The sequence below is a fragment of the Syngnathus leptorhynchus genome, chromosome 19, assembly GCF_054491065.1.
Source record: "Syngnathus leptorhynchus isolate UIUO chromosome 19, UIUO_Slep, whole genome shotgun sequence".
Classification (NCBI taxonomy): domain Eukaryota; kingdom Metazoa; phylum Chordata; class Actinopteri; order Syngnathiformes; family Syngnathidae; genus Syngnathus; species Syngnathus leptorhynchus.
Window position 1 is genome coordinate 592550 of NC_141213.1, and position 144179 is coordinate 736728.

The following is a 144179-nucleotide window of genomic DNA, read 5'->3' on the forward strand; positions in this document are numbered from 1 at the left end:
AAATGTTGCTGCTTGACTCATATTTTGCAAACGCATTGGAATACCGTGTTAAGACAATTGAGGGAACATCCATCCATCCATCCATCCATCCATCCATCCATCCATCCATCCATCCATCCATCCATCCATCCATCCATCCATCCATCCATCCATCCATCCATCCATCCATCCATCCATCCATCCATCCATCCATCCATCCATCCATTTTTTTAACCGCTTTATCCCCACGGGGGTCGTGGGTGTGCTGGAGCCTATCCCAGCCGTCATCGGGCAGCAGGCGGGGGACACACTGAACCGGTTGCCAGCCAATCGCAGGGCACACAGAGACGAACAACCATCCGCACTCGCACACACCTAGGGGCAATTTGGAGTGCTCAATCGGCCTACCAAGCATGTTTTGGGGATGTGGAAGGAAACCGGAGTGCCCGGAGAAAACCCACGCGGGCTCGGGGAGAACATGCAAACTCCACACAGGGAGGGCCGGAGGTGGCATCGAACCCACACCCTCCTAACTGTGAGGCGGACGTCTTACCCAGAGCGCTACCGAGCCACCCCATCCAACATATTATTGTCATAAAAATGTTTGAATTGACTTTCCCTTTAATGACGGCAAAATCCAAAAATATTTAACACTAGGTCTACAGTCATGAAAAGAAAAAAAGTTGATTTTCCTTTATGTGAATTAATGCCAGGTTTTTGCTATGCTAGCACAGCATGGCAACTTTCTCATGCAAGCAACATGCAGGGGATTTTTCACAGGCCCGAACATTTTTTTATTTTTTTTTAAATCATTTGTGACTTGTTGGCTCTCATGGACCTGGAAGTCCCGCTCCTCCGCTCAGAATAAACTCACGCCAGTTCAAATATTTGCCCGTTTTGAGGTGGAATGAGGAGCCCGGGGAGCCACGGGTTAAGACGGCATGACTCCTGGGAAGTGACCAAAATGGCATTCAAAGACTGCACCGAGCTCATTGTGCATTCATGCCTTTGTTTTCCATCAAATCCCAAATAGCAGGAAAGGGGCGGGAAACAGAGGCGGCAAACACAAACTAAGGTAGAAAATGACCCAGAATACTTTTGGCAAGGCGTATCTTTGCAGTATCTTATCACCTCCCAAGCAGACAAGCAGATTAGTATGGACTGCTTGAAGTGAGAAACAGATAGCCCAGCTTTGTGTTTACCCAGCGGAGCCATTTATCAAAGTAAACACCGTCCAGGAGAGGCGCCACGTGCCACTAATCGATGGCGATCGATGAAATCGGGCCAAAGCCTGCAAATATCAGAGGTCGATTCGCCCCTGTGAGGAGTGAAGAGCAACACAATGGAAAGTGGGCGAAGCCAACGCAAACTTTGGCAAAGTGAGAAGATCCAAAGCTGATTCCATGATGAGTAACATCCTTTGACTGGCTAAACGCTGCTATGCTAACATTAGATGCATATCAACTGTTTCTGACAAAAGATGTCCCAAAGGGGCAGAAGAGCACTACTTATGTCCAAATGATCCTCAACTCACTTCAATATACTTCCTTGCTCTAAAAAAACTGAAGATGGTGGCAAAGCACTACTATTGTAAAAACAAAGCCAGCTAAACGCTGCTATGCTAACATTAGATGATTGTCGACTGTTCCAGACAAACGATGCCACGTTTGTCCAAATAAAGATCCTCAACTCACTTCAAGATAGTTCCTTGCCCCCCCCCCCCCCCCCCTATAAAATGAAGATGGTGGCAAAGCACCACTTTTGTCAAAACAAAATCCCACAACTCACTACACGCCACATGGCGCCAACTTGTCACAAGATGGCAAAACACTGTTTTTGTCTAAATAAAATTCTGCAACCACACACACACACACACACACACGTACTTTACATACATCAACATCTATGCATGTACCTATGTATGTGGGCATGTGCGTGTGTTTGTGTGTGTCAAAGTCAAAGTCAGCTGTATTGTCAATTTCTTCACATGCCAAGACACACAAAGAGATCGAAATTGCGTTTCCCACTATCCCACGGTGACAAGACATATTACAAAACATACAAGAAAACAACACAAAAAGTAAAAACAACAAGGCACATACAATGAATAAACAAGAGCGATGAATAAATAAATAAATAAATAAATAAATATATAAATAAATAAGAGCAGCAAAAATGGAGCAGTGTGCATACAGCAGACAGTCACAATATAGCACAAGAGTGTGTACGTGTTTGTACATGTTCGTGTGTGCCAACCAAATCTTCACTGGTCATATTCAGGCATCTGTTGCAGTGAAAGAAGGCCCATATCATTAAGCGCACGGCACTGCCACCATTACGCTTATTGTATTCTCGCGTCGGGGAGCAGCTGCGTAATTGTTGCCGCGGGCGGTTTCCATCGACAGCAATATGGGACGTATGAAAGCACAGATGAGAAGCAGCCAATGCAAAAGGTTTGGGACTGAGACCATCTTCCACGCTCGTGTCTCACTTTAGTCGAAAATGAAGATGAATCATTTTCATCCTCTTTGATGTGAACAGTTTAAGATATACTTTGCCTTGTTTGACTTTCTTTGTCCTACTTTGCTTTTGTTGGCTGGGTTTCAGCATGAAAACTAGGTTGCGAACCACCCGCGCTGGCCAAGTTTGTGCCAACCTGCACGAGCACGACGCTCCGTTTGACAAATGCTGCCAAAGCTTGAGACTTAAAACGCGGACAACGGCGGGAAGCCCAAGCCAAAAGCTTCTCTTTGACAAGTGATCTTGGACAAACCAATTTGTAATTCCATCTTCTCAGGTGTATTGACATTCTTGTCTTAAGCGTGGAACGCTCACACGCACCGATAATTGGGACCGTTTTAGCCTGATTCACTTTTTACAAAGTCGGTAAAGGCCCAATTATCGGATATCTCTAAAGATTGCCCAAGGATGCTCAGAAATCATCTTGAATAGGCAGCAGAATAGCTTGATTGCCATTGTACGAGAGTACAAAGGTATGGGACGGAAACCATCCATCTGAGAACAGATACAGAACCAGAGTCCGCCGGGTCACCTTTTACAGCGCTTCGTTAGAAGGGGGGGGGGACCTAAAGCATCGATGGCTACAGACCTCACGGCAGTGTTGACCCGAAAGTGACTGTTGGAATAATCTCGGGGAAGCCTTGGCCTTCCAGACCTGGAGACCTCATCTTTTAGGAGTTGACACCTTTGTGTTAACTAAGTTCTTCCTATTTAGCTCCAGGGATGTCTCTTGATCCTGTAAGAGGCCTTCACTAACAAGGAGCAGAGCTTCTTTGCATAGATGCAAAGGAACGTCATTCCTTTTAGTTAACTGTAGCTTTGATTCATAGATTGTTGTTGATCGGAACTGTTTTTTTACCAGGAGGTAAACCTCTCAAGATGATGCAGAGAAAGGTCCGGCAACAAAGGTTCATAGCTGCCGACGGCGAGATGCTTAACAGAAGTGATTGGGAGTGTAATGGGAAGGGAATCCCAAAGCAACACGCAGGTTCCAAAGCAGGCAAGCTCACATCCTAAAAAGGAATTTCCTCCAGCTGTGTTGACACCGGCACCTGACTCCAAATAGCTCGTTCGCACTCGGCCGTGTGCGGCGGTGTATCAAATGCATTCAATTTCCCTCCGACGCCGGCTCACCTTGGCGTCTCGGGAAACATATGAAGGTATTAAAATGGCTCTGCCAGACGGGATCCGTTTCATTTCCAATCCTGCCAGTGTGCCAACACGCATTTGTGCTCATCCGATTGGCCGGCAAGCAAGCAGACACGAGAGGGTGCTGCTGAAGGCTGACAAAAAAAAAGATAGAAACAATATTGGGGATGCTCCCGCAGCATACCTGTGATGCAGCAATTTCTTAAACGCTGCCATGGCAACAGCAATTCCAGATCACCGTCCCTCCCTTCCCACACCCCTCTCCAAACATAAAGAGCAAGTTCAAAAGCAAATGGTCCATTTCACAGCTCACAAACTCTGATGCCAAGTGGCGCTCGAGCGGCGCCTTACCTGAGAAGGCGCACGCCGACTTACAGACGGCCGACGGCCAGCTGCGAGGACGCTACGCTGGAGTGCACACGCCAGCCGCTAGGAAACGGGGAGGAGGAAGCCCATGGCCGGTGGAAGTGGTGGAGGAGAGGAGAGGAGGGGAAGGGAAGGTTGAGGAGGTGGGCAGCAAATGTTGAATTATAGATGTGAGATGGTGAGAGAGCGCGCGACCTCTTTGCTGATTTCACTCACCACAGTGAGAATCACTTTCTGCTCGGATCAAACGCTGCAGGAAAGCCCGCTGCAGCGCCGACCAGACGGGAGCAATCACATCCCGAGCAACCCGTCTCATCATAGGAGCCCCTTTGGAGCGGCCGTCACATCTGTCGCCTGCTCCTGGGAGCGATTGCTTGGGCTTTTAGTGGCCAGACAAATTAGTCCACGCTTGTCGCAGGTGTTTATAGGCTCCCAAGAACCAAACGAACGAGATGTAAACACGATATGGAGCCGGCGAGGCAAATTTGGGCCTCGTAAAGCACCCAAAACACACCTGTTGCCCGCCCACTGCGGCCCAAAAACCAGCAGCGACGCCGATGTGAGCTGCATACCAACACGGCGCTAAGAAACGCCTGTTGCTTGCCTTGAACACGGGATGCTTCCGCTAGACTGGCAAAATGGACTTTCCTCCAAGAGAGTGTCACCAACATGGTACTAATTGCTTGATGTGTCTCTGACGGCGTTCAGGGTGGCTCCTGCGCTCACAAATTCAGTAGCGGATCATCCTGGCTCGTTTAGCCGCTAGCCGGAACGCAGCCGCAATGGGAAATGATGCGGCTGCAAAAGTCCAATAATGAGCCATTGGCCTCCCCGACAGGAATTGATCCTTGGCAGCTCGGTGCTCGGAATCCGCACAAAGTAAGAGCGTGCGTCGGGCGCTTCGGTGCAACGAAGCGCAGACCGAGAGCCTTCCTTCGACACGGCCGGATCAATACGTGAGGTTCTCAGTATGCTTCGCCACCAATTTGAGAATGCTCAGTCAGTCAGTCCTTCCGTATTGGACGTGGCAACCCAGCCGCACTCGGGGTGTGTTTGGCACCCAATTCCATTCCCGCGGGTCTAATTATTGGACTCCGGGGCGGCCATTTGTTACATTTACGGGCCATGGCGCCGCAAGCATGTTACAGAGCTGGCGAAAAGTACAGAAGCACAACCGACAAGGCAAGTGACGGAACTGGAATGAACATTTTTTGTTGTTGTTTTTGGTTAACATCTTTTGTAAACTATAGAGATTGTATTTTTCAGCGCATGCCCCAACCAGCCTCAGCCCTTTTTGAAAGCATGCAAATCCATGACCGCCACTTGGGCAGAACAGAAACAAAAGCTACATCAAGCAGCATGAGGTTAGACATCATCGAGGGACAAGCTGCTTTTCACTTTGGGAACAACAAGCACACACACGGTGTGGTCGGCCCAAGCAAACAAGTCTTGTTGCGACAATTGCCTTTGAGACGGCGGGCAGCGCAAAATAGCCCCCAGACGCCTCGAGAACGAGCGAGACGTTTTAACGGCCGGCGCCTTTGCTGCCGTCCTCAATCGGCGTCTGTTTACCCGACGCAGTCTCCATCCAAAAGGCATTACGGGCTCGTCTTTTTGCTTGCTGGCCACAACAATGCCATTACTTTGCGCTTCCAAACAAAGTGTGAAAGCGCAATACATTTGTCCTCGTCGAGATGACAAGGTCTTCTAGGTTTGTCGCGCTCCAAAAATGAAACGGAGTATATCCTGTAAGAGTCTGGAATCTCAACATTTTTGAAGCGTTCATTCTTTTTTTTAAAAGGAAAAAGCTTGCAGCCATTTGTCACGTTGATATTTGAGCAAAAACAAATAACAGAAAATTAGCTCAACAAAAGCTTTGACAGCCCGCAGAAATGTAGAAATATCACCATGCGGTCCATTTGTTTTCCTTTTTCAATTGTACCAATTGAGGTGAACGGCCAGAGCGCGTCACGCAGAAAACATCCTGGGCGGGAGTGCGGGATGCTAACCAGCGACTAAATAACGAGTGTCTCTTGTCTAAATACAACAACTCTGCCTGATGCCTGTAAGCTGTTGCCATGGAAACAGCACTAATAGGACGAAGGGGAAGACGCAGCCAATTAGGATTCATGGCGGGAAAACAAGATCATGAAGTTTCAGGGCGAGGCTCTGTCTCGACAAAGTGTTGAATAATTACCAACGCAAACACCATGGAAGTTGACGGATATAACGATGAATGCGAAATTTATCGCATTTGTGTTTTTGGACGTTGGACAAGCTTTGGGCAGTGACTTCTCACAGTCACATTCAACTGCAGTGCTTCAGGGAATGGCTTTAAATATGCTCACTAAGTTTCTTTTCAAGTGAGCGCAGTCTTGGTGCTTGTAATAGGACAAAATGTGATTTTAAAAGCCTCAAATCTTGAAAAAGGTTCAAGTGTCCATAAGTGGATTCTTCGCTTGTCAGTCAAATAACAAAGGTTTTGTTTCTTTGCGCACGTCATGACTCTTAAATCACGTATATTGCGCGGATAGATGGCTTGCATGTTTGACCTCATCGAGGGCGGAACAGCAGCAGCCAAAGAGAGAAAGTGCGCCGGCTGGGCTTTGACATTAACCCTGGCACAAGTGCACTTGAAATGCAGACCTCGTCTGAGTCTGTCTCCACATCCGTATTGATTGATGATGTACATATTTACCGTACCTTGTGAATATGCCGCCAGCGCGTGTTAATGATTCATGAGCGCAGTGCAAAAAACACACACAATCTCATCCGCAGAAATGAGCAAACTTTGCCAACTTTGGACATAAAAAGAATTGCAATAAATTACAATTCTCAAAAAGGTTACAAATGAGTGCATAAGATTATTATTGATGTCGACAACTGAATGAATGGGTAGCGGATGAGTTCTCTTCTAATATGAAAAAGATTGTGCTTCAGAAAACATGCAAGAAGAGAAATAGAATAAATAGATAAATATTAAGCTCCAGAATATTAGTCTTTCTAGCACGTCCGCCTCACAGTTAGGAGGGTGCGGGTTCCATTCCACCTCCGGCCCTCCCTGTGTGGAGTTTGCATGTTCTCCCCGAGCCCTCGTGGGTTTCCTCCCACATCCCCAAAACATGCTTGGTAGGCCGATTGGAGACTCAAAATTGTCCCTACCTATGAGTGCGAGTGTGGATGGTTGTTCGTCTCTGTGTGCCCTGCGATTGGCTGGCGACCGGTTCAGGGTGTCCCCCGCCTACTGCCCGATGACGGCTGGGATAGGCTCCAGCATGCCCGCGACCCCTGTGAGGACAAAGCGGTTCAGAAAATGGATGGATGCATGGATATTAGTCTTTCTTCAGAGGATAAAGAATATATGCCTGAGTGCATTGTGAATTAGCTGTCGAAATGTGTTCAAATATCCAAATTCAAATTCCTTAAATCTGTGCTAAGATCATCTCCATTTTTTTGCTCGCAAGTCAAGGCAAATAAAAACAATTGTCCAAATCACCCATATAGCGCTTTATTTCCTACTTGACGCTGCTACTGCCTTATTGCACAATTGCGACAGGATCTTACGACATCATCCTGAGAAAAGGCCCCGATGATGCATTGATACAAAATGATTGTAGTTTTATTGTCTGAAAGGCAACCGATCAGGCTCCGTTTGGGAAATCATGTTCTCGGATGAACCTCAAAGGCCTCTCGCATCTTCATTTTTTTTTTCATTTATATTGCACCTGAGTAGCTGACGATGCGATTTTATGACTCCGTTTTTCATTTGCATGTCGCCCCCCTCCCCCACGACCGCTTATTTTGGCGGAACAGACGTTTGTTTGCGACTCGTTGCCATCGGGGGCTCGTCTTTTGTTTCCGAAAGAGCACGTTTGGACGCCGTGCTCAATGTTTGCGTCTCAATTCCATTTGGAGTTTGCGAGTTTCCGAGCCGCCATCTGTGTCCAAATTGATGCGATATGGCGGAGGATGGCGAGCGCGACAGTTGGCCGACGCTTTCTGACGGCCGCCCCGCGCATGATAGCGAGTCGTAACGGCGGCTTCCGGCTCTCGGTTGGCTAAACGTGAGTGACAAGCAAAGCAAAGACTTTTTTCCCGACTGAATGTGGCGCCGACGGTGAAATGGCCAGGTAGTGTTTTGCCACGTCTGCCCGCGCGGGGGAAACAGCAAAGTGAAGCCAAGAAAATTGATGGATGGCTTCAAGCCGTGCAGCGGGCGCGGCAATTCATAATAAAGAGCACGCAAGCTGAGATGTCACAACAGAACGCTGCACTTAGAAATTTTTTTATTTGGAGGGGGGAGGGGGGGGTTGTTTGAAAAGGAAAAATATCTAAGCCTCAATGGGTTTTGATTTGCAGCCAGAGCATAGCGAAAGCCTGCTTGGAATTCATTTATTCACCCGTAATATACTTGGAGCGGTTGGAGAGCAAGCCCCAAAAGATAACGTCGTCTACTGTGCGTATAGCAACAATCAAAAGAAAAAGAGACAGGGGCTGGGTGAGATCACATCTGGTCCTTCCTCTTTGAGCAAGGTGCTCCTATGCATCCAGAGTTCTCCACAAGGTCTTCCTTGTGCTTATTCAGCCCAAAATGTTTCTCTCTACATTGCCCCCCTATTTGGAGCTTTGCAGGCCCGCGTTGGAGATAAGACCCGAATCCAGCAAGCATTTTTACTCCATTCTCGCACTACCAACCATCCACTCCACCCTCTGTTGCACATCATCCATTCATCATCCTGCCAATTTGTCATTTTGTACGGAGTTACATGAACTTTTGGGTGTGACATAAACTGTTAGGCGGGACTTGTGATCCTGCTGCATTGAGCAATTTCATTCATACTCAATCCATTATTGTTTCCTGACTCTTTTTGTCTATTTTCCATGCCAGGCTTTTACTCACCACATACCATGCATTTGTTTATTCTTTTCACATTCCATGCACTTATTTTTTTCATATTCCCAGTTAACCATGCTTACAACCATATCTTTTCTTTGTTGGGCAAAAAACATTCTTCAATAATCCAAGGCTGGCGTCTAGCGTTTGGCACCATACGTTGTCATATAAAGCATTAGGTCAAATGTAAGATATAAGTCAGCATTCTTAGACGCCTTTGACAGTCTTGGTAATTTAGAAAAACATCAGGCATGCAATGAACAGTTCATTAAAGGTCATTAAGCCATTCAGGCAATATACCAAAAAACATTTGTTTTTTCGAAGTGCAAAAAAATACATATCAGATTGTCAAGTTATAAAAACATTTCTCATTACTACTTTGTCCATCACATATCAAAAAATGTCTAGTTATGTGTAAGTCCAATTATATGCTTAAAATGTTTATTTTATTAATTTAATGTGTGAATATAATTTTATGCTTATGTACTTTATTGGATGGATGGATGGATGGATGGATGGATGGATGGATGGATGGATGGATGGATGGATGGATGGATGGATGGATGGATGGACTTTATCCAATGAGGTTTGAGTAAATCTGTTTTTGTAGCAAGGAAGGAATTTTTGGAACCCATTTTCTTCCAAGCTATGGGCGGTGCTCTACATTTATCCATCGGCGCCGCTCATGCGCTCTGCGCCCGGCCAGAGATTACAAATGCCTTTTTCTTCCTCCACGTTGCAGCCTGAGCTTTACTCGCGGCGTGACACTAAGCTGGGGGTCAGAGGTGGCTCGCCGCGCCGCGGATCTCCTTCTCAATAACCTTGGCCTCGCGCTTTAACGAGTCAGCCTCCTGGAGCTATGCTAGCAGCCCTTTTCCCGCCGCCCGGCAGAAAAGCGCTGAGTCAGCGCACTCCAAATTCTCCCTTGTATCCGATTTGCATTTCGTGGCCTTCTGCCTGTCTAATCGAATCGCTTGATTTATGAAGCGTGTTTGAGAAGCAGCGACGGGGGCCGGCTTATGTGATGTGAAACGGAAGAGGGGGCAATCACTCGTCTAGCAGATAAAACAAAGAGCAAGACATTTGTTGCATCTCCAAAAATCGACTAACTTGCGCTAGCTTAACGTTTGCACGCAATGCAAAACGCAGCAGACGTGCGGACAAAGACACGACGTTCCTCGCAGGCATGTTTTCTTTATTCTCAGTGCAAAATACTAGTACTGCCGTTTATCACTAACAGTAGTTGTGAAAGTCTTCTTTTGTGCCGTGATTACAGTATTAGCCTGCCCTTGGGCGAAGCGGTTGGAAAATGAAGGAATCACCATGCCTACGCCTCCCACATAACTTTAGTCCTTGCTGCGATGAATCCTTTTATTTGCAATTATTACTTTTTGACAAATAACAGCACTCACAATCTATACTTAAAAAAGAATGCATAAATCATAGTTTTTTTCCAGTGTGGAGGGGGGGGGGGGGTCAATATTCCAAATGCTCTGACTCGTCCACCCTCAATCAAGTGGCTTTAATAAAGGCCGGCTCATTGGCGCAAGTTGTGAGGTGGCGCCGGCGCTCGGGTGACATCACGATGAATGGCCTTTATTAGCTCCCAACTACAGCCGGCGCCGAGAACACCTTTTTTATTCTTTTATCGTGCGCAATCATTGATAGTCTGCAGCTGCACACCCCAGTGTGGAAAAAAAATATGAAGGAAAAAGCCCAGCCCAATAATAATGCGCTCACTTTGTGCAGCCGTGCACTTTATCGGGCAGCCGAGGGAGCCATGCATCATCTCGTCGGACAAATGCAGAAATAGCTGCGAGGTATTAATCAAGGTCAGCTGGCCAAACAAAGACCAAAAAAAGGAACCAAATGGATTCATCAAAAAGCCTTTCTTGACTTGTTACAAAGAGCTGTTGTTTGCTTTGGCTTTTGTTGCCTGGGCTGCCCAAATGACAAAAACAGCAATGCTACAATTAATTTGCAATTATCATTTTGTTTTTTTGTCAGTATTTAGGAAATGGCTAAAAGGGGAAGAGGCTTGCAGTCTATGCACCATGACAAGTGGCTGCTGCACAACACTCAGGACAGTTTGGCCTTGACGGAGGCTTGCCCTGCACTATTGCGCTCGCTCGCGTCTCCTCAGCAACGGAGCAGCTATTCGGGCACCATCTCATTCCTCGGCGCTATGAGCGGACAGGATGTCACGCTTTCTTTCCGGCGGATAGAAAAAGATGGGTGCTCCTCGACAAAATACTCGGCCGTGCGGCGAGATGAGCGCAAGATGTCAATTTGACACTCGGCTTGAAACAGAACAAGCTCGATGCGGCCGGCGCTCGCTAGCTAGCTCGGAACGCGGTCAGCTTTGACGCCGGCAAGGAACGCGTGAGGTCGGCGGTGTGTCGGAGCAGCAGGTCACTACATTAGGTACTCAATGTCCTACAATAATATTATTATATAAGAAATATAATAATAATAATAATAATAAGAATAAGAATAAGAATAATAGCTACAAAGCTCACATATTTGCTGTTTTGCTTGGCCCCAGATGATTGCTTTGGTGCCATGGCCTTATCCAATAGATAAATGTGCTCCACCGCCACCTTGGGGCATCTAGGTGCAACTACAATATTTTTGTTTAATAAACCAAAACACTCAAAGTGAGAACAAAAGGAAACAAAAATGTATTTAAACTATTCGAGTCATGCAGGTTGCACAAACCTCCAACTTGTGGCACCCCTACAAAAGAAAGATGTTTGCAAATGCTTTCAATCTTCTGTATTTTTGGGGCCATTTGAGCAATTTTACCGGTGGAATAATCATATTTCATCTACTTTGATGTCAACTTTGACCCACTTTGTACAAGAGAATAATCACACAGGATCATCCAATAGGGCCTGATGAGGTGTGGACTCCGCTTTAGTGGAAATGATTCCGCCGCCACTCGGAATCCAATTAAGACTCATCCTCCATCCTAGCCAACAAGCACACATCTAAGAGATTTATCAGAAATGGTGAGAGAAGTTGACTATTTTTAATCTTTATTTCTTTTATTTGGTGCGAGTCATTTGTCGTGTTTAGCCGGCACACTGCCGGTAGGCCCGAACATGAATCATTATGAGGAATGTATCGAGGGTGGCTCTCCTCCAATTACCTGCCAGGATGTTTCATGAGTCATAATATGCAAACAGCTGAGGGCTTCATGCGCCTGCTACACACTCCACAAACAGCGTAGGTACGTGCGCGCTTTGGAAGCGCCGCGGGGCAAAATAGTCCATCAGGTGGTCAATTAGCTTCTTATGAGGGCCGGCATGTTTTGGCTGGCGGACGCTCTCGCGTGTCGGTGTGATTGCACGAGAGCAGGCCGCATCACGTGGGATTGTCGCATTGCCACTTTTTCTGAAATTCATGTCAGCATCAAATATTTCTTACATGTGATGTGTCTTCGGCCCACTATTTTTGTTTCCTTGGCATTGCCACCCCAACCCTTAACTTAGCACCGCCACAGGCATGCCTTTCAGAAAAATGGCGCACCAGTCCGTCACTAAATGAGTTCCAACCAAAACATGTCATGAAAGAAAAGTTCATACTTGCCACCCGACTAGCAAATTAAAGTCTAATGAGCCACATGCTGCTTCACCTAGACCCGATTACCTGATGACAGGTAGCAGCCTGCTCTTGTGAATTTCCATTACACCTTGAAATTGAAGCCACCATGGTCATGAGATGGAAATAGGGAGCGATCGCCAGATCTGCAGGACAAATTGAAGTCCGCTGTGATGGACAAAGATCACGTTGAATTTCATTGAGCACATTTTGTCTTCAGTTGAGAGGAAGGAACACCTCGTGGCCTTTTTTTGTCAGGAAGCAGAAAGAACAAAAGGAAAAAAAATCTCATCTCGCATCGATGTCAACTAGCTCGCATTGTGACACTCTCTCCCCTTGAATTTTTTTTTTTTTACCGCTCTGACCCTCCACTGCAGATTTTTCTTATTCTCGTTCCAGTTTGGAATACGTTGCCTGGCCTTCTTTTTGGTAATAAAGTGCGTGGCGGGACACAGCCGCCGCCGCGGGGGTTAACAGCATCTTTGGCAAACGTCTGCGCCGAGGGATATTTTCATTAGCCGCTAAAGGAGAGCGGCGGCGGCGGCGGGCGCAGATCGAAACCCAATTACCGGACATGGCTCGCCGTCCGCGGCGCCTTGGTTCTCGCCTTGCCCAATTTGATTACAAAACGTGTTAGTCCTTCAACAAGTTCTCTTAATGGAACACAAATATGATGGTGGTAATAATTCAGAGGTGCTATATGGAGTGGAGCGAAGACTTTAAAGCGAGTTTATGTGCTCTATACTGTGGACTTCACAAATTCACATTCACCACTACTTTATTTGTTGTTGTAACCAATACCTTTTGATAAAACTACATGAATACAAAATGGAACTTTTAGGGCTTATAACATTTCTTCAGAGCTATAGATTAAACTGTTCAATATATTAAAAGCAACAAGAAGAAATCAGTGCTAAAACACATGAGCATAACTACATCTACTATCGTTGTAATGATCAGAAACTATCATTGACTCCCTCCACAAGATTATAGACAAAAGAACCAGGAAAATTACAGAACTATGTCAAAGTGAGTCGCAGAGCATCATTTAAACAAAAGAAGTGTTTTGTCGCCGTACCGTGGCATTTTGGTGTCGAGGAAATCCTCGAAGTGAGTCCGAGAGCTTATTTTTTTTCCAAAGTTAGTGATTTGTCGCAATTTTTGTGGCATTTTGGAACTACAGTGAGTTGAGTAGCTTCATCTGGACAAAAGTAGTGCTTTGCTGTCATCTTTTAGTTGAAGTGAGTTAAAGAGCTTCATTTAGCCAGCCGAGTGGTTAAACTTTTCTTGCCTAGCCACGCTGAGCATCTTAGCAAGTGTCTGACATTTTCGAAACATTCCCTCCTGGGGGAATTTGGTGAATATTGCGGTGCCCTCCTCGGGCTGTTCCGTGGGGGATTACAAAAAGTAAATTGCAGCTTTACGAGGGCACCAGGGGTCACCCCCAACCTTTTCTCGCGCCTTAATTCTCTCCCAGCGCTCCCGTCGGTGCGCTTCATCGCTCCTGCGTACAAATGCTTCCTGCCACTGACGTTCTCACCTGGGACCGCCATGACCTTGTGTGCGGCGTCCAAGGGCTGCGCCTGAAGCATTGGCCCCGTATCTGTCCTACATGGCGGGAGGGCCCACGCCGCATGTTCGATTTCTGGCAAGGCAAAAAACCCAAACAACGATTTGCTAGTTTCCACATGACGGGAACGTTTGTAACATGTTGGAGAATGTCTCGGGGGTGTTTTTGCTTGATGCTCGATGAAACAAAAATATGTGAAATGTAACATTTACAAAATTAAAAGTACATGTGGAAATTGTTTACACCTATGTGGCCTATCACATGGTTGAAGTAAAAATGCTTTTTTTATTTGATCCATGCTGCCTTTCAGCTCAAAGCTTTCTGGCTGCCTTTTTTTTATAATTATTTGTTGCAATATAGAAAACAATAGACTATTTTTTTCTCTTTAAAAAAATGAGGGCATCGCAAAGGAAAGAAATCACATTGCAGACTCAAAAAAAAATCCCCTTTAATAGAAGCACCATCACGGGCGATTTAGGTCAGTGGATTCTTTAGAGAGAAAAGAGAGAAAAAATAAACGAGCTGCTGCATCATTGTGGCACGAGCTTGAAGTGTTGGCGGCTGCACCCACCCGAGAGGAGGGAGGGAGCCGCCCGAGCGCTGAAATGAAACCAACAGCAACGCAAATAAATGCCGGCAAAGTCCCAGCATGCAATGCAACTGCAACAACAACCAGACAGAATGTCTAAATAAGACGCCGCCGACAGCCTGGGAAACGTCTCGCGCGTATTTGCCGTGATGTCACAGAAAAGTTCAGCCCGAGGCTATTCCGACTCAATAGCAAAGGCGGGAAAACTTTAAAGAGCTTTAAAGCATTTGATTTGAATGGCTTTTCAACATGACTTTTGGTGTAGTACCACCTTGTGCCAGCACTGAGCTCTACTGGAAGAGATGCAGCATGAAGAAGAGCGAGCAATGGTCCAGCTACATGTGCATGTTGCTGATCCTGGCTAATTTAGGTTAGACCCTCTACGCTGTTTGGCTTTATATGTTAGCAATACGCTAGCAGATTTCCGTTAAAATACGTTATGAAGCAATAAAATATATCAAATGTTAAAAATGTTGCTTTGGTGCTATCTGATGGCATTTTGGGACCAAGCACCTTATGACAAGTCAGTTATTTGGTTACGCAGTAGCTCGTGTCAATTACTTCAACTATCAACTAGCAGGCCTGGTTCAAAGCTACAGCAAAAGTGTGGATGATAAAAACGAGGAGGAAGAAGACAGCGTAGGGTGATGTCGCAGTCAATCTGGAGCTCTGGCGTTGAGTAATTTACACGTCTCACTGATGACCATCTAACACTTTGATCTTCACTAATGACCTCTGCCAAGAAAGTTTGCTTGGGAACAAAGTCCTGTCACGTGTTCTGAATTATAGCGAATGGGCTTTGAACTCAACCTACAGTCTCGATATGCAATCACCGGGCGGCCATTTTCCTTTCATTTTGTGCTGATTCAGCTGCTTCACAATCAACTTTTATTGAGTTCATTAAAAGCATCTTGAATATCTGCAAATGCTAATATTCATAAATTGAAGTCCAGCCACACTTGAGTTGTTTCCATATGGCTGAGAAAGCGCCAGTGCAACGCCCTGAAGCTCCATTTAGCAAAAACTTGAATGCCATCTTTAATCATCTGACGCAATGATGGCCTCCCTTCCTTTTGAAGACGATCGTTAAATGATACATATGAGCTGTCTTTTCACTCTCTCTTCAAGTGCTCGCTCGCTCGCTCGTCCAACTTGGCCAGCAATCATCCAGTTCTCGCCCGAGTTTCAAATTGGTTTGGGAGCTACCGCTAATCATTACGCTACGAGCTAATCGTCTGTTTGTGAGACGCGTACTTTGGAGCTAATGTGTCACTGCAGCATGAGTTGGAGCAACAGTATGCAAGTGTCACTAATGACTGAGACATTGATCCATGGATACGCAAGTATTCAGATGGAATATAAAACAACTCAACAGCAGGAATGGGCAAGTATCCGTAGCAGTACCACTGCCGTACCAGAAAGTATCAAAGTATCAGAAGTCACGAATGAAATCCTCAAGAATTGAATACTCGTACAGGTATTGGCAACATCAAGCCACAAATCGGTACCAGAGCAAATAGCAGGCTAAGATAGACACCTTATCCAGTCAGCACACTTTGTCAAGTGCTCATTTTGTAGCACGTCTGCTGACTGACTGGCCCTACCTAACATGCGTCAATCGGAGGACACTAGCTGTACTCGATTTCAATTGGTGGCACTCGGGTAAATAATTAAAAGTCTCCCATTTTCCGGCTTCACCTTTCATTGTTTGCTCTTCGGCTGCGTCAAGCTGTGACACCCAATTAGCTCCTGGTGACAAATGAAATGCTACGCTGCTAAATTGCTTTTGTGCAGTGTCAACACACACACACACACACACACACACACACACACACACAACCTTTGTTGCATAGTCGGTTTTCATCGATTCACTTAACTTTATTTTTTAAACCTTTTTTTTTGGTCGTTCAAGTAAATACTAAAATATTGAGTTGAAATTGTTCAGCACTTGAACATCCATTTTACAGCCCACAAATATGATATCAAGTACTTTTGTCTGATATCAGTCTACGCTGAGAAGCTTTTTTACTCAATGTAATTTTCTTCACAGCTCCTCCGAGGCTAAGTGCAGGGTGACAAGCAAAGAAATAAGACATCAATAAGTTTGAAGAATAATTTGAAGAAAGGCTCTAAAGAGAACACTTGCGGAGATGAATGTGAAGTTCGGGGGCATCGGACCACTCTGCTCCCTTTAGATGAATGTGCCATTGACAGACATCATAGATTTGCTTTTGAAGAAATAAAAGACGAATAATTAGGCCGATGGCGTGCCGAGCGCACTCGGGCGGTATGGCGTTGACGCGTGGCCAAATGTGACAGATGTGGCAGGTTTTCATCAAAGCTGAATTATTCACCTGCGTAAACGGCGGCTCATGAAAAATGGACGCTTTAACGGCGGCGGGGCCACCACGTGAAACTTGATCGCCTTCTTTGATAGCGACGCTTCCTACATTATTGAAGGTGCTTGAAAGCAACACGACTACGCGGCGGGTCAGCTCGTCGCCAACAAAAATAATATGCAAAATAAATGCAATATAAATGCAAAATAAATGCAAGATGTGAAAAATGATTGTGTTCAATGCGTGCCAGATGAACCCGCCTGTGTTCCCTCGAAGGAGATCAAAGTCCGCACAAGGACAAGGCTGCAGGCGAGGACATTAGCATGCTCCGCCGAGGAGACACTTGAGCCCCAAACTACATGGGCTCCTATCCTGCATGCGGCCGCTCAAGCGTGTTTGCATTTTTGGGGGAGATCATTTCTCCATTTTGAAAGACTGAGGTGACATTTTGCATGCACATGTCTGCCCATCATCTTTCATGAAGATAGAAGCAGAGGTCAGCGCTGCTTTGCTGCCTCAGCCCCATGCAATTATTCTGGCGGAAAACAAAGTGAATGGAATATTAACGTTTGCTCAGCAAAAGGCCTTTGGCGCGATTTCAATGCCATGAGATGACTTCCACACCGTCATGGTGGTCGCTGGAGACAAAGCTGTGGCTGAAGCTGAGGACACTGAGCAGCCTGCGAGAACGTTTGCCACTTTTAGCTCATTTAGCCTGCTGTCTTTTTATTTTATTTTTTTACTACGTGGCACTTTAGCATGTTAGCTAGCATTGTCATGTCCATTCTGTGCTGCGGACTAGAAGGCATCTGAGCCGTCACTTTCACTTTTCAGAGCATCTCTGCAGCGGCTCATGGCTTGGGAGACAAACGGCAGCTCCTTCGCTCGTCTTGTCACTTAAGTGGGGCATCAGCCGGCTGAGCTGCTTTGAAGGCGCCGACACGATTCGGCGAGACTCCTTAAGGGACGCCAAATAGCAGAGCCGATCTCACTGGGATGTCAGAATAAAGGCGGGAAGTTGACGAGCGTTGCAAGTTGACAGACAAGAACTCTGTGAACGTCGGGTCCGTTAAGAGCGCGCGGGCAGAACGAGAGTCGCAGCAAAGCACAGACGATAACGTTCCACGTTTGTTGTCGAGGTGACTTGAAAACAGGAAGTGGAATAAAGAAGAGTGAAAGGATGTGTGTGCGTACCTTGAAGGTCAGTGTGCGTTGTTGACATATTCATCAAACAGTTTTGTGTCGGCGAAGAAGATAAGTCCTCCTGCCAGGCGCTGACCTTTCTGTTCAAATCCTGCGAGGGGGGGAAAAGAAATGACACTCTGTGTTAGCGATGAGATCTTATCACCGTTTGTTGCCGAAGCCTGATGAACGTTGGGAGAACTGGATCAATGTTCAATTCTCATCACTGCACTGACGTGACGCGTTCCTTCCAGCGGTTATTGTTTTCAAATCAAGAGAAAAGATGATGTCGACCCAAGATGGAGACTGCGACAAAGACCCGAACCAGTCATATCGTTCTGTACTGAAGTACATAAGAGTCTTTTCATAGCGCTTCATCTCTCTGCACTTTGGTCCACAATTTCATTATTTCATGCAGTCAATGGTAGGAAATAAGTCGAGGGCAGCTTTTGGAATCCCCGGCAGTGATTTTTTTTTTTTCCCCGCCACTCCAATCAGAATGTGTGCAGAGGCATTCCGGAACGAAGCGCGCCAAGTCTGGCAGCCGACGGTGGCCGAGCACGCTGATCTTCCTATCTGGCCGCCGCAGACGCTTCCTGCGGGGTCACCTTGTCGCTCGGGCTAATCAGCCGTTTCCGCAGAGTTCCGCGTACGCCGCGCGCGTTTCGGTTTCCGACCCGCGAACCGCCGAAGTTAAGACCGTCGTGTGCCGACATTGGACAAGCTTCAATATTGAGTGTTCAAGCGAGCATTTGCGAATGAACTTTTGGAACATAGTGTTCATCCAAATATAGCCAAAACTATAATCCCCAAACTCACGAGTGGGCCTATTGGTGTTGAAAGCGCTATTGTCCGAACCAAACCATGTCACACGAACCTCACAAAATGAGCCCAAACTTTGGAAAATCTTGTCTTTCCTCGGGCGCTAACGGTCACGTCGAGCAACCGACTGTCGACAGCGATTTATCTGTTCACTTGCCAATGGCGATCCAAACCTTTCCCTGAGTTAGCTTGAGAATGTTCCTGGTGGCTCCTCCATCAACTGAAATCCTCCTTTGCTTTGCCAAAGCGGCTGGCGATCATTACTTACTAAGTCTGCCAGTTGAACAGAAAAAAATAGCTAGTAGGCGGCGGTTCGCTGCATAGGTCGGCGTTATTTTCACTTAAGCGCTTGGAGCCTTTTAATATAATTGTGGACAAGACCTCATTCTGCTTATCAATCTCACATTTGATTGCCACGTGAACGCTGAGTCACTTGGGGCGTTTTCCGAGCGCTCCAGATGGTCCAAGCGCCTCAAAACGGACGGCGTGTTGATGGCTAATTATCCTCAACGGACCCTGAGGAACTCTCAGGCATAAACAACGCTGATGAGCTTTCTGATAGGAAGGAATGGTGCGCGATTGATAGGCTCTCGGAGGTGCGAGACGATTGTCGGCTGGCATGCGTAACGGCGCGCGTCGGCTGCTTAATGACACTTGCGGGTGAGCGGGCAAAAATCGAGTCTGATGTCCTCCGCTTGACGACGAGCTACCGAGTGCGAGATTTGATCGACGTCGGCGGCCCGGGCGGACCAACTGAGTTCCCCGGGAGGTGTCAAGCGCCAAATTCTATTTTGTTTTTGTAATATCCCCCTAAAGTCATAATGAAAATCAGTCCAAAACTTGTGGGAGAGTTTGACAGCCACTCACTGCATTTACTCGTCATCCATCCAAGGAAGACGTTCGTCACATTTCTGAATCAAATGAACCACATCCATCGGTGTTACAGGTATTAAAACGTGCTGACAATTAAGACTCCAAGGTGTGCATTGCGCTCGTCTGACTTGTCTCCAAAGTGCTTCCTTCCATCATTGCTGCGTTGTTTTTTTGACAGATCAAATGAGACATGTTCAATCTCAACTCTAATCTGGTAGGCCCATTGGAATTGTGAATGGATATTTGGAGTGTTTAGCAAGCGAGTTTCAATCGTGGAATTTGGAAGTCATTTCTAGGATTAGCAGAATCACGAACGACTATCAGTTCAACCCAAATCAGCCTTGATGTTTTTTTCTAACCCAACCGTAAACATCCGCGGCGGAGTTGAACAACAAAGTCAAAGGCCTCAAATAAATTGTTTATTTTGTGCCTTGATGGCTAAGCGTGCGGTGCGGTGCGGGGCTTCCTGGCTGAAAGCAATGAGCTGCGCCCGCTCCATTTGCCGGCGTGGTAATGACAAAAGTGGCAAAGCAGAAACGTCGGCGGCTTAGCTTAGCACTGGCTGAATAAAGTGGGCAATTTAAGGCCGACTCCATTCCGTCTTTGCGCCGAGCCCCGCGGGCGCATGTTGAGTTGGAGGAGCGCGCGCCTCATCAGTGAACAAAAGTGACAGCGTAATGACTTTGCTCATTTTCTAGTTCTGCTTTTGGCAAAGTCGTTATTAGGTGTCAACCTGTGAATTTAGACAAGTCTGCCAGAGCGCTTGAGCAGTCCTATTGGAGGGCGTAAATAGCCGCAAATTGCACATTCAGACTATGTGCCAAAGAGAGCGAGAGAGAGAGAGAGAGAGCGAGAGAGCGAGAGAGAGAGAGCGCGCGAGATATATATAGATATATAGATATATAGATATTGTTACGCTCAGCTGGGGTGGTGAGCCAAAAGTGCCGAGGAACCAGGAGACAAGACACAGAGACTGAGGTTTCAGGGCAAAAATAATATATTTACTTCTCTCACGAAAAGGTGATCCAAGGTGGATTGGAGGGAGGAGACACTGGTTTGACGTGGAGTTGAGCGCTGACCACGGAAAGTTAACGTCGAAGCGTCGAGCACTGTCTCTCAGGGGGTTTTGTAGACAGCCTCTGACGAGATGATCTGGAACAGCTTGGTTGATTGAGATGAGCCACGCCTGTGCTGGGCTGACAGGGGATGAGTGGCACAACATATATATATAGATATATTACTATAATATATCTATATATATATTATTATTATTATTATACACATGCACACACGCACACACACGCACGCACACAACTTTGCCACTCTGATCGGAAATAAATGAGCATGAGTTCCGGCCTCCAGTCGGGAGTGTTAATCGGTAATCGCTTCAATTTCACACATGTGCGCTCGCATCAGGACTTTTGGCGGCCACGTCGGTTGCACGCTGCGCCGCGGCAGGGATGTGCCGTTCAATCTAATTTTGCCGAATGTGTGGCGCGTCCAAATTAGATGCCAAAACATGGCAGGTGGATCAAGGTCCATAAAACAAAAGGACACGCATGGCTACTGGCTCATTGTTTTGGCTTTGTTAGTGGCGACAAGCTAATGTTTGTTTGTGCAATGCTGATTGAAACCTACAAGTTGAAATAGCACAAAAGTTATAAATGACACATTTAGCAGCATTCCAGCCTGAGTGACCTACCTCATGCTCTTGCTGTCTGTTGTTTTCTCTGCCTTTCTTGGTTGTTTGCGAGTGGGGGGAGCCTCCTGTGGCACACGACAATCGGCAAGGTGCAGAGGGATGCTGCTGTTTTTTGCAACACATTGCTTTCTCTCACAGTTCTTCCATTTCGTGTTGTCAAGTGACGAGTGGCACTGTGTTTTCCATGCACTTGACCTCAATTTGATTGTTCGTTAAGTTAAGAGAGAGCAGTTTTGAAAGTGTTTCAAAGGTGCATCTTGAAGATGAGTGTGCGCTTATATCAAAAATTAAATTAACACTATACTTTCTATAGTTCCACAGTAATCCTTACACTAATGTTTACTTTGTTAGCACGACAGCAAAGAGTAGTGATAGTGAATGCGTCGCCACATTCCAACTCACAAATTCGGCGACAGTAAATCTTGATGAGTGTCAACAATGCCACAATATTTTATTTTGTTGCAAAAGATTGAGACCTGGATTGAATGATGACGAGAAATGGAATATGTGCCGGCATCGCGGGACAGTATGTCGAATGGCAGCACAGTCTCTGCGCAAGCTTAACGCTCCCTCCCGCTATGAGGCGTAAATATGAATGTAATTAGGTTGGTAGAAGCGTTGGGAAAGGAAGACCGCGAGCAGAAGGCGACCCTGACCAATATTATCCGTCTTATTCGCCGTAATCGCATGCACGTTCTGTTCCTGCAAGGCAGCTCAACCGCTTTTCTATTGGATTTAAAAATAGAACCAAGACTCCCTTGGGCCTGTTCTCCCAGTTTGTGTGTGTGTTTGTGTGCGCGTGTGTGCGTGCGTGTGGTGGTTTCAATGAATCCAGCGAGCAGCCGACGGAATGACTCCTTACTTCGTACGACGTTTGTAAGCCAGTGTGAATGGCACACAATGAACTCTTGGCTTGGCTCCTTAGCTAACGTGCTAACAAAAATGCACTTTTTGTTGGGATGCTAATTTTGTGATGTTGCAACTTTCTTTGAAGTGGTGTTGACGATAACAAAAGTTTCTTTGAGCCTAAGTTTTGGCTTCATGCTCTCCAAAGTCAAATGAATGGATGGATATGTTTTGTTCGCTGATGGATGTTTTCAAGCCCGTCTCCAGCAGAGGAGACGTCTTAAATCAGCTCCACGTAAATACGGCTGCCAACGTGTGCTTCGACGCGGGCGCACAACAGGCGGCGCTAATCCTCCACGGGTCTCGCTACAAATGGACTCCGATAACAGAAGTGTACAATGCAAACCCAACACAAATGTGAACTTGACAGTACGGTGGAACTGTGACATTTCCAAATGTGTGCAAATTCAATCTTCAGTTAGGGGACTGGATCATTTCTTTGTAGCCGTGGGGATGCTGAGCTTTTTAACGGAGCAGCACAAACATGCACTTGTTCCCTTTTTTAAGTCTTTGTCGTTACTCGGCTCAGTCGAGAGTGTTGACTGGTGTCAGTCCAAAAAGCGAGCGAGATGACGAGCATGTCCGTCAAGTTGTCTCACGCGACAACTCCAATTGAACGCTGTCAATACTTTTGTTCGTATCCAAACAATCGGCTGCTTCGGATTTTTTGACGTTTCTGACAATGCCTCCGTATTCTCCCGGCAGATGACTAACGCTAATTGTGGCAGTTGACTCGGGCGAGCAAGGGTGTTTTTCATTTGATAGACTCCCCGAGTAAAAATGAGGCCGGGTACGGCGCTCAGCAGACGCTTGAAGCGGATCCAGTATAAACAACATGGCTGCCATGGCTTGCCGCTGCCAGTTTTTAGCGGCCCACGGTGAGCCGCTCCTTCTCACTTGTATCCGGTTTTCTTTTTGAAAACTGTTGTGTTTGTATTTGACAAGGGGTAAATGTTTCACTTGATATGAACTTTTATCTCGGGTGCGTCGCGAACTTTTGTGTTTTGGATGAGGCGGCCCCTGCGAAATTGCTCCTAGACCAAATCAAGCTAATCACTAGCTTGGGCGAAAGGCGAGCTTTGATGAGCGACACAAACAAGAAGCGATTCATTGCGTTGGCTTACCGCCAGAGCTTCCATTTTGCAATGAGGATGCTTGTACAACATGGCAGACATGCATTTTTTTCCATTACCGACAATCTCTGGGCTAATTGTTGAGTCGACAATGGGCGGGCGGTGGGGGGGGGAGTAAAGCGACTCAGCAGAGGATTTATTTCCCAAGTGAGATACGGCTAAACGTCTTCTTGCCGGATTAGCCTCAAAATGTAACATTGTGTTGATCTGATAGATGACAAGGCGGGTACGAGAGGTGTTAAGAAGGTTAATCGCTTGTTGAAAAAGGTTACAAGTCGGCGTCTTAAGTTTGAAGAAACTTTTACCTGGCGCCAAAGTTTGTTCAAGTGTGTTTTATTTAAGAAAAATGTGTTTAGAACATGACAGAGGTGCCCATTTTAGCCCTAAAGTCTCTCTCTGATTTTTTTTTTTTTTTTTTAAAACAAGTCTAGTACATGTCTACGGACACAACCCACCCAACTGGAACATCCATTACAAAAAGCGTTTGCCCCCCCAAAAATAAAAAAATAGTATGAGATAAATAGATAAATATACAAGCAAATCAAAGAGCCAATCAATAAATAGAAGGATAAATAACATTCAAAACATCTTTGGCCTGACGCTGGCCACAGAAGTGACGTCGTTGGTCGTTTCGCTCGCGTGGCGTGAAATCTTCTATTGAGGCACTTTGGAAGATGTTCACGGAAATGACATCTCCACGGATACACGTCAACAACATTCAGACTGAACTGACCACATCGCTCTACGCTCTCGCCGTTCATTTCGTTTTTTTTTTTTTTTACAATTATGGGACGGGTCATGAAAACAACGTCAAGGACAGAACTGAAGAAAAAGATGGAAAGATGTTCCAGGACATCCTCAAGGTGTCAGACAGAAGATGATAAAAGTCTCCCGAACAGAGATGTCGAGTTACGGCGTCAAGATGTCAGACAAAAGTCATCACACGTCAGGAAAAAAGATATTTTTGCGGAACCGCACTGCTGACTTGAGGCAAACTGTCAAGTCGAAGCAATTACACCGGCAACGACGTGGCAAGCAAACTACACGGACGACAACTGGCGGATTACTGTCCCGATGCCTCCTTACCAGGGGGAGGGGCTTCGGGAGCACGTCTTGGACCAAATGCCAGCAGTCATCGCCCAACCTTTTTCCTGACACTGCGTGACTTTTATGCCGACGTCCGATACCTGTGACTAGATTCCAATAAACCGGGCAGTGTGACCTTTTGATCTCCTCTCTAATGATGTCCTAACATGTCCGGCGACAAAACGAGGTTTGCTGGCAGCGGCCTCAATGCTCCGTGTTGGTGGAGTCCGAGCGGGCTTCCGAGTGCTCCCCGAATATTCCAGCCAGTGTCTTGAAGCGGGGCCCCCACTCGTTGAGGTAATCGTAGTCCTCCTCGGCGTCGACGGCCAGCGATTCGATGGAGCTAAGCGACTCAGCCACTGAGCCGTCGCCCTCGTAGGCGTAAGTGGCGAGCGAGTCGTACGGCGGCGCCGAGCTGTCGCTGTCGTGCTCCTTCAGCCGCTGGCTGATGAAGGCCCGGATGTCGGCGCTGTCCTTGGAGGTGGGCGCTCTGGGTCCCCGCTTGATCTCCGGCTTGACGTCCCGGCGGAACAGGTTATCCTTGACCACTTTGGGGTTGCGGAGCGTCCCCATGTCGAAGGCGTGCGTGTCCTCCTCGCCGCCGCCTTCGTCGTCGTAGTGGATCACGTTGTCCCGGATGTCCTCCTTGGACGACATCAGCGTCTCCTTCTTCTTCTGCCGCTTCAGGCCCACATAGAGGACCACAATGACTAGGTTGGGGACCAACACGCAAAAAAACCCGCATTGGACTCATTAAATGTGCGTGTTTTGAAGATGTGTCACCAGATCACGTGAAAAGGGCCAACATGGTTTTAGGACAATGATGAGCACAAAATGGCACAAAATGCTGTTGCATCATGGGCACAACCCCTCCGACGACGACAAAGTCAAAAAGTAAATAGCTTGCGGTGTGTCGCTACGCACAACCGCCATTCTCTTCAGCCTGGCTCAAACCCGTACGTGCGCACATTTGACCCACGCGTTGACCCTCGGTAGGAATTGTACTTGTCTGGCCTGGCTGCCCCAAGCGCTTCCAAAATAAATAGATCACATTGTGCATTGAGGGCTGCCACTGCACGGAATTCATTTGCAGCTTAAACACGAGAGCCTTGTCAGGTTGTGTAAGGCTGTGCATGTCGTCCACCTTGTATTGACTTTCAGCTGTGACTCATTTATTGCTAAAAATGTAGACACAAGCCCCCTCCCACAAAAAATAGTTACTAATGAATAAAAAAGTAGAAAACAAAGAGAGAGCTAGGTCTCTCCCAAGCTCACGTCCTTCTGTCTCCCTCCAAAAGTGTAGTGCGTTAGCATCCCCTTGTGGCCTCTCTGCAGAATACAACAACATGCCCTCACTTGTTTCTGAGCCAATTTGGCTCAAGCCGCACAATGCAAATGAGAGTTGGCTGATCTGCTTAATATAGCTCATCGTTTGACCTCTTTGGTCTTCTCCACTAATCCCACTCCGCAATCCGGCCAGCGCAGACGGGCGCTCCGTGGGAACACCGGCTTCCCGATAGCTGCGCGTTGGCTGTATTCGAGAATTATTGATCATATGATTCAAAACCAAGAGGAGGAGTTTGTGTATGAGCGTCTACTCATTTGTTTTCCAGACTGGGTTTACATTTAGTTTTAATAAACCAGGGGGTGCGCTACCAAGCCATGATGTACTTTGGCGGAAAGTAAATAAAGTCATGTTTGAAGGCCTGCCCTTGAATCGCAGCAACGCATTGACTTCTCCGGAGCATCCGACGTTCACGCTTCACAAACTGACGCCATAAAATTCGGCGTTATTTTGCCCTCCCTGGTATGTAAATGAGTTTAGACATTAGCGGCCCGGGATGAAGGTGAACAAGCGTGCGCGACCTTGCGGGTGATGCATACAGGGAACTTTGGTTCCGGGTCACAGACTCATCTGGCACCCCTTGCTCCTCCTTCCATCAGTCATAAATGAGCCCAATCTGACTTTGTGTCCCCTAATCAACCTTGCACGCTTCAAAATGGCCAAACATGAATCTAGCGGCGGAAGCACTGAGGAACTGTTTGGGAAATGATGTGCATTCCCCCCTCTGGGGCCTTGCGGGTGTTGCCACCTAGTTGCTATGGCAACTGGCTGTCTGAGAAACGGGCTCGACCACACATGGGCGCACTTCACTATCTGTTGGAAGATTACCACTTTCAAGCTGTTCTTATCTGGCAAAACAAAGATATTGAAAACATCATTATTTGAGTCCAAAACGGTAGCAAGGCTGCATGGAATGGAAGTTTGCTAGAATGATCGCACATTTGTATTTTCTCTCACTATTGTGTGCAATTTTAAAAATAAATGAATTTGGGGGATCTCTGTCATGGCACATTAGCTACATTAGCCACTTAGCATCTGTATTGTATTGTAGTGATAATGCACAACTGCGACATCTTGCAGAAAGCATTGACGGAGCTAGGAGGTTTTCTTCAGGGGGGCCATGGGGTCAGGGGGTCGGCAAAACTTTTTTTTTTTTTACAAACCCAAAGAATTCTTCAGAAAACACTGATATGGATAAAACGGTAAAATGAATGAATGATAATGGAAAAATATAAGACCAAATTTTTTGGGGAAAAAAGCCCAAGGTCCAAGCATATTTCAAGGGTGGGGGCGGGTACGATCTCAACCGATGCACGACTCGGACATCACGCGATTCAACCGTATCGTACTGACCCAGCAGGATGACGATGCACAGGAGGATGGCAATGAGCGCGCCGGTGCTCAGGCCCACGGGCAGGAAAACGGCCTCCGCGCTGCACGTCAGCAGCGAGCCGTCGGTTGCGCAGCCGCACACTCGGATGGTCAGGGTTCCTGTGCTGCTCTTGGACGGGTAACCGTTGTCCTCGATCACCACAGGCAGGTGGAAGATCTCCTGCGAGCGTCGGCGGAACGCGCCGCGCTTGGTCACGATTCCGCCTGTGTTGTCTGCAGGGGAGGAGACGCCACATTGCTGACTCATGTCAACATGCAAATGTTAACCGTGCAAAAATTCTGAGTCACGTTTTCAGCTCGGCCTAGAAAATGAAACAACGTAACAGCGATGACAGACAAGGAAGGAAATTAGCGAGCGGTGACGACGCGCGAAGGCGATGGAGGTCGACGCGGCGCGTAACACCGAGGCTACGTGTCGGACGGATGCGGCCCGCTTCTGTCGGCTCGCGTCGCAGAGGCTGACCCGCTGTCACGGCTGCTTTGCTCCTCGCCACAAGTTCCTCTTGACAGGAGCTGGGGCGTTTTCGCGCACCTTACGGCATTCTCTCTTTCTGGCTCACTGCTGATGTCGACTTCCCGTCCCTGCCCATCATGTCTTGGACGGCACAGCGGGCTCACCCTAGGGCACCTTTCAAAAGGTAAGAGTCGGCCGAGTCGGCCGAGTCGGACGGCGCATGCGTCGGCTCCCCTCGGGCGGAGCTCATCCCGACACGGCCTCCTTTTCCGTTTCAAAGGCCATCCGAGGCCTCCACGCGGCTCGTCCACGCACCTTTGAGATATTTTCTTTTGGACATCACTGTGGGGGTGTTAGCGGTCGCTATCGCTAGAAGAAGCAACTTTGGGGAGAGGAAAGCTAAGAGACGCTTTCCAAAGAATGGTGTCAGGGAATGAAGACATTTTTGCTGGCAACTGAAGAAAAGAAAGGACCTACTTCCAAAGTCTCTGATGGTGAAATTCCTGTTTCGGACTTCATCTTTTGTTGCTTTGAAGGAGAACCGCTGTCCCGCGTTGGGCAGATCTTGATCCTTTGCGCTGAACAGTTGAATCACCTTTTCAAATGAGAAAAAAAAAGTCCGCAGGCCGTTAAGCGCGTCACGTCTTTCAGCCACGTGATGGAGAGCCAAATGACGGCTGCCCGCCGCCGCATGGCGATGCCAGCTAATGAGCTCATTTGTAGGCGCGGCTGCTTTCCTGTCCTTATTAATGAGCGCACTTGGATGGGCTGTGCCGAAAACATCACGCCCAAAGTACCGCCCGGTTCGCACTGATCCAATATTGCGTCCTTGTCGGGTTAAAACTTTCACTCAGGTGACCTGGTAGTGTGCACAAAAGTAAGAGGACAGAGTTGCTCCCAAGCTTGTCTTGCAATCATGATTAATTAAGATTCAGGGACAGCCATAAAACTTGTCAAAAATGTCATATCAAGAAAAAATATATATTGAAATGAAACACGCCACCCTAAGCAGAGGTGCTTGAAATTATTGTTATTTTTGAAACGATTTATCATTTTATAAATTATTTATTCATTTGGGCGGCTCGGTGGAACACTGGGTAGCACGTCCGCCTCACAGTTAGGAGGGTGCGGGTTCGATTCCACCTCCGGCCCTCCCTGTGTGGAGTTTGCATGTTCTCCCCGTGTCCGCGTGGGTTTTCTCCGGGCACTCCGGTTTCCTCCCACATCCCCAAACGATTGAGCACTCCAAATTGTCCCTAAGTGCGAGTGCGAATGGTTGTTCGTCTCTGTGTGCCCTGCGATTGGTTGGCAACCAATTCAGGGTGTGCCCCGCCTACTGCCCGATGACGGCTGGGATAGGCTCCAGCACGCCTGCGACCCCCGTGGGGACTAAGCGGTTAGAAAATGGATGGATTTATTTATTTATTTACCATAATTTTCGGACTATAAGTCGCTACGGAGTATAAGTCGCACCAGCCATAAAATGCACCAGCCATAAAATGCCCAAACTATGAAAAAAAAACGTGACTTATAGTCCGAAAATTACGGTAAATTATTTATTGGTTCAAAAATGAGTATCATTGCAAATACAGCTTCCAGATAAGGTTGGAAGAGCAGCAATGGGGCTGAATTATGATGAGAGACAATAAATAAACACAAAAATAATGTTCTGTCCACATCCTCAAGATTGGAGTTTGCGACGTACCTGTCCCATTTTGGCGTTTTCGCACACAAAACTCTCGTAGGGGCTGGCGAGTTCAGGCGGGAACTCATTGATGTCCAACACGTGGACGGAGACGGCCACCCGGCTGGTCAGAACCGGACTGTCTGCGTGGGCAATGACAGACATCTTCAGAAATTGCATGCGAGAGGAGGAGGAGGGCGCTTGCAGAAAAGGTGGTGGCAGTGACACCGTGTGGAGAGCTGAAGAAATGCAGCCTGGATGGTCGTACCATCTGACGTACACAAGTTAATGGAAGCACCCCCCCCCCCCCCCCCCCCACAGACACACATATAAGCACCCCTTCACACACACACAAACACACAGCTTTCCATCAGTGCGCCGAGGAAATGTTCTTTTCATACAAGAGCCTCGGGAAGGTAAACTTTAGGGATTTGATGTGGGAATAGGCTTTTCTCCGCTTACTTAGGTGAGGATGGGGAGCCGGCGGGATTGAGGTCGGGGGCTCTCGCCGAGTCGTCCCGAAGGGATTTGAGATGCGAGACCTGGGCTCGCTTAGTAACCCGCCTTTGACCTTGATGCCAAAAGCAATCTTCCCGTGCGACAAGTCACTCGGGATTTGTCGGGAAACTGCCGAGGTCCTGCATACTTTGGAGACCTCCAAATCTTCTTTTACCTCTAAAACTGTTTTTTTTTTTTTTTTTTTTAATGAATGTTTTTATGGCTCCAGTCCAAGCCTGTAATTCCACCTGGCACATTCCAACCACCAGGTGGCACAATTGCACCACAATCCTCCGGTGCCCCCCTGAGCCTCATAATACATGCTCTAGTTGTTTTTATGAATCAGAACTCCTCGGAGGCCAGCCAAGCTTTTCTATTGCTAATCAGTTAGTTTTAAATTAAACTTGCTTGAATACGGCGCTCCTCAAACCTTTTGGAGTGCACTGCAAGGATGGCAGACCAGAAAACAATGTTGACTTGGAGTCAATTAGAGGCAATTTTAAAGCTTTTTGGGGGGAATTCAATTGCTTACACACTGTTGCTGTTTGCAGCAGGGCTCAATGTGAGGAACTCGTTTGAATATATGTGTAAATATCAGATTTTGCAACATAATGGGGACTTTTATGTCACGGCGGGCGAGGAGAACCCTGAGCCCAAGGCCAACTCCAACTGCTCTCTGTGTATTCTGTTTTGATGGTGCGCCGTGTGATTTTTCAAATATTTTTGGACTCTGAGAAAGCGTAGTAAGGCAAGACGTGATTTGACGACAACTCAGTCGAGCTCAAAGCAATAAAATCCGGCTGGCAGGCAGCATAAAAAATGGAATTGGAAAGAAATCATTGCAAGCGGATGACACTCGAGCCTCCGAGTGGAAGCGTTTCCGTGGGCGAGGCGGTTCTTCCCGGCCGGCTCGTCTCCGGGGCGCCTTCTGCCGCCACGTCTCTGGAGAGCTGCAGATGGCGCTCTCATTTTGCTGCATGACTGGGGCGGCAGGCGCAGCAAATCTCCCAAGAGAGAGAGCCAAGAGCGCCTGTCCCTCTTTTCGCCGCTTTTGCTCACTTGTGGCCAGAGAGGCAAAAAGGAACGGAGCAATCGCAGATGCTTCCTGATGACTTTTTGGCATTACTGGGCCATGTTTGGAAAATCTGACACTTTAATTAACATTCTGCAAACAAGCCTGGAAGTTGCCTCCCCGTGCCACTACACAGTGGGTGGTAAAGCACAACTTTTGTCTGAATGAGGTTCCTCAACTCTCTTCAACCTACTGCGAGTTGACGACAAAGGATTACTTTTGTCTAAATTAATCTCCTCAACTCACAAACAGAAAATGGCCGCAGTATCGTTTGAGTGCCAATTCAAACAAATTTAATTTTGGCCTTTTCCTCTGATTATTCACCAATTTGTCAAAGCGCCAAAGGCCGTGGGACTTGTTGGCCTCCTCACAAGAAGCTTTCTTTGCGCAAGGATTGACTTAATTGCGACTTCTAAGAAGCGACAACGGCACACGGGCACGGCCCAAAACGAGCATCCGGCAGCCCCGAGCTCAACCGACAGCCAAAAGCCAGTCAAGGTCAAGAGCGCATTTCTTCTCCGGAGTCGGACGAGATGCGGCTATAGCTGTCGATACGCCGCCGTTATTTTCCGCCGGCGGCCTGACCACGTGTCACTCCTGCTCTTAAGAAACAACCGAGGCCGCCGTGCGGAAGCCAGATAAGAACGCCAGCGAGGTGCAGGTGGGGGAGGATCAAGCAGAAAGGAAACTCGGCGTTCCCTCGCGACGTGACGCTTCGCCTTCAGCGCAATTGACAGCTAAATTGCAAAGAAGTCTTTAAAGAGGCGCCAGGCCAGGGTACCATGCGGGTAGGCACAAAGAACTGAACATGACAAAAACTTGTCTTTGCCTGCGTCGTCTTGAAAAAGACCTCAATGATCTTTGGAGATTGAAATCTAAGGTTTAAAACGAAGGACGTGGCCGTCGGCTTCGAGTCGCTCAGGTCGCGCAAATGGCTGGAGCAGTCCCGCCGTGCGCGCGCATCCCAAGCGCGACCTTGCTAGGAAAGCGGGCAAAGTCCGTTTCCAAGGCAACCAAAATGACGAGAGGCGAGTGAGCCCTAATGAGTATACGGCGTGGGTAATTTTGATTGAGCGCCGGCCTGCCTCGGGATAATGACTTTGACGCTTCTTAACGGAATGAGGACTTGATGACGATGGATTTGCTTATTTATTTGCAAATTTGACGCACGTCCTTCCATTGAATAATCATTAAAAAAAAAACATAATTAGCCTGATGGCGCGTCTTAAAGCCGCAGCTCTGCCCGCCGTTATTCTGCCGTGAAACTCGCTGAGGCTCACGTTCGTATTGCGGGCGAGGTGGCCAGGAAAAATAAAATAAAACCTGAAGTCAAGCAAGCCCCAAGAGACGCCATCGCACTTTATCACAACCCATAAAGCTTTGTGTGGGAAAAAAAAAACATGATTGAATATTGACAGTAGTAAAAGTGTTCAATCTGTAAAGGCTGCAATGGTGTCGCCTGCGGCAAAAATACAATTTTGTTTATTTTCCCAAATCGCTCGCTGTACTCATTAAATAAGGAGCACAGACATCCGTTTTGAAATGGCACTTTGCTGATTCGGCGTTTGTTGTACTCACTCAGCTTGGTGGCCACGATGGAGATGTTGTGCCAGGCTACGCTCTCCCTGTCCAGCATCTCATTGGTGGAGATGGTTCCCTCCACCGGGTCGATGTCAAAATAGCCATCCGGGTCGCTCCTCCAATCGATGGAATACCTGGGACAGCGACAAAGTTAGTTTCTCCTTTCCCGCCGGCCGTCAATGCAGGGAAAGCTATTCTCGTGTTTCTTGCTCTCGTGCGCTTTTCGCAGACCGATGGACGGGCACGCCATCTTGTTATCCATAACTCGGAGGCTATTCAAATATTGATCATAGCCAGCTCATGTTGGACTTTAGCGGCACAGGGGACTGCGCTCGGGCGCCTGGCCGCTATTTGTTATTTCTCTTCAGAGGCCAGGCTGGACGTTGTGAGGAGCGCCTCACTATGTCACCATCCTGACTTTGGTTCTTGGCCACTTACTTGATCCCCTCATTCATATTCAGCAGTACTTTTTTTGTTTCGTCTTCCCCACTGAATGTCAGAGTGGATGGAGGAAGGGTAGGGAGGGCTGCCTCGTGTTCACAAGATGAGAGAATGATGACAGAGGCACTTCTGGCAAAACGGTTTACCGCTTTTGCTCGGCTTCCATTTGTTTCTGTTTGATTTAAGCCTGTTGTTTCTTTTGAAGCTGCGGAAGAATGAACGGCAGTCGCGACGACTTGGTGCAAAGCTGGACCGAGTGCTGCATGTGATCAATTATTTTAGGGAGGGTCTATGGGTGGCGAGTGTTTGAAAGCAGAAAAGCTCCTTCGAAGCGGAGCGTCATTCAACATTCATGACAGTCTTTTGTCTCCACGGACGCATGCACGGCGGCTAAAAGCGTGCTCGCCTCTCCACCATAGACACAACTCTCCATTGTTTCTTTTTATTTTATTTTTTACTCTAGGAAGGCCCGGCGATGGATGAATAATTAAAAAGTAGACAAAGTGCAGTTTTACAAAAAAAAGTACTGTACTTTGTTGGAGGCTTTTCATCGGTTAACCAAATGTCAGTTTTAGGCTTTTGTTTTGTTTAGTCCGATGATCAAATATTCATTGAAAACATGGCTTTTGTCCGTCACGCTCCGACAGTTGGTTGCGAGCGGTCTCGGCAGGTTAATAGACTTGAAGAACAAAAGCCTCCTCATCCATTTTTAAGGGCCGTCGATGGTCGCGGCAAGACCCTAGGGTGGAGGGGTGGGGGCCGAGCGCGAGGGCACGGCGAGTTTAGCGACTCGTGTCACATCCATAACGGGCGGCTGATGTTTAAATGTCTCCCCCGGTAATTACCGGGAGGAGAGCGAGACTCGAGTACAAGACTTGAGCTTCTATTAAGATGCTATCGCGGCGGTGGCCAGTGTTTTTTACTCGTAGCCCATCTCACGCGCTGTAATCCACTTTGGGCTTAGAGTTATTTTTATGTCTGGAAAGCCGCAACAAATAACACAGTGTGATTGCGTGAGCGAGCGGCGTCGTCTTCCGGCCAACTTGAGTGGAGGGAAGTTGATGTTTTGCCGATATTTTGCCCTTGAGGATTGGACCATCCTTTTCTTTTTGGCCCCTCAATGTGTTCACTGCATTGTTCAGGGGGGGGGGGCATACGCATAAGCGTAGTGGTATACATAAAAATATGTATATATATAAATGAATATAATTCATAGGTTGGAAGAGTCTCGAAAAACATTGTGTATGACAGGAAGGCAAAGTGTCGCACGAACGTCGAGCCCCTTTCTTAAAGTCGTCACTCTGACGAGGTCGCGACAAGCTCAGAGCCGATGTGATTGTGATGCCGAGACGGCATTGATTGATCGATTGTTCCCGAGTCCTCCGCTGATGAACAAGGGCGGCAGTCATGGCCGAGCAGATGCAAAGACGTAAAGGCTTCAATCAGGCAGCACTGGAAGAAGACACTCGGTCCGGTAAAGAGAAGCCGCATCGTGTTCTCCAATCAGCCGAGTACTTCATTAGGAGGCCCGAGTGCTTTGATTACATTTACGCTGCTAATTGGAAATAATTGAATTTCATTTTCAACTGTTTGTCAAAGTTCGTTGTTTGCAGAGGTTGGAAAAAGTTCTGGCTTATAAAAATCGCCTTTGTGCACGAGCAACGATTAGTCAATGAATCGACAATTCATCGATCGTCAAATTAATTGTAATTGTTTTGATGCGTTTTAATTCCAAAGCATCCAGATATTTGCAATTACAGCTTCTCATCAGTAAATAGAGAATCGATGAATCGATTATTAAATTGATTGTTAGTTGCAGCCCTAATTCTTATGCAGTTTTTGTGTTTCAATTTTTTCTCATGCAAGGTTTTCTTGCTTGGGCGGCTCGGTGGTGCACTGGTAAGCACTTCCGCCTCACAGTTAGGAGGGTGCCGGTTCGATTCCACCTCCGGCCCTCCCTGTGTGGAGTTTGCATGTTCTCCCCGAGCCCGCGTGGGTTTCCTCCGGGCACTTCGGTTTCCTCCTACATTCCAAAAACATGCTCGGTAGGCTGATTGGAGACTCCAAATTGTCCCTAGGTGTGAGTGTGAGTGATGGTTGTTCGTTTCTGTGTGCCCTGCGATCGGCTGGCAACCGGTTCAGGGTGTCCCCCGCCTACTGCCAGATTACTGCTGGGATGGGCTCCAGCATGCCCGCGACCCCCGTGGGGACTAAGCGGTTCAGAAAATGGATGGATAGGTTTTCTTCCTTAATTTAAATACCAGTTTCGAGATCCAATTAGTAAACTCATTCTTAAAGTCCCTTTATTGTTTTATACTAGCATCCACCATTTTACTGCTGCAACGATTTCCGTTAATGATCTTAAAGCAGCAAATTCCTCCCCCCCGAGCGTTGTTCTCATTTGTAACCATGGTAACAATGGCAATCCTTCACGCCGTAGCGGGCGTGGGAAAAGGAACTTTCGTCGCGAGTTGAACTTCACCTGACTGGACTGCTGCCGGCATCCAAGTCCTGAGCCGTCACGGCTCCGATGATGGTGCCCGCCGGCGTGTCCTCGTACACGTCCATCACGTAGGCGGCCTTATTGAACACCGGGGGCTCGTCCACATCCAGGACGTTAATCTTTACCGTCGCCGTGTCTTTGAAGGCCCCGAAGGTCTGGAATCTGGGGTCCAGATGAGTGTTGGAGGCGTCCACCTTGAAGGTGTACGCCTTCTTGCTCTCATAGTCCAGCGGCTGAAAAGAAGCAAAAGAAGTTGATGAGCATTTCTTGTCTTTGTCCTTGCGGGAGCTTCTGAGACGTCAACTCGGGGTCAATTAGTCAAAGGCGAGCGGACGAGCGCGCGCCCTTGACGTCGCGGGCAACGTCTTGACAGCGGTGACACGTGGGTTCTCGCCCACGCCAGTCTGCTGCCCTCTCATGTGAGACCGCCCACGCCGGGCCGAGGCTTGCCGCCGTCACGCTCCGCCGGCCCCGCAGCCGCACGAGACACGTTGACGCCGCCTGTACTTCAAATGAACTAACGAGGCGGGCGGCACCTTGGCAGCGAGCGGAGCGGCGCGTCCCGGGACGGCGGATTTCTCTTTCTGGCAGCTTGTTTGGAAAAAGGTCCAAAGAGCTTTTCAATGAGGAGGTGAAACCTTTTTGAGCGACCTCCCACACAAACAAGTGCAGCTTGGAGAAGAGATTTCAAACACATCTGTCATCTTATTTTTTAACAGAGTAGGACGACCAAACTACATTTTAGGTCACAAGTTTTTAAGTCTAGTGCCCCATGAAGCTGTCTTGAGCTCACAAAAACCAAATTGTGACAAAAATGCTGCTTCGCCAAGACACTCTGTGATCTGATCTTAAGCCTCAGAAAAACATGACAACAAATGAGCATTTTAAATGAGATTTTAAAAATGAGCTAAATTCCATTTGCTGGAGGTGAAAGCCTGGATATGCTGGCATGTTCTCTCTGTCTTCTTGATTTTACAGGGGTCTTCTGGTGTCCATTAAAGGACTCGAGGAGGTGGGTGGGCTGCAATGGGGGAAAAGACACGGCGCGGCCTGCCAATCTAAAAGCAATCACTGACCATCAGATGGCCTGATTGGTTTGATTACAGCGCAGCAGGTGCAAGCGCCGCTGGCTCTTGCAGTCGCAATGGGGAAATGCATCAGGAAGTACACTCTGTCCTTCTCCGCCGACGGCTTCGCAAGACGCAGACGCCGTTTAAAGCGCCAGCTAGAAGGCCTCAAATGACCGGACGTGCAACCGCGGCGCGTGGCCGAAATCAGCTAGAAGAGATTGAACATTTGGTTCGTGCGCGTCAGGGGGGGATCTGCTTTGAGGCGGGTCAAAGTGCTACTTTGATCAAAGCCAGCCGAGGTCCAACGTCTCCGAGTGGACCAAATGCGCTCTTTGAGTGCTTTTTGTGTTGATGACTTGACCGGCTGCTCATTGCGAAGTGCAAGAGTAAGAACGCCCGGAAATAGGAAAGGAAGGCTTGCATGCAACAAGGGCAAAATAAAACCACAAACATTTTAAAAATCTCCAGAAACTGTCAATGTCTCCTTTTATTATTCATTTGACATGTTAATTATACTAGCATCTACACAAGCATTATTATCCGATTTAAAAACGAAGAAACGGCATGTTAGGTATTCTTAAAGTGCGCAAGCTTTTTTTCTACACTTTACATTGGTTAATAAATGTTAAAAAAAAAAAAAAAGGTCACGAGAGAACTGAGCATTACTATCAAGGTGGGAAATGTATTTTTCCTCTCCAGCAAGGCGCTCCATTTTCTTGGGAGTTCATGTTGAGTGACTGATACTGCGATCTAGCACATGCGCAGGTGGATGAGGGGCGGCGGCGCCGGGTGGTCGACCAGCGGGGGGCTGCGCACTCAGCCTCATTAGGCGTCTCGTGATACATGGGCGCCATTAGCCAAAGGAGAGAAAAAGCTTCTCAGTGTGAAGCTCCCCTTTGCACATGAAGATCAGCGCTACCTTGGCCTTCTGCTCGCTCATCGCCAAAGAAAGCGCAGCTAGCCATCTGGACAAGCAACGTTTTAGGCCGATATGGGCGGGGGTGTTCGATGCCGGTGGATGGCTACATTTACCATTTAGCAGGAGTAACATACATGCCCAGTAGGGGGCGATACTGAGCCTCAAATTAACAAGAAGACGAGCTAACTCTGCAAGGCATCGCATAGATATCGAGGTCATGAGGGAAATATCCCGTGAAGTCATTCTCTGACTTTTTTTTTTTTCCAGGAGGTTGACCTACTTTTACGTGATTGGCCTGAACCTGCGCTCGGTTTTCCAAGCCTCTGGTTACGGTGCGAGGAAGCGCGTCTTTCCGCCTTTCGTTTTGCTCGTGTGTCGGGTGGCAACAGAAGTCGCTTGAAATTCCAGACATGTTCCTCACACTCTTTGATATGCAAATGTGCACCTTCAGTGCACCGCCACCGATGCCGAATGGAGCATCCTGGTGCTCCACAATAGAAAGCCAATGACGCCTGATGTGGACTGCGAGCTCGTCAAGGCCTTTGGCTGTAAGGAAGACGGGCAGGTGCTGGGCGCCACGCAGCGCCAAAACAACGGTCAAGAATCGGAGTGCAAATCAGAACAGAGTCCGGGATGAGCTTTCATTGTGACCGGAGTGGCGGATATGCGAGTGCCACAACATCCACGCCAGCGTAAAATGACGAATTCGCTTCAGAATATTGAATGTTCTCCTCGCACCTACGCCAGTCATTATAATAAGTGTGTGTGTGCGATAGGGGATGATGTCTTGTGCCAGGCCCGTAGGGGGAGTCGGCATCGTTCCGAATCACAAGCGGGCTGATTCCATTTGTTTGCGATGCCGCACTAAAGGTGTTACGCCAGGAGATTAAAGAGTGGCAGAAAAACAGCGGAAAATATTGGATCTGTCAGCCGTGCGGCGCCGGCGTTAAATCTGCTTAGGCGCACTGTTATGTATTTACAAAGACACTCTGAAATCATTAACAACACGTGAGCCTGCCAGTGGCTCAAAGCTAAGATAACAAACTAATTGAATGACGACAGTGCTGACAAAACATCTCGGTGGATTTCATGCGATGGAGGTGCTTGTGGTCCCGCTGATAACGGGACCTCTTATAAAGGACCAGGGACCATTGTCAGTGCTATGCTACACTCAGCGAAACGTCCAGGTACATTTCAAGATGGACGAGATCGGCAGCTGTCCTATGAGGAACCTAATTTGCTCTGCTTCTCTTGTTACGACCAGATTTTCCCAAACTAAAGTCTTAACAAGGGATAGCCGTAGCTTTAGCGTAGCATTCGCGATCCTCACTCGTTGTCTTCTTACATAAGCATCGCCAGAAGGGACGTAGGGTCGGTCCCTGAAATACGAGCTTTTAAATTGCTCCCTGCGACTCTTTGATGCCTGTGAAATAATGCAGTCTCTAAATAGTCATAAATAGTACAATACATTTGTGGGGTGCAGTTCTTTGTCAGAGCGGAACAAATGATTCCCGTGTGGAAGAGCAAAAACCAACCGTTTGCATTTTTAAGACTGGTGACTCACCAGTGCAGTCAGTCGGCGCTATTTAAGTCGGCAAATCATGACAGGTGATGCCGCCGATGAGTCAGGATCTGATCTTTTGAAGAGTGCCAAAACTAGAACAGAGCCCAAAGTGTGCCAGTATGACCTCGGGCCTTTACAAGCTCTTGCAACGCAAGATTTACATGTTTCAAAAGTAGTACGTGACAAATAAAAACACGAAAGCCATGATGGTGGAGCTTTCGCTGTAGTTACAAGTCAATAGCAAGCCTTGAAAATGGAAAGACTGAGAGGCCATAAAGAGCATCAGATGTCATTTCCGCAGTGGAAAACAGCAGTCGCTAGCGTCAAAGTAAACGGAGAGTGTTTTCGACGAGTCAAGTCGCAGCGGAGATTTCTTTTGGGCCGAGTGCGCCGTGGTCAGCGAACTGCGTTCAATAAGCTCGTCAACAGGAGAGAAAAGATTACATGGCCCAAAGAGACAAAGGGGAGGGGGGGATGCTCACTTTATTGTGCTGCCATCAATCACATCGCTTTGTGTCCTCTATTGCCTCCATCGCTCCGCTCCGGACCATTCTGAGTGCTTGCCAGTGGCCACCCATTTTTTTGGAGCAACTTCTGACTCACTCCTGATGCCACCGCTCATGATTTTGCACATGAACAGCTTTCCGGGAAAAAGCAATTTTAGAATAAGATGCAGAAACCACAATAACAAATGGACTCCCATGACACTCCGATAAATGTCTTTCGGGTTTTGCGTTTGAAGGTGAATCCATCCATCCATATGCGGTGGTAACAAAGACTCAAAGATTTGCCAATTTAGCATCATAGCAGTACAGCCTGCTCAGATTTGGTAGTAGTCCAACAAACTTTCACCAGGAAGTGGCCACGATATGCCGAAAAGTTTTAAACGCAAAACTTTCCAGGCATGGTTTCTTGGGAATTTTTACTCATGATAGACATACATGCCAAATGTGATGCTTCCAAGAGAAACTGACTCCCGGGGATACAAATTGGCTTGAAATACGCACATTTCTCTCACCTCGTACCCAAAAGGCAGACTTACCGAATCGATTTGTGGGTTTATTCATGACAGTCTACAAATTTCTCAATTGTTACTTGCCCAATGGCAGACGCTAAGACGGGGGTGTCATCAATGTGCATTTTCACCAACACAATTCAGAAGTACCACCGGACCGTTGAGAATCCCTTGAACGGCAATCTTCAACAAAGATTCCAAACACTTCCTACACGCTCACCAGGTGAGACATTATATTTATCATGATTTTTTTTCTAAATTAGCTACCGCCCGAAGGTATTTCCTCTCAGCGCCAGAATAGCCAGCCTCGCCACCCACTGAAGTCTTCAGCGCTGCAATCAATGGATTAATTCCCAGCCGGGTGTGTGGGCGAGCCGACGGTGCTGGCTTGCCAGCGGATGAGCTTCGTCTGCTATCGGGTGTCGCTACCTGCCAGCAGTCCAGCACTTTCCAACTTCTGCCGCTTTTGAACTCAAGGTGGCCTTGCTCCACTTTGAATATTTTGGGCCCTATTGATTTTTAGGGACCCGACTTAGATGTGAGCAAGCTACTTTTCATTGGCCCGTATCAATTTTGAACATCGCCACGCTGTCCAGGAATATTTTTCTGTTAGTGCGCTATTGATTTTCAATGTGCAATATCCTTCCTGCATAAATGATCTGGATCCTCCTTATCAGATGTGTGCAGTTTACTCTTCACCGCTCAGCCCATGGAAATGTCAAATTCTGTCGGGGTTACGGTTCCATCTTGGACCGTATTGATTTTGAATGATGGTATCCAAGTGGCTTGACGCAGTTGAGGTCGCCGATTGGTTTTATTCGCACTCCGGCGGGCGGCCTCAATTCCCAGTGCTGGATCATTTCATGACAGAAAGTGAAAGGCAGCTTCATTTCGCTCCCGTCTTCAATCACATTTATGATGGAGGAAGTGGACCGAGCTGACTGGATGCTTTAGTAAAATGAAGTCCTTAATTAATGGCAGGGAGGATGAAAAGGCCTCTTGCCTCAATCCTGTCGATTGCTTTGACTGGAGAAGCTTAAACGGAGCTCATCCGAGATCAATAGCCGGAGTCATTTTCGCCGCCGGGCCCACGAACATCTGTGCATGTGTACGAGCAGAGCAAATGACGAGAAACAACTCTTCATTTCCGTCATTTTGTTCCCAGTCCATCCATCCACGGGACCTTGCTGTTTTTTATGCGCTAAAAACCTACAAATTAAGAGCTGAGGAAAGTGCCGACATCAGACGAAGCAGAATGTTGACTACACACTTCTATTTTTACAAGCATTTTGAGCGGGAAGGCTAAAGTTTCAGCGGCATCCTGAAATCCGAACGCAGGCTACCATGCTCTCGCTCCAACGAGTGGGAGGCACTCCCCACGTTTTGTCCTTCAAATGCACAGACAATGTTGATCTTCAAGCGTTATGAATCTGCACCACAGGACGTATTTTCAGGCCAGCTCGGATGCAGAGTCCTGCTTTTTCTCATCGGGGAGGATTTGGCCCCGTTTGGTCCGCGGGAGATTAAGACGAGTTTACCCCTCTCAATTTTATTGGTTTTGTACTTTCCCTTTTTATTGGTTTAGGATTTGGGACATCTCAAAAAGCATTTTGACAAATGAAACATTTAGCAAGTGATACTAGCGCGTTCTGTGTCGGGACATTAGACAGATTTGCTTTGAGCTTAGGTTCATTCCATTTGAAAGCTTTGAGGCTACCTTTCGATACGTTACGATAATCTCGATGGAGACTTTCTTTGCAATGGCAAGAGATCGCAGCAAGTCGGGCAGCGGTTCACATAGGCGACTTCCACCAAGCCGAGTCGACCGCTTCGGAATACAAAACGGATTCTCGCTTTGGGGAGCCATTTTATGCATGCTGCTCAGATAATTACAGGCTAGATTTTAGTGCAGGTGGGCTGACATATGAGAAACCCCGAAATAGAACCCCGCTCATTTCTCAGCATCAGCATTAACATCAGCATCACCATGGCAACCCCAAAGCTGCTTCACAACCTTCCTTATGCAAAAAAAAAACAAAAACAAACTATACATAGGTGTCTTTGGTTTTGTCCAAAACCATGTCGCCTGGACTCGACCTACTTCTGACACCCATTCCAAGAGAAGCGCACGGGACTCGACGCTGTTCAAACGCGGCAGCCAAATATCATGCCACACATGGCTTCTTCAAACAATGCAGGTTCAGCCCCCGAGGCTGGCTCCAGCAGATTTGCATGGCGCTCGCTTTCCTCCGTCAGCCGGGAGAAGGTAAATAAACAAGCGGAGGCACAAACGCCACATTTAATCGGAGAGGAAGCCATTTTCGGCGAGGCGACCGGAGGCTCTTGTTTGTCAACGTGTCCTTCGTCGTAGCGCGTGTCATCGGTCCGCACGCCTGCCCGGGAATTCTTTGGCGGATTTACCTATTGTCTCACGTAATCTTATGTTTAGCAGATGGGATGCGCGAGGCCCCTTCACGCTTGTTTTTTTTTTTCCCTCGCCAGTCTGGGAAAGCAATGATCATCCTTTGAACCCATTACTCAGCCTGATCCTCTTATCATAGCCAACCTTCCTCACTCTCTAATTTGGCTTCTGCCAAACTCGGCTGTGTACAATGAGGTTTTCCTGACGCTTGCCTGCGTGTTAGTGCGTGCGTGCCTGTGTGTGTGTGTGTGTGTGTACGTGTGTGTGTGTGCGGGAAGTCAAACGAGGGAGGAAAGGAGAGCAGTAGAAGGATTGCTCTCTGGGGAGATTGCAGCAATCCCGAATAAGACAATGGAGTGGGCGGGTCAGAACACAGCAAGTAGCTCATGAAGGCTTTATCCTCAGCTCCCTCACACCTTCATCCATTGTCTTCATCACTCCTCAGCCACCTTTTTGTGCACTTTGATGGAGGCTGTCGCTCGCTCGCTCACTTACTCTAACTTACTATGTGCGAGTGCAGCGGTCGGCTCTTTGGCTGGCTGCCGGCCTTTGCCGTGCTTTGTCATTTTTTGCAGCAGGAAGCACATGCCTCCGACGCATCTTCTTCACTTTCCTTGTTCAAATTGACTTAGCTGCACACTTTGAAGCTGCCGACAACAATAACATCACGCGGCGCAGACTGTCAATTACTGCCTGTGCGAATCTTGTGGCGGGGATCAAAAAGGATCGGGACCACCTTTTGTGCTAAAAATAGGCAGATGGCGTTCCACTCAGTGCCAGGCACATTTAACTTTCTCACATGAGCGATCATCCCCCTCAAGGTACGCAAATGCTGCAAATTGCATTTTTGAAAGTGAAAATGAAAGCTCTATGCCCCCCCCAAAAATCTGAAAAATTGTATCTGAATCTTTTGAGGATCATTACACTTAAGTAAATGTATGTTAGTGAAATATATGTTGAGAATCCCTGCTATAAAATGACAGTGTTAATAAGAAAACAAGATTAGTAGATTTTTCCTGAGATCGTGCTAAGCAAGCAAGCGTCGCCTTTATGCAAACTGGAAGTGCAGCTTCTATTCAAATGAACCATTCAACAAGCAACCAAGAGATTTGTGCTCATCCTTACTCAAAATTAAAGCCTTGTCCTTTCTCTATTTTTTTTTTCCAAGGCAACAGTATTAACAGGTTCAGTATTAACAATCTGCATTCACGTGTTCCAAAAATGTTCCCCTTCCCCGCCTGACAAAAGTGAGTTTAGCGGCCGCTGCTATTATGCTTGATGAATGTGACACCTTTTGTCCTTTCATTTCCATTCAAGCTCAATGTGAGCGCCGACAAATTGAATTTGGACTGCCCAAAAAGGTGCACAGGTGTGTGGGTGGCGTGGTGGGAAAGAGGGAGGGGGGGTATTGTAAGCAGTAAGTGAGCACACAGGTGCAGGGTGAGCAATTGTGTATGTGTGAGCCGTTTGGGCCCCACACACAGAGGGGGCCCAAATGACCCACGCGTTCATTTGGACTGACAGCGGATGTCCGGCAAAGGCAAAATCAATTGTGTTGCTCAGGATTGTACGTGCAACATGAGCAATGCTGGCAAACCATATTGATATTCTGCCTGTAGAACATGATTGCATCAACTACCACAATAAGAAAAGTGGAGATTCTTCAAAATAGGCTTCAAGTATTTGCTTAACAGCAACAAAGCGGCGCTCATGGAACGGCCTCGCACCCCCACATCCAAGGAGAAATAAGACGGAACCCGCGGGAAGTGGCGCCGTATTATATGACTTGAGTGAAGTCTGGACATGATGGATGGCGCGTTAATGTTCACAAGTCAGGGAATACCGTAGATGCGTTTTATGGCCACAAGGGGTCTCTAAATAGCATCAAGAAATACGTCGCACCAAGTGCCGTGCGATGACTCTTTTGTTTTGGCTCACAATTGTCGTCGCAATGTTAGGTGAGCTCATTTGAAGCCTCCCGAAGCATATAGGCCAAAGTTAATAACTCGCATGTCTTATCGTGTTTTAATATATGCCGAGCGGCTGCTCCATTTTGCTCCCTAATTTTAGTGCGGGCCCGTAACATCTTCCTTTGTTCAAACCAGAGATGATAGACCTCGAAGGCTTCATCCCGACGTAATTAATTCCTCTAACGCTTCGCTACAAAGTTGGCCGAGCAAAATGGCGTCCCTGCCGATGCCGTGGGTTCATGTCGGAAATAAATTGCAGTGCGGATCAAAGCCGACCTCTGGGAGTCTTAATCAACTTAGCCGGCAGAACATATGGCCCACCGGATGAGCCGCTACACGCCGAGCGCTCACCCGTGCACTCGGGATGCTGACACGCAGGTTCAGGTGTCACCGAGGACCCTCGCTGGGGTGTCCCCTCGCACCCTCGCTGGGGTGTCCCCTCGCACCTGCCCTTACTTTCATCATCTTAGGGCAGCTTTCAGCCACTAAAATTATGTTTGTGATTTTTTATTGATTTATCTATTTTAACCAGAGAGGCAGCTGAAGTTCAAGTCGACCCTCCATGAAAACCAAATCCAAATGTTGCGCGTTTTTGTGGACGGGCCACTCACCCGCTTGAGAATGATGACGCCATCTTGGTTGTGCGCATTGGTGGTGATGTCAAACATGGCGCCCCCGTCGCCCGGCACGATGGTGTACTCCACTTCGGCGTTCCTGCCCACGTCCAAGTCGTGGGCTTTGATCCTGCCCACCGCTGAGCCCACTGCCGAAGACTCGGGAACACGTAAGTGGAAAAAACCTGAAAAGAAAAACAAAGCCAGCAGAGACATTTTGAGAAAATCACAACAAAGGTGGAAAAGGCTATTGAGTTTGTAGTTTTGTAGTTTTCTTTGCTTCGAGAACCGCTTGCTGCAAGAAGCCATCATCTCGAGGCAAAAGTCTCTCGGGCTAAGCTGTCATCAGCTCTTGTGAGGACTTGAAACATCTCCAGCCGAGTACAGAGGCATCCGCACGTGGCGCCAACCTTTGTGCCGTGACAGAATTATGGAAATATCTACTTTTGCTTTCTGCAGCTCGGCTCTATTTACATTCCAGGGCGCATGACGAGGTTGGCTACGGAGCCTTGCCGCTGCACGTCTGTGACTTTACAGAAAATGATTTCTTTTCATTGTCAACCCACTCTGACCTGCTGATTGAGAGAGGCAAATTCATGAAAAAGTTGTAAAGTTCCACCGTCGTGCTGGAATGCAGTGAGTCAGCCCCCTCAGCGCAAGCTGCAATCTAAATATAGAAGGATGTTCCACGAGCAAAAACAACGGCCGGCCGACGAGCTTTATTTACCGGACCTTGTCGACGCGGCCGTGCGAAAACAAGTTGACCTTTTGTGCACCATCGTGACAAACTGTGCAATCACGTATGGCGCCGTGGTGGTGGAAATGTCTGGAAATGTCCACGCTAACGCGTTTTTGAGCATCTATCTGCCTTTGGTCGTCCGCTCCAGTCCGGGTTTGGACAGGGTGTTGATTCCTGATGCGTGTATGTAACCATATGATAGCGGCGAGATCATCAGCGTGAAAACATACATCAGTTGTAACCTCTGCTAGCTTAATATTAACAAATAGCACCAGAGTCTCTGCGTTACACACATTTGGACAATGATAGGAGTATTTTCTTCATCCTCTGCAAAGAACGTCTCATTACTGCCCAGCCACATGTTCTGCCCCTTGGTGGTCACAGCACAAGTACTAATTATTTACATTGTATTTCACTCAGTCATTTGAACTGTTTGTTTTCATAAAGTACAATATGAAAGATTGTAATTATTTTGAAATGAAACATTACACAAACAATTATTTGTGATTTTGTTCAACTTTCTATGTTGTGTCAATTCATCAATTTGTCAAGTGTCGCGCGACAGATTGCTTCCCTTAAACGTTGCATCAGGAAACGTATCTGGCATAAAATTGCAGCCATGCAAACACATTTTATGAGACTGATTGATGAAGCGTTGGAAAAGGCAATGAAGTCAGTGTTTGAGTGACGACAGAGTGCTCCATCCGCTTTAAATGACACATTTCCGATGACATGTCTGACTTGAATCCACTGCTCCAAATCTTGGCTTATCTGTAGAGATCTCGGTCCACCCACCGAAAACAAAGTATACATCATTTGGGCCAACGTTGAAAAAAAATTCTCCATTGTGTCAAATTTGCATTGATTTGAAGCGAGTGGAGTGAAGTTTGCTTCCAAGTGAAGTGAACAAGTTTGAAGTGGAAAGCACCTACTTTTGGAGAATCTGGGCGGGTTGTCGTTGACATCGCTGAGGGAGATGTTGACCACGGTGGTCCCAGCCAGCCCTCCCAGTTGGCCCCCCATATCCTTGGCCTGGATTAGCACCTGGTACTGCTCCTTCACCTCTCGGTCCATGTTGGGCAAGGCCGTCTTGATCACGCCTGTGGCATAGCACAAACGGCCCACAAATGTCAGCTTGGGCGGACAACAGCAGGGAGCCACAAGCGTGTATTTTTGGTCTGCACTCGAGGAACAGCGATGGCGGTCGGTTGACAAACTTGACATTCGAAAGAATTTTCCATGATTCGCTTAAAGATCACGCAGCCTTTTTTGTGTGCAGCAGAAGAGCCAAATGCTGCTTTACCACATTTGCTTTAACTTTAGGCTCCACTCATTGATGATGGTCAGGGTTGCGGGGCTCCGCATGGATATATATATTCTCGGTGAGATTTTAGTTTTGTTTTACAAAGTCCAATTTTCCAAACATGTTTTTCCAGCCCTTTGTAATGGTGATTTTTGTTCGCAGCGTTCACACCGTCGGGCTCCCCCTCCCGTGTGTCGATTGTTTGTTTGCTGATTTTTGAGGAGTGTTTGCGCAGATAGACGGACGCCCAGCCGGGAGAACATTTATTCTCGCAGCGTGATTTGTGTTTGGAGTTGCCGCTGTTTTGTCATCCCGTCTCAGCAGGTGCTCGGCTGCGAGTGGCGACACCTTCCACCTGTCGCCTGCCGTGGTGATATGCGTGAAGGGATGTGATTACGCACACAACTGTCCTGCTTGTCCCGCTGTCGGCAAAAGTATCCTTTGACATCTTATGACTTTTTAATAGCGTGTATACAAGTCGTGGAGTGTCTGGAGTGCGCGCATACCCATGAAGTGTGAAATTAAATAACATTAAATCTGCCATTTCCAGAAAAATGTGATCTATTGTGAATTTTGCTGAGTGATGCTGTAACAATTTGGTTCATTTACATATTGGGCTCTATTTTTGCAGATGGCGTCAATCCTGAAAGAAAGATCATTTGTGCGGGGGAGCCGCTCGCCTAGTTGCAACACCCTAGCGCTGCCCTCCGGTCGGCATGGTAACATTGAGCAATTTCAAGTGGTTTCAAAAGTGAACATTAAATGTGCTACAATTTGTTGAGTATTTTGAAGTATGGTTGACAGAAATGATTGAAAATAGTAAGTGGGAAAAAATAAAAATCTAACTAATTCCCCCTTAAATTTCGGGCAAAAACAACCTCCCCCCTTTGCCGCCAGTCATCTGCCAATGAAGAAGCTTTTACCACCGTTCTGCTGCATTGACTTTGGTGGAGCATGGGCATAAATAACAAAATAAATAACAGCGCTAATGGTTCAGCATAATTATGTTTGGTCATTTTCAAACGCCGGCCGTAAACAATTATTAGCTAGTCAGCAACCGGCCGGCAAAATCAAGAGACATTGAATGGAAACATCCGGATGCTGCCAAGGCGCTGACACATGGCTCTTCACCAGTAATTAGGGAGGTGACATCACACTTGTGTTTAGTCCCATAGTAGTATTCACGTGCTTCAATACCTCTAGATATCAAACTCAAGGCCCGGGGGCCAGATACGGCCCGCCACATCATGTGGCCCACGAAGACAAATTGTGCACCGAGTTTATGTGTCAGTATTAAATGAAAAATTGAGTCCGCTTTTAAAAAATAGAGATATTAATATAGATTTGTATTAACATTCATTTTTTTAAAATATTTCAACAGTTAAGCCAAATACAGCCCACCGTATCATTTTATGTGGCCCATGAAGACAAATTGTGCATCGACTTATGTGTCAATACCCAATAAAAAAATGTGTCCACTTTTAAAAAATAGAGACATTACTAGCGATTTTTATTACCATGAATTTTTTTCAAATATTTCAACAGCTTTTACTACTCTGATTTCAAATCAGTTTGTTGTGTAGCCGATATTATAAATATAAGGTGTCGACAGTCATAGCCCACTGAAGGAAACTATGACTACGATGCAACCTGCCACTAAAATGAGTTTGACAGCTTTGCATCACATTTAGTTTGAAAAAGTATTTTGAGCAAAGCCCTTTTTTTGATGATGCCAATGTGTTGAAGTGCCGCTTTATAGCGCCAACTACTGCTACTATTCTGATCAGTGGCTGTTTCTGGCAGCCTCCACGATCCCTCAATGTCAGTGCGTCAGAATTGTTACCAGTTTTGGGGTCCACTGAGAAGTAGGGCTGTCCATGCAGGATGCTGTACACCACCCTGGCGCTGTTACCGTATGTCGGGTCGTCCGCGTCGGTGGCTGTCACCTGCGTCACGTACGTACCTACATAAACAAACACAACCCTGTCATTATTGTTTTACATAGAGAAAATAGGAAAGAACAAACTACCCAAATATCAACACAGGAGGTGTTTATTAGTTTATTAAATAAGAAGACAAAAAATAGAGAGCCACGCTTGCCAATGTTGTTAGCATGGCAGCAGTCCAAGCAGCGTCATTATGTCGGATCCACCTTGCCTAACAGCATTAGTCATTATGTAGCATGGCTTTTCAATTAAAAATAAGCAATGTTTTAATTCTTTTATCACAGCAAACATATGGATGCTGCCAAATTGATCGTTGCCTTGCATGCTGGAAAATTACAAAGCGATAAGTGAACACAATTGAGAAAGGCGCTTCTACTTTTGCGACGGGTCGTCGGGAACGTATAGCGGCTTTAAAATGTTCAAACATGAAGTGAGGCACAGGAGTGGCCAAAAAAAAGACACCGTTGTGCATCTCATCGTGCAGAGACATGAAAACGCGAGCAGAGGACGTCCCGAGTCCTCAGCATTCCCGTGTTTGCACATCTTTAAATAGAACGGATCTGCCGGAGGCTGCTAACGGTCCCGAGCGAGGTGAGAGAGCACAGATAAAAAAGACGAGCAGTATTCGGTATGCGGTAGACCAGTGGTCCCCAACCTTTTATGATCCACGGACCGGTTACGCCTCAGAAATATTTCTGCGGACCGACCTTTATATAAATAAAGTGTGACCAACGGACCGGGGGTTGGGGACCCCTCCAGTTGACCATACCAGTATGGGAATGTTAAAAAAAAATAAACGGCAATAACTTGCCACGTGGACGGCGTCGTCTCATTTAAATGTCACTCGATGTAACTTGAGCGACAATTAGGGTCTACGCGACGGTCCACTCCGACACCCCGCCCACGCGTCCGCCACCAGTGACAGACGAGTCTAATAGCACAGCGTGATGCGGTGTTACCGTAGCAACCGCAACGACTACGGGTGACCGACTCTTAATGTCCAAGTGACACGCAGATTGCTTTGTGCTTTTCTATATGTGGATCCGGGCCCGAATTGAATCTTCATCAAAGAAATGAAAACATTTCATGAGCATCCTATAGCGAGCTGATCATTTAATGATTCGTTTCTTGCCAACTCCAGCCAAGCGTGGAAAAACTCCCCAGAGTTTTAAATATCTCTTGTAAATCAATCAATTCAATTATGAAATCTTGTTGATAACAGGAAGGCAAAATCCATCAGACATGTTTGTGGGGAAAATCAGTTTCAGTTAATTAGCCGTCTGTCGATCATATTGTTATCCAGAGCGCTGTTGCCACGGCGACAACACTTGCGGCATGTGTTGTTCTCATTTTATTTATTTATTTGAATTGTTCCCGCTCTGAGGGCATCGATGCCATTCTGGCAGAGTGGATCTCCTCTTCCGGCGAGTTACCTCCATCGACTCTCTCGGGGATTGGCCGTGAATAGCCGCCTCTCCCGCGCTCTCACTCTCAAATGTCAGGAGTCCGCAGGGCCAGTGAGGTGGCGGCTTTGCACGCCGCTTGGAGCTCACCTGCCACTTTCTGGGCCAACTCCCCGTTGTTACCTTTATCTGAAAGCTTTGCCCTGGTTTGAAACCCGTTTCGAGTGTCTTTTCCAGATCGTCCCATCTCTATGACATCCATCTTTGTAAGTGTACATTAGTGTCTGTCTTGTTATCGCTACGGGGAACTCCAGCGACATCATAAATCCACTCAACTTTTCTGCTGACTCCGCAGATGCGTTATGTTTAGCATGCATTGACTTTGTCGGCGTGATCCTTGTCAAAGAATCGACGGCCCCTCGGGACGGCGGTACTCAGAAAGAAATACGACAGTTCTGAGTTGGTACGGACTGACTCAGCAGAAGTTAACAAGTAGAAACCGGACTTCTCTGGGCCATTTTGAATCTTTTCCAGGTTATGTTTTCCTTCAAAACAAGAAAATGATTTATTCAGAGTCGCCTCCCTGCGATCTCACCCTCCCCGGGGACTTCGGCGACCTTGGGGACGATTTCACTTGTACAATTACAAACGGGATTCCACATCAGCCGTGAAGGTGAACGGCGGCTCTGCTTAAATTGGACTCACTAAACTCTGAACAAAGAGAGGGAAATAACCTGCGTGTTCATTCTGAAAGCTATCAACAAGTACGTCGTATTTATAACTCATCAACACGAGGCAACTCACTGATGTCGCACTAATTGCGCACGCTCGTCACTTTTTCTCGCACAACAATTCTGTCTCCTCGTTTCGTGTTTAGTCGAGTCTCTGCATCGGGTAGGCTAGGCAAACATGACACATTCTGATCCTTTGAAAGCTACAACTTGAAATGTATGAGACAACATTGAAAACCCTGCCGTTGCTGTCACCTCGAAATCTGCCTTGAAAGCTTTTGCGGAAAATATTTGTAACTTTGTGACCTCGGAGCCTCATTGCTTCTTCTTTAGTTTAGTGTCAAGACACTGCAAGCAGGCCATAAAACAAAGCATGTGCTTTGGTGCTGTGTGCAGCCTTACCCACGGGTGACATCTCGGGAACCGTGGCCCGATACGGTCCCTCCAAGAACTTGGGTTCGTTGTCGTTGATGTCTTGCACCTTGATCACAAACTCGGACTCGGGCTCCAGCGGCCTGTTGCTGTTGAGGTCGACGGCCTGTGCCCGTAGCGTGTAGTAAGGCTTCTCCTCACGGTCCAGACTCCGTAAGGCGTGAATGTCCCCCGTGGTTTGGTCGATGGTAAAAATGGAGCCGGCACCTTCGCCCGAGAGCGTGTACTTAACCACGCTGTCGCCCTGATCCAGGTCCGTGTGAAGCTGTGAGACAAAAAAAGACGAGAAGGCTGGCTGAGCGCAAACACTGACACAGATCGTGATGTGGTGAGAACTCGGGGCGGGGAAGAACTGTCAGCGGATGCCACTGGTCTGGGACAGCAAAGAGAAACTCAAAGCTAGACACGAGCCGTCGAGAGAAAAGACAAATGATTGCGCTGTCACAATGTTCCGTTGACTAATGAGGATGAATCGCTCCTAAATAATACACGTTGACTGTTGAGATTAAGACCTGATTCTATTCACAGGTTGGTGCAAAGAATGTTTTGTCGCTAACGGGAAGGACTTCAGTAACGAACACCCCGCTAACGACGCTAGTTGATTTTGCTGCCTCATATTAAAGTTTGCCGTCCCCATTTGGCCATCGAGTTTTAGTGTCTTTGCTTCCGGGTGCTCTCTTGAAAACGTGCGCGAACAGGTTTGTATGTTTTGAATAAAACACATCGTTGGTTGCAGGGCACTGAGCAGATTGTGGAGACGTACCCGCGAGGGAGTTTACAAATTTGCCAAGCTGTTGTCGCTTCATTTAGCATCCCCACTTATTGTTTGGTGTTTCTTGGCTTGGACTCGGCCGCCGCAGATGCTAATAGTTACATGAAAGCACTTTGCCCGCGGCGCGTTGCAAATCCCACAGACGGACTGTTGCAAACTCCGGTGTGCTAATTTACGTTCTCCCAGTGAGTTTACAATCAAACCAAGAAAAAGTGCAACATCTGCTCAGTCTTGTGCAATTTGACGGGAGAGGACACAAGAGTGAAAAAACCCCATAAAAAGTAAAGATAAATATCACACTGGCAAGACTTTGTGGACAGCGTTGTGACTGTTAATGAGCGTTTATAAATAATAACAGGTTGTACACAAACATAAGCAGCCAACGGTGTCAGCATGCCGATCATGAGCATGAAACAAAAAATGTGAAATCTCAAGAGGTGATATGTTTTTTTTTCCCAATCATTTTCCGTAATTGAGAAAAACTGCTGTTGACGCGTCGGGAGTGGACCAGCAACTGAGTTTTGACGTGGCAAACGTGAGAAACAAAGCCATCCTCTGAATGAAGGCCATACGCACGGACACAAACACGCACAGTGTTCTGTTGATTTGCCTAAGCGGCACAAATTGTAGCCAACACCGACTTTTGCCCCCCCCCCCTGCATTATGAAAATAAAACCATTTTTGTTTATTTTATTTGTCTTCAATTATGTTTCTCTGCTGTGTACCAATTAACGAATTATTTGATAGACTAGATTTTCATTGTTTAAATGAATGGCATTTCCCACCTTCTCGTTCACGACAAGCGTTACCATTTTGTGTGAAGAAAATGAATGAGATGGCACGCGCTTCATGTTTTTTATTTCACCATTCGCAATCCTGATTCAGTGCCATGAGCTAAGTTGCAGGTTTGCATTGCACAAACAAATAAAAACTACGACTTGTCAAAACACGATCTTTATTTGATCCTATTTTTGGGATAATCTTTGCGTGATTCAACATTCCACCTGTAAAGCTTGTCTTCATATTACGCTTTGGAGGGAGCTGATCTGCCATTCACCCGCCCACTGTTCTCAGGTGCCAACGGGCTTTTGTAACCATGACGATAGGGGCGGTGGTATTAGGACATGAGGACATGTCGTCTGAAAAGAAATACGTCAACAACAACAAAACCACCGCCAACATGTGTGGATCTGCGCATGTGGCGCATGCAGCGGACACATCAGTAAACGCACCCGGAATGGGGTGGGATTATGTAAATGAGCTCTCCTGTTCATTCAGAATGCTTTGCTTCCGAATGTAATTTCCGAAATAGTCAGAAATGTGTATGCCCGCCATTAATACGTACATTTTCCACAATACACATCTTGTATGGAAAAACTTTTCTGCCATCACTTGCATGCAAAATATGTTCATAGTACTTTCCATGCTCCAGCAATATGAATTCGAAGCGTGATATCCATATTAATGGAGTTCCCGATCGTAGTGTGCTGGGCTACACTGGGATGATGTGCACCGAGCGGCGCCTCTCATCTGCGATGCACAAAGGTTGCATATTGATTAATTTGACTGATTTGGGTGCAGAACGTGAGCAGGCCTTGTCGAAAATGCAGTAATTGGATTTCTGCAACTGGGATTATACGGCGCACCTCGAAGGAAAGCGCTTGGGAAGCTTGACCAATCAGCTTTCCTTTCACGAGGTTTGAAAGGGCCCTACGTTTCAACTCTGTGGAATCAAATGTTCATCTTAAGAAATGTGATCAGGGAAAACACGGAATCCATTCGATTTGTGTTGTTTTGCGAAGCGGGAATTTGCCACAACAAGCTGCTATGTGTTTAGGTAATAATCTCTTTGTGAGACAGCGTGTGCTGACTGCTCGAGGTTCTTTGCGTACGTCGTGTTCCGAGCGAGCGGCATACGGACAGACGATTTGCCTTTATGGTTGACACTTTGGAGGTTCGCAGCTCAAATCTTGCCAATGGCATTCCATAAATATACGTGCATTGAAGACAAAATTGGTACTGTTTGTATGCAAATAACCTTGTCATCCGTACACTGTAATACATCATGTTATACTGTATCGGGCCGTAGATCCAATTAACTTGCGTGAATTAAATCGATTGAGATAAAGCTATACCCGATACGCTTGTTTATCTCTCGACGCTAGCTAGCTGCGACGAAGCAGCCACGCGCGAGTGCGCAACTATGAGGCGGCAAGAAAGCTCAGGCATCAGAAACGGTGCAGTGTGGTTATTAAAGCTGATCGATATCAGAGGGCGGGCCATTTCTCGGGGAATGACACCATGCTATCTGTGGCTGCGTTACGCCTGCGCGGCCTGGCTTTGAGCAACACGCTGCAGCAAACCAAGTCCAAACCAAGTCTGGAATGAAACGTGTGCATGATATCTACTCGTAAGTGAGGCCATAAAATTGAACTGATTGACAGATAAGGCATATAGCCAAGACTGTGTTAGCTCAGTGCCAAGCAAAGTTGTGCAACTGAGTCAGTGCTGACTTGTGTCTTGACCAACACTAAAGGACTTAAGACTGCAGTTGGACTTGGGATGACTTGGGACTTGACTTGAGTGACCGGACAAGTGACCAAAAAAATAAGAGAAGGAATGGTTGGATCTCTTTCCAATTTGTCTGGTAATGCAACCAGCCATTGGCTAGCTTGTTTTTTTTAGCACTGGGTTTTAATTCTTAAAATGGGCTCAATGCAATGCTTGCTATTTGTGTAAGGTTAAAGCGTTTGCTGACAATATGGCGACAGAGGTCAAGCATCCAAACGGCTGTAGTAGTCTTATGTCTGTCTCATACAACGTTAGTAAGAGATATTGATCGGGCCGATACCTTTTCTCATATCACAGTTGGTTAAGCAGGGTGGGCCTTTGTTTTTTTTTTTTCTACTCCGATGTGAAACGTGAATGTCACCGTGCAGACAAGATGGACGCACATGTAAGTGATACTAATGGCGATCATATCTCCATGGAAATATGAGGCTGGATGTTTGAAGAGAAAAGTAGATGAAGCAGGAAAAACATACAGTGTACTTTTTTTTTGCCAGAACAGACAAATGGTCATCATTAGCTTTGGTTTGAGCTTTCCATCCAGCCGCATTCATCATCAACTTGAGACTGTTATTGGCAAACTCCATTATGGGCATCAATGCAATCAAAACCATGGCTATCCTTCACCAATATAGGCCTAGGTATTTTTTTTTTTTTCAGAAAATGATTTTCAAAATCTTCAGTACAGAAGCGTGGGTGTCCTATTTCCGCTACAACAGCTAAGGGTTAACAAACACTATCCAGTTTGAAAAGGTGACTTGTCCATAGGTTGTAGCCACATTTCCTGCAGAAGAACCCATCTTCCTTAAAGACGGCTGAGAAGTGGTGTCATCACATTAGCCACGCCTTGAGCCGGATGCCACTCACAGATAAACCAGATGATTATCAGACTTGTGGTGTCCTCACCAGGCTGGAGGTCAGCGACGAACGCTCCGGCGGCAGTCTGCTGGCCTGTTTACGATTAATTACTGAGAGTCTTACTTAAGGGCTTTGCGGAATGCAGCTTCTGTCATCCGCCCACTGTAAACACGATTTTGTCCGAGGGGACGCCTCAGCTCTAGGAGTGTTTTACAACAAAATTCCAAAGCGTTGAAACGAAAGCACATTTAATGGGGCATGGTGGAAAAGGTGCTCCACGTCCTCCTTTATGACTCTTCTGAGGAAGTTTAGATTCCGAATAAATCTCAGGCGAGGCGGGAATGGTCACTCCTTGGCCAGCGGAAAACGATGCAGCGCTGCCCTTTTGTTGTAAGTCTTTGATTGACTTTTATGTAAATGCGAGACCTTTTGTCTTCCAGCGTCAGAAGCGTTGGCGCGTCACTTGCTCATCACACCGCAGTGAACGTTTTGGACATTTACAAGGGCATTTGTGCAGAAATTTCAGAATAATCCAAAATTGTATCCAAAGTCCTGAAATTGGGATGTACCTTGGTTCTTTTAATTTCCCTGCTGAGGTTATTTTTAACCCAATTCCATCTCAATTTTTCAACGTAAACACATCCCTGCCTCTCTTTTTCTAGGTCTCCTCCTTGCTGTGCACAGCTGCTATTCCAGATGTTCCTGGTCACTTCTCCTCAAAAGGTCACATCCACAGGTGCTCTTCAGAAATCCACATCTACACAGTAAAACTTCAAGTTTTCTTTTAATATTTCCTCAATATTTTAACTACTACTGGGAAATACAGCGTGACTAACCCCAAATGAATCAAATGAATGTTACAATCCAAGCCGACATGACTCCTGTTCCAATCAATCAGGAGAAAATGCGAGGGACTAATGGCTGCGCCCACTCAGCCGAAGCGCTCGGACTGCTGACGGCCGACGTTAGCTCGCACATCAACGGCGTTGTGCGTGAGCTAATTGGCAGATTAACCCCCCTGACGTGCTCACCGCTTGAACCGCTAATGTGCAATGATGTGGAGGACGTGCACCCCAGGACGTGCACAAATTGATTCATCGGGGAAAAAAAAAAAATGCAGAACATTTTTGTCCTCGATTATCTTAAAAATAATTGTAACATTTTTAAAAATAAAATGTATTTATTATTTAGACTTGATTTATTTTCTAGCTATTTTTTGTGAATCATTTACCCATCAAAATGATGTCAAATGTACCTGAGATTCCCCAAATAGACATACAGATGCAAATAGCCTGTATAGGACTAACCTCCTTTGATGCAAAATAAAAGATTACGCCAAAGCAGCGGTCCCCGAGTTGCTTCTTGATTATAATGGTGGTCTCTTGACCAAAACCAGTTGAAACCCCATGATTTAAACATTCAATAAGCAATTCTAAACTATTTTTGAGGCAAGCTCTAACTACTCGCATTCCTTCCCTTTTTGAAGCAAAGCTCAGTCTATGCACAAACCTTTAAAAGCCAATTTTCCATAACATTTCCCAAGAATTTATATGACGGCGAAACCTCTGAATGCGGCAAGATGAGGCCTCATGTAAAACATGCTTGATGACTTTAATAAGAACCACAGCGGCGGCAGCGCACCCTTATTTGCACCTTGGTGAGCGGCGAGGACAATTAGCAGCAGCTGCCGCTTGTTTGCCTTCACATTTAGTGGCTGCTGTTCTCGTTGCAAACATATTAGTAATTATTAGTGTGCTAAATTAAGATGAAAACGCCACTTGGCTTGATGCCACTTGAGTCTAAATACATTCACGAGGAGAGCGGCGGCTTTGCTCACGCTCGCCCATTCAAAGGCGAACAAACGGCATTTGGCGGCTTCTCTTATTATCCGTACACTCCACGCAGGGGCAAAGGGCACGGAAGTATCCACTGGTAGCATCGCGTCGACACAATGTTACTCAATTCTACCATGTCATCTGCCACTTTGTCGCTCCTGTGAAAATTGCAACGTTTTCCCACCTCAAAGGCCAAAAGTTATTTCTGAACGGGTTTGAATGAGAGTGATTTCCTGTTCTGGGCAGCACGGCGAAATAGCGCTCAATACAAATGATAATGACGTCATGGTTTCACAGTTCCAGCTGGAGACGAATGAGAAACTGCACTACTCAAAAGAGCCTTTTACAGTTGAAGTTCTACCTCAAGTAAATCAATATTTATAATACATGCCTGTGTGTGTGCGCGCGCACTGACCAAGCAGAAAATAATGGCAGTGATACGGGGGACAAAATGGGATTTAACTCGGCCGCACGTCCACGCCGCGACGCAAATCGTCGACTTTTATGGAGCAGCCCAAAGGTACGTAAATTGTAAATTAATACGAGACGACCGAGGAGACTGCGAGTGCTGCTGAAGCGCGTGCCAGGTGCTCAGCGGGCTGACATGGTCAATATCCCTCACACACAAACACACACAGCGGAGATGCTATACTTATGCGTCTTAATGGCTGACGAGATAAAAACAAACCGGTGCAATAACAACAGCAGCAGAGGGTGGAGACCAGATCAGTCCATCCCATTAAACATGCATCATGGCCATGCATCAGCATAAAGGCACAATACATCGCAATTCAAGACCTGGCTCGGGATTCCGCCTTTGAAATATAGTCAGTGTAAAAACTCAGTGTGAATCCGTTGTGTAGCTGCAGAGGTCAATTTCCATCGTTGATGCGAAAATCTATAAATGCTAAATGCTAAGAATGCTAAGCAAACAACAGCAGGGAAGGACGACGAGCCCCCGCGACACCATTACCGCGGCTTAAGTACGTAATCGTTAGAAAGCTCATTGGTGAGAGAAAATGTGCTGCTTTGTCTCAATCAAATTAGCAGGCAGCTAGAAACGATGATGCCAATTAGCTTGCTAATTGTTTCTTCGTTTGCTCCTGCTTTCCCACACACAAACACACACACACACACACACGAAGACACACTGTCGAGTTTGTTGAGTGGAAATAAGACTTTTCAGCCTGGACTCAGAATACCTTCTAATAGCTCCTTTAATGCTGGCGGCCCAGCCGGTGGTCCACTTGGGTTCATTTATGTTCTTTTGAAAGTAGGTCTGTGATCTTTTCTGCCCTTTCAAGTCAACTTGATAACTGCATCTAAGATGGTGTCACCGTCACCCTGCCCTCACCCTCGTCGGGTTTCATCTCTGGGGCTTTTATCCTTTTAGCTTGCACCACCATCAACGTCGTTAAGGCCCACTCTCGCCTCGGCTTGCTTTTCATAGAACAGACGGTGATCGTCAAGCAAAAGTGAAGTCCACATGAGTGCCTTATGACGGTTCGCCATTAGCGTTCCACTTCTTTGCTTGATGGGATCAAGGTTAGGGTATCTCCAGTTCTTCAACACCATATTTAAAGAGGACAGGGAAGGATGGATGTACTGAAATGTGAAGCAACTGAGCGATTTTAAGACCAAGCAGTCGGATCAATAAATCCTGATCTGTTTTGGGTGTGATATGATAGCCACAAATGAAACAACATGGCATAATATTGCAAGCCAAATGTCTTACCTTGCCCACGTACTGCGGGTCAGAGCCCATGTACTCCTCCAGCACAAAGAACTGGTTCCACACCCAGCCCCTCTTAACTCGTTGGAAACCTGCCGGGCCATTTCTGACGGAGCCCAGCGAGCTCCTGGTGCGCACCCTCCCCGCCATCCTGCCGGGTCTCGGTGGCGAGGAGGGCGGCCCTATGGTGGGTGGCGGCGAGGCCGAGCCTTCCTGGAGGTGATACCAAAGGAACAGCAGCAGGCAGTTCCTTGCTAGCATTGGCGGTCTTTGAGGGTCAGCTCTCAAAGTTGAAGTGACACGGGGGCGAGAGCTGAGCCACGGTGAAAACACTTTGGCGAGGACAGAGTCGGGACGGCGGCAGCCAACGGGAAGGCTCGGGAATCGGCGCTCTTCAGAACGTCATCACCTGAAATGCAGAAGTTAGATTTCATTCAGAGAAGACGTTCAATCTCATGCAAACTTTATTCGCAGACAAATGAATTTGAATTACACATCGATATTTCTAGTACTTTGTGTTAGCATCCTGTCTGAGGAAAACATTAACAATTCCTTTGGTCAAACGTATCAACGTGACGATCAACGACCAGTCGATATCATCGCCACATGAGCAAAAGATAGAAATAGCCGTGAAAGAGGAAGAATCTTAAGAAGGTATAATCGGCTTTCCAATGTGCGATACCTAATCTGCTCTCTCTGCCACTCGTCTATGTTTGTGTCCTTTGTGGCGGAACTGCAACGGCGCCTGTCACATCCTTTTCACGCTGACCTAATGAGTCGCATTCCGCACGCCAGATAAAGTAAACTGCTTGAGAGCAGCGTGTGAGACACACTCAAGTCAAAGTCATATGGTAAGCAGAGCTGCATGTAGTTTGTGACCCTGGAAAAGACTGCTTCATGAGCATGTCGTGGTCTTATAACTTCAACTGATTTTGTTGTTGTTCATCTCCTAATTAGCAGCGCAAGAGAGTGAGACTGTAATTTCATGAGCGGAGCCCTCGTTGATTTGATTGTCTTTGATTAATTATGCCGACCGCAACATGGACTTCGGCAGCAGATTTTTAGCTTAGCTCACCCACTCGCCCCCACCGATTTGTCTTCACACTGCATTATCTAAAAAGTCAGGAATGAGCACCAAAAGTTTTACCGATGAGGTCTTGACTCGGGTCAGACGCGGCTCTCCCGCAGGTCCCTCCTCATTTTGTTCAGCCATAATTTAAAATGACTGTTCCGGCAACCCCTGCAAAACGCCAGTGCCCCAAGAGAGCTCGGTGCTTATTTGATGGGCTAAGTTCATTAGCATGTGTCGGGCTGGCGGTCGAGCGTTCTGACCCGTCGCTGACGACGCATCATCGTTGTCGGTCTCGCACGTCGCTTTCAATTCTTGGAGGATAAGGTGGATTGTTCGGAAACGCCACAGAACTTTGCATTTCATACCGCTCGCCAAGAACTTGACATTTATTCAAAACCCATTGTTCACAGAACTTAAAAGGTCATTTAAAATGTGTAGTTGATCAAGCTTGTGTCTACATCCAATTTTGCGTTTCTAGGGGTTGGATGTTTTTCTTGTCAAGTCGTGTTTGAAAACTTGCCGTTTCTAAAAACGCTTCAAACAATATTGGCTGCTGCACGACAAGAGAGCAAAAGATGCAGTGGGTGCAGCGCCGAAGACTTTAATATCAGTGAGGCCTGGAGGGGAAAGAGTGGGTGGGAAGCACCAAGGTAGAAGCGAGCTAATGAAAAGTAGCAACGTTAGCACAACACGCTCGTCTTGGCTTCGACTGACGGCCGACGTGTTGCGGCGCTAACGATGGTCTCGTGCGTGTTGCCCGGTGGGCGGCGGAAAACAATACAAACGTGAATACCATAACATGAGTCATCTTGGTGTTGTGGGAAGTGCTTTCTTTAAGATGCCAGACTCAACTATAATCCTCCTTCTGAGCCTCATCTATCCACCAGACTGAGTTTGGAACGTGTCTGAGGTGTGCCTTCTGATCTGCCGCCTTGTTATCTCAGTTCTAGTTCACCAGACAGGCTCGTGCTTTCATGGCAGTGAGGCAGCTTGATTCAGAATCATATAAGAGAGAGCCATCATCATCCAAGTCTTAGACGATTATTTCAAGTCATGTGGCGTGGGATGTGTTTGTTGTACAGAGGATACTCCTCAGAATAAATGGAAACGGTCCAGCTTAGTCAAGTGGAAGCTAGAACTTTGAAAGACCTGGAACATCTTCATCTTTTCAGAAGGTTCATCATGAGAGTGAGCCAACACACACACACACACACTCTAATGGACACATGGCGGCCGGCGTCGCCTGCCAAGAGTGTTTATGCTAGGAGGACGTCGCCGCCGTCACGACGTGCTAACACAATCATGAACGCGCCATTTAAATCGGACTCAGCATCCAATTATCCGTTTCTTAGCGCTTACGCCGTTCAGGGTCATGGGTGAGCTGGCAAGAAAAGCAGGGTGCGATCCCGAATAACAGATTTGAGACCAGTTCTGCTGGACTAGGCTAAAGCTTGCCATGCGCTTCGGATAAGTGCGATAGAAAATGGATAGACGGGTTTGCTGTGGCAACCAGGGAAACACACTGAGCGTTCAACACTTCAGTAGCAATCCTGCCAATTAGCAGACAGAATATGTTCTTTCAAAAAGATGGAGTTTATTATCGCAAACATTCTATTCCTGTCTCAACACGATTGCGTCTAAAACCCATCAACAATCCAGTGTGAGGGCAACACAAATAAATACGGTCATTTCAATCTTCATGAACATGTTAATGGAAAAATCTGAAGGGGAATTGACAACATGTTTCTAGAAAATGTCTTTTTCCTTATGCCACCTAAATATGGCAGCTGTTTCCGCTCTTCACTCTCTAGGGATATTGAACGGATCGCAACTGCACTGCTCTCCACTTCTTTAAAATCGTGCATGCTGTGTGAATATCTTTGATTTGCATCACTCTAGTAGTCGCATGCTCTCATACCCGAGCAGGGTTACATACACAGCAGCAGCAGCAGCAGCAGCAGCAGCATGTGGTTGTGACCCTCGCGGAGACATCGATGTAATGGACTGATAATGGGTGAAGGTGCCGGCCGGCTCCCGCTGTTCTCCACCGATCCTGCCCGAGTGAATGTGCATTCAATAAAAGCTTGCCAGCTTGACTCGCTAACCCCTGAGGCGGCAGTGACCCCGCCGCTCAGGTTTGAGCAAAGGAAAGATACCCGTGGCTGGAATTTGTGCCCCCCCCCCCCCCCCCCGTTGCTGCGTGTCATTAAAGTGACGAGAAGGAAGCGGAGCGCTTGTAACTTGGCAGATAGCGGCTGACATTTGCAACAATGCCAAATGCAAAGTTTAAAGCCACAAAAATTCAAAATAGTCTCGGTGTAAAAGTCAAATGGCATCGACCCAGTTTTCACGAATAAATGTTTGAGAACCGCCGTCAACTTCCTGTGTTGCAGTTAGCGTACTCGATCAATTCGACACCGTTGCCTTGACCTTGAAAACCTTTATTAGCAAACTGTTGATGTTGCATCGTCTCTTTAATCACGTCAACCGTTACGACTGTTGTCATCCTCTCATTAGCTCCGTTGAATAATAACACGCACACACACACACTCGCAGTAGATGGCGACTATTATGACCGCCATTACTGCTGCATCGCTGCTTCTACGTTTTCTCTTAATTAGACGTTGCTAAATGTTAGCAGATAAAACGCTGGTGAGAGAGTCAGTCGGCGCCTGGATTTACAGCCCGGTTGAGCAGATGGCGATAAATTAGAGATGGGGGGTGGGGGTGCTCGGGTCCAAATGATACATCCCAAACCTCGTTTCGCGGCGGAAGAAAATCAAACCACCGCGCTGACGAGGCGTCACATTCCATTTCAATCAGACGTCAACGAGCTACCATGACAACTACTTGGTTTCCCTTCTACGTGCGAGTACGGGAGTGTGTGTGTCATCGTAAATTAAAACCTTGTAAATAATGAAACACGCACTCGCAATTCTAACTTTCACTCATGTAAAAATCCAGAAATTTGGAAATCGTTGATATGTTTATTTGGGTTTTTCTTAGGTTGGTCAACACGTGTTGCTCTCGCAGTCATCCGCTGTCATCCCGTTTCACTCCAGAGTGTTTAATTCTGCACTTTTCTTCCCAATGCAAGCACATTAGCCTGTATCGGGCACAAGATTCATCACTGTGCTTTTTCTATTACCGTGCTCATCTAAATGCAAATGGCAAGTGTCCCTTTTCTCCAGCCGGAGGAAGCTCCCGGCGCCACGCAGGAACGGCGGCGCAATTGAGACGTGTTCCTCGGGCCTCTCGCTCTTCCTCTCTCGCTTTTCCCTTCACTTTCGGAAACGCGAGCTAAAGAATGCTCGTCGTGTTGACTTAGCGGCGAGAGAAAAGATGCGTTGATTAAACATGAGTGCAAGACGACTTCTTTGCACTGGAGCTTGTAGAAATACGCCGCAAAGACGAAGTTTACGAGTTTTTCTATTCGACAAAGACGAAAACCAACAAGGGCAAGGAAATTAAATCTACTCTATGATTTGCGCCTAGGCAGACAAAAACCCCAAATGAAGTTGTTGTATTGACGTCCTTGGTCAATCCATGGTGCCATGAAAAAAAAAAAAAAGAAAAAAGGAAAAAAAGTACAAACTAAATGTACGTTATTCATCAAATTGTTTAAAAATGGAACCGAGACTAAAATCGAGCACCATTCATCGGCCTCAAATCTGTCAAATGGCCTAGGCCGAGTTTGCAGAAACTTTTGCGGCAATAATAATGCAAAAGAAATATCTATCTATCTACTTTCCCTCTTCTCAACTGACTTCTTTTTTTGTGTCATTATTTCATTGGCAAGTGTTTTGGGCACTGGCGAGACGGCGCGCCGTCTTTTATTACCGCCAAGCGTCTACCGTTGGCTTTGCTTAGCAGCCTTTTTCATCTCCTTTGCGCATCGGCGCCGCCTCAAGTAGCCGATAAGAGATTGACAACCGCTGCAAGTTTTTTTTTTTTTCTTCTTTCTTTTTTTCGCATTTAGCCCACTGGAGGCTAATTAAATATATTTCCCGTCTCAGCATCGAGTCGCAGCGGTTGCCGCACCATAAAGGAAGATTTAGTGTCGCAATTATGGCTTGAGGAGTTGTCGGGCCTACGTAGATCTCAAGCGCACATCAGGTGGGTGTGTAATACGCCAAATCTTCACCTTTCAGAACAAGTTGACTGTATTGCGTGTGCATTGCTGATAGTGATGATGCTGGATAGCCGCTCACTGTGGTCCAATAAGCATTGAGAATTAGTCATGTGAATCAGTGCCTTGCCCAGAGCTCTGCTTAATTATTTAAAGCCTCAAATGACTTCAGTAGTGGACATGAAAAGGAGAATATTCAAGCGCTTTCACAATCACAAATTCACTCGTGTTCCAGTTTTACTCGTGGAATAAATGTGCAGTCATTATTTTTTTTTTTTTGTTGTTGAATAATAATCAATCATTCTTGGAGAGCGAAGCTTGAAATGATGAAGAATGGACTCGTTTCATTTGGCTTCTTCACAAGCGGGTCACAATAGGAGCTATATGTATGACGATTGGAAGTTTGGATCCAACAGCCATGACGTGGGGTCACATGCGCCCCATTTCACGTGTACGCACGCTCACAGTTGTCGTGTTTTGATCGCATCCGCCGAAGCGCTGGGGGAGTCGCGAGCCGGCCGTTAAGGGCCAGGCCGAGCCACGATAATTCCGCTTCCCGCTGAGTGATTGAGCGATGTTGTATGCTCTTAAATTCTCATAGATTTCACATTAAGCGCACAGGCTGCACCGTGAATAGTTCCTTCGAGTCAATATATACGCGCAATTCTTACAGAACGACCATGCAACAAAAGTCAGCCAGCAAAAGCACCAAGCCTAAATTTAACCCCCAGAGTAACCCCTGACTAAAAGCCCAAATCAGAGCCTAAATCAAACAGCTAGATATCAACAAATGTGCAAGTCACAGGGCAGCTGCAATTCTCAAAGTGAAAATGAGAAAAGTGGACTCATCAGCCTTACAAACATTTGAAGCCTCCTGACCAAGCGCTTTAGAAATCACTTCATTAAACAGCTTTTGCAGCGTCAGTGAGCAAAAAAAAAAAAAGTAATCCGAAGAAAAGGAAAGGAGGTTCAGATGGGGTGAATGCACCTGGTACCGTTCTCCTGCTGCTTTAAATATTATATTTTGCAGTTTTTTCTTTTTTTTGGAGGGGGGGGGGGCACATTATTGCACGTGGGGAAATCCAAAATGCTCTGCAGCTATGTTCACCACATTAGGCTACACTAATGTCTGCCATCCACATACACTGTAGTGTAAAAACACGCTAAGAACTGAATACGCTCGCCCCGAGGCCGCGCTCTGCGGTCACTCCACACTCACTCCACCGCCGCCACGCAACATCTTTCATTTCACTTCTGCGTCGTCTCAGCTGCCTCAGAATTCAACAGCGAGTCGGGATGAGGCAAATGTCGGAATTGGCTTTCCTTGTAAGTTGTCAGATGTTTTCTTATCTGCCGACGCTCCCCAGTGAGAGAGCTCGGCCCGACTGCTGCTTTTGCCGACGCGGGGCCGCCCACGCCGCCATGCCTGACTCATTCGGGTTTCCTCCCGACATGCTCTCACATAAACAACAAGCTGCCGTCGTATTATGGAAGATGGCCTAACATTTGATTGTCGTTTTTACATTTTTATTGTATTTTCTTCCGTCTGCCCTCAACTTTAACCAAATGTGGTACAGCCCGCTAGCAGCTTCCTTTCTGCTCCATTTCATTTAGCATTTTAATAGGATTTTTTTTTTCATAGAATTTGGATGACAGTCAGCAGTTTAAAAATACAACACATTACTGTCTAATCAAATATATATACATACCATATAGGTGCTAACAACGACATGCTAGCTGTGCCAAATTGATTGGTTATTCATTAAATTGACACATTTGTTTTAATGATTGTGTTGTCATCGTTAGCCTGGTCGTTTGCATCGGATCATGTTCACTTGACCATTTTATCAATATTTACTCATAACTTGTGAAGCCCTTACATGGCAGTTGACAAACCAATAAGTCTTTATGGATATTTGAACACAGTTTTTTTTAAACAATAACAAGTGTAGAATTTCCACATTGGTGCAATTGGGCTGAATTAATTATCGGCACCTGTCGATTAATATCGGAGGATGCCGAAGGCGATGGCGTCACCAAAGGGCAATCAAGCTGGTCGCCGCTTCACCGTTATTAGTCCGGAGCGGCGGCGCGGCCATCAGTCAGCCGGCTAATATTAAAAGGTGTGCTTTTTCGGGCTCCCCGGCGACATAACTGCCCTAATCAAGCAGTTATCGTGCCAGAGGCCAGAGGGAGGCAGAGTAATGAGAAAGCAATATCCAAGATTAAGAATTAGTCTTTTCTGTAATGGCTCTGTCTCGCTGGGTCGATAGCGTGCCGTGCCGCCGCATGCACAAGTGGGGCCCCCGCTCAGGTGGAGGAGCGCTCCGAGCAAAACAACATCATCATCGGCTCGGCACGTCGGCTCAATCAATGAGGGCCTTTCTGCACATTAGCGCTGACTGATTTCCACGCGCACAAAAACACGTATGTCCGCTTCACGGTCATTTAGATTATTTAGAGGGGGTTCATCAATCTACTCGTAATGCCGCCAAGCTGAGCAACCAAAATGAAAAATTTAAAACCCTCCGTTAGCTGGCTGGAGGGGGGGGGGGGAAAGTATGTCACTTGATTGTGAGTCACCGTTACGTCATACTTATGAACTATCCATTAGCTGACCATTTTAAAAGAACATTGATGTCTTCATTGTATTATCGTTAGTTTCATTTGTTACAGATGTATTTTCAAGACATGTCCATTCTAGCATCTGGTAGACAATAAGGACACTTTAGCAATGAGCTCAAATCGGCACCCAAGACAAGACTGCATGTTTTGTCAGAGGTGTTAAAAAAAAAAAAGTACATAAAATTAGAGGCAAGATGCTGTGATGCAAATGCGACATGATGCATGGACAACATGCCTGGATTTCCATCCGGGCGTGTTTATGATGAAAACGTGGCTAACATACACGTGATGTAAACGTGTCTGACGCCTCTTCCTCTCCGATTAGCAGAGATGATGGGTGTGCTAAGCGAACTCCCGCTTTGCCGCCGACAGACGCCGTCGGCCGCCTCACTTTGCCTGCCGCTAATCGACATTAATTTAGTGACAGGTGAAAATTAAACACGTCTCCCACTTTGACGTTCTTGCTTATTGTTGTGCCGTCACTCAGCTTGAGTTTTCGCCGGAGATAAGATCCATGACGGAAAAAGGTGGCATTTTTTATCCATTTTTCTCACTGCTTCTCTTACCACACACAAATATGATGTGTTAAAACGGAGAGGATTCATCCAAACGTAAAACTGGAGAGCCTGAAGCTGAAATCTCGTCACTCTCACCTCGACAGAAACCTCGCCGCACGACTGAGCGCTAACCTGTAGCAACCCCACCTCGACGGCCAAGTGCCAATTAGCCTTTCGTCTATCCGGTCGGCTCAAACGTCTTGTCAGAAAGCGTGAGGAGGCTGATACATAACTCCGCACCAATGTGGCGATCAAACGCTTCCTACAGGAATTCAAAAGAAATTTCTCAGCGCTTCCAAATAAAAGGAAAGGAGCCGACCTCAGTCATCAGCGCTTTTTAACGACTGGATGAAAGCTTTGTGGTAGATTAGCGCCTCGACGATAAAAAAATTAGCTATTTTCCTCCTTAGAAAATTATTTTAGCCAATCACAAACTGCGCGCAAGAAAATGCAACAAGATTGTAGTTTTTAGCGAGCTAAAGGCTAAGCAACAACTCATTGCATAGAATCTGGATGTGCAAGTGTTAGTCAGCCATTTATGAAAATAACGGTCAGCGTCTCTTGAAGTGCGGCAAATGATTAAGACTCAATGAGCCCCCACCATGAGACGGCATCACGTTCCCGCTGACGCTGATTTCCCCCGAGTGCGTGTCAATTATGAAATTCATGCTCATATCCAGATAACGTGGCATGTCACTTATTTGTGTCCTTTCTTCTCTTTTTGCTATCACACGCCATTTGCACATCAGGTCGTCCAATGGGGAAGGGAACCTCGCACTGAGAACGTCCACTCACTTTTGGTATCAATCGATACTGGCGGCAATATCGCCGCCGATGCTTGAGTTGCCTGTCTGATTAAATATGTATTGATTGCAGATTTAACTTTCTTAACTGTGCCATAACGCCCCAGGCCTTTATAACAAAATAATGAGCTAGAAAATAAATGATTGAAAAAAAGAACGAGTGCCCCAGAGCTGTTAATGATAATAATAATAATAATGATGATGAAGAAAACAAAGAGGCGAGCGATGTGTTGTTTTCAGCCTGAAGTGAGAGCAGAAGGACAAAGAGACACTCGCCTCAGTCTTCACTCAAGCTTATCTTGCAACAACAAATGCCTCACATAAAATGTCATGGTCGGGGGCTGCAGGGTAGTGGGCTGTCGGGAGGGGGCGGGCGGCCATCATCTGTTTTTCCTTTTTGCGCATAACGTAAACCCTCGCTGGCAGTGTTGACGACAAGAAAAGCAGTGGAAGTGATAAAGCATGGCGTTGCTCCTGTTAAATAGACTAAGAAATCATCTTGACACAAGGCCAAGGCGACGCGTCTTCCTCAAGGTCAAGTGTGCGCTTTCGCCATCGGCGCCGTGATGAATGGGAGGGACCCGTGCGAGACTCGGCCGGGCGCTAATGCATCGTCTTTACCGCCTTGCTTGTTGAGATTATGAAAGGTGTGGTGCCCGCGGCAAAAAAAAAAAATCCAACAGGTGGCGAAAAGTCAGGTTGAAAAGAACACAGAGTTCAAATGAAAGACGACTCCGTTACACTGATCGCCACTTTTGGGGTATCTACATCAAAAAAATTGGGGGACATGATATTTATTTGCTTTTCTGATTACTCTTAGTGGTTGAATCTCGGCAGATATTTGTCAAGTTCTCACTGTGAGCAAAAAGATTACGGGATTCAAATGATAGCCCTAAAACAAGCTTTTGAATGACTTGAGCAAATAAAAACAGCATTGTTTTCTTCACAGTGTCTGTTTCACTTCCCTCACTCATTGTGTAACTGCTCACCCCTTCATTCTTAATTGGAGGAAAACAACTTCAAAGAGGCTAAAAAAAGTAAAGTCCCAATGATCGTCACACACACACACACACATCTGGGTGTGGTAAGATTTATCCTCTGCATTTAACCCATCCCCGTGTGATTTTGATCCATCTCCTGCCCTGGGGGAGAGAGAGGGGAGCAGTGAGCAGCAGCGGTGCCGCACTCGGGAATCATTTGGTGATCTAACCCCTCAATTCCAAACCTTGATGCTGAGTGCCAAGCAGGGAGGCAATGGGTCCCGTTTTTATTGTCTTTGGTATGACCCGGCCTGGGTATGAACCCACAACCTTCCAGCCTCAGGGCGGACACTCTTATTTTTTTTTTTTTTTGGATCCTTGATTAATCAGCCAATCATTGTGCAAAAACCATCACCGGTGACAGCCATCATTAATTGTTATTGTTCATAATTAATTGTGTTAAGTTGCATCAGTCATAGTTTGCTTCAAAGGGCCATTAAAATTGTCAATCCAAAATAATGTATGAACGTCTCATATGTATTGTATATACTAGTTTTCAAAACACAGACTAATAAAACCTGTTCAAATAATGAAAAATAAAATATTGAAATCAAATCAAATATTTGAAAATAAAAATTATTTTAAAAAAATGAACGGTAATAAAAATGGCTAACAATATCTCTATTTTTAAAAGTGAAAACAATTAGAAACTTTGGAATTGAATTGAATTCGATGCACAATTTGCCTTCGCAGGCCACCTAAATTTATGTGGTCGGCCGTATCTGGCCCCCGGGCCTTGACTTTGACACCTGTGCTGTAAAGGAACCGTGCACCGCATTGACCCACAGGTTCCAGCGTACCACTCGCTCCGCCTCTAATGAAATCTAATGAATGCCCCGTCATCGGAGACGACCAGCTGGCCGCCTGGACTAAAAGTCCTTCACGTGGGTGACAGCAAATCTTTGACACGGAGGGGAGGCGGGCGGCCCCAAGTGTTGACTGCAGTGTGGCTGACTCGTTAAAGGGGAAGATGGAGCCTCCGCACAAGTTCATTAGTGGGTGAGAAGAAAAACCAGATGAAGAATCTCTTGCACGGGCTGAGCTGCGCTGGAGAATCTGTGGCAGAATTCTCACAAGAGACACCAAGCAAAACGCTCTCTTTGGGCTTTTTTTTTCCAAATAACGACTTTGTTGGGTCTGTTAGAGATATTCTATATAAAGCAAGGCAACAAACGCTGCCTTTGAAGCGTCCGCATTGCCAAAGTCATTTCAAGCCAATAAAAGCTGAATGAATTGGCCAAACGTGTGACGCCTCTTCTGAAAATTGATCTTCAAGCGGCAAACAAACAGCTCGTCCTCAGCCCGAGCCTTTTGCGGCGCTGGGAAAAAGGGCGCGTCTCCAGGTAACTGCATCCTTCCCACGTCTCTTTTCAAAGCGCAGCACGGCCACCGCGGGGGGTCTTCCGCACGCTGCCTCGGCGGGGTGAGGGGGTTGTGAAGGTAGACCGAGCCGGAATGACAATCCGGTGAAAATTAAACACAAATGTGAATTGGGAGGCTAGCAACAACCTTCAGTCAGGGCCAATGAAAGGACATTGGATGGCCCTGACATCTTGTGGGGGTCCTCTTTTCATGTACCGTAATTTTCTGACTATAACTCGCACTTCACCTTGTAGATGGACAATAACGGACCCCGAGGCACGCTACGAAAGCAATCGAAGGCATTTGAAGGCAAAGCGGGGGGAAATAGAACTTGCTGAGGACAAAAGTGAAATGAAGGCCACCAAGTTGGCACGTTAGCTTTCAGGTAATAACAACAACAGCAAGAAACTGAAAGGTACTAAAGAATCGGTGCACTGTTGAGCTTTTTTTCACAGCACATTGAATTGAATCCCCGCTGAAGTGTTGGCAAGTGTGCTGAACAACAAGAAACTCCTCACTTGGAACACCAAAAGTGAATGTTGCTACTGCAGCGACTTGGAAAGTTAGCAAAGTTTCGCAAAACAACAAAGCAGTCGAGCGCTAACGCGATCTACCAAGTCCAGGTCCTTCAGCGTCATTCGGGGGCAAGATGACTCGCCAAAGCGAAGGCCAAGGAGACCCTCCGTACTATCGATTCCACGTAAGCCTCCCGATGGGGAACGTGGGTGTTTTTTGAGAGCAAAGAAGCCCCTCGCGATCGACTAATCGAGGAAGCTTAGTAAAGCGGGGATCACACGAAACTTGCGGCCAAATAAAGGACAAACTTGCTCATCTTTTCTGTCTTTGATGTCTAAAATCTTTCAGAATTCGTATTTATTGATTTCAATTGCAACTTCAAAAAAGTAAAGTAGGTCCCTGTTTTTTTATGATGTAAAATAAAACAGATTTAAAATGGGACTTAAGTAAAATAGGATAGTAGAATCGCTTTACATTGTCAAAATTCACATACTTGTTTAATGACAGAAGATCGTGGAGTTATCTGTGAAAAATATTTGATCAAGTTAATGTAGGGATCCATGAAGATATTTTAAATGGGATAAAAAGTGTGTCCAAAATAGAAGAGTTTTATAACCTAGCTTCAAACAGAATTATCCAAAGACATTTGAATGTATGCGATCTTTTTGCAACGTCAGATCGGTTTTACGTTTGAAAGATGCCCGCGTGGCTGCTTTGCGCACAGTAGCCTCACTGTGCTTCCCTCTTCTCTCCCCCCCAGCAGGTGTTTGCTGCGGAATGCCAGCAAGACTTTCAAGTGACTTGCATCCCATCTCGCAATCACAACGCGCGCAACTTGGCATCCATGAGACGTGAACTCGAAGATTGAGCTGCAAAGTGCACATAGTGATGGAGCAGTCAAATGGACAAAAGTCCACAGCCAGTCAATGCTGACCCCAGTGCTCATTGAAATAAGCATCTGCTTTCTGCAGAAGGGAGAGAGAGGTCAGAGTGGGCGCGCACCGGGGGGGGGGTCTGTGTTGCATGTGTGATCCCTTGTTTCTCTGCAAATCAGATTCGGTCAAGCCGTTCGGATTGTTGCCTCTAATCCCAGTCCGCTCGGCGGCGGGCGGGCGAGTGAGCGGGCTAGGAGAGGAGAGGAGAGGAGCGGAGAGGAGCACTCGCCGCAGATCGCTTGAATGCGGCGTGTGTGCAAACTAACGCTTTTAGAAGCTCAGCAACTGACTGCACTTTGAGCTCTCTCGCACACTCAGACGCACACGCACTCGGGTGTTTGGGATCAAAGTGCCAAAAACACTTGCATCACTCCTGCTACAAACGGGGTCAAGCCAATCAGCTCAATTAATGGGAAGCAGGTGGACGGAGCAGAGAGCAATTTCCCCCCCATTTCAAGACTGGAAGCTTCCTTAACTCCTACCTCACCGGCAGAGGACAGTGGGCAGGCACAATGGCATACTTACCCAAAGCGGGACGCTCGATGAGCACGTAAATTCCAAAGAGCCCGTCTTGGTCCTGCAAAGTCTCCTCCGAAAGCTGGCCGCTGAGGCTTTCTCCTCCCCCTCCTCCTCCTCGTCTTCGTCCCTCGCTCTCCTTCTTGTTCACGTTTAATTCCCAACCTGGTCGTCCTGCCGCTCCGCTCTCACGCTCTCTCCTCCGGGGGGACACTCCACGCGCAGTGAACGCGACTGTCACAACGTGTGCCTGCCTGCGTGTTGGAGAGCCTTGCGCACATTTAAGTGGCGTGCTGCGCTCGCGCTCTGCAGACCCACTACTGAGCCGAAGAGCCTGCGCGTGCATGTGGGAGGGGGGGGGGAGAGAGAGAGAGAGAGAGAGAGAGAGAGAGAGAGAGAGAGAGAGAGAGCGCAAGAGAAGAAGATACACACGCCTCCAATGCAGCTTAGTGGTACAAGCGCGCGCGCATCCCCCCCCCGTGACTTGCAGTGGTCCTTTGGGCGATTAGCTTTTGTCTGCACACAGAGACAATTAGGTTCAAATGTAAGCCAATATAGTGGTACTACGTATATTACTATCGAGACTTTGTCTTTTGTCGATTTGGCAATATAGTTCAATAAAAAAAAAAGCACATGATGGTTCAGCAGTATAACACAATATTGATGTTTTGCAATGATGGCTGAGTCAATGACGAGTCAAACTTCGTCAAACTCCCACAAGGACCCAACTAGGACATCATCAATACTTCATCATAATCAATGAAGATTTGCTGTCTAAAGAAGGCCAAACTTTAACCTTTATGCTATTTCCACCTCGTAGCCCGGCCGGCAGAACGCCGACACAATTACAAACAAAATAAATACAAACGTGGCCGCGTCTGGCGCTGAGCGCACGTAAAAGGGAGCCGTTCGGCCGGCCTAAAAAGGGCGCCGAAAGCTGTATTTAAATGTGGCCGTGCGGTGGCAGGATCAGGCTCGGCCAGATGGCTGAGAGTAGAGGACTCCTGCTTTTAATCCTCTTGGCAATGGCCGGCCTAAGCCAGAGGTGGAACTGACGCTTGTAGTCAGGCGTCAGTCCGGCCGTTGCCGCCGTTGCCCCCCGCAGCAAATAACGCGGAACAACGTGTTGGCGTGCGTCCACGCTGGGGATCGACTGGCATTTCATTGAAGGTCATCAAACACGGTGGCCCGATGGAGAAAACGGGAAAGAAAAAGCATGACAAAGAAACCGACGCTAAAATTATGTCAACAATTCGGCTTCTTGGAGACAGCATTAGGTACGCACGACGCTAACCCATCCATCCATCCATCCATCCACCCATCCATCCATCCATCCATCCATCCATCCATCCATCCATCCATCCATCCATCCATCCATCCATCCATCCATCCATCCATCCTTCCAAATCACAATGCCAACAGAATCTTGCATCTCAAAAGTCAACAATTGATGCTTTCCTTTGTCCTCTGAAATAAACATCGGCCTCTGCAGGATGGGTGAGGGCAGGGGTAATGGGTTGGGGGCTTGAGGTGGGGGTTTTCAGTGTTTTTAAAAGGGGCTCAGGTGCAGCTCAAATTTGCCGGCGGGGTGCTAATGCGATCGGCAGGGTGCCTCCTTTCTCTGCACCGTGAAGCTCTCGACCATCCCGACTCGTCCCAGGGGAAGCTTTGGAGATTTGACTGGTACACGTGCAGACCCCACCCTGAGCGAAAGTAATCCACTGCGCCTTATTGTTAGAAAAATACGGTGGCAAACTCGAGCGGGGTCTCTACTTCCGCTAATTGAAGCAAGTGTGACGATGCAGGTTGCACGATCACCTCATCAAGCTCCTCGAATATTGCCAACCGCTATTTAAGACACCCGACGGAAAAAATGTAATTTCACGGATGAAAAATATCATCCCGACGGGAGGAGGAAGGGGGGGTAAAAAAGGGGAAATTTGATTTGGAGTCCCATCAGGCCCTGTCTGCAAAAACTGTCTAAATTGTCGGCCGCACAAAATGAGGTCACGTTTGCTGCAGGTGGAGGCCAAGCTGCGTCTCAAAACTTTGGATGATGTACCAATTTGATCAGTGGTTAATCAGCCCGTGCCGACGCCCTAAGCCAAGGCCGGCAAAATGAGGCCATATTGCTTCGGTGGCGGTGGCGTGCACGCGGCGTGCCACATTTGGGAAACACATTAAGTACAGTGCAGACGGAGCACTGTGCCTGTGGGCGCAAGGCGACGTATTGAACGAGGTCTGCCCGCAGGGGAAGGGGGAAGGAGTTGCCAAGGTGTCGAGTGGGAGACCGCCTGCATTCAACTCAAATCAATCCCAAATTCTTTTTGAAGTTCAAAATCTTAACTTTAAACTCTAAATGGAAGATTAAAAAGTAATTTGAACAAGTCAATTTAAAATTCAAAAACTTCAATTCATATTCAAATTGAAATGTCCATGTAAATAAAAAAAATCTCTCAATTTACAAATCCTGATTTGAAATCACACACAAATCCCTTTTCAACTCTTTAAATCTTGCCTGTGAATATTCGCATTCATTTTCAGGGCATTGAATCCATCTCAGCTGTTTGTCTTGTTTGGCCTCTCATCAGATTCAGATTGCCAATCCAAATTCCAATTTAGGTGTAAGATAAATTCCCACATGAGGCGTTTTTCACAGGCACGCAAAAGGCCCAGCAGTGGATAATCAGCACGCGTGAATGCAGGATAGGCGTTCCCCGCGGGAAGTGTGCCACAAACGGTCTTTCTGTCAGTGTGTCCAGGCGAAGCGTCCCACTCGCGCCGGCAACGTTCCAACTTGGATGTGCCTACGAGAGGGGACGGCTGCTTGCCAGCGACAGTGGATTTATCTCCCTCCATGGCACTAGCGGAGCGATTATGCTCTGAATTCCCAGCATGTGGCCAACCGGCAGATGTGCTTAAACACAAACGGATTTTCGCTCCCAACCCATCACACGCTGTCGTTTCAGGTCCACGTGGTGTGGTGGCAACGACGGGCGGCCGGGCAGGTTTGCCGCCAGCCTATTGTTCACGAACGAGCTGTAAAAAAAAAAAAGCAAATGCTACCGGAGCTATAAGACTCCTCTCCGTGCTCGTCAAGCGCAATGTGAAGTCACAACCATCCGCACTCACACTCACACCTACGGGCAATTTGGAGTGCTCAATCGGCCTATCAACATGTTTTTGGGATGTGGGAGAAAACCGGAGCACCTGGAGAAGACCCACACAGGCACGGGGAGAACATGCAAACTCCACACCGGGAGGGCAGGAGGTGAAATCGAACCCGTACCCACCTAATTGTGAGGCAGGTGCTAACCAGTACCCATTGCTAATTTCTGGCATGTTGCGTGCGGGACATCCTTCCAAAGTAAAAGCCACTTTGAAATGTCACTTCCTCACACTATTCCAAGTTTGACGGGCACAGAGCAGTTTAGGATTGCTTTCTTTGTGAAATTGACACTATGTTTTATTTATGGGCCAAATGTCCAGCTTTGGTCGGCTTATCAAATGCACTTTAGATGTCACTAAAAGGAGAATCTTTCCAAAGAAGGAGGGCCCTGACCTCGTGACAAAATAAATGTCGAGCGCACGCGTTAAATATTTATCTCTTTCGTGCATTTAGCCACTCAGTTCACAGGAAGTGCACAATGGACACATGATGGTGAGTCGGCCGGGCTCCCCCACACCCAAACCCCCCCGCTATGTCAGATTAGAAAAGTCGGAAATGAAGATTTTAAGTGTTATAACTACTCTGCACACAAACAGTGCAACAACACAAGCAAACACACACACGGGCATAATTTTTTGAAAACTTCTATCAAAAATGATGAATAGTACTGCATCTTATGGTGCATGAAAGTGAATGTCTTTTGTAAGTCTTGTATTGCCCCCACGCACATTCCCATTTTATTTTTATTACGTCATGGCTGAATATTTGATATTCTTATCACAAAACCGGAAAAACTTATGGTTTTTTTACAGACCAGAGAAAAGAAAATCAGCAGCCATGAATAAAAAATACCGTCCCTTGTAGTAAAATGCAGGTTGCATCATCATTCACCAGCCAAACTTTGTACTCACTCCATTTTGCCAACAAACGGGTAGGCCCGTGCGGGTGTTGCACGTTTTGCGTCCATCTGCAGCTTTTAATGGCATTCCCCGCAGCAGCGTTCTTTGATTGTTTTAGCTTTGTGCGCAAGGCAGCAGTATGTAAAAGTACGCCCGTGTGTCAGCTGTCGCTAGCAATAAAAAGGGCGCTATTTGAATTCTAAATTTCTGTAAATGCCTCAGAGAAATGCGTCGGCTTATGGCTTTGTGTGGCGCGTTACGCTCCGTCTCCCTGGAGAAGTGCCTATATGGCGCAGCGACACAGATGAAAAGTTGAAAATAAAAGTCCTGGCTTCCTCCTGACAGGTTTTCCTCACCCCCTCCAGAGGCCTGCGATAGGAATCGAATAAATACAGACACGATTTCTTCTAACAAGCGCTCGGATAAATTGGGGACTTTTAGCTCGGCACAATCAATATTTGATGGGAGGTCTCCGTCGTCGGAGCCGCTTTTAACTTGAAATTCAAAACACGGACGCTCGACGATGTTCAACGGTGACGGCGGCGCTCGCTAATATTTGATCTGACGCTACAATCAGTGACCTTTAAACTCTGCACGGCTCCCAAATAAATCCTTACGGGTGCTTCACTTAGTGTGATGTTTAGGAATGGAACATAATGACGTCCTACAAGATATGCTAACATGGCGTCAGGGCACCTGCGCCTCAACTTAGACCTTGTCTCACGCGGTCTGAAATCTAGTTTACTTTCTGTCAGCAAATGGTCAGATGTGCCAGGGGGGTGCAATCAAATCCCAAGGCAGTCTACCCAGTCACAAACACGGCACGAAAATGAACATTATTAATCAAATACAATGGCAATAATTCGAATCGTTCATTTGAATGCTTTATTTGCTCGAGGCTTGCCTTTGCTTTCATACTCTGATGACGTTCCAAATGGGTACTAATACAAGTTTTATTTGCAGAAAAGTTAATTCACAGCAAATTTAATTAAAGCATCCTCACCCGGCAGGCACTGTTAAAAAAAAGTAAGAAGAAGCTTGTGACTCAAAGGTATGGTAATGACTTAATTGGACATATTTTCCATCCCTGACTCTTTTTGTCTCGAGCGGGGTCTTCAAATGTGCCAGAGCCGACGAGCGGGACAATTAGGAACGTCTCGCTGGCGGAAATTAAGCAGATACTGTGCGGCCCGCTCCAAAATGGGGGATTAAGTACTTAAAAAATGTTCCGCTTGATCCCTCCGCCGGACTTGAAAGCGAACTTTTGAGATCACTCAGAGACGAGTGCATTAAACAGCGGCCTTTTTTTTTTTATTATCACAAACTCTGTTGTTGCAGAGCAACTATAACAGTCATTCCTGGGATAGTCACGCTTTGGGAGGAAAAAAAAAATTGCAACATACCCCACACAGCAGGATAATCGTAACCATTGGACAACATTTACGATAATTTTCCCTGACCAATTTTCGAGGAGCGTCTGGAGGCAAAATTTTGATTAATTTTGTTCGATTCCTGGTACTTGCTGCTTTCGATCGAGGATAATCGATAATCGATAATCGGACCTTTGCTGACTATGATCAGAAGAAAGTGAAAACGCGCCAATTCAATCATGATGTGTCCTCCTTCCTGTGTGAAAGAAAGGTCTGTGTACCGACGCTATGAATTTCCCGACGTAAAAAAACCCCCAACAAATACAAAAGCGGACCTTGGTGGATATTTATCACTGCCAGCCTTTTATTGCCAGGTGTGCTTGGCCCGCAACATACACGTATGCATAAATAAAGCCCGGTTGCTATTTTATGGGCAGGCAAGTGCGTGCTTCGGGTGATTGATGGAAGTAATCTCGGCACAACGCAAACGTCCTCATTCCGCGCCGTAAAACACGTCATCAAACTGCCTCAACTTTGTCATGAATGGAAAACGGGAGACGCTCCTGCTCCTTAGATGCTTTAGGAAATACCTTTATTTTGGGGTCTTTCGTTTTTTTAATGGATTATGGTCTTCAGTTGTGTGGCTGTTGTCAATCGTGTTGGAATGCACAATCTCGACCTCTGGCTACATCGTGGTTCGTTTATCGCCGTTTCACTACATCGCGGATTTTTGAATTTAGAAAATTGGTGAAAAAATTAACATTTAAATTGCTCCTGAGTATAAATCTCCCCCCCCACCCAAACTATGAAAAAAAAACCGCTTCTTATAGTCCGAAAAATACGGTACAATTATTAAAATGATACATTTCATTTAGTACAAAGATCTCAAATTGCAGTCATTGTCAAGAGATTCATTGATCAAAATAATCTCAGAAATCTCAGATTATTTAATACTACTGTAATCCAAGATCCATTTCGGATAGGTCAAAGGTCTTTTAATGCATTCCAGTTGCAGTCGAGGTGTGAAATGTGCAATGTATTTTAACGAGCACCCCCCGTCGAGGATCTCTAGTGCTGTGCTTGAATATCTATCAATGAATACCTTTTAACGAGCATTTGGGGCAAAATCTTAATTCATGGCGAGAGCGCACACGCTTCAACGCTTGCTCAAGTGAGCAGCTTTGTTTGCCAGGAGCCTTTTTTTTTAATTAGCGAGGGCCCTTGAAGAAAATAAAATCTCTGCCTGCCAAGTTTGATTTGACAAATGACGACGATGAAGGCAACGCTGGTGGCGCCTTTTTTTTTTTTTTGCTGGTAATTGTAATTAATGAGTTCCTGACTGAGTGGAAGCAACACGTGTGTATGCGCCAACAGAGAATATTAAAAGTCTCTTCTGATGGTAAGGCCAGATGAGTCCAATACTGCTGTCTTGACAAATGCAGCATTTGGAGATGCGCCGAAAGTTTGAAGTCGATCAGATCAAATCTCAAGAAGTTAAAATATGGTTATCCATAATGATGGACTTTCATAGAGCCTCAAAAAAAATCATCTGTTTGTTTTCTTGGTGTGTCGGCACGGCAACAGCATGTCTGCCAAACTAATTAAAAAGTTCATTTTAAATGATTAGCCGCCATCAAATTGATCATTGTACATTTTATGTGTAAGCTTCAGTTTCACAGACAATGCTAACATAAAAGATGCAATTTGGCTTCCCTGACAATACATTTCATGCAAATGAATGAAAAAGGTAAAGGTTCCCTTCATCCTTCCTGTGAAATCAGAAAGTTTAATCAAAGCACAATTTAGCGGCAGCTCATGTAAAGCAATTATCTTTTTAAATTAAAAAAGGAGGCATAAAAAAGAAAATGAATATGACCAGTGAATAAAAGGCAGCAGGGGGCAGGCTCCTCTCTGCCCGCCGCCTCCAACGACTACGTAAAATATGAAACCTTCAAGGACGTCGGCCGGCGATATTCCCGAGCAGAAATTTGACTCTTTAAATGATTCATATAATGGCGAGAGTGAGGCTATGATTGAGCTAATGACTATTCTGCAGGTCAAGGACATCCGCTGCTTCTTCCTCCTGTTAGCATTCAGGCTGGACACCACTGCAAACAGCAGTGGAGGAACCTCCTCCGAAAACAAAATAATAAAACACAATCCTTCGACATGACTCGATTGCCTCCTCTCACCTGCTCGAGTTGCTAGCCCGAGTAGCGGAACTCGTCTTGTATCCACTAATTGCACGATGTACCTAATAAAGTGGCCTGTGAGCGTCTGCATCAATACAGTCGATATAATCGGTGTAATTAGACTCATAAAGGCAGGGAAATCTCATCTAAGGCCACTTTAGATCTTCCATCCAGCCCTCTCGGACAAAAGGCGAGTCGCTTAATTAAGTCTGGCTTTGGCTGACGGGCTCTCGTTAGCGAGGGGCGAGCCAGGACAATGGCCGCCGTGATGAATCAGGCCCGATTATTTATCCATACGTCTGCGCTGGCGAGGAAGGGAACAAAGCTACGTAATTCATCATTGTTCAAACGTGGCCCTTGAAAGCGCTCAATCAATTGAAGCCTGCGAGCGTTTGAATTGATTGTGAGCATGAGACCTGAAGCCCCACCCCCTCCCCGAACACCCTGACAAGGCTCATAATGGCACCGCTTGCTCAGCGATTTCTCTTCTTTTAAACATATCCCAGCAGTGGCTAATTGAATTGAATATGAGGACTAGCGCCAAGGAAGTACTGGGGCCATCCAAGGCATCCACAATCCAAGTGCAGGAGCATGGAAAGCTTTAGAAGAGGAAAGAGCGTTTTGCTCAGGACAGTAATGGGCAACGTTTTTCAAAACAAAAGAGAGGGCAAAACACGAAAAAGTTCAGCAAGGTGTCGCAATGAGAAAATTGCACTTGGACTCCAAGTGAATCATGAAACCGCTAAAGTCGGCACCCCCAAGAAATGTTGCAATTCATTAAAGCGACCGCATTAGCAGGAATAATCACGGCACATCTTGTTTTTCCTCGCCGCTGTCTCGCTGCAGGCCCGACATTACAAAGTGCATGTTTCTGTCAATCGCCTCTTTAGCATCGGCGCTTTATGGCCAACTATTGATTTATGATCAGCCCCGCGCCTTCTGCCTTTGGGGAGTCCCGCTGATGCGTCCCCCTCCATCCATCGCTGATTAAATGAGCGGCTGTTTTATGAGCTTTTGTTCCCGGCACTCAAAGTCTTCCCATTTCTCGTTGTCGTCTTTTTAACGTGAGTGCTCATGCAGTTTGACTTGGGATTTATTGCGGTGAGATCACAAAAAATGGTCGAGCGCTCTGACTAACGCGCAAGAACTCAAGGTCAGGCATTTAACGCAAGAGTTCATTAGGATTAGCATTGGCTTAGTTGTTAGGCGGGATTCCAGCTAGCCCTTTAGCTATAGCTTGATTTGATACATATTGTCAAATAGAGTTTTTAAGAATTACCAAGATCAAACCAGAAAATAATTGTTGCTTGGTCACAATCATGGAGGAACGTTTTCATCATTACAGTCTGTTTGCATTTGGGACATTTTCAAATTGATATGGTAGCGGAGAGGAAAAGTATTACCCAACCTGTCAACTGAATATAGATGATATGTACTGAATTTGTATTGAATTGTACGGCAAAATAACTGGAATGAAACATGAAGCTCAATGTAATTAAATAGAATCCAACGGCCTGAATGGTTTGGCATCGTAGTTATGAGTGATGCTGATGTTAGCGTTCAGAAAATATCAAACTGTGAACCTTGGGGAGAAAAGCATAAGGGTTTTTAAATAGCAGCATTATATACTAGCCAGAGGGGGAAAGGACATTTTGAAGGCGCTAGTCTACTGCCGCATCCACAGTCCACCGCTTTTTACTTCTTTTTGCATTAAATCAGGTCGCCCTTTGACACTCCCATCAAGAAGTGAGTTTGGCTGAAACTTTGCAGCTGGTGGGCTGCGCCGAGGGGGGCGGCGGTAGTTGGGGAACCATTTTCATCAGAGGTAGTACGGCTCGCCTGGAACCGACCCACAACTCGGTGATGCTTCATTAGCTCCAAAGGCGGATCAGCTAATAGGGGGAAAAAAGGTCTGCTGGGTTCATCTCCGCCGAGATGCAAACCTCATGAGTACATGAATGCGGTTGGCGCAAACAAGGAAATACAAAACTGGAACTAATGGGTCACATTTCATGTCAATTGCCTCCTCATCGAAGGATTCAAAGAAAGTCTGCGTTCTGGTTGTTTCACGTGACTTTATCCTCCTTTTAGCAATCCATAGTGAAGCGTCATGGCGGTATTGTCCTCACCCATTTTGGAAATCCTGCCGCCGCTTGAGTGGGCACAATGAGAGGGATACGTTTCCCACCAGACAAGACCTTTTAATGAGCTGTCTTTTGCCATTAGGCAGAGCAGCAGAAAGTCTCGGGCCCATGAGGGCAGCCGTCCCCCTCCCGTCCAATCATACTTTCCATTTGATTAGTTAGCGCCAGTGTAAAAAGAAACAAGAGCCTTGATGTCCATATATTCAAAGCTGCGAACGTGCAATTATAATCGCTTTATTTTCCCTCTGCTAATTGCTATATCCATCTCCTTTACACAGAGGATGGTACATGCGGTCTACACCATGAAGACTCTGAATAGTTCTGCAATCTAGTACACGAGTTGATCCAAGGGGTAAATCTGGGGCAGTGCTTGTACTGGATCGTTCGTCTCACGGTAATCACGGAAGTTTTAAATCGCACATTTGCTGCCCTGACGTACGGGAACGATACGCATTTTTTGGCTTATTCTTTCAGAGCCAACTTCCCCAAAATGGAGATAATTGCACGAGTGGTGACCCTCATCAGTCTGGGACAATTGCTTTCAACATAAATGACCGTGGCCGGTGAGTTCCGAGCGTTTAAGCGTCCCGCTGTTCCGCTTCTGCTACTTTGTTGGAGAATTACAATCGACTTTAACCTGGAAAAAGCTGCCTTGGATGACCGGTGTGAAAGCGGCTTATGATACATTGATCTCCTGCAGGGATTCCCAAAGCGGGGATACCCTCCAGGGGGTGAGATTAAAAGTGTCATTTGCAATGTTTGATGTGAAATATCTAGCGTACACCTCCTCGGCTGCAGCAACTCTGCGGGGGGTGCCGAAGGGGTCTGTGGCTTCTTAAAAAGTTTACAAAAGGCTGACCGACCGGAACAAACTTCCAAACATTATATTCTCGCAGATGACTTAAAGTGCATCGTTTATTCCGCACCTTGCTCTTGTGGTCTATCATTAAGGTAAGCTCAGGCGGGAGACAATAATTGGGCATCCCGCAGAACTAGTTTTTGCCCACACGCCCACCCGTAGCGACCTCCCTGGCTACGCACCATTGTCTTGAAGGCAGTCCTCTCTGTCTCACTGATTTATCCATTATGTCTTTTTCTAGCAAACGTCCCCATGTCCTGTTTTAGTTCTGGATGAAAGGTGAAGGTGGCTAAATGCCAGCTCTACTGCTACCAACTGAGAAATAATTACTCGGGTGGCGGTCAAGATCTGCTTAGATGTCTTCTAACATCTTAATAAATGCTGTCACAACTTTTGGTTGTCATGTGGCTATTCTGAGGAAATGCTGATATTTACGGTTGAGAGTAGGATTTGGTTTGGACGCTACACTGTAATGTGGTCATTTTATACAACCAAGTAGAATAAAGTGAAGAAAGCTAGCAATCACCACGGCGATGGCGTCACAGGGGCTAATGATCCCAAACGGGACGAGGCGGGTGTGAAGCTTCACGTTTCAGTTGTTCCGAGTCAGTGTAAGCATCTGACAGAGTGGCCAATTAACCTTATTTACCACGCCGGCCTTCATCCCCTCTAACGAGCTCCGCTGGGTTCCCGGCTAATAACGAAGCGCCGTGGTCGGGGACTGCGGCTTTGTTGCCGCTACCGGCGGCGCTGTTTGTCGGGCAATAATTAAGGTGACAGCATAGCAGCTCCCATGTTGCCTGAACAAGAATGTTCACGGCGTTTGCTCGTAATTTCTGTCCCTCCTGTTTTTAATAGCCGGCCTCCCGCGGAGTCACCGGGACTTCACTCGGTGCAGGCATAATACTTATTTGCTCACTTGTCAAAGGAGTTTGCCTCACAGGGAGTATATTAATTCTTCTTTAATGGGATTAGCCACCCAACACAAATAAAATGTAATGGGAACTTTGGACGCGCTGTTTACAAGCTTAAGTGAGATGTCGTGTGCTGTGTAAAGCCGTCTTGTAAGCTAGGCAAAGGTTGAGAAAAACATTTGACTCCAAGTAAGGCTTTTAAACTCCAATTGCCTGGATTAGAGCTCAAAGACAAGGGCAAGACTTTGTAGTAGGGTGTCAAAATGGCGTGAGGGTTTCAAATCAGAGAAAATCTCCTGGTCGATGGCCAATGGGGAACGCCTCAAATCCAATTGTGCGTTGTAGCAGTGGGTGGATCGATCCTAATATCCTTAATAGCCATAATCGACAGTGGTGTTGCTGGATACTGAAACCAGCAATGATACTTTTTAAAAATTGCTTCATCTGAGTGAACTGCTTGCTACATGCATCGAATGCATATTGGTGACACTTGCGCTGTATGATACCAAGAAAATTCATGGCTTTAGCAAGTATTCTTTTCTCCGTACGTGGCTGATATCTGTGTATGCATTCGTGTTACTGGCCATGTGCAATTTCACGACATTAATATGGATCTTGGTATCGGTATCCCTGTGTTGACATAAACCCATGCATCCATCCATTTTCTGTACCGCTTGTCCCCACAGGGGTCGCGGGCGTGCCGGAGCCTGAACTGGTTGCCAGCCAATCACAGGGCACACAGAGACGAACAACCATCCGCACTCACACCAATTTGGAGCACTCATGTTTTTGGGATGTGGGAGGAAACAGGAGTTCCCGGAGAAAACCCATGCAGGCACGGGGAGAACATGCAAACTCCACACAGGGAGGGCCGGAAGTGGAATCAAACCCTCTGAAATGTGAGGTGGACATGCTAACCAGTACTCCACCATGCCGCCGCCTCCTTGTGTTGACATGTTATCATACAATATTTAATCAGATCCAGCAATTTGATCATCAAAAGGACACCAATTATTCAAAGTATTTATATGTGTGATAGAAAAGGCTCATCCTTTGCTAGCCAGCAGTGAATATCCACATTGTTGCAGGGTTGTATTCCACACTACAGCAGCAGCCACATGGAAGCAGTCTCAAATAAAAGCCCTTTGAACTCAATTTAATGCTCTCCTCTTGCTGTAAATAAATCTCAGTTTGGCCTCAATCGGTGACACTCGTGTCGCTGAAATGTTTCCCTTCAGTAAGCAAAAGGTGAAATCTACTTGAGATTCATCTATTCAAGCCTTTCTGGAAGAAGAGTCACACACTCCGTGTGTTTTGTGACCTTGTGGGGACCAGCATTTCAGGTGCAGGCCTGTGATTTTGCAGCTGCCCGCTGCGACAGCGCCGACCCCTGCAGAGACGCTCATACGAGCGCCGCGCTTCATACGGTAGTACGACACCTGCGGGAGCCGCTAGGAATCCGTATTGAGTGTGTGTGTGTGTGTGTGTGTGTGTGTGTGTGTGTGTGTGTGTGTGTGTGTGTGTGTGTGTGTGTGTGTGTGTATATATGTATGGTGTTTGTTTGTTTTCCAACTCTTGCTTTGGATTTCTAGTTCGGCTTTGAAAGTAAGATTCCACGCCTAGGATGAAGGTAACTTGTTCAAAAAAAGGTTTGAGTTGAAAATGTGTCGAGTAGTATTTAAAGTGAGGTTTTAGAGTTTCGAGTTTAAATTTGTAGTTTTAAATCTACAAGGGGATTTCAGTTTTTTTTTTCTCAATTTACCTGCTGTATGATATTCCTCCTAAATTCTTTTAAATGCCGATGAGCTTTTGAAGCCCAGTCAGTTCACATAAAGCCCACAAAACGCTCGCGATCACTTCAGTGCTCTCGTATCAGCTTGAGTTTTTTTTTTCTCCAAATGTATCATAATGCTTTTATTCAGCATGTTCTTCAATCCATACTCATTAGCCTTGCATCCTTTCTATTTTCAAGAAGCGAGCTGTGAATAAAAAGCCCATTGCTCGACTAAGTGGACGTGATCATCTCTTTGCCTTCCAATGTAACATTTTTCTCATTAAGGCGAATGATTCACTGTGATGATTGCGTGTGTTCTAATGGCTGTTGGAATAATGACGCAGAATCTTTTTCATGGCCCATAATCAAGCTCAGCAGCACGTTGTGTCCTCGAAGCTTCGATTGACGCTTCGTTTCGCGAAGGCAAAATGACCTTTACAAATGAACTAATGTGAAACACTCCAAATCGTTGATGTTGCTAATAATGCTAATCGTGCGCGGCCATTTTGCGGCAGATCACCATGATGGTTGAAATTCCATCTGACAGCCCCAAACTTTTCGTATTGCCTGACGCCAGCACTCTGTGATTGCCACCAGAGAAAATGCGGGATGTCACGGCCTCCGGAGCAGCGGCCATCTGATAATCAAGCTCACTTTTCTTCCAACTATCAAAGTTGATGAATCAGAAGCGTCTGCCCTTCCCTCCTTTGTCCGTCGGCTCCATTAGCACACCGGAGGCCCTTCGAGAGGTGTGCGCGCTCACGCATTCTCTTAATTTGAATGAAAAAGATGGCCGATTGCTTGCTTGCACTTGCTGTTCTCGTAGCAGCTGCGACAACGCAAGTCGGCAGAATTCTTTTCAGTGCCGCTTTCATTAATGAGGACAAAGTATTGCTCTTAAGCTCATCCATTAACTTTCTATTGTTTTGATTGATTTCAAGACACCAAATGACAAATTGGAAACAAAATTCAATTTCAGCTGGCCTGGGTTTGGGTCTGTGAACAACGTTAGGGCCAGAATCTGAAAAGAATACACCTGCGCTCTGTATCACGCCATGTTTCATTTCCATCAGTGTGTTGACAATCGTTTTCCTTATTTGGCCGCTTCCACGTTCTCGGAAAGCATCAAGTGAGACTTTCTGATGGGAAGTCATCACAAAAACAGCGCCAGGGGGAAGTTGGGCCGCATCATCACCTCAGTGGTAAATCACTTTCCCACAAAAATCTGTGCAAGTGATGTGATGCTGAGTCACCTGGCCACGCTTCAACTTGATCTATTTGGCCATTTTCATCGCACTTGAAACAAACTGCTCTGAAAGCCGCGGCGGTGCCAACTGGAGGCTCGTCCGACTGCAGCGTCCCTGCGAGGAAGGCCGGCAATCATGGGAACTGTCCCCCACCCGCCATGCATCCTACCAAAAAATTATATATATGTGTGTATGTATATATATATATATATATATATATATATATATATATATATATATATATATATATATATATATATATATATATATATACACACACACATACATATTTAGATATATAATGACAAGCTTTCACCTCTCAGCTAGCGTGAAATATGGAATATATGTGCAGCACCACGTTTCCGTCTTGTTTCCTCTGCTTGCTTTTAATTAACCTACTCTTGCCGTTCTGTGTATCTTTGATTGCTTTGAAAGCTCACACTTGTGCTTGCTTCCATTGATTTGCTCTCTCCCAGATGGAGAAGCGGCTTTGCCGAGAATGTCAGTCATTACTGAATATTTAAGGGGGCAAATTTGTGAATTATGGGATTAAAAAAAAAAAAAAAAAGAAACAAAAACAAATGTCATCGAATATGCCAGCATGTGCGCGGATGCTCGGAACTTTGTCCTTCCCTTCCCCTTTGCGCCAATAAACAAAAGTCAGCCTGGAAGCTCTTTTCATAATTTATAACATCTTTATGAGACACTCTGCTAAACAACCAAGGGGCATATTTTTTTATTTAGTTTCTTCTAGAAATAAAGTCGCCCAGTGAGCGTCCACTCATCTCTGTAAACAGTCTGCTCTTAGGCCATGCAGCTCGAAAAAAAATTATTAAAACTCCTGTTCAATCTGTTCCAAACTTTCACATCTCCATATACACCGCAACGGTTGAGAGATGATGCGGCTTCTTGTAATCGGATCATTACGTCATATGAAATTGTGCTTGAGCAGCAACAATTGCTTTCAACACAAAAATAATGCTCGAAGGGAGTCTTGGAGTCTTAAACATTACAGTACGGCATCGGTGGAACTAGTCGGGGGTTACAGGGGCACTGCCCCACCCCCTCCGCCCCTGTATTATACTTGGACCCCAGGTTGCCACACTAGCTTCGTGACTTTGGAGTATTTTCCAATTTTTAAGGGAAAATTATTTCATTTAAATCTGCTGAGATATATATTTTTTTTCTTGCTGCAAGAACCAGTAGAAGAACAAAAGGAAGGAAATATATGTTTAGAAGCATGACGGCATTAGTGTTTAAAGCGTGCCTGGTTACATTTCCACGGTGAGTCATTGCGGCAGAGCTCCTATATCGTCTAAAGACAATTATGCAGTTCTCTCCACTGAATTTGTCATCCATATTCAGATGAGTCGCTCCAAGACGCTTTCACACTGCCAATTGTCGCTTCGGGCATCCATTTTTTTCCCCTTTGCTGAACCTCTGAGAGTTTTTCCTCTGATGTTCATGCTCCATATGAGAGCAAAACAACTGAGCGGCTCCCGGCCTTTCTTCGTCCCAAGGTTGATACTGTACGTTCCATCGGGAAAGGTCTTTTGTGCACCTCAGCAGTCTTCAGAAGGGAAAATAAATCAAGCGGTCTGTCTTGGAAGGTCTTGTTGCACAAGTGGATGGATGGCTTCGGGCCCTCGCGTGCGCACGGCCTTTGTTTTAAAGCCGCCAGGACCCCGCCAAGACCCAGCAGGACGTGCGTCTCGTGACAGGCGGCGTGTTGAGGCAGAAACCCCGCCGAGCGGCCGGCTGCCAGGTTAAGTGCTTTGCACATCACCGTGGGGACATCACAGCGAGGCCGACGGGTAAAGTTCATGTTTGCTCTTCTTCACTCGCCAGCCTTTCGGGGGATGCGTGCGGCAGTTCTCGTGTTGGCCTGACATGCGCTTGACACGGAAAGGGGTCGCCAATAATTAACCAGTGGCATTTTGTGCGATCCATACTTGGCTAGGAAAATATCTCACGTAGCATTTTATGCTGAGAGTACACAGCCGGTCCAATTTAGATAACAAGAACATCCGCAGGAAGACCACCAGACCCCCGCCCTGACACGATATGCGCTGCAGAAGCATTTCTTTGGACACGGTGCTGCCGTCAGTTGAGAAATGGGTGAAAAATGCCCATTAATTAGTTGTTGATGGAAAATGAGGTTCGCCATTTCTGCTTTCAAAGCAGCCATCCAAATAATCTCCAGCGTTAGAGCTTCCACCAACTCCCGGGATCGTCCTCATTATCGACCTCTCTTCACCCCCGTTCATATATTGAGGGATCTTGTGGGATTTTCATTTACCTGGAACTCACAACTTTTTTTTTTTTTCTCTCCTAAATTCATGTTGGCTATGATTGCATCCCTGCTGACCTTATTATAAGGCCTGAGAGTGTCGGCGAGATGGAGGTGCCGGAGAAAAGAAATGGGTTGTCGCCGCCCTAGGTTCTCCGTCAGGCAAACGCGGAGCGGTTGGTCATGTGACTAATGCTGGAAACGCGGCGGCCTGCAAACAATCTGTAAGCGGCCGAGCGGGCCGCTCGCACATGGTTTCTCGTTCATTCATTGAGAGAACCAATTTAGCCTTTGTCTCCCCTACTTTTTCATCTTTGCTTTCAGAAGCCAGTGACGGAGTGACAGAGTGGCCAGGGGTTGAAAAGCTGTGGAAGATATAAAGCGCGATCAAAGCTTGCGTTTACCTATCGCTCAAATCTTCTCGAGCGATTGGCGACACACGACACCTGATGCAGTCTGCCGTCTGTGGTGCTTACGTTTCTTGCTCGTTACCCGCTATAGGCGTTCTTGTCCACTTCAAATGTCAAGTCAATTGGATTTATGTAGCGCCAACACAGCAGGCTTTAGTAAACCCCAGGCATTCCAGGTCCATATGGAATTGCTAAATAGAACCAACCGAGCCGCACAAGAACGAGCAATCTTGTGTGAGAAAACATTGGAAGTTGAGTAGGTAGTATTTTGAATCCGATTTATTTTTTTAAATCAAGGCAATTACCTATCAGTCTTAGGATGGAGTCATTATCAGCCTCCATATTGCCTCAGTCTAGCTTCCCGGTTGGATCAGCATGCAGGGACAGTTTGTGTTGAAAACAAGCCGAAAGCTTCAGATCGCTTTTGAGTCGTCGTGGCTCGTAACAGAGGCTGAAAAGCTGAGCGTTAAATAAATAAAAAAAAAAAAAGTCCTCCTCTCAAATCAGCACACCGCTTCGCACCTGCTCACAGAATCAACTTGGCTTCCATGGCACATCCATCATTTCAGCACCAACACTGGACAAACAAAAGCGCTCTCCTTGGTGCTGAAACATTTGCCTCCATTTAGGCTCGTCCTGCTTTCACATGCAATGACATCAACCTGTCCAAGCATGCTACACACGTCTGCTTTTTATTGGATTGGATTTTTTTCCCCCACCTGCCACTATTGACCTCATCCTATTAATTATGTATTTTTCTTTGGAACGCAGCAACCAAATGAAAACCATAAAGCACAATGGAACGATGCACTTGAATATAATCCAACCACAAAATTGCAAAAATAAAAAAAGAAAAAAAAGAAAAATCCAGGTAAATTATTATTTGAGTTATTTTTTGCGTGAATTTAATGAAGTGAGGTTTTACGACTGAATAAAATGTTTTATGATGACTTCAGACAAATTTAATGAAATGCAAATTAACTATATAAACATTGATTACTTTGGCTTTTTAATAGTCTTTATTGAACGGGAGCAACAGAGGATCCACGAGAAACTGATTTATATTTTTCTCGAAGAAAATACTTTGAACGCTCGAAATGAAATGAGATTATAAATTTAAGCAAGAGACAAGAGACAAACGCCGTTCTGCTAAGTGCTTTGTGCTACAAATTGTTGCTTTATATTTTACTTCCTTGACATTTTGTGCGTGCGTGGCTGAAATGCATTAACAGTATTAGGTGTGTGCATTTAATTCTCTGCAGCCTTTTAAGAGCCGAGATTTACTATCTGCTTGACGACATCCATTATTTATTGCTCTTTAAGAGCACAAAAGTGTCTTTGTGACAGTGGCTAATATCTAAATGGCCTTTTGGAGTGCAACCCCCCCCTGGGCAGTTTTCTTTCTTTTTGCACACTTCAGGGCATCCTGTCACTGTGCATTTGTCTAATAGAGCTGCGTGGTTCCCTTTGTGACATTTATTGCCTTCGTCACCAAGATTTGCTGACCACAACAATGCAAGTGGACACAAAGCTGGATAAGGAAGCAGGACTGGACTCGTCAACAACATGTGAAAAGGGCACTTAAGTTCTTGTTAGACTGAACACTAAATTTGCAAAATCAATTAAAAATCATCATCGAAAGTAACACAAAGCATAAAGTCAAGACTCACTGGACAAGGTGGTTGACTCCTAAAGACAATCTCAGCTGACCAAAACCAAACAAACAGGAAACAAATGAACATTCAGCACTACAAAACAAGACAAAACATGAAATAATACTAATTCTAAACTGTAAAATAATAAATAAGTAAATAAGTAAATAAATAAAAAAAATAAATGAATAAATAAATAAATAAATAAATAAATAAATAAATAAATAAATAAATAAATAGTGATGATGATCGAAGGATGGAATCAAGAAACGGATCCTTGCGGCAGATTTATCTTAAGACGACGACACATTAGAGCCCTTCCGTAACAGCCAATCAGACCTTTTGTTTTCATATCGTGCGCCGCCAGATGTTTCACATCTCGTATTTTTACGATACAAGCGTGATGTGCCTCGCGGCTAACGTTAACGTCCGCGGGCTACCTTTCAGTCTCTGCATCGGGGCTGACAAATTGTGGCAATTACTCTGATGAAGTTCAAAAATGACACCATTACGATGATGCAATAATGAGCGGGGAATGTGCCGCAAGGGCATCTGGCTGATGGATGAGCGCCTCCCCGGGCGTTGCCATTTTGTCCAAATAAACCCTCCCCTGCGGTGGTCGTGGTCCAACACGAACAAGTTGAACAAACTTTGGAAATGACATCAACGACTGCTGGGATTGTTATCTTGTCATCTGCTCTGCGCGAGCTCTCCTCTCGATGAATTCGCTCCTGTGACACAACTAGCAACTCGGGCCGCAATCCGACTTGGACTTTCTATAATTCCCCGATTTAACATTCCATTTGCTTCAGCCAGTAGCCTGGAACAAAATGTCAACTTCTCCATTGGTCAAAAGTGTATTTTGATGTGAATTAGCACACACTGTTCTATTCTGCTAGATAAATTGATGCCGGTCCCATTACCTGAAATACACTCGACGTTCATTGTATTGACCTACATCCAACCTCTTCATCATCTTTATTTTATTTCTTGCGCTTTCTTTTGCCGTGCTAGTCTTTGCTATTTATCTCGCACGTTGACATTCCAAAGCCATTACCTAAACGGGCCTCCGTGGCCACTGTGGAACATCTGATAAGACATAAAACAATTTAGGTGTTGCCAAGTCTGCGGTGATACCTCACATTTATTAGGGGCAGCGTGCGACAATTCATCTGTTTGGCACAATTAATTCTGGTGGTGGGGGGGGGAAGCAGTGAATGAAAGCCAACTAAATAAAAAGGAATTTAGCATAAAAAAAAAAGCCTTATTTTTTGTTGTTGCTTCTAGTTGACTGACCCCTGCCTCCCTGCTGCGGGACGGGTTGGACGAGCGTAAGACAGCTGCCGGCTGCCGCTCCCCTAACGACCGGGCGGACCGGTCCGCTGTCACGGGCCCGAGGGAAGGTTGAAAGGGGCCGCGGTAATGAGACAGAAGTGTACGTGAATATCGGGGCCGAGCGGCTGACGGCGCGTCAGATCCGAACGCTGGCTAATGTGTTTGTTCATAAGAGAGCACATTAGGACAAATGTGGAGGCAGCACGGAGCCCTCCAGGCTTTTTCTCTTTTCCCAACACTGATGGAGGCTGTGTGGGTGTCATTGCGTCCTTGCAGTGAAACAAGTTATTTGGGGTTTTCTTCTTGTTGGGAATTTGCAGCTTTCGAGGGTCACCGCAGCCAATCCATAGATTTGTAGATTTAAAAGGAAAAAGAAATAATCATCTGCTTGACAAATGTCACAACTCACTCGACTTGAATCTCTCGTGCCAACTCAATCTATTTTCATCATCCGTAACCTCTTTGGCGACGCTAAGTTGCGCCTCATCTGAAGAACTTGACTTTTTGCATGACATGATGGAAAGGTCTCTTCCAGCATTGCGGCTTAGCATGTCTCAAAATTCACATGAATGATTGAAGACGACCTCGCCCGCCCTTCTCACAAAGCGCGCGTGTTGCGTCACATTTCACCAAGACCAACCACACCAGTTGTGAATTGCGAACGTAAATGTCACCATGAGAAAATGAAAACAGACCACTTTCATCAACGTCAGGTCGGAAGTTTTGATGTGAAACTTGGAAACCATCTTGGTTACAAATAATGGTTTAAGTGTGTGTGCAAGGTTCATCTGAGCTAATTGGAGGCATTTGAAGGTGTGAGCCCTTTTTCCATTAATTACAAGCCTGCTCTGCCTTAATCCCTTGATTTTTAAAATATCTCTTTAAGAAGGTGGCAAGATGAAATTTTATTGCCGCTAATCCTGGACTGCGATGTATGAGCGCCGCCGTTTTACGCCATCACTTTACCGGAAAGAAAGCGCAGCCTTTGTCTTTTTTAAAACTGAATCTTCACCAAAATGTGGAAAAAGGCACATAAAGTTCATGTTAGACTGAAGACTAAAATAAATAAATAAATAAATAATGCCGAGTAGCAGGAGGTGATAGGGAACGGTTTCACCTCTATAAAATATTTGCTGCGTTATTGACAGCTTCTTAGCGACACATCAAGGCCGTGTCCAGGTGAGCTGTCAGCGGCATGTAAGGGATGTCGTCGGAATCTCTTGATAAGCGCTGCAGCCAAACTGCTCCTTTCGTGGGAATGGCTCAGTGGGCTGTGCCACAAATGAGATGTGTTGATTTATGGGCACCCGTGAGGATGGCCGCTATGAATCACCTCACCGGGCATCTGACTCCAACATGGAGCTAGGCCACGCGGTCGGTTCCCCGAAACGATCCTCGCAGGTAGCTAATGAAACAATTCTTTGTCATTATCTCTCGCGGATGCTGCCAAAAACATTTCTAAGCCCGTAGCGTAGATAATGAATTAATAAAAAGAAGAAATGAGTAAATGAAGAGACATTAACAGCCGCGTCTTTATTCCAGGGAGACATCAAGGTCGGATCCATTTAACGGCATCATCAAGCATGACTGGCTTCTCTGCCCGGCCGCTGCTGTTTTGGGATGAGTTGCTTCTGTATCTATGTACAGACATTAAATATAGATTGAAGATATACGGAGTCCAATATGAATTTCCGAGTTTATTGGCAGCTAAACTGTCGTGGGCCATTCTGTTCAGCCTCTCTTTTGCTCCGTTCTGTACAATTGATTAAGCACCACTGAGGGTGAGGCCGCATGAGCATCAATTTTTTTTTTAGCCTTTCTGAAAAATCATGTACATTTCAATAATATATGACCATGTCTTTCAGTCACATTTTTTTTTCTTTTTATAAATGGAAGCCAAATCCATCAGCTCCATCAGAAATGTGCTCAGAAACGTGCTGATGTTAAAAGCAGCGTGCTTACAAAGCGTCATTGGAGCGTAAGAACGACTTTAATCCATTTTCTGTGAAAAGAATGGCGGCGCAAGCGTGAAGCAAATAAGCAATGAAGAAATAAATAAAACATGTTCCTCACTCCCCGCTGTTACTGCCTGTTTCTGCTGCTGCCGACCGGGTTTCATCTTTGATTGTCACGTGAGGCAGAAAAAAACAGAAAAAGAAAAAAAGCAAAGAAGGATGTGTGAGCGAGCCTGTCTATTAGCGGAGAATTATTCTGTCAGTCAAGTCGGGCCGGGATCCGACACGTAGCGGGTGCCGGATGCTGCTGCAGGGCCACAGTGTGATTTGTTGCAAAAGGCCATTTAAATATGATGTGTCAGGCAGAGGCTGCTGTCACTTCTTCCAGTGGTCACTTTATTCCCCTGTCGCCATGACGACAGATTTGATGGGCGCGCTCAGCCTTGTCCCCGCTGACGCCCCCTCTTGACCTCGGCACCGCCCGGTCCATCTCCTTACGTGGTCGCCATTGGTCAGCCGCCGGCTCGGGGGTTCACAAACGGTGCATCGCGACGTTGGAGACATTGTACGCCCGCAGGCGCTCGTATCCGCGAGCCATCGGTTCACTGACCGCTTAGAACATGTGCGCTCTCGTATATTTTGAATTTTTTATATATATTTTTTGCGTCTCACTGGAATACAGGAGTTTCCAGTTAACCGTTGGCTGTGTTCATAGTCTGTTTTTCTGGCTATGGTTCAAATGCCGGGCAGCATGGTGCGTCAGCGGTTCCCAGTCTGCCTCACAGTCAGAAAATCTAGGTGTGAACCTCGAGTTGAACCTCACTGGGATATCATGCGCAGTAAGAAAATGAGATGAACAATTTTTCTAGTCCGAAGTTATTTAGGAATCTTTTGAAACGGTGGCGTTCAGTCACAGTGGCCGCTAATAGATTTAGCAACGTTGTCGATTCTTCCTCCAGAGACGACGAGCTATTTAAACATATTTGACGGGAACGACGTGGAACGCGGGTGGAGTTACGTTTCACTTGAAGTCTTTGGGATAATGAGCTTAAGGTTTTGAAGCCAAGTCGGGTCGGCCGCCACCGGAGGAAACAAGAGGACCTCCGGAGATACCACTTCCTTAATCCTCATCATGTCACAAGTTTGCTCACACTTAAAGCACTCGCGAAGATGGAACAAATGAGTCTTTAAACGGAACCTAAGCAATTTCTCATAGTTCTCTGTCGAACGTCTTGCGCTTTTAAATAGAAACAGACAGCCGGTCTCAAAGGGACGTCATGGCCATACTTATTTTAGGATCTAACTCAGCAGGACGTGAGAAAACTTTCTTCATCAGCGAGCGTCCTGGAACAAATGTAATTGCTTTTTTACTTGAATGCATTCACTTCAATTCGATGCTAGCAACCACAAGCTCAACTTGGTGGACTGAGGCTAATAATCACAATTTAGTTCGATGTCTTCGATGTTTGATGGCTGTCTTCTTTATGGACTGCTCCTTGTGGACATCAAACCAACGAAAAAGCAAAAGCCAGGCATTTAAAGATGACATTTTGATGCCCATATTGACTCAATGAAGTGGGTCATTTTAATGAGAGACTCCATAAAATGAATGGGTACTTTGAAACCCCAAACCCGTCTCGTTACTCAAATTCGAACCCTGGCATGGAATTGTACCTTCCAAGCCTTAAGCCTTGTTTGGAACACTGCCACTTTGTAAACCAGTTGACCGGTTCAAAACCCTAAAGCAGGCAACTTTGACCCAAACCCATTCTCGAAAGCCCAATTGGAAACCATAAACCCATTTGACAACCCTGCCTCCGTTTAAAAAGTTTAGTTCCTAAGTCTACAGATTGGCAACACCACTATGTAAACCTAAGGCAGGCTTGAAAGCCTACTTTGAAACCTAATACTAACTTGAAACTCAACTTTGCAGTACCAACCTGTGTTTTAAAGCCTAATTTGCATTCCTACCCAGTGGATGACTGCCTTGTCTCATCCATAACCTACTTTACACAAACACACTATATGGTAATTTTCTTGAAATTATGCAGTCTGACTCTTGTTTGAGTTGATTTTATTTGACTGCATCAAGACACATTGCGGGGACCTTGGCGCACGTGTCTTTTGGCGCCTGCCTTGTTATCGTGATCACTGCTGGGTCGTCCTACTCGTCAGCGTCACGCCAAAATGGGTCATAACTGTCTCCATGACGGAGCTCCGCTAGGAGTAAATATTTGCTATTTTCTAGTAGCTGCGCGCACGCTAATGATGCCTTCATTAGCATGCGCTCATTGTTCGTCTTGGTCCCTTCGTGGGACAGACTGCGCTACATTTACATTTTGGGAAGCTGGCCAATTTGTCCAACGTGGAAGGATCGTGGTGCCTCCAAATTAGAGGTCACTTGCTGAATATCTTACACTGAAACCAGACCATTCATTTCATTGAAAAGCCATGCGGCAAAAGGGTTCAAACACTCCACACAGACGGTATGGCTTTATTTTTGCTACAATAATACATTTGTGACATGCCTTCAAACCACGTTGGGTGCGAGAACATTTATCAGTGACCCCTCACTTGGTCCTTCAGGAGTAAAGGTGGCTTAGTCTTTGAACGAAATACTTTCCTTACCGCGGCCAGACAGCCACATAGACGCTCGAGGGAAAAACACCGCTGAAAGTCTTTTACTGAGTATTTATTGCAGGAAAATGGTCTCCACCTCCCTCGGGCCTGGTGGGGGAAACCAAACAATTTGATTTGCTCGTGAATCCGCGGATGATGAAAGCTGCTATGATGAGTCGTAAAGTTTGTGAGGGCATCTGTCTCATTTCATAAACAGATGTTTCCTCTAATCCATCTCTTATCTGCTTTGCTGAACATCGCCCCGCCCCCCCCCCCCCCATACCCCCACCCCTGGTGGGTTTCTCAGCATTGGGTATTTGTGTGGACGACTCAGCGACTTCCACAGATAACCAAGCAAAAATATGATTTTGCCCCTTTTCCACAAATGTACAGGTTTTGTTTTTTTGCCCGCTTGTGCTGCTCTTATTTCTGTGTTTTTTTTTGGCTGCTTTAAAAAGCATAGCTTTGTCTAGTGTCAGCAATCAAGAGTTGCCTGGCTGTTAACCGGCTAATCTTGGTGTGAGTTCTGAATTTGCTTCTTACCATTTATTTCTCTTTATGCTCTTTCAATAAATCAATTATATGTTGACCTGAATTAGTGTGTATTTTTGTGGTAAGTTATACAAAATAAGGTAACATCATTAGCTAGCTAGCATGCGTCAATCAACAAGGGCAAAATACATTTTACCTCAAAAAAAGAGTAAACGCTCGCACAAAATTCATCTGTGGGCATATTGTACATTGTAAATATTTGTGTAAAATACAATTTAAACATAACTATGAAGTCTGGAGTTTAATGACAAAGGCAGCAGCATAACATAAAGGAGCTGTATGGTGACTGACTGCCAACCAGCTCAAATAGGCAAAAGAGTCGTTTGTAGACCCTGCGGTGATAACGAGTGCAGTTGGTGGCGTTCCGTTTGGTAATCAGACCTCTTTCCTTGGCACTGAATCAGGTGGGAGCAGTTGGGGATTGTCAGATTAAACACACAAACGCCGTGGCGATGCAGTTTGACAGCCAGCAAACACGAATGGCCGCAACAAGAGGGCATTTGCGAGCACGCTACGTCCAGATGCCGGCGTTGGCCACGCTACATCACAATAGCAATGAAATATAGCAGAGAAACACAAAGTGAATTCTGATGGTTTAACAATTTGACCTTGAAAAATCATTGTTTGCACCACGTCGTTTCTTGCTCATCGTAAACATAACCCAAGTGAGTGACCTCTCTCACGAACCTTGAAAACAGCAAAGGTAACCGTGGATACAATATGAGAATGAATTTCGAATCTTAAGCAACTGAATCTCCCGCTGACACAAGTCCCTTTGGGAAACGGTGATAAAAGCGCATCAACATCTACTTAAAAAATAAAAAAACAGTGGAGAAATAGTGTCAACAACAGCCATACCTATGTTAATGAAGGAATTTCCGAATGTTATGTTTTTGCTACAGAGAGCGCTAATGAGATGCAGATTGACACAGCAGGTTGCAGGCTATGTGTTTGAAATGCTAATTAAATACAGTTGTACGTCGGTCACATGGCAATTGCAAGACGAATAAAAAAATTAAAAAAATGAAATCAATCACAGGAGAACAGCAGAAACCACGCCCTCTTGGGCGAGCTCATGAATGATGCAACAAGAAGAGCACATCTGTGCCAGATAAGATCTGCAATAGAGGAATCCAAATTAGAATTTAATTTAGGTAGTTATGTAGACATCACAGAAATGACCATGAATAACTTTTTTTTTTAAATCTAGTAGAAATCTTGATTACAAATTTTATTACTACCAAATGAAAGACTTTAAGGTGAGCTTGTACAATTGGCTCGGCCATCGATGTACGTACTTGGGGAATATGGATCGCTATAGCAGAGGAGTGTTTTTACTGGCCGGCCAAAGCGGTGTTTTGAACATGCGTCATTGTTTGCCAACAAGCTTTTCTTTTCAATGCAGCCAAGCGGTTTCAGAGGTCAAGCGATCTGCGAACTGCCTCCCCAGAAAGAAGCAAGCCACGAATTAGCCTCCTAATTGGTCCGTGGAGATGCTTTCTCCTCCGTGACTAGGATGGCCAAGATAAATTATTCCTTCAAAAAGCACAGGAGGTGGAGCTTTAATGATGGCCGGGGTGTCACCCAATAGAATGACGGGCCCCCAAGTGTAGCTCTGTCAAGCAAACATCATTTACCCTTTCCCCGGTTGATTCCGCTCGCCTTTGACATTGCAACACGGCGCATCTCGTCAATGGCGACGCCATGGCAGGTTGTGATGACTGACGCCGTCGCCTTGTCAAATTAGCCTGACGCGTCGCGCCATCTCCTCTGCAACGGATGAGTCTGCATCGGTAAAAAAAGGCTCTCAATGGCCATTGACACATTTGGAGGCGGCTTTAAGCAACATGAAGAGATTAATACCAAATCAATGAATGTTAGCATGTGAAAGCGCTCGGCAGAGCAGATGAACCCGACGATAATTATCATCAAATCTTCAGTCAGCCTCGCCCGTGCCCATTTTTGCTTCTGATGTGTATTTTTGTCTCTCAATGTCTTTAGCTGAGGCAGGAAGTTGTTTTCGGCAGGAAAAGCACACGCCCGCTGCCTTCCTAGACGGGATAAAGACTTGGAACATAAATGCGGCATTTAGCGGCAAAGACGGATATTTAAAAGGCTGCTTGAACTAAAACAAGCGGTGAATGCGGCGTACACACAATCACCTTGAAAGTTTGTTTGCAAAGAACTGCAAAGTCGCTTATGTGTAGCACCTGACTGCCTTTTTTTTTATGACGGTTCACATTGTAGTTACGTTTTTTCACAGAAGGTGAACGCTCAATAATCAGCGTACCTGAAAGTGGGTTATAATAAACTCCCTACTCGGTGAACTCCTGAAGACCTCCTAATATCTGAGCCCAAACTCTCAAATTGCACATTAAATGAGCAGGAAATGAGTTTTCCGATTCGGGAATAAACACAGAAAAGTGCCGTTGGTCTTGCTCGGAGACGGCGAGATGGGCCGCGGCTCATGACAGCGCTCATCCCGTCGCGCTCGTCGTAACAAGATCAAGCGGCCACCTGTCTTTGTAATTGCGCATCTCACTTCAGCCTAATGGCCAGCGACAAGGTGGCCCTGTGGACCAGTGCAAGGACGCAAGCGGGTCGTTTCTTTCCCTGGTTCTTTGGCATCACGACGCCAGACAAAACATGTCGCCCATCACATGACGCTTGGTATCACAACAGGAAGCATTTTGTCATTTTAATTCAACTGGAAGAAGCACTCTGGACAAGTGGATCTGAGCTTTGGGGCTTGAATCGAACCTCCGTTATGTCTCGCAGGAATACATTTATCCAATCTTGGAGTCTCTAGCAAACATTTTTACCTGTCCCACCTTATTTTGACCTCACAGTCAGGAGATCTGCTTTTGAATCTGTGAGCTTGGCTTTTCTCCAGTTACTCCGGCTTCTTCACGTTTCATGTTTGCTACATTAAAGACTGTCCGTCATCTGGTGTAAGCTCCAGTTTACCTAATGAGGATAAGCAGTGAAGAAAACAGATGGATAGATGGAATATTGGAATGGACAAGATTTGAACATTTATGGAAAGAATGGTTAAGGGCATTAATTTAATTTCATTCATGGATCAGCTTTAGTTTCAAACGACGCTGCGGCCTTTTCCTTTGACGAGATCAACATTTCCATCAGCGTCCCCATAGTCACTAATCAATTGTTTTTCATTCAATTACGGTTGAAATGATTTTCTCCTCTAATAAAATCAATCTCTCGCCACCACCTGGCCGAGGCATCATTAAAAAAGAGAAAGCAAAGCGCTTCTCAATCGATGCTTTCTGACATCTCTGTCTTATTGAGTGCCGCTTCGTGCATTAATGGACTTTGTTTGCCTGGCGGCGCTTTTCATTTCACCGTACTGATTGTCGTACGCCATGTGCTGATCGGAGCGCAATATCTCCTCAGAGGTGGACCGAGCACCCCCGCCCCCGACTCTCCACGGGGTCCGCTTGTCAACGGAAGCCTAGCGGAGGCACTGTTCCGAGGCCAACGCACCGATGTTAACAAAAATGGAATGGAGCGACTATTTGGATGAAATATGTTTAGGTTGACCTGACAACAATCATTTTGCTTCAAACAGAAGAACTCTTACTACTTTTTAAGCTATGTAGCATTGTCTCAATACGTATTGTCTGGCTAGCTCATTGAGCCAAAGAATTTTGCGTCCTTGCGAGTGTCCGTACCGTCCCGGTGACTACGCGGCGTCTCCGATTTGATTACGGGCCTTATGTCATGGAGTGGAAGCGGCAGCGGGGACACGAGGCACGTTGTCACGCTGCTCATAGCAGCAAAAGCAGAGGGCACCCTGGGTGAAATGTGTCGCTTCCTGTTCTGCCACATTTATTTGTTTATTTTTGGTTCATCTTTACAATGACAAGGTCGTTTTTGATTCCAGCTTGCAAATCAAGCAAGGGTGGGCTAAGACTGTTAAGCAGCAGATGTTTGAAGAATCGATGAATGCTTACTATTTTTCTCACAGCTTCTGTTTTACATTGTGACACATCTTTAATTGTTAGAGTTGCTTGAGGCTTATTTATTTCATTCATGTACTGATTCATTTTCAGTGGGGTTAGGGTTAAGGTTAGGGTTGCGATTGTTGGGGGGATGCCTTACAATCAAATCATCATGCTGAAAATATATAACCTATATGTGAAGAGCTGTGTGACATTCCTAAGTGCAGATAAGTGTACCTCTCGTGAGCCTCACTGGCATAATTACATGTTTAAGCCAACTGTGAAATGATTTTGCTTGGTTATTGTAAAATAATGACATGGCTCAGAGATTTGGGACATTGCACCACCTTTTCAAAGTACAAAAAAAGACAGCATGCTATTTTCAATGATAAGCAATGATATGGCGTGGAGTCCAACTGGGATTTTTATGCAAGGACCTCTGTGGCAGCTCGTGTCCGTCAAAAGGATAAAAGCACTTTGCTGATTGCGATTGCTCATGCAACAATTTGCCGAGTGGCCTTGCATGAAATGAGATCCCACTCCAGCCCTAACACGCCGTTATTGCATTTCACGTGTGCCACCCATCCTTGATTGCAGCCAGATGTGAGCGGGATGTAAGCCGTACCGGCAAATTAGCAAATGTAATAATCAGACCGTGCTCGGTGGTGCCGAGGCGCCGATGCCGCCTTCTCTGCAACGCCATCGCTTGTTAGCCGTGCATCAGTATGCCGGGTCACGCGCCGCCGGCCCTTCTCACCATCTGTCGTAACATTCACCGTCTCCAGTCGGATGAGCAGAGAAGTCCTATTTGTCCTCGCAATTGGTCACTTTATTGTGGAGAAGCGAAGTGTTGCGAGGCCAGCCATGGCAGGCGGGGCGGTTAATGAGAGCAGATTGACGCACAATAGCTGTCCGTATTACGCTAATAACTCGGGCAAGCATCTTATTTATTTATCGTAGCGCCAACCCAAACCGCTAGACCCGAAACAAAACCCCAGTCCAGTAAAAAGTCAAACGTTTTTATCGGCAGTCGAACAATCATGTACAAGAATCATGCTGCTCTCTTATGCCAATCAAGTGAATGAATTATTTGTGCTCACCGACAAAGACTCGTGATCTTATTTCCATTTTAACATTTTGTCCAATTTTCACAAACAATTATTCAAGCCAGCCAGAAGCAAGTGAATCATTGAATCAATCAATATTCATTTTCCATTCTGTGATATTGTTTGTTTATCCAAAAAAAATAATAATAGCAGTCAGGTTCGAGCTTATCATGGGCAAGAGCCCACAAACATGCTGAAAATACCAAACAACCCGTGTGCGTTGTTCATGTTGGGCTTTATTCACACCATTTATCCTCACGCACTTATTGTGATTGGAGCACTTTGTTTTTGAAACACTTATCGAACTAACCACTAGCATGTCTCCATGTTATGTCCAAGCCTTAAATGGAATTAATACAGCTCTTTTCATTTTAAATGTAAGAGGAGACAAACAGAGCCCACGAAATTCAGTGGTCTCATCGATTTCTTTTCATGAGGATTTTTATTTAACAAATATTTCTTGAAAGCATTTTTAACAGTGCAATCAATATAAAAGATGGAATAATAATTCTTTGGATTATTAGTGTGAAGACGAAAGCAACATTTACAAATTTCCGGCCAAATTTCCCCATTCATTTTTAATTGCACATTCAATAGTTCACATTTACATTGTTCCAGTTTAAAATTTACATTTCAGCTCATCCAAATCACATTGGGGGGATTTCTATATTCCTAACATTGCCACGTGGAAAAAAAAATACATTTTCACAAAATCTTATGTTAGAGATGTTCTGACTAACTTATTTTGCAAGAACCACACGGGAGACAGTATACCCTTTGAACACTTGCAAGTGGAGAGTTTGTCCGTTACTGTAGGTACAGCAATGTTCGAACAAAGTCTGCCGTTGGATTCATGCAAGAGAGTATTTATTGAGAGAAGAAGGGTGGGGGTGAGAGTGGCCAAGGTGGGGGTGACATCTGGCCTGTTTGGTGGTCACCTCAGCAACTGGTCAATCAGTGCAGAGGGTCCCAGTTTATTGTTTTACGAGGTCGTGGAAATAAAACCTAGTGGAGCATCTAAACAAGGATGTTTCCACACCATTTGGAAAGTCTCAACAACTGAATGGTTAAACTTTTCAGAGTCAAGGAAAGGTAAAAGGTTCAAACAAAGTTCATCATTCTAGTCTACATAATCATACGATCAAGATAGTTTATAAACCCTAACATCTTACATTTTCCCTTTATATTTCTACATTTTTTTAAACAGATTCAACCCGTTTCAGCTTTAGACTGTTCACCTTTTGCCAGCCTATTCCAAAACCTTCCATGATTAAAAAAAAAAATCACATTTTCACTTAAAATGTACAAAAGATTCGGCAAAATTTAGTTTTTCCCTTTTAATGTCTACATCTTTCAACCGATTCAATCCATTCCAACTTTAAACTGTTCATCTTTAAACTATTCCAAAACTTCCCATGATTAAAAAAAATTAAAATTTCAACCAAATTTTACATTACATTTTCCCTTCTAATTTCTCAATTTTTTGACCGATTCAACGCGTTCCAACTTTTAGTTATTCATCTCATCATAAGATTAAACAGTTACAAGTCAAGTAATGTCGAAATAAGATTCAGTCATGGTTTTAGCAATTTGTTTGACCCACATGCAGAAACCAATTCAGGAGTCCCAGAAGAATGTGAAGTCTTTAGTGAGGGGAGTGAGGTAGCAATAGCGCTGGAGGGTACGAGCCAGGGGGACAGAAGTGGAGCTGTGATGGTGGAGCGTGAGCAGTTGGGTCTGAATAGAGTGGAGCTGGTCGGAGGTTCGTGGAGGGTGATTCAAGAGCCGGAAGGCAACAAAAAGACTCAGAGTTTGGTAATCTTGATCTAGACACTCAGGCAATGAGCTATGGCAGCACGCTCCTTCAAAGCCTTCCCCTATCGAGCCTGATCAGCCACACCTGTGGGGATCAGCCACACCTGTGGGGATCAGCCACACCTGTGGGGATCAGCCACACCTGTGGGGATCAGCCACACCTGTGGGGATCAGCCACACCTGTGGGGATCAGCCACACCTGTGGGGATCAGCCACACCTGTGGGTCCTCCGCCACTCTGCTCACGGCTGCCCCCTGTGGATAAGAGAGAAAAACCTCCCGGACCCTGACAGATTCTTATGCCTACCTATTCCAAAACTTTCCACTTTCTAAAAATTCAAAATGTTCTACTTTAAAATTCACTCCAAATTTTCCATAATTTTGTTTTTCCTTTCTAATTCCAACATTACTTGACCGATTCAACCTGTTCCAACTTTAAACATAATTCTGTAACATTACCCGAGTATTCATTCACTTCTTCGCCTTCACACGCAGTTTCTCCAGAAATTGCAAATTCTAGTTGAACTGGCCCAATCCTAACCCCTCCCCGACACACAACGCTAATGCAAGTTATTAGAGCCTAATTCTAAGCCTAAAGCCTTGTACTATCCACAATGTACATGATGATCTTGACATCTTCACATCCCGTTCATTTGAATACCGGCTGCGCTCTTGCCCGAGGAACTTGCACGACTCCACGGTAACAGATTCCATCCCTCGTGCGAGCGCGCACGGCGTATTTGCTTTTGGGCGATTGGAGTCACAAGGGCACGGACCGGCAGCTTCCGAGCCCGTCGGGTTCATCAATCTTTCCGTTATCGTGGGACTGGTTTCCGTGCCGCTCGGCTTGTTTGGCTGAAAGGAACACGCTATCACTCCAGTCTGGCCCCTCCATCTCTCCGCCGTTATTAATATATGCATGAAGCTCGGATGTGAGAGTTTAGTGAATGAAGCAAATAACACGGCGCTCGCCGGAGGGGCTTTTCATGCTCGCATAGGCGTCGCTCCTCAGATGCATGTCTGATAAGCAAACTTCTTCAAGGTTGATGTTCATTGTGTTTGCTTGTGTTTAAAAAAAAAAAACCCACATTTGTTGCTTCCTGACAAGAAAAGTCAAGACATTTAATTCTGGCATCTCGTAATTCCCCGAGAGACGCTTACAGCTGCTGCCTCGCGCTCACTTTTCTCTGCACGCAGCATCTTTACCGGATGCTCTTCCCGTCAGAGCCCAACGTCTTTCCGTCTGACATTCAGCACCGTCCAACGCTCTGCTCGGAATGTTAAGCAGATACGACACGACGCTTTGATTGTAAATAATTTGCCTCAAGGTTTGGAGGGTCACCCAAGCGAGGAGCTTGTACTTTCTCTTCATACCGAGGCCGTCTGTTCCCGCAGCTGCCGGCCGGCTCGCCGCTCAGACAGGTGTCACGCTCGCCAGGCGAAAAACACTACAGAGCTTGATGCGATTAAGCCCCTTGGCCGGGTAACTTAACCTATAACGCAGCCGGGAGCCTTCCCACCTCTTCCAGGAAAGCCGCCGGCCCTCGTCCGAGCACTCTGACATGAGTGATCATCTCCGTGAGATGAGTTGACTCTCCGCCATACCGAAAGGCGTAGCGCTGACTGGATCAAATCGATGGATTTAACGGCCTCTCCTTACTGGAGTGGTTTACGCTCGTCAGAGAGGAGCAATGCACCGAGTTTCTCTTTCTACAAAAGTATATATCTATTTCCACACTCGTTTGCTCGTTCGTTCGGTCATTGTTTTAATTCGTTTATTTCTGCAAGTACAACACAAGTCTTTGTTTCGTAAGTCTTTATTAACATTTAGATTCAAGAAAGGAATTATTTAAGTCCATTCAGGGCACTCCAATTATTGTTGAAGAGGCAAGGCTTCCTAACAATCGACAAAATTTTGTGCTCATTTGTGTTTTCAGGAAGAAACAAATGGACCCTCAAAAGAATCAATAGTGTGCTGGAAAATGTCTTTGGCTGACATTTTCTCCGCTTTGATTATTTGCTGAAAATTGCCAGCGTCGAGAAATAACCTCATAAATGCAGCAAGAAATGTTTTGGGTAACAAAATAATCTCCCGTTTTCGCATTGATAAAGTTCAAAGCGGTCGCCTCACAAAAGCAAAGTTTGAGATGATGGATGCCAGGCGCCGCCACTCGGTCCGGTTCTCGCTCCTGTGCCGTAGGACAGGAACAAAACCACATTTCCCCCCCTATTTAATTAAAAGCAACGGCAGCCGCATGTTGCATGATTAATTATACGCTGGCTTGTGGTTGTCCGCAAACATTGACGGCACGGCGCTTTCATGTCACTGACGCGACCGGCGCCATTCATCACCCTAACGTAAGGTCACGCAAAAAGCTACATTGTCGCTGTGTAATTACACATCCTCGTTCGTGTTCCCTGGGATTTTGACAAATACATTGGTGTCCATTTCCCCTGTTTGGAGCTTGATTAGTGGTCCCATAAGGAATTACAGCAATGTTTGCGCCTGCTGTGCAAGGCGGTATTATCAAATCCCCATCCTAAAAAAAAAAAAGTTGCCAGAAGACAAACGCGTCTTTCAAGGTTGAAAGAAAATTGTGGGATTCAGCAGTCTGGTTGAGATTACGGAGATAACTGGGGCATCATTTTTTTTTGTCTTACTTGGCGCGCTGGGAACGGCGCAGAAGGGCTTTTAGCTTTGGGAGAATGCCACCTCGCAAGAGCGCATCTTCTGACACCTTGACTCCATGATCAGCCAGCCGCGTCGTATTTGCAGCCAAGCGTGACAATAACCTTTAACATGATCATTTGCGCACATATTACACAACGGGACAGATTGTCTATAGGCTGCCTCGCCGCCATCACTCACCCGCCGCCGATATCCCTCATCTCATTTTTCCCCTGCGTTAAGGTATGCGACACCGAGCTGGTTTGCGAGCCCGAATCGTCCATCTTGTGAAATTTCATTTCCCTGCATTTGATGACGCCTCTCTCAAGGTGAAATATGGTGCTCACGGTGCAGGCATAATGTTCCCAGATTAAAACGAAGCTGGGGGGGGGCAGAGAATGAAATAAAGTGAATCTTACCGCGCAGCTTGTCAAACATCATTAGCTAATGCAGAGGTTTGAATTACGGCACGGCCGTGGTTTTAAGGCCGTGTCTTTTCGCTCCTGCCGCCAACATCCCGGGATGATCCATCACGAGGCCAACACGAATTGACATGCAATATTTGCAGCGGTGGTCACACTCAAGACTTAACACGATGGTAAATATTGAAGACTGTCTTCTACATAATGTGCAGGCTGCTCCATGTGATCACTTGATAAAGTCTCGCTGAAGCAGCACGTGGCTCATTAGCCAAGGTTTTTTGCACTCTTTAGTCCAAGTCATTGTAAGGTATAAAACTACAGCAGCCGCCTGCCGATTGTGATGGGATAGTAAAGTGTTTTCTGTAAAAGCAGGTTGCAGTCTCCATTCCAAGTAACTGTCAACAATTGTATGTTTGCAATCACGAGGCGCTTTGCTGTTTTAGTAGACGACAGATGGCAACTGACATGTTTGTCCTTCTCTGTACAAATGCTCCTCTTTTCTTGCAAGGAATAAAGACAACTTGCTCCATTCATTCATCATTTTTTTTTTCTTTTAGCGGTGTTGGTGAGAGAGGGTGACATCAAATTGACATCACACTCTACTGTGTCTACTTTTCTTGAAGAGTAAAACAAAGAGCTCGTCTGCCCGCTCGGTGTCGACGACATGGTGCGAGGGCCCGTCACAGATAATCATCGACTGCACTCCGCCGCTTTGGAGATGCACTTAATTAATCCAAGGAGCTGAGGGACAAGCACAAGTCCGGGGAGCTTTATTGCCAGCACAATTAAAGATGCCCTTCTCGCCGACGCAATCGATAGCGGCGTAGGACCGGCCCGGCCCGCCAAAGTTGCCGTAACATTGGACGGGCCACTGGGACGGACAAGCGGGGGAAATGTTTGCCATCCCTTTGTGGCCAAGTACATTCTGGAGACAAACTTTGAATTGCTTTGATGGGTCTAACATTGTGGCACACGGACCCAGTTTTTGGTGTTAGGCCAGCCTTACCAAACCCAACACTAAGCCACTTCTATTATTTTACCAAACCATAAATTCATCCATTTTGAATGATTAGCTGGAATTTGGGCTTTGGAAAAAGGAAATCTACAATTCTTGACTTGTGCAACATGGATGTTTTCAGAGTAGCGTCTTATTTGTGATGAGGGAGCCCTCCTGCACCCAGCACTGCAATTTAAGATGAATATTTGAATATTTTGGATTTTTTTTTTAATGAAGTAGAATAAGATGTTGCCTTTCTAAGCATCTTAATGAGCTCATTTTAATGTGTTTCTATCCTGAACCACACAAGACAGAAATTATGGTATTTATTAATGTATAATTGCATCCCCTAGCGCATCTTGAAAAGAAAAAGGTGGGGAGGGGTGATCACACACACATATTTATATAAATGCAATTGCAGGGGGAATAAGGTCTTGCCAAGCACGTTTTAAAGTTCTGGAATTGAGCTCCAACGCGATCAAAGAGACAGTCTAATGCTTGGAGACACACGTAACGACTCCACTCCCACTGCCACTGAGGGTCTGACTGGAAAGTTTGCAAGAAGACAAAGTGCTCGTCTGGATTGTGCACACAAACAATCTTCACGTAGTCTCCCTGCTTCCGCGCTCATTGACGTGCCGACTATAAAGCGTCTGCCCGCGGCCTCGTAAAGCAAAAGCATAAAGGGAGGGGCGAGGCTTTAGTGGACCCTGAAGGCCTCCCATCAAATAAACACAGCATCCTCCCGTGACTCGCCCCCACCCACCCGGCATCTGTGCACGTGCGTTCCAGGCCTGAAATTATTCCAACTGTCACGTTTCATTATCTCCATCTGAAAAAAAAAAGGGCATGATAGGTCGTTAGCACGGAAGCATTCATGTATTTTATGTGACGTTTTAATTTGAAGAATGTTCTTCACTCTCATACATTTGCAGTTCTTTCTTGGCAGTTGATGGGACATTTAGACAGTCGTGGATTGATTTCTGTCGGTTTTTGCATAACTGTGTTGCTAAGACAATAACGGGCCTTGAGTAGGTAGCTAAGTGTTTGGAAAATGTAGCTTTGTTTGATGCAAGGGAACGTTTGGCACTAGGGTTGTATGCATTGGAAAATCGATACAACCTGCAGTTACATCGTATCGTATCGCACCAGATCGCATTGTTTTAAAATTAAATCGTACTATCGCAGAAGATGGGAGAATGGTATCGCATCTTATCATCGGCAATTCCATGAATCGTGAATGCATCGAATCGTTGGCAGTGTATCGAGATGTGTATTGTATCGCTTTGATGGTGAAGATTCCCATCCCTATTTGGCACGGTGGCAACTACGACATTCTGAAAGCTAACAAAAGAAGCTATCAAAAAAAATATATACAATCTACATGGAAATGTCCTTATTTTATTTCACTGTGGCGATCGCACGAACAGAACCCCTCCAAGAAAGCAACAAAAGCAAAAGCTTTTATTTCCGGAGGCCACCAATCCAATCTAGTGTCACTGAAGACAAAGCCTTTTCTCCTTGATGGGCTGGCCTAATTAACGTCTGGCCTAATTAACACACTCCCATTTCATTGGCTGCAAAGTGCAAGGCGGCAGCCCCATTATCCCGACGATAACTCAAGTGTCCTTCCTTTCATCTGAGCGCTTAATGCTGTAAAATGGCAGCACTGATTGTCCAATTTGCAAGAGTGCTCCAGGACTTTGAGGAGAGCAGGCTGCTTGCGAGAGGCCGCAATCAGCGAAACAAAACTTACTTTTTGTCAAGAAAAGTTACCGATCCTACTATCTGATCACACTTAGCGAGCAAAAAGCCGAGCAGCTGCTTTGATGGACAAACGCAAGATGGCCGTTCCCCTGCATGGACACAGAAGACAGCCATCGCAAGTGACATCTGTCAGAAAATTGTTTCTGATGTGAGTCGCCTGAATCGGAATGGGATAGTCCGTATGGTACGCAATCAAATGAGATCTGAGACAAGACAAAGATAAAAAAAACTCACTCTTGATTGACACCGTCTTGAAGAGAGAGGTTGTCCCGAGTAATACAATACTATTCTGTAAATACTGAGTATAGAAACACCAACGGCTCACAGACAATTTCTCCCTTTCAAAAATATCCTTGACACTAAATTGTAAATCGTGAAATCTTAAGTAAGATATCATTTCTTAAAATGAATTATTATATTGAATTAATAAATATTAAATTATTATTAATTATTTTGAATTCATCCATTTTGTGTACCGTTTTGTCCCCACGAGGGTCGCGGGCATGCTGGAGCCTAAGTTTAAAAATACTAATTTCAAGACTGCTGTAGATATGGGCCAAGTATTATTTTCTTATTTTTCAAATTCTTGTCAAATAAACTTGACTTGACTTGACTTTTCTTAAAATTTCCAATGGAATTTTTGCAGCGTAACGAGCCACATGCTGCTTCACCGAGACATTTTTGTCCCGTCACCCTGGTAATGTCCACTGCAAAGACTTTTAAAGTGGAGCGTGGCGACAGAGCTTCCAGCAAGCGCGTGGGAAGTCATTTGTAATGACGAGATGCGGTGCGCCCAAACAAAGCGTGCACCCGTCTTAATGAAACAGCTCTGACAGTTGCGCTTTGATGTTCTTACTGGCCTTGCAAGGAATCCACACAGCTCCAGCTTTCAGATCTTATTGGTTTTATTGCACAGTGCCAAGAGGCTCTGGAATGTTTGTTTTGGTTTTTATTTTGGGGGTGTCCAGAGGCATCTCTCCTCACGCCTTACTGCCGCAGCGTTATTTTACGTCCGTCCTCTTTTTGCACCAAGCAATTTGCCCCAATGTGTGATATATTGACTCTTGTGCTTAATTATTCACGAGGGAGTGTTGCAAGCAGCTTCGAATGGGGCCGAGAAACAAACTATTTCCACCTCCGATTTATCGTTACGGGCGGTTATTAAAACGTCACGCAAAAGGCATTTCCCCAGCTCGATGGCCGCATGTGTTTGTGTTAAAACTTCAAGCCGGAGTTTAAACGGTTAAAATATGAGATGTTTTAAATCAGGCTAAAGGCGTGCGTGCCACGAGTCTATTTGCATTAGTGCTCTGTCTTGGCGCGGCTTGTGGACGTTTCATCTCGGTGAATACAAAAAGGTGAGGCCGCAGATCCTAATCCACCGCATCCTAAAAACCCCGCCAAGGTCATGCCTACAATATCCGTGCTCCTCCCAAAACGCTTTCCCCAGATAAGTGCGACATGATGTAGAGCACACGGCGGCGCCTCAATAAATCTCGTATCGACACGCTCTTATCGTGTCCCGCCACCGCTGATAGTCTTCTTCAAACTGCGTATGGACGGACAGACAGGCCGTCCAGGGGGAGGGAGGGGGCGGTGCCGGTTGTCCAAATTGCTGATCCAGATGTTCTATTGACGGATCTTCAGATGTGACACTTGAAGGTGATATCTCTTGGCTGGAACCACCCCTGATTGCGCTTACCACACCTCCCATTAAACATTCATGAAGCTTTAAAGTTAAACAAAGGACAAAGGTGCCAAACGGCTTCTGTTGACGCTTTAGCCAAAGGAGGTGAAAGCCGGTATAGGAGCCGTGTGATTGGTCGAGACCATTTTAGCTCTCTCGGGCTCTTTGCCGGTCATTTGCAGCCACTTGGCTTTCTTTATTCAAGCAATTTTAGCGATGTAATGAAAGTTCCCAAGAGCGAGACAAACCGGTCAAAATGAAAACACAGACGAGCATGCTGCGTGGCAAATGGCCAAATGCAACTCGAGTCGACTTATTTTTCGACTAAAAGTAATCCGTCTCCTTTAAAGGTGGCTGGGCGTTATCTGGATTCAATGGCCTGTCTTTGGCGCCATGCATAATGCATGGCGGCGGCAGGAGGACGCTCATGAATGTGAAAGTTGTGAAGCCATTGACGAGGGCCAGCCCTGCCGCTACCCGTCAGCAGGACATGTACGTCCTTAAGCTTTGGTGGTCAAGCACGTGCAACCTCACTGTTGGTAAATACACTTCAATTCAATCTGGACCGTAATCTGAGTCTAAATCATGGTCAGGATTTTGAATTTAGGTTTCACAGGTTAAATTGATAAGAATGATAATAATGCTTAATAATCCAAATAATGCTTTAGGGTTTCAAATGAAGCCTTTAATGACTAGAGAGCCATCGTGAGCGTCACAATGGAAGAACCTGAATCCACTGTTGCATTGTAAGTCGTTTGCGTGGTGCCACAGGGGAGTCGTTGAGCTTTTTATCAAGCCAGATGTTCAGGTTTCAACCGGCCGCTTGGATGTAGAAAGATTTTTTGGGCTCACCACGCGGCGTCCGATCACCCCTTTTATCTCCCCTCTTTCATCCCTCATCATATTGCACTCCCTGGCCTCTCTGCAGATGACAAGCGCGGTGCTTTGTGCGACCTCATCCGGGCTTGGAGATATACGCATAATTACATGAGCTACTCTTGTCCGTCAGCGAGCGATGGGCTGTGATTTACCGAAGCGCCGTTGGAATTCAATGGCCGCCGCAGCCTTGGGTGCTGCGTGTACAACAGTTTATCTGGCACCTCTTTGAGTGCCCGTCAACTGAATGGCGCCTCATTGACATTGTGTCGAATGTCCCGCGCCTAATTAAACACAAAATGACCCTATTTGGACACGCTTAGCGGAATGGCGCTTAACCGAGACGCCGGATGGATCACGGGAGACGAGCCCGCTTCTGACCTCTGGAAGATACCCGAAAAGCTCTCCAACCAGAGGACACGTGTCAACATACAAGACTGATCATCTTTTGAGTTTGGAAAGAAGTATATCTGAGCGCGCTTGAGCTAATTGACCGCCGCGCAGAGAGATTTAAAATTGCCTGTAGTTGCCACAAGATGGCAAATCAGTTTCTTTTCTTTTCAACAAGGCTGACTAAATGAGGCTTCTCTCCACATTGTTCATTTGGCCCCATGATGACACTAAAGCAATATTTTTATGGTGTTCATAAAATGACTTCTCTTAGAAACCTGAGTGTTTTTTATTTATTTATAGTATTTTGTTGATGGTAGCCAAAGCAGTGAGGCAAGGTTAGATGATATAAGACCACCACAACTTGATGTTCATTCAAGAAAAAGGCAACCAAAGTACAAAGACACAGTCCTTAAAAAAAGTCCCAATGACAAAGGAAAGAGTGAGCACGACAAATTTGGCATGACATGAAATGACAACCAAACGACGGCAACTAAATACAAGCCAACTGACGAGGCAACGAGCCCCACCTAGACAAGATGTGAGCAGCTGGAGCAAGCCGATTGGCCGCAAGGTGAAGTTATTTGGGCTCGCTGCGTGGGCCCGTTACTTTTCCAAATGTATTTTCTGTTCTTTTAACCTTCCCAAAGAGATGAGCTCATCTCCAGACATATGAGTTTTAAATCTGCCAAAGGAAAAACAATCTTGTGAGTGTGCGTGTCTCGCAGAGGATGACTTTCTAATTCCTCATCTTTAAAGTCAAAGCTGCATAATGGAAGATATTGAACACCATCATGATATGACTGATGAAGACGAAGCCAAATGAGCATCTCATGAAGCTACAAACAGTGACGCTACAAAATGTCCAAAGAGCTTTGCTCCCCTCTGCTGGCCAATGTCAAACTGGTAACACTGAAAAATACTTGGAACTGTATCAGGGCGTCAAATTAAGGGTGAGGATTACAATTCCAAGCGTTGCTAAGGGTCTGGTTAAGAATTAATATCTTGTTTGCTCTATGTATATTAAAAACAAACACACAAAGCAAATTCATTATTGTGAGAACATCCCTTGAGAAAGATGAAACATGCAATATCATAATAATAATATCCATGATCTGAACCGCTTCTCCTCACGAGAGTTGTTTATTGTACATTTTGATGTTTCAGGCCTTGCTTAGGTTTTTCAAATGAGGGTTTCTAACAAGGATTTGGTTTGCAATTAGGGTTCCAAGCCAGGGTTGGGCTTTCAAGCATGTGTCTTGGCTTCAATTTGTCAGGGTTCAGTTTTTAGATTAAGATTTCAAGCCTTATTGCCTAGGCTACAGTTTGGAATGAGCGTTTCCTGCCAGGGAATCCAGAGCGTACCTGTGGTGGTTTTCATCTTCCAGGAGATGGAGCCAGATTGCCAGTAGAGAAATGAGCTGGCATTGGGGACATTTTTTATATTCCAGCATACTGTGCCAGGCCGACATATGACAAGATAAAAAATGCTCTCCCCGTCTGAGCTTTTATTGTCCATTACAGCTTAATTGACAGAAGCGGAGAAGCACACTAGTGTATGTTACCTGGATTTGATTCAATCTGACAAACTAATAGCCAAGCACGGGCAAAAGGAGCAGCAATATGCATCCAATATGTTTTTGTTGTTGCCCATTTCATCTCGGCGCTTACATTTCCCCACAGGAAACGGTTCATAAGGGCCGACAATTTGTTTGCTCGTTAAGATGCCGATTCACAATTGCGCTTGCTTGCAATTATGAGGAACGATGCGACGCGCCACACCTTCGCTGCGTTCCTTTGGTGCTTGCCGAGTCATTCGACTGGCCTGAAGGGAATAAGCTGTCTGTGTTCACTGAAATTGCCCAAAAGCCTCGAGCCTGGTGCCAAGAAACATGAAGGCTAGTAAAATAGAAGTTGGTGATCATCCTGGCACGAGGCGATTTCAGGACGCTGACCCGGGCCACGGACAGGTTGCGGTTTGAAGTCACACCCTGCAAGACCATCTGGACCGTTCAGAGTTACTCCCTCTCGCGCCGTTCTGCTTCCCGACGGGGGGGCTGTGCTCTCCACCTGTGCTTTCAAGAACATGCATGCGAATATAGCATGTGGTCAAAAGTATCGTGGCACAAAGCCATCCCAAGCCCACTGCCACTATCTGATGAGCAAATACTCACTTGTGATTGTTTAGCAGATAGCTAGCGATGCGTATGTCATTTTGAGTGACTTGAAAACTTCATTTTGGTCGTTTCTTGGAATGCCTGCTGGCACTCATTGGTATGTGTGTGTGTGAGAGTATTTCGTATTTTTCGGACTATAAGTCGCAGTTTCTTTCATAGTTTTGCCGGGGGTGCGACTTTTAATCAGGAGCGACTTATATGTGAAATGATTAACACCTGATCATAAACACATTACTTACTTACCATAGTATAGTAAAGTTGATCACTTCACATGTTTTTTTCACTTTAAACCGCATGAGGGCACACTAGGCATGTGGAATAATTGGAGCCGCCATTGACAATGAGTCTGACCTCAACACCACATGTACTTCCGGAGTCTGCAGCGGCGTAGTTTATAAGTGACACGGAGGACGAAGATTTCGATGGATTCAATGATTTGGAGTGACACAGATGGTTTGATAAACGTGTTGCAGCCATCCATTTTCTGAACCGCTTTGTCCTCACGGGGGTCGCAGGTGTGCTGGAGCTTATCCCAACCGTCATCGGGCAGCAGGCGGGCGGGGGAGACTTATTTATGTTAAAGTAATTTTAATAACCGTTAATGAATATGTTACGTCAGGCAGGTTCTCAGTTCCTCGTTTGTTTATGTGACATTAGCGTACCGTATCGTTTAGCCTTTTGTTGCCTTTTTATATCTGTTATTGGTTTTGGATTTTATCAAATAAAGTTCCCCCCAAAAATGCGACTTGTACTACGGTGCGACTTGTGTTTTTTTCTTCTTTATTATGCATTTTATAGGTGGTACAACTTGTACTCCGGATATTTATATATCCTGTCGCTGGTAACTTGTCCGAGAAAACAACTAATTCGCTTCTAGTCTTGCTACTTGTCATTCTTTGGATTCATACTTGGGTTAAAGATGACAGCCAAATGTGAGTATTGGAGGCGCATTAAAGATCACTTCCACCTTGACACAGCAGGATGCTGCTAAGCCTCACCGTCACAGCTTCTGTCCACGGTCCCTCACGGCAACAGTTGCTCAAGCGGAGTCCAAGTTGGTCTATCTGCTAACTGTAAGCCTTTTCAAGACGACGCACAGCTAGAAACTAAACAACACACACACACACACACACACACACACACACACACACACCCATGTTTGGCTTCTTCCGCTTGTACGAATAATCGGGAGCCAGCGGGAAGTGGACGAAAGCAAAGTGTGAACACATGGCCGATGGGGCTCAAGTCATGCATGTGCAGGTGTGAAAGCAAACGCCGTCTGCCGACACCCATCTCACGAAAACCTTGACGCCGCTTGCGGTAGAAAGGTGTCAGGACGCTCGGTCACTCACAGGCGGAGCAGATGCCATTGGACCTGGGAGTCCAAAGACCTGCACCACTGACTAAAGGATCTGCTGAATTATTGGGTCTTCTTTTAGGATTTTTTCTTCAGTTGGATGGATTCGTGCGTCTGATGACCAATTTTGCTAACGTCTTATCCGCGGCTTCCAGTGTTAATCGTGAACCAGGGAAGTTCCAACCCTTTCAGGTTGTAAATACGCTTCCAGGCCTTGTGATGGTTACACTTTGACATCAGATGAAAGCTTCTGGGGAAATGTTGTCTTGGTCTTTTCAAATAGCTAGGGTACAAGACATGAACAAACACGGCAGGTGGGCCGCATAGTGACATTTCGCTTAGCATATTTTAGTACCATGAAACGAGTACCAAAAACCAAGCCCAAGGTTGTTTCCGGTGAGTCTGCAGGGGGCATAAAAACATTTTGCATTTTCAAGCGGCTGCTCCGCTATGACGCTACAACGATGGAAATGTTTGCTTGGTTGAAGCTGAACCTTTGAGGCCTCTTGCATGAGCAAATGTAAATGCCTGATGGAAGGTTTTGGATGGTTAAAGAAGACTCTTGATCTCATCAAGCAAAGTTATAGCTAATGCGGGCCAACGCTGCTGCACCGACATCTCTCAGCTGCTTCACCATTGGGGGTCATGTGTCATGTTTTATTCCATGTGACATGCAAATGCCTTTCTAACATCAAACGCGACATGTTCTGCTTAATCATGCACTCACATGGTGCGTCCAGATAGAAACCCCGAGGAGAGGCGGCCGCCTTTTCCCCGTCTCTTTTTAAAGATCGTCGTTGGCCGCTGAGGTCCAATTAGTTGGAACATTTGTTGGACCTTATTAATTGCACTTGGATCAATCTTGCTTCCCACAGTCCATATTCTATTTCTTACGAAAAGAAACAGCCCCCAGAAACCTAGAAAGCAACTTTTTCTTCATTTTATTATAAAAATAAGTAGAAAAATATAAATATAAAACAATATGACTCGGCATTCAAGCAGCAGGAATCCAGTGTTTTCCTACAACTTACACTTTCTGGTTACATGTTACGCCTACAGAATGAAATGACTCCAGTTTGACAAATAAACTGCACCAACCGTTCACATGGACATTGCTCGTCAGACAAATAATAGCAAAGATTATATAGAATGTTTCAAAACACTTTGTACATGTACACTTTTTCCATGGAGTGACTGGGCTCCCAAACACAATCCAGTGCCATTAAACATTGAGAGTATACAATACTGCTATCGCTCTGCTCGGTTACAAAACACATTTCCACGCCATGTTCACAAAAAAAGTCCTAAAAGTCAAAAGGCATCATTACTTATTTTTGACCAGAAACAGTAAAACTTGGAGAACTGGGCCGTCACAGTCAAGTTTGAATTCCCAGTGGCCTTCAACGCACGTGTGTGCAAGTACGTGTGAGAGTCAAACAGACAACTTGCGGAATAGCGCACTAGCTAGCGCATCGGACATGAATAGATAATTAGCTTGATACATAGGTAGGCTGATGGTACACTTGCTAGTTTACAGGCTAGCGGGACAAGGAGTGTGTCCGGCTAGCTTGCCAACAAACAAACCAACTGGAAAAACGGGGTCAGGCTCCCTCTAGGTCTCCAGTCCGGGACTTCTCCCGATGTACATTTCTGCCAGCTTCTTGAACTGCGGTCCCCAGCTGCTGAGGTAATCATAATCCTGGTCCCCCTCGGTGGCGGTGGACTCCAGCGAACTGAGCGATTCCGCTAGTGAGCCGCTGCCTTCGTAAGCGTACGTGGCCAGCGAGTCATAAGGGGGTGCGGTCGGGTCGCAATCGTTCTCTTGAAGTCTCCCGTTGATGAAGTCTCTGACGTTTGTGTTATCTTTTATGGGCGATGTCCTCCGAAAGGAAAACAGCATTTCGGGGATGATGTCTCTGCGTAACTTGTTAGCATCCATCACCTCGGGGTTGCGTAGCGTTCCTATGTCGAAAGCCTGCGTGTCTTCCTCACCCCCGCCTTCGTCGTTGTAGCTGACCACGTTGTCCCGGACGTCATCTTTGGAGATAATCAGAGGCTCTTTCTTCCTTTGCCTCTTCAGGGCAGCAAATAGAACCACGATCACTGCACAGAAACCAACAGGAAAGGCTGTTATTATATCTCCTCGAGATACCACAGGACGGAGGCAAGTCTATGCCCTGAATAAATGAAGCTCTCTCCATCACGAAAGCAGCCTGCAAGCCATGCATAAATGTTCAAATAAAAATAAAGCAGCAAAGGGGTAAGTGCTAGCATGCTAATACGTATCAGGCATTCGCGAGCGCCAATGAACTAAAGTACAGAGTGAAAAACACATTTATTGCCATTGATGAATCCTCACCATCTCCCCGGGCATACGTCTCCTATTATTAAAGATGCAGTGAGAAAGCCTCTTCTTTCTTTTCCCCTGAATGGCGCGTCGACTGTATAAAATGCACTTTGCTCGGAGGATACTTTTAATGCTGGCCGGCGGACAACCTCTCAAATCTCCTTTCATTCTTTTGGCAGCAGCCACGGAGTCAGCGCTTACCGAGCGAGAGTGGAAAACAATCTCTGAATTTCCAACGAGCACGAGTCCTTCACCTTTTCCGTCCTCACTACGGGCGGCATGGTTGTCCACTCGCCCCCCCGCCTGAGTGTTAATTACAAGGCGGTGCACATAGGGTCGGACGAGGGTGCAAGGTGGCTGTTTGAATGGCGCCTTGTGATCATTTCTGACGGACGTGACAGAGGGGACATAATGAGGAGTATACACACCGTGCTCATGTCCAACTAGGGGAGCCGAGCCGAGGCCAGTGTGATATTATGTTAAGCGAGAAAGCTGTCAGATGGCGAGCAGATCGATGTCGCGATGGTTCACCGATTAGGAAGGCAGACTAGATTGACACTGTAGCATGTGGCTAAGGGCTGACTGGGAAAAGGTTCTTAGGTAAACACACTGGAAGCAGATTGATTGAAATCAAATCATATCAAATCAAATGTTTAAAAATAAAAATAAAATGATATCAACTCAAATATTCAAAAATAAAAATTCTTTTTAAAATGTGGCAAATTGAAGTGAATAGAATCTTGAGAATTAATTTAACGTCATGTCATTAAACCACAATAGAATCTTCGTCAGAAATGTAGGTCAAACTCCGTATGTTAGGCAAAAGAGCTTTTGATAGTTCCAACTTACTGAGCAGAATGATGACGCACAGCAATATAGCCACCAGGGCGCCGGTGGTGAGCCCGTCAGAAAAGGGCAGCACCTCAGGGTTGCAGGACTGCATGTTGCCCCGGCTGTCGCAGGCGCAAACGCGCACGATCAGCGTGCTGGTGCTGCTCTGGATGGGGTAATCGTTGTCCGAGATTACCACCGGCAGAAAATAGACGCTCATCTCGCGCCGACTGAAGCCTCCGCGTCGGGTCAGGATATTGGCAGTGTTATCTGTAGGACGAGGATGAAGAGCACTGAATGATTACCAATTTTTTGATAACCAGATCGTCAAAAGTGGCAGCAAAGCTGGACTGCTAGTATTTTTGTCAAAATCGGGTGGGACAGAATCCTAGATAGAATTGACAAAAGTTTCTAACCTTCTTGGTCACTTATGGTAAAGTTCGGATTGTCCGCCTTTATACTAAAGACAAACTTGTGTCCGACCAGGGGCTCGTCTGTATCGACAGCACTGATGGTCTGAATCAACTGTTTGAAGAGAAACCAAAGTATTAGCGAGTCTGTGAAATCAAAATGATCAAAAGATGACAGGGAGAACAATGATCGGCAAATTAGCTCGTTAAAGAATTAGTTGCCTCTCGTTTGGCTTGGCTGTGAACAACAACAATCGTTGGATGGACATGGATGTATGACTGCGCAGCGCTAACGTGCTAACAGCCGCCCTCTCAATGTCAGCGAGTGGCTAGTTTTGCTGCCAACTCGTTTGGTGCTTTGCCCAATGACCGTTGAGAGTAATTCTCTCAACTTTACTTTTTCCCTTTAGACATGCGAGTTGTGCCTTCAGTGCAATTTCAAACTTTGACCAGTTTTAAATGTAGAACTGTTGAGTGGTTGTCAATCATTACTTTCTGTCAACATATAGTTTGATATTAGTTTCCGTACTTACCTGTCCCGCTTTGACATTCTCGCAGACAAATGTGTCGTAGGACATGGCGAACTCCGGGGCGTTGTCGTTTACATCCAGCACTTTGATGAATACTGGAACACGGGCGACCTGACGTGGGTTGTCTACCACAAACCAAGGGTTGAAGATTTCTTAGGGTATTTTTTATTGTCACGTAAATATATAACCAACACGCAAAAGTTCAAAGACGTACTCATTTCCGCAGCCATCACAGAGATGTTGTGCCATTTGGACATTTCTCTATCCAAAGCTTTCCGGGTTGTAATGGTGCCATTCGACGAATCGATGTTGAAGAGCCTCTCGAGATCTGTGTGACGATTGATGGAGTATCTGCGCCAAGTCAACCCAAAAACTCATCAGTATCACCAAACCTTCTAGCAGTGATATATGCTAGATCTTTCGCATTCAAGACTATCTGGGGACAAACGTTTTGTCATTGTATGCCGCAAGCCTCGAAACATAATCTACTGCCAATGGTTTTGTGTAATGTTGCCAAACAGGAAACAGCCATAGGGTAACACGTGGCTTTACATTTCTGCTGATTTTGTAATGTCATGTCATCTGTTCTTATTCGGTCGTTTACTGACGAGACCACATGCTATTTGCCGACCTGGGTAAATCAATACCGCTAATTAGACTCTGCCTCTTAAACTCTTAAGGCACCGCGGTAAAGGAAATAAACTTGTCCTTTACATGTTAGCTTAGTTTTAGAATAAATGAGTGGCGCATACTTGACCATCTTGTTGTCGGCGTCGGGGTCCCGGGCTGACACCACGCCCACAAAGCTGCCAGCGGCCGTGTCCTCGTGAACCTCGATGATGTAAGGATTGCGGGTGAAAACAGGGGGCTCGTCCACATCCTCTACCGTCACCTTGACGGTGGCGAAGTCCTTGAACTTCAGACCCTGGATGTATCTGGCATCCAGGTAGGTGTTCCTCACCTCAACCTTAAACTCGTAGTCTCGCTTGCTTTCGTAATCGAGCGCCTGCGGACGATAGGGATCAGCGTCAGGAATCTGGCCGGCAGACTGTAATAGGCACTTTAGCCTTTATCTCCGCAGCGCTCTCGATTGGAAGTTACAAGTCAGAGTGAGGAATGCTGATGGGGGAGATTTTGCGGGAAAACGATGAATTTCTGACAAAAGACTCCTTTTCTATTATTAATTTCAGAGGCCCAGGATATAGCTGGTTTCATACGTCACTTCCCAAAGCAAATTCCGTCATTTATCCTTTCTCATGTGAATGAACCTTAATCGGGCGGCACACTCTAATCCAAAATGCTGCCATTGTGCGTCGGAAGTTACTTACTATGAGACGTGAAAGCTGATAAAACATCCGTGGATGAAATGAAAGCGCGTGGGCAATACGCTCACTTTCAAGAACTTAAAAAGCGACAAGGTAATATTGTAGCGAGAAAGCCCGATAACGATTTTCAAAAGTCAGGCAGTGGTTCAGGACTCATTCGGGGGAAAAATGTGAATTAAGCAGATCTTCTTGTGGGGTTTAAAGCGTCTCAGGCACATTAATCTCCTGTGTGCCGCTCAACGTGTCGTGCCAGACTTTGCTTGCAGAGGGAAAGCGTGCTCAGTGCACATCATAGCGGCTATCAAATGGCATAAAACCGCCGTTGTCAAACTCATTTTCATTGCAACGCTATGATTCATGTTTAGTCACTGTATCATATTATTAGGTACACATCACTGTCCCAACACATTGATGTGGTGGCACAATCACCCTTTTGACAATGATGATGCCTTCTTGGGTGGTCTTGTCCGTGACAATGTTAAAGTTGTCGTCGCCTTCCACCACGCTGTACTCCATCTCGGCGTTGCGGCCCACGTCGGGATCGTCGGCTTTGATGCGGCCAATGGCACTGCCGATCTCTGTGGATTCCAAAGCGCTGATGCGGAAGGAATCTGAAATGTGACATTACGTGAGAGCATCCTTAACCTTTGACATACTCTTTTGCTCATATATGGCCAGCTTTGACATTTGACAACCATGAAAATACCCTAAAGATCATTTTGTAAAATGAGAGCCGCTCCCACAAAAACACGATTTTGCCAAAACATTGCTTACGGATTAATCCTGTATAAGTCAAACTTTTAATCCAAATTGGAGTCGTAAAAAAAAAAAAAGATGCTTACGGTTGGCAAAGCGGGGCGGACTGTCATTGACGTCGGAGAGGGTAATGCTGACCGTGGTGGTCCCCGAGAGACCCCCCATCTGTCCAGCCATGTCCTTTGCCTGGATCACCACCTGGTAATTCTCCTTGACCTCCCGGTCCATGCTGGGAAGTGCTGTCTTAATGGTGCCTGAGAAGAAGAAGAAAAAAATAAACCACATTCTCTTGCCCGCTTTAAGTCGTCTTCACCCTAATTAGCTTAGCGTTTTAAGAGACGGATTTGAAGAGTTAGTGCCGTGAAACGTGTCTTTAGCGGTGCTTAAGAATGGCAGAAAGAAATCCTCGTTGGGCGAGATGCCATTTAATGTTCCGTCACACTTAACGAGACCTTTTCATAGACTCCATACGAGCAGGGTGCTCACTGGCTAATTGTAGCTCAACGCACCGTTCTCGGAATCCACGGAAAAGTAAGGCTGTCCTTGCAGAATGCTGTAGACCAGCTTGGCACTGTTGCCGTACGTTTGGTCGTCGGCATCCGTTGCCGTTATGGTGGCTACTGAAGTACCTGAAAAAAAAAAAAAAAACAGGAGCAGAAAAACAGGTGAGTCTGAAATGGAATCCTTTGTGATGGCCATCGATCAGACGCCTCAAAATATCTCATTGCAGACACTAACCTGTCTTCATAAGAGTCTATCAAGTTTATTGTTGGCATGAAAGACGCCGCGAGTAGTTGTTCATGTATATGTGTTTGTTTCTTGATGTGAAAAAAGTGAAACATCTAAAACAAAAAATTGTACCACCAAAGTCAGGCAGACAGACTTTACCTTACCGATATTTTGCCCTCAAATAACCTCGTTAACAAGCCGCTAAATGTCGGCTATGCATAACATTGCAGTTTAATGATAACGCCATTTTATTGGGCTTACTGTGGTGAAATGTCACGGTCGGAGTAATAATGAAGGCTGTGTATTGCGAACAGGAGAGAGAGAGAGAGAGAGAGAGAGAGAGAGAGAGAGGGAGGGGGGGGAGAGAGGGAGACAGAGAGACAGAGAGAGTGTGTGAGTGTCCTTTTGCTGCTCCATATCCTCCACAAGGCCGCGTGGCTAATGCCGTCCTTGGCATTCCGGAGACCTCCGCCGCCACCGCCGTCGTGCAGCGATCGGGTTGCCGAGTCTGGCCGCATACTAATGAAGCCTTGAACATCTGTCCCACTTAGTGCCAGAACTGATGGCTGCCGCCTCTCATGGCCGGTTGACTTGATGAAGCGCGGTGTTCAATCCAAACTGTTTATTAGTCTGCCCGATGACTAACGGCGACCCTGACCCATCTTTAGCCGGCATCATGAATCCCCCCCCAAACAAGGCTCTTTGTTATTTGCCGCACATATAATTGGCTTTTGATTGACCCCCCCCGATTGCTCAATTGTATTCATAATTGAAAATGTTTTTTTTTCATCTGCTGTTAGATTATGCTTTATAGGCGTGCCACTTTACAATCAGGCCATTTGGTTTATTTATACTCGCAATCGAATGAAAAAGCAAAGTGCAAACAAGCAAACGCCTAATTGGAAAAACTGACAATCAGAACATAAAACGCGTGGAACGGCAGTTAAAACAATGGTAAGTGACAAGGTTTGTTGTGAATACTTAATGAGGCGGACCAAACACAAATAGCGTGAGTGTAACATCACATGACGGACGCTTTGTGTTCTGTTTATTGTCGCAATTTAATGGATCAACACAAACGAATGTGCTCATCCCGCACGCTACCTCTCAAAGATTGATTTGTTTTTCTGAAACTTTGCAGTTATTGAAGACACACAAGAAATGTTTTTGAGCAAAGACACAGCAGTAGAAGCTCCTAGCAAGTGTCAACTCACCGACATCCGACATCTCCGGGACGCTGGCAAAGTAGATGTTATGCTCAAATTTCGGCTCGTTGTCATTGATGTCGTGGATCTTGATGTTAAACTCGGTGTCGGGCTCCAACTCTTGGTTGGTGATCCGATCCAGTACTTTGGCGTGGAGCGTGTACATGGACTGCTCCTCGCGGTCCAATTTCTTGGTGGCGTGGATGTCGCCTGACTTTTCGTCAATCAGAAACACCGTTCCAGCGCCGTCTCCCGTCAGGACGTACTTGACGGTCCCGTCGTCTTTGTCCATGTTGGAGTGCAGCTGGGAATCAAACACAGAGAGGATTTATGATGTTGACATAGATTGAAGCCTTGGCCTGTTTTTCTCTTCTTTTTAGGAAAAGGCATTTGTGTGTCAACGGTCAGGCTACAGAACACGAGTTGCACTCCAAAGCTGCACTCCAAAGCATTTTGAAGTATATTTGGCACTCACTCGACCATTCAAGCCGTTCCTCTTTTTGTATTGGACGACGGCGTCGGACCCAGTCGATGCGGTGCCAATTTGGAGGCGACGGTGGCAGCACTTTACGCACGCATTAGGTCCCGTCAAATCCCACAGAAGAGCTTTTTGTGCGCCGCTTCTCCTTTCTTCTTTTAGAGTAGAAAGCTTCTCCCATTTGGCATATTAGCCTCATCTCGCTTAAGGACATGGGAGACTTCTTCACCGTGCTTGTTTATGACCAAAGTCAGGCTATGACTTATCGCGGTATGGGGCATTTGAAGCACCTTTTCTGCATCCATCATCGGAAAATAAAAGATTCTCCATTTTATGTGTGATGCAGCAAGTTACCAACACTCTTGTATGCGCTTGTACAGTATTGTGAACCTTTACTTGCTTGACTTTTGACTTCAATCTCATACGAAGGTATTAACAATTGATGTAGAAATGTATTTTGACTTTTGCTCTCATGCATCTCGTCAGAGCTTTCCATTTTTCTTCCCCACTAAACAGGCGAGACACGCGAAAATGTCCCTTGACATATTTCACCAATCACGGGATTGGATTTATCTTCGGAATTGCGTGGTCGAGGAACAGTGCGAGGCAGAGCGGTGGCGGCTGCAGCGCTGACTAAAACGAGTCACCTCCGACCTATCCGTCACCTTGTACAAGTGGCTGACGGACGCTTGATTCTCTCATTATACTGGCGGATCTGTTAGCGGCTATTTTTAGCGAGCTTGCCTAGCGCGTTTAATGACACGTCCTACGTTGCCTTGCGACTTGTTAATATTAATTTGGCCAAGCTAATTATTTGTTTGACTGATGTCAATAGCTCCAATTGGGTTCAGGCGTGAATGCTTTTGTAAAGAAAAAAAAAAAAAGATTCCGATGGAAATGGGTTTAAAAATATTGCGGCTGCCAGCGGGAACTTCCCCTCGCCTTATTTTCGAGCGTGGAAGGAGGCGGAATTTACGAGGCCTTGGAGATGCGAAGGTGCGACCTGTGAGTGACAGCTTTACGCCGGTGAGCTGTTTGCAGGAATTTGTTTGCATCTAAATGGGCTTCCACGAGCATGCTTGCCATGAACCACCCGCGCCTCGTTACGACCTGCAGGGTGCCGCGTAACAATCAACTCCCGGGATAACATTTTTAGCGTTATTGTTGTCGGAAGCTGGTAGCATTTTCCATCAGCTGTCATGGCCTTATTTCCATAATGGGAAGCTATGCCGCCAGCCTAATGACCGCCCTATCTTTACCAACATGGAATTCGGTAGGCAAACAAAAAACAAGAGGCTATGCTTGAAAAGACAGGAAGGAACATTTTCATTTGGTCATTTCCAGGCGACTTTGAAAAAATGTGCGCAATTGATACCAAATAGACGACAGCTAGACGATACTAAATTGCAAAAAAAAAAAAAACAACAACATTTCTTGTCCTTGCCTGCATCACTGCAAAGTTTGATGACACACTCATGATTCTCTAACAAAGTCAACCAAAAAACCCTTTGAAAATTCATTTCATTTTTGCACGGCAGCAAAGACCATAAGTCTAATAAGTCCAAACAAGGAATGTGACGAGACCACTCTGAATAATTGTGTTAATGCTCCACTAACCAGTCTCAGTTGCACATCTCAAGCGGGCAGCCGAAGGCAAGAAATCTTGGAGTGCACCAAACACATTGCATCCTCTTACAAGTGCTTACACGAAGCGTCTTCACGGGGCTTGGGCAAAATCAAATGACGACGGCGCTACATTTGGTGGCTTTGCTTAAAACAGAAAAAGAAAAAACGCCTTTTCATGGCCCTACAACACAAGCACAGAGAAGAGCCTTGATGAGTGAAATTGCCTCGCACAAACACTGAGCAATTGTCTGCAAAGCAAGGAAATCATTGGCAATTCTTGTCAGTCCTCCGCTCCGTGTCGCTCGCTGCTGCAGTGAGGAGATAGCGACACAGAATGGAGACGGAATAATTACTCTCGTTCGCCTGCCCGCTCTCGCTCCGTCTTTAGCGTTAAAACAGAGCGGCCGCGTACTCGTGCCTTTTCTGCAGGTTCGACGTGGACCCCGCCGCCATAGCTTTAGGCTGCTTTCTTTATATTATATTTCTTTCAAGTGGCGAGCGAGGCCGCCGCCGCCGCCGCCGCCGCCGCATCCCAAGGCTGGCAAAAAATATGAACACAGCTAAAATGAAATAGTAATAATTCTTATGAAGGCAAGGGTTTTATGAGGCAGGGCACAATGGAAGGTGCCAGCGCCTTAATGGGATTTTGCTGGCCCCGCTGGCGTCAAGTTTGCAGATGTATTGCTCAGCATTGCAAGCCTTTAGAAGTGGGCTGCCGCAGCTGCGTACGCTCGGCCGCAGCACTTATTAGTCGCCTCGTGAAAGTCACTTCAAATGGGATTGGATGGCCTGGCACCAGCCAATAGTGGGGAGTAACAAATGCTGTGATGCTTCATATTTATTGTTGCTCAAATTCAAGCTTGTGAGATGACTCTGTATGGAGATGTGAGGTCAGGTTTTATTCTCTTTTTCAATTCATTTGGCAGGAGCACCTCGTCCCACGCCGCAAATTTGTTTTCTGTTGCCTCTTATTTGTTTAGACTTACACCAGCACTGAGTTCACCTTTTTATTACCAGCTCTCAATTTACAATCTAAGGATCCTCAGAATGCAACCACTAAAACCAAATAAATCATCGGATAGAAAAACATGAGAGAGGTTTGGGTGCATTTGACTTGACGAAGCATCGCCGATATTGAATTGATTAAGGTTACGATGCAAGCCGAGGGGTGTAAATTCATTCCTCGATGGGTAGACCCTAAAAAGTCCTAAAAAGCCCTAAAAAGTTGGAGAGGAAGATGAAAGTGAGGAAAGAGTGGAAAATACAGACAACTGAAGCTCACTTAAAGCGGGGTAAAATAAAATCATTTTTTTACATTAAGTTTTAAAAAATAGACCTCTTAGTTGAGACTCCGTCTTATAATCCGGTCGGCCACGAGGTCTAGAAAATACGGTAATCTATTGACTTCACCTTGAATTTATTAGACATGGAACAAGAATTTATGTTCCCCATTTATTTTATCCCATTTGCAAAAGAAGTTGCTTTCTTGGTGCCTTTTCTTTGCATGGAATTTGATTGCCGCAATCAAGAAATCAACCTTTTAGAGTGTGTGTGTGTGTGCGGGGGCCGAGTCGCCGTCTTTGATTGAACATGAAACAAACAAGGCCTCCCGTCGCCCACGCCGAGAAATGATCTTTACCAGTCGGCCCGTCAAGACGCAGCCATTAAGTGCTTTCTCTGTCCGTCCGTCCGTCCGCCCCTTTTCGCAGAGATGAAATTAGTCCTACGTATAGCGCCCACCGCTCCTCAGCCTTCCTCAGCAATTCATTACAGCCTCATGTTTTTTCTGACAGCGGAATAATGAAGGATATTGGACAGTAAAAATGAAGCCCGTGCTGTCATACGGCGGCGGGGAACATCAAGGCGAGGCGCGTGACAGCCGACGCATCAACTGATAACCCGCCTCACACTTGGCATTTACGTTGCCGCCGCATCACATAACACAACAAGGCGCATTTCATCCGCCCGCCTGATTGATACGCTTTCTTCTTCCTCCTCCCTGCCAATCCATTTGTGCGTGTGCTTCTAGTGCGATAGCTGCAGCAAAGAAGTTGTCAGAGCCCCCCCGCGGCTCACCCCGGCACACTTGTTTACCGCTGAGGATGAGGTGTGTGATGAAAGGCAGCCTCCTCCGAGAAAATTGGCTGTCGACAGTCACCGCATTTGCCTCGCCGGAGTTGATAAGTGTACCGTTCCTTTCCTCATCACACCTGTCTTTATTGCGCCAGCCCCGACCTGGCTGTCGGCAGCTCCGGCTCTGATCCGGCAGGAGCACACGTGTCCCACAGCTCATCATTTTTTTTGAAGAGGGGGGTAGGTGAGGAGATGCAGTTTAGCTAGAGGTTCGTCTTCCTCGTATTTCCAAGCCGCAAGTTGCCGGGTGGAATCAATCTCGGGATCCTTAAGACGGCCGCAATTGGCCAGAGACCTCGCCGTGTAGGATGCTCTGCCGTACTCGCTAACAAACTCTGAAAATCGAATGTGAGTTGCCCTCCGCTAAGTCTCTTCCGGCCAGAGAAGCTTCGTGGGCCTCGGCAGACAAGTCTTATTTTCAACAAATCGATAGGTCAGGAGTGATTGATTAGCTGCTCCGTTCTTGCGCTTTCTCTTAACTGTCTCGTGTCAAACAAAAGTCTTTAAATCCCTCTGGAGTTAGACACGTTCAACATTCTGCTCAGCAGCTGACAATCACCACTCTTACTTACATATTTGGAAATGAGAAAAGGTTTGTTCTACAATCTACAATTAGAAATAGCGTAATACCCTGATGTCATCAGACCTTTACTTGCAACCAGCCCCAACCTGCTCAAATGTTTTCCGAGATTTGTGTCAGGCCAAACAAAGTCCTCTGCAGCAAGGAGTGAAGCCCTTCAGTAATGAGTTTGCAGACCATCTCTCACCTTGCCGACGTACTGATGATCATTTCCGGTGTATTCCTCCATCAGAAAGAATTGATTCCACATCCATCCCCGCTTGGAGCGTTGCAGAATCCTACCGTCGCTCTCTTGCGTTCCAAACACATTTCCAATATTCCCACCAGGTGCGAGAGGCAAGGCGATGGTGGGCCACAGGAAGCACAGCAACGGGACCAGCTTGCTGAGGAGCATGGTATCCGAGTCGGTGGCCGAGGGACGCTTCTGAAATGACGACGTGGCGATTACAGAGAGGAGCTTGAGACTCGATGACGACTGCAAGGTAGTGTGAGCACAACAAACATTGTATTCCTCACGGTGATGCCAAAAACCAGGCTCCTGAGGGGGAAAGCAAAACATTTTGGTTACAAACGTGTGTAGAAGAAAATAGGAAATAGGGCCCTGCTGTTTATAATGAACATGATGTATGACAAGGTTACGGACTACTTCACGCTCGAATAACGTTGTACACTTCCTCTAAGGCAACGGTGTCAAACTCATTTTTGTTGCGGACCATATCGTAATCATAGTTTCCCTCGGAGGGCCATTATGATTGTCAACGTCTGCTATATACAGTAAAGGCAACAAAACAAACTGATGAAAAACTAGTTATGAAATCAGAGACCAGTAAAAGCTAAACAGAACAAATGATCATAAAAATTGCAAGCAAAATGTCTTTTCTTTTTTAGACTGAAGACAATTTGTAATTTTAGCAATGACACAAAGTCGATGCAAAATTTGCGGGCCACATAAAATGATATGGAGGGCCGTATCTGGCCCCCGGACCATGAGTTTGACACTTAGCTGGTATACCTATAAAGGTATTAACTTTGTAAAATAAAGCTGAGTCTGCACTCGGATTGGTTGGTTACCAGTTAAGGTGTAACCCGCCTCCTAAATTCACCTGAGATAGATTCCACCTGAACTCTAACCCTTAAAAAAGGATGGATACATTTATTATTGTCATGAGCGTTAGCTGTGGTAGAACTGTAATGTATTCTAACAAGAACTAATACGTTCACAACAATTTTGAGTGTAGATACCTCCAGTTAATGAGCTGTTGTTGTTGTTGAATTGCAAATATCATTGAGCGTGACTGAAAAAGTCATTTCCACGGAACATAATGTCTTATTAATGCAGCAATTTCCCGTCATGTGTAAATTCATCACCGAGGTTAATTACGTGTTGCTGTAGCGGGCAGAATACGACGACACAGTCTAAAAACGCCGTCAATACCTCGCGTGCAACTGGCGTACCGTCAGACACATTCATCAGGCGGGATGCGTGGATTTACTTAGCAAAGTAAAGCACGCTCATCTAATGCATCCCGAGACGCAAAGCGGGCCCGCCAGCACTCGAGCGACGGGCCTAATTCATCCATCTGTGAATTTAGTTTGCTTCGTGGCCTCAAACTATCCCAGCGCAACTCCTCTGTCAGCAACTCTGAGATTAATCGTGTCGCTCACTGGTGGAATTTGAGAGCTAATTTGGTCTCGCGTTCATTACTTTCAGTCAATCCCTTCGATTCCTTTTTCGCTCCTTTGACGCCACGATGCGGTCCAAGACAAATCACCCTGTCCGACTTATGAAAAGTATTTCCTAATATTGGCACTCTTCTTCCTCTCTGAATCCCCAGCAGGACTTGGACCTGATAGGTAATTTAGCCATATTTGAATAATTGATGGTCTTTTAGGAAGGTAATTGTAATAAATCTCTCTCTCTTAAAGAGCCCATTAAGTATGTCCCCCCCCATCTCCAGGCCAGAGTACTCGAGGGAAGCTCACTAGTCCGTAAGCTCTTCGGGGACGAATCAAAGGTCAATGAACCACTCGGAACTGATTTGAATACCAAGAACACATTTTTAGGACCGCAGAATCTCCATTCGATCGTTGAACAGACACAGTATAGCGCGGGACTGAGGTGACCATTTTACCTGGGTCACTTCAAAGATGGGTCAAATGGGAGAAAGGTTTTAGTGAAACTGCACAAAGGACTATCGCAAACAGGAACTTTCTCTTGAAAGACTCAAATCATTTGCTGGGGTTGAATTTGACATGGATTAAAAGTCTTCGTGTTGTGGCTCAACGATTCTGCTTCCATTTCCAATTTTATTTCATCATGATGTGGACACAAGCCTTCTCCAGATCAGAAAAAGGCCGCTGATAAATTAATCTGGGTTGACGCTTGTTATTGCATTTTCTAATTAACATTCCCGCCCGTCCTTGGACTTTAATAGCATTCTGGATATGAATCCTTGATGGGGATGCGCCTACCACGCGTCGGGATTCTTACAAACACTATTAAAGGATGAGCGAGCGTGCATGCGTGCGGAAGCCTTGCCAGATCCTATAGACTCAAGCTGCATTAACTTATTCAGCCTATTAAAATCAGCAGCAGTATTAAAAAGTTGTTTATGACTAGATTAAGTCAAAGGCAGAAAAAGAAAAAAGTTGAGATGTGACGGGACCAAATGAGAGCCAGTGCACTTTTTTAAAGTGGCGTCCCGCGCTTGTTATCCTTAATCTTGTGCTAAGACGCATCCTGACAGGCGCTCGGCTCCGCTCCATTTGTGTAATCTGCAGAATTATACATTCTTGTTTTGCTGAATAAGAAGCTCTTTGATCAGACGTAAACTAGCTGCTCATCACGAACGGGAGAGAACGAGAAAGACTCCGGGCCGAGCATTTGTATGCTTCCCGTAATTGAACACGCTCCGTTGCAGATGCTACACCAAACTTTAAGACACTAAGCACTTTTCAAAATGTCACTCACAACTACTGGGTGAACAAGGAATTATTATTCCACATGATCCGCTGCATTCAAATGTTGCTGTTACCATAGTTTTCAAACTATAAAGCGCGGTCTGAATCAACAGGTCTAATTTTGGACATTTCCATATATAAGTCGCACCAGGCTATAAGGCGCATAACAGTACATCAAGGTCACAGGTCACAACTCAAGGCCCGGGGGCCGGATACGGCCCGCCACATCATTTTATGTGGCCCGCGAAGACAAATTGTGCATCAAATTACTAAAATTGCAAATTGTCTTCACTTTTATAGATACTTTTTTGGACCAGTTTTACTAGTCTGCTTTGAAAATGAGTTATTTGTCATTTTGTTTTGTAGCTTATACCGTATATATTATGAGGTGTTCATACATTTATTTGGGTTGACAGTCATATAGGTACTCTGAAAGAAACTATGGCGGCCCGCAAAAAAAAAAAAAAACACCCCTGCTCAAGGTGAATAAAACAGCACAGGAAATGAGTCAAACTTTATTCAATTCATACATAAAGTGCACCTGATTATAAGTCACACTGTCCATTTTTGAGAAAATAAAATATTTTAAATGCTGATGCAGAGTTTTAATTACCACCGTCAGCTATAAAAATACTTTGATTATAATGGTTGAACAAAAATTAATTCCACTCTCTGTGGTGTCATTAGATTGGACAGCTATCCCCAAAAATAGTGTATGTATTTAATCCAAACACATACAGGTAAACACAGTTTTTCCACTGTTACTGTATATTAATTTGTGTTTGTTGAATATTTTCATCATCTTCCTGTACGTGAAGAGCTTTGTAACGGCTGTTGTAAAATGTGCTAAATCAATAATGTTGGCTTGGCTTGTATCCCAACTGCACAGTTTTTATACCATCCTAAACAATTCTCGTGTACATGAAATATGATCCATTAATAACACCGTTAACTCCTCTGGAGATGCTTAATAAACGATTAACAATCCAGCATCACTCGCTATTATAGTAGAGAACTGCCTCATTAAGCAGTAATTAGCCCTAAAAACAGCACCGTGTTCTTCCCCGTCATCATTACCAGGAAGGCTTTGAGTTAAATATTCCAAATTATGGACTGATGCGTTGCATCCGAGGAGCGGCTTTAGCATGTTACTTGGAGAAAGACACCTTTGAAAGCCTGCCAGCGCACTGTTTAATTGATTATGCCATGAAAGTTAAGTGCGCATTTTATGCTTTATGAATGTTAATAAATTGTCCAGAGTGCTAGCAGGTGAGCGGACATTTTGAACACCACATGAAGGGAAAAAAACAACATAATTCCATAATTCTGGATGCTGTGTGTTCATTATGATACATGAAAGCTGTAATTAATTCAGTGAGGAATGAACATGCATCTTGTGCGGTGTTTCAAGCTAGAAGCAGGATGGAGCAGACCTCCACCAAGGCCCCCAAAATCTTTCATTTGCAAATTTGGAAAATTAAAAAAAAAAAAAGACAGAGCAGGAAAATCCTTGATACAAGTCAGTATTCGGATGGTGCTATTTTTCTTTTTTTTTATTGACGTCTCCTTACATCTGAATGGAAAGGTACCTATTATTTAAGACTACAAAAGCGAGAGAAAATGAAAACTTATTCATCACACTGGCCAACTGTCGTCCTTAAAAATAACACAAGCGCGTATCACAAATGGTGGAAGACAATGGAGTGGACCTTTACACATTTGATTATGTCACAAAAACCAACGCTGGCTTTTGCACGTCGGCTACCGTGCATATGCACAACTCCATTACGAGGACAAATGTCATGTCTGTGTCTCACATTGGTTCACTTTGAAAATGGAACATGGCAGCACAGCATGGCCAATCAAGTCACATACAATCATGCACGTACTACATTATCAACGTTCCATTCTTGTCTCTCTGGCCTCAAATATATGATAGCAATGTGCCATGTCGTTTCATAAGCACATTAATAAATGCACAAAATGTGAGTTGCTCAATGAGCAGTTTGCCTTCTTCACCAAAACCTTAATGAGTCCTTTTATGAGACGCCATTAATGAATGTACAGTACATTTTTGGTCATTAGTGCAGTCAGTGCACATAAAGGCTGGGTGAAGACCACCTAAGTAGAAATCCAGAAGCAGCACGCGCCTCTTCTTCTCCACTTGGTGGAGCCCTCGACCTTCCTGATTCTTCGTCGGACTGAGAGGCGAGGCAGGAAAGATGCTTGGCCGACCGCCGGCCGCCTCCGCCGGAGCTCACTGAGCCGTGCTCGTGTTTCCAAAGCGATATTGTGACACCAAGCACGATTCCTTGTTGACACACCAAAAAAAAATTTAAAATCCACTCCACTCATTTGGGACGACAAAAAAAAGAACTGGAGCACACTTGTTTCCTTTGGAACGATGTGTCAAATCATTGTCCCTCCCTAGTTTCATGGAAGATGAGTGTGGGAGATATTTACAGGCACAGCGCTGTTAACGAGCTTATCACACCTTATGCGAGTCACTTTGGCCACTGTGAAGCAAAGAGTGGGGATCTTGTATTGCCCAACAACCTCACAAACTGAGCCATGATGCGAGTCCTGCATGCAAAGTTAGTCAGAGAGAACCTCATCTGTTTTCTATCCTCTGGAGTCTATCCCAGCTGACTTTAGGCGAATCCCGGACTGATCGCCTGCCAGTCTTGGGGCACATATAGAAACAGACAAGCTTTCAGTTACCCAGTGAGGACTCAGCCCAAGTCAGTTGCGTGACACCGTCAGTGACTCCGGTCAGAGACCATTTTTTTTTCACTGCTTATCATATTCTGGGTTGCAAGGAGCTCGAGCCTACCCCAGATGAAAGGCTGACTGCGCCCCGGAATGGTCACCAGTACCCGGGTTACATCGAGAGCGGGACAAACAAAACAATCAAAGCATCACTAAGTGGAAACGGAGCCCGCGCTCCCTGCAGCAAAGTCAGGCGAGCGTGCCATCGTCAGTGAGTCCAACACCACGAGTTCACAAATTCAATATGACTTCATATTTCTGCTATCCGAGCTCTTCTGAAGTTGCTGCCACGATGCGAGGGAGAATTATCACCCCCCCCCCCCCCCCTCCCCCGCACCCCCCACCCCAACAAGTATAGGTCTTACTTGCAAAGCCTGCAGGATGAGGCGATGCTTCTCCTGCTCGTCAGCGGTGCTTAGCAGTCGAGCACCCGACTCCCACCGGCAGCGACGACATTCCAAGACTGACAACGGCTCAGCTGCTGGGAGCGTGTGTGCGAGTGTTTGTGTGTGTGTGTGTATGTATGTGTGCACAGAGAAATAGAGAGGGAGAGAGAGAGTGAGTTCCTTGTACGCTGTTTCTCCCTCCCTCCTTCCCTCCCTCACTATGGCCTCTCCCCCTTTTTCCCTCCCCTGTACTTTCTTCTCTTTTCCCCCCACCTTCTGTCTTTCCGTAAAGCGGCGCATCACTTTTGGATCTGGATGTCACGGAGGCTGAAGCCGAGGCGACTCTGCTTCTGATTGGCTGCCATTCCCAAGTTGCTGATAAAGAAAAGCAAGGGGAGGGAAATAAAGAAAGCACAGGGAAAGGAAGAAGTGGAGCATGGTGCCCTACATGCCAAGGAGCAATGACGGACGGATTCTTCGGCACTTCTGCATCAGAAGGAGCTGTGTCCGTTTTTGCCACGCCTGGAGCAACTTCTATCACAACCTGTGAAACTGTTCCCTTGGTCTCTGATGGCTTGCAAGCATCACTTGGAACCTTTACCAAAAACCTTTCTTTGTCTCTAGGTGATGTGTGTGATGGCCTTTTGTCCTGTGGTTGTGTTTTGGTAAAATATGGCTTTGACTTGAGAAAAGCTGTGACGTATAGGCTGAGAGGTCAGGGTAGGGTTCGCCCATTTGACCTCCAAACGTACCTCTCCAGTTCAGGACGAGGTGACCCGAATGTTGGTGAGGTGGGGAGCCACTCTGGGGGTGGGAAACTACGTAATTAAGCGAGGCAAGTATCTGTTCTCCGCTTGTGATTATAAGCTGCAGTAGATAAATAAAAAATGCAAACAGGCCAAAGTAATTAACAAGTGGGGAAGCAACAAGGTAGCCGCCATCTGATAACCGGATGAGTATTTTGCGCTTCATCATTCTCTCGCTTTAAGATGGAGGGTGGAGGCAGGGTACGTGAGCTTGCGTGAGGGGTGCACGGCATGTTTACCAACATCCACGTGTGAATCTCATATATTCTGTGTATCTCTTGGTGGAATTAGTATTCATTTACCTGAGATTTAGACCCACGGGACGATAATTAAGCAGAGACAAACAAACTGCAACACGCTTTGTGTTTGAGGAAATACACTTACATCGTCATTTCCCATCCTCCTCATCCAGTGGAGCTCATTCCCATGCTCCACCTCACCACCAACCCCACCCAACCCCCCGCTTTGTCCTAATGAGTACTCCATTAAATAAAATCAAAGTTTTCCAGGCTGGGGAAACAGCATCTTTAAGCGCCGCCATCTCTTGATCCTCTCCCAATTCCGCACGTCAGCTCCCATCAGCGTCACCAGCTTTTCACCTCCAAAGTCACTCCGCCCGCTGATTAGCTCCCTGATTTCCCCCCTGGCGGCCCCCCGATGAGCCCCACACGTTTGCCACGCCAGCACCACTATGGCGCCATTTGAGGTATTGACAGAAGACAAGCATGGGGAGCGTCTCTTAGCCAGCTAGTCACGAAGGATCTGGCGGAACAACAGCTGGGAGTTAATTGAACACGTCTTGGTTTTGTTCATTTCTCAGTGGCTTCATTTGCAGGGAAATCAACATTGCGAAATGAAGCTGGGAGCTAAAAGACCGCTGCATCATCTATCGGTGGCTTCAATGAGGCCTGATTGGAAAGTAAACAACAGACGCAGCGTGCAGAATACCGAGACGTTAACGGACTGTTAAGAATGTACAAGTGAGTTGTCGTGAAAGCTAACGTGTGCCGTATTCAGCTAGCTGGCTGGTGTCAACATAAACAATGATTCACACAGCGGCAAAAAATGAAATAACCGACCAAGTTTCTAACGTAGGACTCTAGTCACTTTATTAAAAAGAAACTAGCAGAACCATCCGTTAAAATAACCCAACAGATTTCAGGTCTTTTTTTTTTTGAGAGCTGCTGTTCATTGGCGGAATCTCGGTCTTTTGGCGTGGCTCTCTTCAGGATTCCGAGCAAGTCTCCGTGCCGCGTGAATTAATGATGACGTCGAGTGTTTGATGGGGCTCCATCATTTCCATCGTTTTTGGCCGCGCCCGTGTGCTGAGTTGTTGGAATGCAAATGTGGGTCATTTCTGTGATACTTCACCGTTTTAGTGTTAGTGAAGCGATGCACACGCAGATTTGAAACTCATCTCTCCTTGTGGTCTCTGTTTGTTGATTTGTTGCGCCATTTTCTTGAAGCCTGCATTTGCCCGGCTTTTTTCCTGAAGTATCAGCAGCTAGTATCAGAAGCCTTCATGAGTACCCGGATACCTAGAAACATGGCCCGTCCCGGACGGATACCGACATCTCGTGATCGGTACTCGTCCATTCCTTGTAAATGAGCTGTAAGTGACGATATTGTGATTCCAAACATCCTCTGCAACATGTCAACAAAATAAGACACCGCCTTGTTGTTTGTGTTTGAAGCTTCAGTCTGACAAGGCTCGTCCTTTCTGCTGGTTTTTATTCATGGGCGGTCGTGTGCTTCGCCCCCCCCCCCAGAGCATTACATGGAAAACGCGTTGCCATGGCAGAATTTAGAGAGGTTACAGGCCATGAAATCAAATGATTATGGATTCCACCTTCCTTTTTCTATGCTTCTTTGGGGCATTTTGTCCAAGAGTGCAAAATACAACACGCTCAAACAGTCATAACATCCAAGTCAAAAAACGAATCGCTGGGGAGGAAAATGGGAACAGACATCTCTCACGACTACCGCATCCATGTAATAAACAATGAAACGGTGTATTCCTAAAATATATCAAAGTACACGGTCTTCTTATCCCTGAAGGACTCCGGGCAAGCAGACATGACCAATCATTACTAAGAGGCAGACAAGTAATAGCTGGAGACTTTCCACTGATCACAACCTTTCATCCAGACACCCAACAACTCCATTCTTCTGTCTCACACACACACACACACACACACACACACACACACACACACACACACACACACACACACACACACACACACACACACACACACACACACACACACACACACACACACACACACACACACACACACACACACACACACACCACAAAACCAGGAAAAGATGGGAAATATTTTTTTTTTCCAATAGGGCTGTGTTTTCATCAACAGCGGTGGTGATAAACGGCTTGACACACTGATTGCGCAGGTTTAAAAAAATAAAAATAAAAATCACAGCAAGCTCCCATTCTGCCACATTATTAGGTACATCCACATACTTCAAGGCTGGATCAACTTTCACAATTCCCTTTTAGTGCCTAAATATATATTTGTTGTCTCTGTACATCCCATGAGAGGTAATGCATAGCGTGATGCTAATTGTTGCACAATATCAAAAAAACAAAAAAAGTCATGTGGCAGCTGAAAATGGTCTTTCTTTACGTGTGTGTCATCCAGGTAATGCACACATGTTCAATCCAGGCAATTAGATTCTTCTCAGTTGTTTTTTTTCCTAAAACCATTCAAATATTCTATGTATGTCCATGTTTGTGCGTTTTGACAACATGTCATAACAAAGAATACGAGTAAGAAGGGGAACACCTGAAATATTAAATTCTCATAATCCGAGCCTCAAATATTAAATCGGTGAGAAATTATTGACCAGCTGTGTGCTGCTTCAGGACCGAGCTCTTTCTTTTCTGTCACGAAACATACTTTTCTTTTATTGAAGAAAAAGTTCACAAGCTGACTTTCATGACTTTTATATCAAAGAAAACAAAGCCCAGTCCCCCCCCAAAAAAAACATTGATAGACTTCTATCACAAAGTTGTAAAGTCGTGGGCTAAATTATATGATGAAGATCCAGCCATCCTTTTCCGCTTATCCGGGGTCGGGTAGGGGGGGGGGGGGGGGCAGCAGCTTTAGGAGGGAATCCCAGACTTCCTTCTCCCCAGCCACTTCATCCAGCTCATCCCGGGGGATCCCAAGGCGTTCCCAGGCCAGCCGAGAGACGTAGTCTCTCCAGCACCTCCAGGTACCTCAAGAAGGGTGGCTACTCTGAGCTGCCATTTGGTGCATAGACACAAACAAGAGTCAGGACCCGTGCTCCCACCCGAAGGCGGAGGGAGGCTACCCTCTCGTTCACCGGGGTGAACCCTAATGTGCAGGCGCCCAGCCGGGGGGCAATAAGTATGCCCACACCCGCTTGACGCCTCTCACCATGGGCAACTCCAGAGTGGAAGAGTTTCCTTTTCGGGCTATGTGAAGACCCGGCCACCAGGCGCTCGCCTTCGAGCCCCACCTCCAGTACTGGCTCCAGAGGGGGGCCCCAGTGACCCGCGTCCGGGCGAGGGTAAACGAAGTCCATTTCTGTTTTTCATCATAAGGGGTGAGCCATGCTTTGTCTGGCCCCTCACCTAGGACCCTTTTGGCATGGGTGACCCTACCAGGGGCATGAAGCCCCAGACAACATGGCTCCTAGGATCATAGTGATGAAGATGTTGCTGTTTGTTTTTACCAGGAGTGACAAACACAGCTTGAAGACTTTGCCGCCGTTATGAAGCATCTGCGAGGAAATTGTAGTTTTGTTTCCTTTCAAATGATGTAATACAATTTTTGGCCAGGCACTAACAGTTCAAAACAGCGTTTCTTGTTTTGTGACGTTGCCATCTCCTTCCTCTCTGCACGTGGTGGAAAAATAGCAGTAACGCATCCGTCTGAATTTGAGCAACTCGGTCGGTGTGGCGTAAACGTGTCAAAGTCAGCAAATGCGCTCCTCAGCGTGCCAAGGATGCGTTGCAGACGTGCTCGATGAGCCACGCGTGATTCATTGCACCATTTGACGAGCCTCGGCGCAAATGATCCTCAGTCAAACGTGCGGAGAAGCAGCACTCTATGCTTCGTGAATTCTTGCCCAATTAGCAGAGGAGCCAAACGCGCCGCGGAGGATGCTGGGATCCAAGCAAAAAAGCCAAAGAAAGATGACGCCGGCGCACTTTAAGATGACAAAGCGGCGGCGGCGGTGAGCGAGCAGCCGGCTTTTGTGCGTCCGTCCGACTTGAAATAAAGACGCACAATGGCTGGCTCTCCTTTCTGCGGCTTTTTAATCAGCGTTATGGATAGCTACTCCGCTTCCTGTCCCCGCCGCACTAAGAGGGTGTTTAAGCTGGAAAATTGATTTTTTAAATGAATCGCTGCCACTGAGGAGATAATTCAAGACACTTTTTTCTCTCTTGCTGCTACTAACAAAAGAACAGAAAAACGACATCATACAAATATATTCAACATATGAGTCCGAATAGCACGCGAAAGGTTCTAAGAGAATGTCTTTTACATAAAAACGTTGTTTGTCATCATTTCACATCACATCTGGATAATCAGGCCGATGGATGGATGGATGGATGGATGGATAGATAGATAGATAGATAGATAGATAGATAGATAGATAGATAGATAGATAGATAGATAGATAGATAGATAGATAGATAGATAGATAGATAGATAGATAGATAGATAGATAGATAGATAGATAGATAGATAGATAGATAGATAGATAGATAGATAGATAGATAGATAGATAGATAGATAGATAGATAGATAGATAGATAGATAGATAGATAGATGGATAGATAGATAGATAGAATTTGCCATGCAAGTCACCGAAATTAAATCCTTGGTGGATGATGCTACAGTTGATGGATGACGTCATTGAGCTCTGAACCTTTTCGAAAGGTACAAGTGGATGAGTTTTCGGTTGGATCAATACCGGAGATGATCGTTCAGCATTGATCCACTCAAAGAGTCGTCAATAGCAGCGAGACGATTTGATGCCCGAGTCAGTAAATCTTTGCTGCCTAAAAGAAAGCAAATTAAAGAGCTCACATTGATGAAACGTGACCAAGATAATTCGGCAACTGTATCTGACATCGTCGTCATTGAAGTTATGCGTGCGCCTCTTAGAGGCAACCTTAAGCTTGTTTTGACTCTTTGCTAATGAAACGTAATCGCTAACAGTGCAGCGTCAGGTTGCTTCCCATGTGCGGATGAATCTGCAAAAACATTTCCAGGTGGCGCATAAAGGCCAGGATTTACGGCCACAGGCAGACGTCTTTGAGGGGAAACCTTTCCAGGAAGAGCAGGTGCGAGCAGCGCTTGTGTTTTCTCCAATAATCTAAACGTCGGCCGCCACAGGCTAATGGATGGCATCTCATTTGCATATCAATTATTGCCAAGCCCGCGGTGATCTAAGGCACGTTGAGATTTAGACCCGCACGATGGCAGGGGAGGAGTCTGGGAATAAACCTTCATCACCATCATCATCGTCGTCAATCAGAGCTGAAGCCAGATGACTTTATTTATATTGGCCTATATTATTGTATTATATGGCTTCACTCTGTCATCTCCTGCCCATCTGCTATAAATGGAATGTTCTGCCACTATTCATCTGTTGCACATTTGTTAGCTAATCGGCATTTTAGTACTTTATATATATTTTCAAGCTTGGTGTTTTGTTACCGTTTGGTCAATGAAGCCCTCGACTTCCACCCTGACTAACAAATAATGACACTATATTGTCATTACCATGAACGACAATTTTAACGAAATATTGTCATTGAATAAACACATTTGCGTTTGGCGTCATTAGAAGCTCGTACGCAAATGCTGGTTTTTTGTTGTTGTTGTTGTTTTTTAATGCAGAAAGTAACAATCTGCCAGTGGAATAAATTAAAATAATTTGTTGCCGGGCTTCCATTCATTGGCGGCGGCCTATTCTATGTCAATATCGGGCCCTATTGTGTAAGCCTATTAACTTGGAACAGAGACGAGTAAATGACAGTTTCAGCTCTAATAAGCTCAAGCAGTGCGTTCATCCACTACACGTTTAGAAAAACAATGCTATGGAGAGTTAAACCCTAAATTGACCATGGATGTAATTTATTTGCTTGTGATTTCAAAGGGCTTAGAGCATTTCTTATGTTCTTACCGTAATTTTAAGACGCACACACTATTGAAAGCACTTTCACCTTATGCGATGTTTATTGAACAGGACAAGCAGCGTCGTGTTCTCATAGATGACTACAACGCGTGGCTCTCCGAGCATCGCACTGTAGCCGACTTGTTGCCGACTATTCTAATGTATGAGCACAAAGAAGGCGAACCAGTCATCCATCCCCGCGAATGGCAGTTACGTCTGCAGAAATGCTGACTCGGTTATATTTCGGCCCGGGAGGGCGGGGTTAGCTAATGGCCGTCATCAGTGAGCCGGCTCCCTCGGGTTTTGAACGTTACGCTACTTTTTTTTTCTTTCTATTTCCTGTTTGCCGGCACTCGTTTGTTTTGACGCCGTCGCCGGCTCATCGGCGCCGT

At 45.9% G+C, this 144179-nt stretch overlaps 2 protein-coding genes and 1 long non-coding RNA gene across 4 annotated transcripts; all 3 read right to left on the minus strand.

The window, feature by feature from the left end:
- Window positions 1-13358: 13358 nt before the first annotated feature.
- On the minus strand, window positions 13359-20997 carry LOC147041435 (uncharacterized). Its single transcript, XR_015069205.1, has 3 exons — window positions 20892-20997; window positions 18204-18303; window positions 13359-14156 (listed from the first exon to the last, which is right to left on the minus strand). It is a non-coding gene; the product is annotated as an uncharacterized LOC147041435 (long non-coding RNA).
- A 2931-nt stretch (window positions 20998-23928) lies between these two features.
- LOC147041436 (cadherin-12-like) lies at window positions 23929-80775 on the minus strand. 2 transcript variants are annotated; one of them, XM_085939421.1, is made up of 12 exons: window positions 80762-80775; window positions 59580-59985; window positions 51782-52076; window positions 49143-49262; window positions 46929-47096; window positions 45255-45442; window positions 35663-35916; window positions 32737-32873; window positions 29610-29731; window positions 28382-28499; window positions 27412-27663; window positions 23929-25423 (listed from the first exon to the last, which is right to left on the minus strand). In XM_085939421.1, the coding sequence occupies exons 2-12, from the start codon at window positions 59835-59837 to the stop codon at window positions 24918-24920; spliced, it is 2418 nt and encodes an 805-aa protein (XP_085795547.1). In that variant the 5' UTR covers window positions 59838-59985; window positions 80762-80775; the 3' UTR covers window positions 23929-24917. The 2 variants fall into 2 exon arrangements, with proteins under 2 accessions (XP_085795547.1, XP_085795546.1); XM_085939420.1 differs by lacking the exon at window positions 80762-80775 and adding an exon at window positions 73141-73411.
- A 38572-nt stretch (window positions 80776-119347) lies between these two features.
- On the minus strand, window positions 119348-131079 carry LOC147041437 (cadherin-10-like). The gene is made up of 11 exons (XM_085938814.1): window positions 130873-131079; window positions 125878-126172; window positions 124444-124563; window positions 124021-124188; window positions 123608-123789; window positions 122606-122859; window positions 122068-122204; window positions 121857-121978; window positions 121330-121438; window positions 120932-121183; window positions 119348-119838 (listed from the first exon to the last, which is right to left on the minus strand). The coding sequence occupies exons 1-11, from the start codon at window positions 131077-131079 to the stop codon at window positions 119348-119350; spliced, it is 2337 nt and encodes a 778-aa protein (XP_085794940.1).
- Between the last annotated feature and the right edge of the window lie 13100 nt (window positions 131080-144179).

What these genes read in the sequence shown, in the direction of transcription:
- LOC147041437 (XM_085938814.1), bottom strand. Translation starts at nt 131,079, where the DNA reads ATGCTCCTCAGCAAGCTGGTCCCGTTGCTGTGCTTCCTGTGGCCCACC. An exon ending in GCATCATCATTGTCAAAAGG is followed by an intron (nt 122,860 to 123,607) that starts GTGATTGTGCCA and finishes TATCGTCCGCAG; the next exon opens with GCGCTCGATTACGAAAGCAA. An exon ending in GCCGACAACAAGATGGTCAA is followed by an intron (nt 122,205 to 122,605) that starts GTATGCGCCACT and finishes GACTTGGCGCAG; the next exon opens with ATACTCCATCAATCGTCACA.
- LOC147041436 (XM_085939421.1), bottom strand. Translation starts at nt 59,837, where the DNA reads ATGCTAGCAAGGAACTGCCTGCTGCTGTTCCTTTGGTATCACCTCCAG. An exon ending in AAAACGCCAAAATGGGACAG is followed by an intron (nt 28,500 to 29,609) that starts GTACGTCGCAAA and finishes TCATTTGAAAAG; the next exon opens with GTGATTCAACTGTTCAGCGC. An exon ending in GTGCATCGTCATCCTGCTGG is followed by an intron (nt 25,424 to 27,411) that starts GTCAGTACGATA and finishes TCCCCAACCTAG; the next exon opens with TCATTGTGGTCCTCTATGTG.